The sequence below is a fragment of the Lissotriton vulgaris genome, chromosome 3_1 (assembly GCF_964263255.1).
Source record: "Lissotriton vulgaris chromosome 3_1, aLisVul1.2, whole genome shotgun sequence".
NCBI lineage: Eukaryota > Metazoa > Chordata > Amphibia > Caudata > Salamandridae > Lissotriton > Lissotriton vulgaris.
Window position 1 is genome coordinate 47,882,941 of NC_141689.1, and position 144,179 is coordinate 48,027,119.

Below are 144,179 nucleotides of genomic sequence, written 5' to 3' on the forward strand. Positions count from 1 at the left end.
ATCATTTAAAAATATCTGTCAAATTCCAAGTTGTAATTTATGTTTTCTAATATTGCTCATCATGAGGATTAACTGTAATAAGGAAAGTATTATTTCTATTCCGTAACACTATTAATAATGTGTAATGCTTCCTTTCAAAATCACACAATTCCTTAGTGGTGTAAATAACAGGCAATGGAGTTTCACAATTTAAAGATACTTCATTTGTCACCCTTTGAAATCCTTTTAGGATGCAGTGTTGGCTTGATCCTGCCCAGATTCAAATCTGTCATAAGGGGATACATACAGATCTTATCGGACAGTACCTAACACATGAACCTGTAAATTACACCTTACTGAGAGTCAAGGAACAAAATGTCTTATGTTGATATTCTTTTATTTGATCATGCAGTAGTGTAGAAGAAATGGTAATAACATACAGAAATTGTTAAGTTTACAATACAGAAAGGTAATGAGCATATAAAGACCATATGTTATTAAACTCTCAGACAGATCAATTTTGTTCTCCCAGGAAACACAATCAGCACTTAGAGATACTAAATAGGACATAACACACAGCTGATAAGAATGTTAGCATTTAGTAGGTGTTTTTAAATTTGTTGCAGCCATTATGTTGGCAACATTATCTAGTGATATATGTGTTTACTAAAATTGGACAACAGAAGAATCCCCCCACTCGCAGGCCAATATATCTTCTGCTATACATTGAGCAATAGAAAACATCTCTGGATGTATTGATCACTCATATACACCTTATATTAGATCTCTAAGTCTGTACATTAAGTATATGCAAAATATACCCAACCTCCTAATTGGTAATACATGGTCAAAAAAGATAGTTTGGATATGTTGCTTGTTAGAAAGCTTTATAAATCCAACAAACATGACATGGGCATACAAATAGTCAGAATCAATTTGAGTACAAACTCTAGTAGTTTAAACAATCACAATCACCCATAGTTAGAAATTACTGTTTTGTTGTACAGTGCTGTGTTTCTGTTTGTGCATGAGATCCTTGTACAAAGTGGAATAGTTTAATGGGCATCATGTTTGCTTCAACTTATGCCAACGTTTTACTGATGGATATGCAAAGAACCATGCCTGATCCCCTAAAGTTTAGAAATTATTATAACATAATTTGAAACATAATATGCACAGGTTATGATTTACAGGCAGTGTCATCTTTATTTGGAATTTTGGTCATTTAGTTAATGGTGATAAACCATCATCATGTTATTACCACCTGTACCACTCGGAATGTTACTTTTTTAAGTGAACTTCAGTGTTACCTGGTCGTACTAATTGAGTGAACTGTAGAAATCAACATTTAAAGGACACTATTAGTTGATTTTATAGAAAACATGTTACAGTCAGTGGCTCTACTCTGGAAGGGGGACTAAAACCAAAGACATATCATTGGAAAATAAAAGATAAAAGAAGCTGAGTATATATGGGTTAACAGGGTAATTGGCAGCCACTGCGTGGTGTGGCTACAGGAATTCCTGCATGTCGCTGCTCCTGGCGGTTGCTGCTTTCTTCACTTTCTCGTTGGCTTTCGCTAACTTGTCTACAATAGTAGGTAGTCTCACTGTGATCAACAGTTGGAAATTTGCATCACCTCCAATTAGGGGCCGTGCAGCCTTCACAATGTCATCCATGACTGGCAGGAGAGCGTCAAGCATCCCACTAAACTCGACAAACATGTTGGCCACACGGCTCTTGCCAGCCAAGGTGCTAAGGAAAGTGCTACATTGCCTCACTGGAATGAGGAAATTTGTAACTTGCTGTTGAATAGTATTTTCTCGGTTAATGTCACCCATGATGGCTTGGACATTTCCCTTGTTCGCAGAGATGGATTGTTCCATGGCGCTGATTGCTTGGCTGCGGGACCTGCATTGTTCCTGATACATGTTCACAGCGCTCAACTGTGCCTGGAGGCCACGTTGTGCTTCGTTAGCTCGGTTATTTGCATTTCTTATAGCAGTGTCCGCTGCCTTAATTGCATTAATAGCTAACAAAAGAAAAGAAAAAAAATTAGAGATAATACCATGTGAAGCATACATTCATTTTAAGAAATTAGTTAAAACATTTGGGTCAGATTTACTAAACTGTCATTCAATGCAGTAAATTCTGTACTGCGTTGCGTGGCAGGGAGGGAGAAGAGGAGAGCCATATCTACAAAGATATGGCACTCTCCCCTCCCCTCTCCCTAGCACCAGTGCAGAGCTTTGCTCCAGACGCCCACACACCTTTAAGCCACAGTGCAAGGGTGCATGCAATAGTGAAGCATATGTTTTGTACTGGAAGGGTTTCCTTGTACTGCAAACTAATATGCCTAGACAATTTCTAAAATTTTTCCTACTTTGCATGTGTGGTGTACAGTGCAGCTCACATGCAAAGTTGGAAAAGAAATAAGAATTTAATTTTTTTCCTCCTAACGCCTGGTTGCAAAAGGCAATAGTTTTGATGCAAAACCACGTCTCACAGTTTTGGCAGAAAGGGTTTTGCGTCATAAAGGGTGGGTGACTGCATGGGAAAACCCACGTAACGCCTCCTTGGAGCTAAGTAACACAAACCAGAACTTTGTGCTACTTTGCATCACTTTAAGTCAATTTCCAGCGCAAAAAAGTAAATAATTGAAAAACGTTTTTTGTGGGTTTTCGTCACTTTAATGACGAAAACCCAGTGCTAAATGTACTAAATCCCCCCTTTGTTTTCTATACCATTTGAAAGTTATCATAGAAAGTTTAAGGAGGGAAGGCAGCCTATCCTATAAACACTCTCCTACTGGAGTGCTTTGATTTAAAGATAGGAGATATGTGACAAAAATGGAGCCAGACTTCAATGACATAAGAAAACATAAAGCAAACACAAGGAGACAATGAACGGAGCAATGAAACTTTTCAGACACACAACCCCAGTCACAGATCTAGGTTGAATCCATCATCATTCTTTAGCTCACCTCGCCACCTCAGTTCTGACCCAGCAATATGCATATCAGTTTTGACCCTATTCCTCATGGGAACAGTCCAGACCGAACTGCCAAGCTAGGTCTTACCTGAACTGGAAACAAGCCTCCTGGGACCGGTTTCAGGGGAACACCTGTAGGAGAGTAGGGTCTGCTTCCTATGGTCACCCCCACTTTTTGCTTTACTAGTTTTCGACTTAGATGTGGCTGTGGGCCTGCTAATCAGACCCACAGCCCAGATGCACTCTCTCAAAATTCAACCATGTACTCTAGGTACATCCACAATTGGGAACTGGTTCACCTTATCAGCCCCTGTAGAAGTGTACCCTAGGTACTCAGGGCATAGGTGTAACCAAGGCCTACCAGGGGCTGCAGCATGTATTATGCCACCCTTGGCTGGCCACTCAAATAGACACAACTGGCTGATCACTCAGCTGGGGCAAGGTCGTGTAATCACCCCTTGCTTAGGTGTAGTATTCCTATACCTACTTACATATAGACACATAGTAACCTATACGTCACTCCTATGGCAGGCCTTAACAACCCGGGAGGCAGAGTGCTTGGTTACATGTGAGATGGCGCTCTAGCATGAGCTGAGACTGTCTGCAGCTTTCGGAACCATGTCCTTATAGCTGTTCTATGATATTGCCATACCATATATTCTTAAGTGCATTATAATCCTCGCGGTTGAATGCTAACTTTGGTTTGGCTTTATCTAAACATGTTGTGTAAGGTGTCATACGCTTTGGAATACTACCCCCTCGCCAATTCTGGCGACGGGGGTAGCATCCCACCCTTCTAGAGGGAGAAGACATGTTAAGTCTAACGATCCCGGTTAAAGTTAACCAGAGCCCCAGCATCGCAAAATGGAGGCTGCTGCCACAGAGACAAGTCTGACCTCCTGCTGCTGGGAGTCCTTCCAGTCACGGATGTTTGGACAGTAGGTTTCCTGCTTGGGGAGGTGCGAGCACCACCCCAGACAGGAGGATGTGTATTGGGACAGGGAGGCCTGAATAGATTGAGACACTGCCTGAGGCACACTAGGTGCTTCATGCATACCTCAGTTCAAACCAGTTGCAGGGGCACTCCGGCCTCAGCTCTGGTGTGAAACTGAACAAAGGAGAGGGGGTGTAACCACCCCCTTCCTGGTCCCACCCACAGGAGGGACCTAGAAACTAAACCAGCCCCCTTTAGTTGTATAAAGGTAGGACCTGACCCAGGAGACTTTAGATTAATCCTGGAATCGAACTGAAGACAAAACTCTGGACCCTTTGACATTCAACTGAAGCTGAAGACTGAAGAATCTCCCTTGTGGCCAAGGAGTGACCACCCTGGGCAACCAGGCACCATCCAGCAACTCGACGGCTTACTTTGTCCCCGTTTCAGCCGGAACCCGATCACAGAGCCTGACAAGACCTCGACTCCCGGACCTCTCTCACAGGGGTGCATGACTCCAGCACAGCTGAGCCCCGAGGAAGGCGTCGGAACCCATGGAAGCAGGCAACTTGGAAAGTCTTCGACTTGCTAACAGCGCAGCTCCTGAGGCCTCCTCGAAGCTGTGCGTTGGGGACTGAGACACCCCGACATCGAGCTCCACCTGCACCGAAGACCAGCCCTCCACACTCCACGAGATCTGCGTGGGGCCCTTCTGCTTGTGTTCTGCTCGACGCGTTGTCTGGTTGCTGCCCCGTTGGCTAGTAGCCTCTGTGATGACACTCCTTTCGAATCACCTCACTGGTCTGGTTGCTCCAGACTGGCCCTGGCCCCCCTGCAAGGGTGAGGCACCTCAGACCCTCCTCGTCTGCACCAGAATCCTTTTGTGTATCCTGCGTGGGTTGCCTTTGCTTAGGCTTGTTGGCTCCGATCTTGAAGCCGACCCCTCCATCTGCGAGAACCTTTGTGGGTCAGCTCCTCTCCAACACCTGGTCATCCTCAACACCTCCTGGTCCGCATGGCTGCAACGACAAGCTTCATGACAGCACCTGATTGCTCCTCGACGATGTCTGGTTCCTTCCTGGTTCCACCCGGTCACTGGCTAGTGGCCTAGACTCTGTCCCCTCTGCTTTCAGGTCTCCTTCATCCTCGATCCACCCTTGGATCCACCCGGACATCTTCCTCCTGATCACCTGCAGCATCTTCTTCCAAGGCTCCATAGGAAACCACGAGAAAACCCGACACACTTTGACACCTAGGCACCCGCAGCCCATGGGTGTTGACACCTAGGCACCCGCAGCCCGTGGGTGAGGTAACGCGAGTATTTCGGTGCTCCTGTAGGGATTGACTATCCTAGTGTCTAGTTTTGGTAGTTGTGTAATCCTAGTTAGACCTTAAGTGTCCTAAATCTTCATTACTTACCTTTTTACGTTCCTATTGACTTTCTATTGACTCTCACGTGAGAGTACTGACTCAGCACTGGCCGCCTGTGGGCCTCCTACTCCTAACCTAATGGTCAGATAGCGCAGCCCCAGCAATTCCCTAGGCCCTAGGCCTTCTCCTTTCCCAAGTCGTGGTTCTTATACCACTTACTTAGTATATGGTTTTACGCGCCCCTATGGCCTAACCGTAAATTGTGCTATTTAAAGTATTTCTGAGTATAACTTGTTATGTGCGTTTGCCTCTGATCTCATAAAGAGTTCAGAGGAGTGTGTTAGTAAATAAATATATATATATTTTATATATATCCTGTGTGGTGTCCTTTCATTTGATATTCAAGGGGTTACATATGGTAAAACAGCTGGCTTTACACGCCCTCAAGAGTCTTTTAGCCTAAGACTGTTCTGTCCACGCTACCCTAGGATAGCTGGTCTATGAGGTTGACTTTACAACCATCACCATAAAGGTTGATTGGACTGGTGCAAGGTGCTCACTAGAATAGTGAGCATCATATACCAGGCCGTACTACTTGACGGCCTTGGGGGATAATAAATCAAGTTGATGAACTCTGTTGAATCTATCACTAACGCACGGCGGATACTTGTTGGAAACAGGAAGCACACAAGGATGCAAAGAGATGGCATCCAAAAGGAAGAGACAACAGAGTAGGACGGAAGTGGGACTCTCGGGTCTCCGTCCACTCAGGGGGGGAGGGAAAGGGGGTGAAGGGGGGTGTCGCATGGGGGGAAAAAAGAGAGTTCAAATGCAATATGTTTTTCCACACTTTTATGACTACGGTATGAAGGTTATTCATCGATCTCTAGCACATGTCACTTCTGCTCATTTTTGGATAACGATAAATTGATAAGACCCTTTAAGTATAGTTGCCCATTTTTGCACTGGTAGGTGTCTCAAACTTATTGCTATTTATTTTTTATTTTTTTATTGCTTGGCTGCCTATTTGCATATTTTGCACAGACAAGGGTACTCTATTGTATATCTATCTCCATGTCCAGTACAATGAATGGCATGTCTCCTCATATATCACTCTACACTTTCGTCGCTAGCTTGCATATTTGCACATGGAAACTCAGATTTTTATGAAAATCCCTATGATCTTTTGCTGCTATTGTTTTTTATTGTTAAATATTTTTATTAGTTATCATTTATCTATTCTGCTGCTGCTGTTTATACGCTTGCACATTCCGCACACTTGCACTTTAGCTAGGGGCTACGTCCAATGTCTTGAATATCTAAATTTTCAAAACCGAGCTGCTATTTCTTCTATCTTCATGTCTTGCGCAATGAATGATGGGTCTCCTCAGATAGCACTTTACATTTTTGATGCTCGTTTGCATATTTGCACATTGAACTTTAGATTTTTCATGAATTGTTTTATGAATATCTGCTACTTTTGTTCTTCATTGTTATATTTTTGTATTATTTATCAGTTTTTCATGTTGTTGCTGCTGTTTGCATATTTGCTCCTTCTGCACTCACGCACTTTAATTGAGGGCTACGTTCAATATCTTGAACATCAATGACATGGTGAAATTTATTTCATTAAATGTTAATGGGCTGAATAACGTTCGTAAAAGGAACGCTATTGAATGTTGGTTAAAAAATCTAATACCTGATGTCATCTATTTGCAGGAAACCCATCATAAAGATCAGGCAGAATCAGTTAAACTCTTTAAAAACTGGACGGGCTATAACATATCTGCTCCTGCAGGGATGGCTCAGAGAGGGGTTTCCATTCTAATAGGAAGACATGTAGGTTTTAACCTTGAAGGGATGTGCATAGATCCTAGAGGCAGATGGACAGTCGCACACGGTAAATTAAACAATGTCAACGTTATCCTTGCCACAATTTACGCACCTATTTTGGACGACCCACAAGCTATTTTACAGGTTAAGCAGGCATTAACCGGCCTTTCTGGGCCAATAATTTGGGGGGGTGATTTTAACCTATTACAAAACTCTCGTTTGGACTCTTTCAAGAAAGACCGTCGACAGAATAAACCTCAAGTCTCCTTAGCTGTTCAAAGCTGCAAGATAGATCTTGACGTTATTGACCATTGGCGTAATTTTAATCCCACCAAGCGTGAGTACACATGCCATTCAGCAAAATATAATTCTGCGTCAAGGCTGGATTTTTTCTTGTCCTCCCATGACCTAGAATTATATAATTACGCTTACCTACCCAATGCCTTTTCAGACCATGCAGCTCTTTGCATGGAGGTCAAACTGGGGAATTATGAAGCAAGATCTATAAATAGATGGTTTTTTAACAATTCAACCTCCTTGACCAACAATGGTGCACTGATATCAATGAAAAGATCGAGCTATTTTTTTCACAGAATAGAGGTACAGCTCCATTAAATATAATCTGGGATGCATTTAAAGCTACTTTACGTGGAATAATCACATCTGAAGAGATCCCCAAGCTTAAGGCAAAACGCAAGGAGAAAATCAAACTTCAAACTGAACTGTCACAGGCTACCCAAGAGCATTATAGGGTTGGATCCCAGATTTCCAGCCACAAACTCCATGAGGCAAAGCATAAGATGAAGGAATTTTATTATGAACTAGGTGAGACAAATAGTAATTTTCAGGCACAAAAAATCTATGAGGAGAGTGAGTACACAGGGAAGCTTCTGGCCTGGCAATCTAAAGAAAAGCAGGCTCGTAACAGAATAGATCAGTTAACTGACCCCATCACTAAAAATCAAGTTAAGACCACCACTGCCATTGGCGAGCTGTTTTTAAAACACTATGAGGGGATATATCAAGCATCTGCGGGAGCCACACCTGAATCTATCACGGATTTTCTTCAGCCATTGGAAGTACCTAAAATGGATGCTGAGGGCAAGAACTACCTCACACAGGATTTTACATTATCAGAACTAGATGAAGTGATAGAGTCTCTCCCCAATGGCAAAGCCAATGGTGAGGATGGCCTTCCCATTGAATTCTTTAAAAAATTTGGGGGAATATTGCGTAAAGAATTCTTGGAATTAATTAATAATTTACTTCAAGGTGGTCCCCCACCGGACTCTTTTCACACAGCGGTGGTGGTCAGTATTTTAAAATAGGGAAAGGACAAGGAAAATATAAATTCTTACCGACCGATAATCCTTTTGAACACAGATTACAACATTTTTACTAAACTTTTAGCAAACCGATTAAATAAACTAGTAGGGTCACTAATAGCTTATGATCAGTGCGGTTTTATTGCAGGCAGGCATCTCCATTCCAATTCTACATTTTTACTGGAGGCGCTAGACTATTTCAAAACTAACAAGGTGAAGGCTCAAATTTGGTTTTTAGATGCGGAGAAAGCCTTCGATCTAGTCTCCTGGGATTGTCTGTTTGCAGTTTTACATAGTTTTAATTTCCCGAATGCTTTTATCTCTCTTTTACGACACTTGTTCACGAATTCTAGGGCACAAATTATCATCAATAATACCAACATTGGGTCCTGTGAGGTCACTAGAGGCACACGACAAGGTTGCCCGTTGTCCCCAATTTTATTCGCACTTTTTATCGAACCTCTAGCGATCGCCATTAGGAATATCAAATCTGACACCGCCCCAATTTCAGGAATGACAAATATAAAACTATATGCGGATGATATTTCCCTTTTTTTAGACTCTAAACCCTCAAGTCAATCGAAGATTCTAAAAATCTTCTCTGACTTTCAAAAGCTAGGGGGTTATAAAATTAATGTAAACAAAACAGAAATTATTCTACTCAACTGCACTTCAGACACTTTAGCTCCTGAATTCAGGCAGATATACAACACGGATCCAAAGAGATATCTTGGTATATTTATATCGGATAGCCTAGACGACCTTTATTTACTAAATTTTCTACCTTTATTAAAAAAGGTGGGTTCACTTTTAGATCGTTGGAATCAACTACCCCTGTCTGTCATAGGGCGGGCATTGCTAATTCGAATGTCGGTATTACCCCTTTTTAATTTCCTTTTTAGTGCGATTCCCTGCGCAATCCAGGCCTCTTATTTTAAAAAAATAGAAGCTCTGATTTCCTCTTTCTTATGGGCAAAAAAATCCCCTAGACTTGCACTGAGCACATTATATTTATCTTACACACAAGGAGGGCTGTCCCACCTAAATATCAAAGAATATTATTTTGCGTCTTTTGCACATTACAGCCATATTTTTTTTTTTTTAGATAGTCATGAGACAGACAATATTTTTATGAAAAGGATGTTGTTGGAATTGAAAATCTATGATCCAGTTAGAACCACGAAAGACCCCAAAAAAGTACGATATAAAACTTTGCAGTGGATTTTTAAGGTGAAAACTCAGTTTTGTAAATTTTATGAGTTACCCAATGTAAGTAAGAAGACAAATTTAATTAATTTTAGCCTGGGAGAAGCAGGTTGCATGGACAAAAATATAATAACTCTCTGGAAGCAAAATGGTTTTGAGAAAATTGAAGACTTCCTACTGGGAAATAGGTGGAAATCCTGGGATGAAATTTACAGCCATTTAATTCACTCTCACACAACTCTGAACTGGTCCTTTATTAGGATAAGTCCAAAAGTCAGGGAACTCAATATAGGAAATTTATCCCAAAAAGAAAATATTTCCACTACCCTTAATAACAAAACACAAAAGAAAATGAGTATCTGGATTAAAATATTAATAGAAAGTAAGGACCAGGACTTCTACAGCAAGATAATTGAACGATGGAAAAAAAGGGAAGATATTATAATTAATCAACAGGTATGGGACAAAATAAATAAATTCAATAAAACCATTTTTCGAGGAGCAAACTTTAAACGAATGCAATTCTACAATAAATGGTTAATATATAGAACCCCGTCCTTTTTACACAATATCTTCCCCCTTGTAGCCGACCAATGCTGTTGATGTGAAGAAAAAGGCACTTGGAAACACATTATCTGGGAGTGTCCAAAAATCCAGGTTTTATGGAAGGAAATAGAAAAATTTCTTTCAATCGTCCTTAAAACAAATATTATATTCAATGACCTAATTCCCCTCCTAGGCTGCTCTCCTTCCCACACCCAATATGATGAGCCCCTTTTTATAGCTTCTCTAATAGCTAAATCCCTTATATTACAGTCCTGGAGAACAGATTCTGTCCCATCCTTCCAGGTATGGAAGGCAAAACTACAGCGAATCCAGGGTAGGGAGAAAAAATATGCCCTTAGATCAGGGGCTCTCAAAAAATATGATAAATATTGGAGTGTGTTTGATGTTTAGATATGTCTTGTTATTACTTAACCTGATTTATGCTTTATTGAAAATATTTATTAGTCTATTATGATGGTTCTATCTCCGCACGCTGCACTTTAGAACTCAGCTTTGGAATATTAAATGCGAAGACGTTTATTATATTTGTATGCTATGTACTCTTTCAATTCTAACAAAATCCTTTTGGTTATCCGAACTAGTTTACTAATTGTCTGCTCTTACACAACCTTGCACTGTATAACTTAAATGTTAAAATGACAATTTGTATGAATGTTTTTCAGTATTTTTCTTCCTCGTACTGTATTAATTGGATTTCAATTGTATTGTATTGCTATATTTGAACTCTCAATAAAAATAATATAAAAAAAAATCATATACCAGGCCAACTTCTCACAACACCCCTCAGCAGCCAGGCTAGCTTGAATCCAGTGGCAATGTGAGCAAGAGACCCACGTCTGGGCATACCCTGCCAACTTAGGGCAAACAAAGCAAACACAAGGAAATGATGAACGGAGCCCTGAAACTTTTCTGACACTCACCCCCAGTCACAGATCTGGGTTGAATCCATCATCATTCCTTAGCTCACCTCCCCACCTCAGTTCAGACCCAGCAATATGCAAATCATTCTTGACCCTGTGCGTTATGGGAACAGTCCAGCCCGAACTGCCAAGCAAGGTCTTCCCTGAACCAGAAACAAGCATCCTGGGACCAGCTTCAGGGTAACACCCCTTATCAGCTAGGCTAGCTTGAATCCAGTGGCAAAGTGAGCATGAAATCCCTGTCTGGGCCTACCCTGCAAACTTAGGGTGAACAAACCAAACACAAGGAGATGATGAAAGTAGCGCTGAAACTTTACAGACACTAACTCCCAATCACAGATCTGGGTTGAATCCATCATCATTATTTAGCTCACTTCGCCACCTCAGTTAAGACCCAGCAAAATTCAAATAAGTCTTGACCCTGTGCCTCATGGGAACAGTGCAGCCCAAACTGCCAAGCCAGGTCTTCCCTGATCGGAAAACAAGCATCCTGGGACCGGTTTCGTGGTAACACCCCTCATCAGCCAGGCTTTCTTGAATCCATTGGCAAAGTGAGCAAGGAACCCACGTCTGGGCATACCCTGCAAACTTAGGGCGAACAAAGCAAACACAAGGAGATGATGGAAGTAGCGCTGAAACTTTTCAGACATTCACTCCCAGTCACAGATCTGGATTGAATCCATCATCATTCTTTAGCTCACTTCGCCACCTCTGTTCAGATCCAGTAATATGCAAATCAGTCCTGACCCTGTGCCTGATGGGAATAGTATAGCCCGAACTGCCAAGCCAGGTCTTCCCTGAACTAAAAACAAGCATCCTGGGACCAGTTTCCTGGTAACACCTGCATCAGCCAGGCTAGCTTGAATCCAGTGGGATCCCAATTCATAAGGTAGACACACAATTGTTAAAGCAAAAAAACTGCTTAATTAACCTGTCACCTGCTTGAAATGGTCTCTGTTTCAAACAGGCCTGGGTGGGCCAGGCCCACTCAAGCATGACCTTTAGCCTTATCACTCATTGCAGAAGAGGCCATGGAGAAAGCACCTGTTAAGTGCTACCCCCCAGTTGATGGCCAAACGTTGTAATGTTTTTTTCAGTTTGTTCTCTATTTTCTATCAGTAAGAGGTCCACAGGGAACCTCCGGAACACATTTGAAAATGCATTTTGTTTTAAGTTTGCACTCATAAGGGGGGAAAATACTGGCTTCAGGTGATTTTCCATATTTTTGTTCTGACCCAGACATTAAAATACTGATAATGCCCGTAGTAAAAAAAGCCGGGAGGTAACCCCAGCACATGTCTGAGGCAAGCTGCGGTTGGGTGGTGTGTTGGGGGGACTGAGGGCAGGGGTTTTCCTGCCAATGATGCAGCAGGTGCAGTGGCACCAGGCCCCATGGCTGTGAGCAGCATTCTGCAACTCAGTTAAGGCTGTTTCTGTGTGGGGGTCCGAGGCTGTTTATGTATTTTAGTGTCTGTATGATGCACACAGTAATTAATAAACTTTAGGATGGGGGATGCGTTATATTTTGCAGATAGAGGCCGTGCATACCTCTTTGGATGAGCAGCCACAAGGGAATCATAAATGCCTGCCCATTACCAAAGAATTAAAGCCTGCATTAGAGTTCGGCAGCTGGGTAGCTCCATTACAAACGTAACCGATACGCTGCCATCCATACTTCAAGTACCATTGGATGTAATGCACTTTTAATACAGCGGATGGGATACCTGTCACGTTTGTGAAGGAGTAACCGGTCCCCCGAACTCTTAATCAGTTGCTTAATGTGGATTTACAGTGCCTATTAGTCTATGTGTGTCTATCTGTTCTCTGCCAGATGCATTTGTAAAATAAAAAACTGTGTTATCTCATGTAAGATATTGTGCTGGGTTGAATTTATTCTCACCAGTAGAACAGGATGACACACATTAGCATTTCATACTCTGATATCTTGTTCCAGTACATTCCCAGGTAATAGTCAGGGCCACTGAAATTATGCAATTTTGTTGCTGTGGTTTTTTTTTCACATAATTATGGATTTGCCGCATTCTCCATATAATCTATCATCTGCGGCATAATCTGCAACTTTAAAAAACAATGTTTTTAGCTCAAATGAATCAAAAATTACAAAAAATGTTGCAACAAGTGTTGCCACATAGTTGTGGGCCAATCGCAAAGGCTGACTGCTAACCTCTCAGTTCCTCTTTGCTCTATTTGTGTGGTAAACTATTACTACTGAGGTTCTAAATAAACTCAAAACACACCACATACAGGCACCTACCCTGTGCGTAAACACCAAGTTCATGCCCAAGCACATTTATGCCCAAGCACAGGCTCAAAGAAATGTTGCACACAGAAACACTCATACCAGAATAGCCATGCTGCACACACACAGGCACAAAAGCAACACATGAACGCACAAATATACAACACTCACACACTCAAACTGCACATGTGCATATGTAAATCCTAGACACAAGAGATGCACAATCAGAAACTTTCACACTGTACAATCAGGGTCTCAAAAACTGCAAGCCCCACAAGCTATCAGTGTTTCTCCCCCCTTAGCTGAATCTGACTAGAATCTTTTATCACAATGACCATTGAATGATGGAAGGAGTCCAACTGCCTGAAATTGAACACTGACAAGTGAGGTTGTGATATTTGGGGAGAGCTCCTCTTCGTGTGACTCTACCTGGTGGGCGACAGAGATAGGACCTACTCTCACCCCCATCAACAAAGCCAAGAACCTCAGGATCATCATTGACTGAAAACTTGGCAACATAGCCCAAGTCAACGCCGTCTCTCCCTCCTGCTTCCATACCCTGGTGATGCTAAGGACGATTCTCGAATGGCTCCTAGTCAACACCCAGAAAAACACCCCCCCATACTCTTGTCACCAGCAGACTCGACTACAAGCACACCCTCTATGTCGGGATCAACAAGCATCTCATCCGTACCAAATTGCAAGGAATAAATAGCCAGTCTTCCAATTGAGAAGATGTAAAGGCTTGGGGGTGGTCACAGGGATTGCCTTATGCTTGCACTACTATTACAATCAGGTGCTTGCGTTGATGTCTGACCTGCTGGAAATTATGAAGGTTGAGGCGGACGAATATATATATCAGCTCTTTCTCTCAAACAACTCTCTATATGCTCTTTCTTTCTTTTAGAAAGAAGGTATGATGTAAATCTAGGACTTGGAGGCTGCCTCCAGAATTGACGACAAGCATTTGAAAAGCAATAGATCTCGCATTTACGCAAGTTTACGCACTGGCATTGTAAATGACAAAGCGTTTTATTTATGTTTTAAAAAAACAAAATATAAATAAAAGGTATTTACAATGTTGATAGCTCAAACTCTCTTAACTGTGAGACCCTTTGCATTGCAAATGGTAGGCATCACGGACAAGAGGAGAGAGGTAGGGCGGACGAGGGGATGGAAGGAGGAAGAGAAGGCACGGACAACAGGAGCGAGGGTGGGTTAAGAAGGCACAACAACGGGAGCGTGGGGTAAAGAAGGCATGGGTTATGGGAGGGAGGGCGGGTTGTAAAGAAGGTACCAAGGCACGTCGTGCCTGCATTAAGAAAAACTGGATAAAGAAAATAGTGCGTAAAGACTAAATAACAGGTACTGTGTAACAACCAATGTAAAAGGGTCAGTCGCCATGGGAGGTGACAAATGAAAAGGAGGCGGTACTAAGAAGGGACTAACAAGCCTACTTACGAATCAGAAGCCATCATTTAGTACAGACAATGACACAAGCCAATGGCAAATATGCGCGGAGCGTGGGCGGGGCTTTTATTCCCTACTCCACTGCAACAAGTCTCGCAGAGCAGCGCATGCTCGCTGTCTCTAGGCTCGACCTAAAAATTGGGCCCGCACTGGCTCACCCGACGGCACCCTTGGCCCATCCAGGTAATAACCGATGCAACTGCGGCTGGTTTCAATGTTGGTTCCCTGGGGAACATAAAATTGCCCTGATTTTTTTGCCCTGTCTTCCCCTTTGCTGTTGAGACATGCCGCCATGCATGGTAGCGGGTCTAAGTGTGTCATGCATCGTAGCGGGTCTAAGTGTGTAAGTTTAAGACATGCGTACCAAGAAACGGTCCCGCAAACGGGATTAAGAAGAACCAGAAAGACCTCTTCCGCGCCTTCTCGGCTTCCCTCCTCTGGTGCGCTGCTAGCCTCATCCCCTCCTGGGCCGCGCTGACGGCTCTCTGTGCTGCTGCGACCTGCTGGCTGCTGAGGGCCGCCTGCACCCGCAGCCCGGCCAGCTGCTCCTGCAGGCCCTGCTGGCGCGCCTGCAGCGCCGTCTGCTCGTTCTTCAGGCGCTTTAGGGTGTTGAGGCGCTCCTCGGCGTTGGCGCTCAGTAACTTCACCTGCTCCAGGGACACCTCCTCCGCCTGCGAGAGGCTCTTGTGGGCGCTTCGGAGGTCGCATCGGATGAGCGGAAGGTCCTCGTTCAGGTCGGTGCTGTTCTCCAGGGTCTCAGCCACGGATTTCAAGCAGTTCAAGCCGTCCAGGAAGGGCTGCAGGACGGCCTGCTTGTAGCTCCCCTCTGTGACCGGGACCAGAGCCAGAGCCTGACCCGGAAGCAGAAGAACTGGGCCTGAGAGGGGGCGAAAGTAAAAAGAAGGTTAGAGGCTTTGCCTTCCTTCCAGTCACAGGCATAATCCATTCACTTCCGAGAGAAAAACAGACATGAAGGAACATGTACAATTGTTACAAACACACATTTAAAGTTGATGTTTCATATTTTATATGTGCAAGCATCGGGGTCAGCATGTTTTGTAGAATTACAAGTCTGGGAAGGCCCCGTACAGGGTCTCCCACACGCTGGGCTGTTACATGTATGAAGGCACGCTACAAACTGCATTGTTTCTAGGCGCTTCCAGCATCTGGTAATATAGCTCAACATTTCCATCCATCAGTTTCGTGCTGTCAAAGGGAGGGAGCCTTCCTGACTGACATCACAGGAAATGAGATCATCGGAAGTGGCTGATCAGGAAGTAATACATGGTTCTGGAACTAGATCACACCACCTGGGAGATCAACTGGATTGAAGCACGTATGTGGCCCAAGTCCTCATGGGAAGCTCTTGGCGCCATCTACCACAAGCTACAGTAAGGAACTCCCATCCGAGGCACCAGAGCGATGGTTGAATACTATCGATAACTAATGCCGCCAATATCTGCAAGATCCCGTACTGCTATTACATGCAACTGGAGGGTGATGTCATGGTAGCGGTGGTGGCTGTGCTGGTGTCTTAGTGGGTACAGTGATAAATGCACTATTGGTGAAATGGTGGGGCACAGCCAGGGAGAGCTATATGTGGTGATTGTTGCAAAGATATGTACAGTGGTGCTGCACTAGTGCTGATGTAACACTATGCATGGAGAAGGTGCAGCGCCAGCCTTCAATGGTGACTGGGTTGAGTGATGGTGGAGCGGTGGAGGTTATGTTAGATCCTGTTCTGGTTTGCTTGGTACTGGTGTTCAGAGTGTTATGCTGTGGTGTGTGCAGCGTTTAGAGCATTGTTAGCTCTGTGTTTGCAGCAGAGTTCATGATGACTTGACTGGTGCAGTGTGAGACGAGGGTTCAGGGGCAGAGCTACATTCAGTGATGGGTGCAGTATTGTTAAGGTGCTCTAAGAACGGTGCATTGCTGTGCTGTTGCAGAGTGTAACTAGAAAGTGCTCAATTCAGTTCCAAGTGTATTAACAGCTCGCCGGCATAAAAAAAACACTCATCTTTCCCACATGTCCTGCAGACGTCTTTTCACTAATAATAGGCTATTTATTTTCCTTTTTTTAAGCAGCTGCTTACCTATCCTTTGTTCGAGATGCTGAAAAAAAGTGCAGCCTCAACACTATACGAGATCCTCTGAATGTAAAACCCAACCTTGGTTTTAAAAAATATTAAACATATCCTCTAGTGTAATCGCCACAGCCGGCTCCGGTTTAGTGGAGATTGTTTCTAAAATATGTCAGAAAAGCTGTGTATTGTCGCTAGACATACGGTTACGCATGAAGCCGACTCGGGCGTTACTGATTAATTTGGGCAGGACCGTGTTTAGTCTGACAGCCAGGATTTTGGCATAGATTTTACAGTCCACATTGATGAGGGATATGGGTCTGTAGTTTTTTGGTAGTGAGTGATCTTTGCCTTCCTACGGGATGACTATTATAGTAGCCTCTCTCATGGACTGGGGTACTTCCCCTGTTTTTTTCAGCCTGGTTGAATACTCTTTTCATGGTTGGTATTATTGAATTAGAAAAGTCATATAGAAGTCAGCAGTGTATCCGTCTGGTCCGGGGGCCTTATTTTTTTAAAGAGACTTGACTGCCCTTTTAATTTCCGAGTGGCTGATTTCCTGGCTTAGCTTTGTTGTGTCTGCGGAGTCTAGCTTTGGAAGCCCTAATCTGTGTAGGTATCTTGTGCATTTCTCTTGGTTAAGTGTTTGCTCTGACTTGATAGCTCTGAGCAGAATTCTTGAAATGTGTTGAGGATTTCCTTGTGTCATGTGTGTGTTTTGTTGTTTGAGTCTGTTATTGATGAGATCACTACCTGGTTGCATTTGTGTTTCAAATACGATGCCAGTAGTTTCCCGGCTCTGTTTGCTTCGCAAGGTTTAAGTGCTTTGCACTTGTTGAACCACAGCCCTGCCCTTTCGCTCAAGATTTTATTGTACTCGTACTTGTGCTGTGTTAGTGTGACTAGGAGTGCATTGTCCTTTGTGGCTTTTATGTGGCCTAGTTCTAGCTTTTTTATCTCCTCCTCTAGTTGATTTATTCTCAGTTCGTCTTTTTGTTTATTCTTGCCTTGATTCCGATTAGTGTGCCGACGCTGGTCTCTGGGGAATCATTGTGGTATAAGTAGTCCGATATGGCTTCCTCAATCTCTTTTTTGTTTTCTGGGTCTGAAGTAATTTCCCTATTAAGGCGCCATCTTCTAGGGACTGCTTCGTTGTGACAGCCGCTTAGTTTTAGGCTGATGGCTGGGTGGTCTCAGATTAGTCTTGGTGTTATATCTGATTGTTTTATCAGGTGTGTGTGTGTACCCCCAATATTAAAATGTAATCTATTCCGGTGTAGGAATTGTGTGGTTTGGAGTAGAAGGTGTAGTCTCATGTATCAGGGTATTGTAGTCTCCATGCATCTTTGAGGTTGAATTTGATGCAGATTTTCTGTAGTGCGGTGTGCGATTTTGTAGGGTGGTACGGGACAGAGGATTGTCTGTCTAATACATGGTCAAGTGAGATGTTGAAATCCCCTGCTACGATCGTAAGTTCATCCTGAGGGAGTTTGTCTAGCGTGTCTGCCACTTCCGGCCAGAATATGGGATAGTCCGTATTAGGGCCATATATGTTCGCAACGTGGAATCGCTCTTCACCTCTTGACAGGTTTGGTATTAGTAGTCTGCCCTCCTTATCGTGGGAGTGGGAGTCTATCGAGATCTTTGGTCTCTTGGATTTTAGGGTCAGAACCCCACGTTTCTTTTTGTCTACTGGTTCAGCCCATATTACACTTACTGGCTTACTCTCGGACCCTTTCAAACTGAAGCAAGGAACCAGACAGGGATGCCCACTCTCACCAGCACTCTTTCTTCTGGCCCTAGAATCCCTCATTCAATCAGGACGTAAACCTAAACGACAACATAAAAGGGGTCGACATCAAGGGCACCATAGTAAAACTAGCTGCTTACTCGGATAATATTCTGATATTAACAGAACAACCAAAGCCCTTGATTAAGACCCTGATGACCACAATTGCAGAATACTCCAAACTATCAGGGTACAAACTAAAAAACGAAAAATCAGAATGCAAACCGTTAAACATCTACTGAATGAGAGATACGCTAGGGGACTTGGGATTGACATGGCAGACGGGACACATCAAGTACTTAGGAATACACTTTGGTACCGAATTGATCAACACCCTACGCCACAGTGAAAAATCCCTACTAGAAAAGGTAAAGAACCTGTTAGAGGCCTGTTCCCCGTAATTCATTACATGGTGGGGACGAATAGAAATGATAAAAATGATGATCACCCTGATGATTATTTACCTGACAAGCATGCTTCCACTCCTACTCACAGATGATTTCCATCCGAAAATCGATAGCATGCTAACAAAATTCCTCTGGCAGGGCAAGAAGGCAAGGATTAGTATTAAGAAACTGAGGCTAACGAAATCCCAGGGTGGGGTGAACCTAGCAGATTTCAACGTTTACCAACTAGCTTTCCTAGCAAAACAGTGTACACAATGAGTGACTCAGACGCACGACTACACACCAGCATGGTTACAGGTAGAACAAGCTCTTCTAAACAACCTCCGCCCTCTAGCCCTACTTACGGCAAACACCTACCCACACACATCTAAACTGATATTTAAAAACACTAAAATAGCACTCCTAAAAGTCGACAGGAAAATGGAGGCTAGCATCAAAGGATCCAAGTCAGAGTCACTGTGGGCAAACAGCAGGATCAAATATAAGGGGAAAAGTCTTACCTGCGAGACATGGATAGAGAATGGTATATTCTACCCCAACCAACTAGAGAGGGGGGTATCCCCTATTACTTTCTCTGACCTGAAAGCAATCGATCCACTAGAAGATTCCTAAAGATAAAGGCAGCCTTGTCAAAGGCAAACCTAGTCAGCACCCAACCCTCGATCTTCCGCTTTTTGGCAAACATCAACAAACTAGGGCACCAAGTCTCACAAATTTACAAGCTACTACACCCAAAAACCACCAAACTTAATGCCAAAACAATCGAATACTGGGACAAACAGCTCCAGCCCCCGCTAAATGACCCGGAGTGATAGACTCTGTGGGCTTCGGCCACACGTAACAAGAACACCCCAGTCCTAGAACAAACAAAATTCTGGCTATCACACAAAACCTTCTGGACCCCAGACCACCTACAAACACTAGGCCTCAGGGAAGACTCCCTCTGCTGGAACTGCAACATACAGAAGGGGGAACCTATCACCCCTTATCTTCCGTTGCCCAACACTCAATGTATTCTGGGTAATAGTTTTTGACTTAATAGAAAATGTAATTAAATGCAAATCAACATGGGACTTCGCCTCCCTCGCCACAGTGTTTATGCGATCAGATCTCTCCTCTGAGAGAGACAAGGAACTAATGGACTTACTACTAACTGCTGCGGTTAAACTGGTTCTACACAACTGGAAAGACACTAGTAAAACTAGCTACCAAGGATGGTTAAACTGGGTCAGTCACCTCAGAGGAGCAGAAAGTATGGTGCTGCAGTAATCCCCCTGGAAAGCATCATCCAGGGGGCTGTGGGAAGCTCTGGACAGGTCCCTAGACCCACACAAGCCAGAATAGACAATTGAACCTAAGTTTTTGAACCTGGGGAGCCTCGGAAATGACCTCAATAACTGCTAATGCTTATGCCATGAATGTATACCTGTCTAATGGGCTATCCTATCAGTTTCTCAAATTCATTTCTACTTTGCTGACCTTTTCTCCTTTCATCTCCTTCTCTATCAAACCTAACCAGCAAGGTTAAGCACAGTTATAGCAATGTACTAACGATTAATGCCAATGCGGTGCACCCTGCAACAGTTATTGATGATTGTATACAGTATAGAAAATTGTTAATAAAAATATATATAAATATATATATATATATATATATATATATATATATATATATATATATATATATATATATATATTACCTACTGGCGGTCGCCAGTAGGTATATATACTTAGGATTTTTTCTCTATGGGATTTTTGAAAATTCTATGTCTAATAACTTTGGCGTTTGTGGACGGAATTGGCTGAAATTTTCAGGAAAATGTAACATTTTGTTTCTGAGCAGCCCCTGACAATTTGGGGGGGTTTCATCAAGGGGGGGCCGAGAAAAAAGGGGGGTCCCAAAACACATTTTTCCCATGTTAATTTCCATAGGGCGGTTGGCCTCACTTTTAGCTCGAACGGCTGAATGGATTTGCACAAAACTTGGCAAAATTGTAGGGACTGTTAGCCCGATGTGCCTTTGCTAGGTCTCAATATATGTGCTCCAGTGGATTTTGAGTAATTTAGGTTCAAAAAAAGATATATATCTGGGCGGAGCCTAACCACACATCTAATCTGATTGGCTGTCAGCACTTCATCCAAGAAGTGTTGGCAGCCATCTTGGGACCAATATACATGATAGCACCTCATTAAAAAGCATTGTAGTTAATAGAGGGTTTTAGGACTTTAGTTACATTCTAAATCATTTGTTGATGGTACCATACTCGTTTTAGGAATTGTGGTGGGTTCTAAGGTGATTTTACCATGTGAAAAAACCTTCTGCTGTGATATCATGAATATTGTTTGAAAGAAAACTTATATCTCATGATTTTCCCACAGTGGTTTGGAAGGGGATCTATAAGCTAAACTGAAAGCATATTTTCTGTAAATTCACGTTATCTTTCTCAGTCATGTGAAAATGAAGTCTGACATTCTCAGTAAAACATGTACATCCAACAAGGACAGAGACTGTCAGTTGATTCCTTTGTGTTCTACTGCAGCCTCCTAGAGTGTTCTAAAGAACAACTAGAGCGCTAACAGTCCTACTTATTACAAAGGTATGGCACACCTGAAGCCATCTTGATTGGAATAAAGTGGTAACTCTTAAAACATTTAATTTAAAAAGAAACAACATGAGGGGGTATATTTTGCCATGGAAAGTATGATTAGTGCTGCAGAATGAAAAATTAGGGCACATTTTGAGTGACTTCTCAAATCCTTTTCTATTTCATTAAAACATTCTGACATGCAGTCTCCCAAAATGGCCACCAGAGACAAAAGAGCCCAAATGTAGCCCAAATATCACCCAGATGTAGCCCAAGTATAGCCCAATGACAGAATGTCCCAGAGTGTTCTAAAGAACAACTAGAGCGCTAACAGTCCTACTTATTACAAAGGTATAGCACACCTGGAGCCATCGTGATGGGAATAAAGTGGTAACTCTTAAAACATTTAATTTAAAAAGGAACAAAATGAGGGGGTATATTATGCAATAGAAGGTATTATTAGTGCTGCAGAAAGAAAAATTAGGGCACATTTTGAGTGACTTTTCAAATCCTCTTCTATTTCATTAAAAAATTCTGACATGCAGTCTCCCAAAATGGCCACCAGAGACAAAAGAGCCCAAATGTAGCCCAAATATCACCCAGATGTAGCCCAAGTATAGCCCAATGACAGAATGTCCCAGAGTGTTCTAAAGAACAACTAGAGTGCTAACAGTCCTACTTATTACAAAGGTATGGCACACCTGAAGCCATCTTGATTGGAATAAAGTGGTAACTCTTAAAACATTTAATTTAAAAAGGAACAAAATGAGGGGGTATATTTTGCCATACGAATTATGATTAGTGCTGCAGAAAGAAAAATTAGGGCACATTTTGAGTGACTTCTCAAACCCTCTTCAATTTCATTAAAAAATTCTGACATACAGTCTCCCAAGATGGCCACCAAAGACAAAAGAGCCTAAATGTAGCCCAAATATCACCCAGATGTACCCCAAGTATAGCCCAATGACAGAATGTCCCAGAGTGTTCTAAAGAACAACTAGAGCGCTAACAGTCTTACTTATGACAAAAGTAGGGCACACCAGAAGCCATCTTGATTGGAATGAAGTGGTAAGTCTGAAAACACTCAATTTAAAAAGGAACAACATGAGTGGGTTAATTTTGCCATAGAAAGTATGATTAGTGCTTCAGAAAGAAAAATTAGGGATCATTTTGAGTGACTTCTCAAATCCTCTTCTATTTCATTAAAAAAATTCTGACATGCAGACTGAAACATGCACTTTGAATACCAGCAGCAGACGTCCCTGGTGAGCAGTAGATTTACTACAGTGATCTAATGTGCAACTAGAGTGCTAACATTCAGAATTTATGGCAAATGTGTGACACATCTGAATGCCTTCTTGATGGAACCAAAGTAAACAAGCATTGAAAATGCAATAGATCTCGCCCTCGTTTAAGTTAAAGCCATTCTGTTTGTAATGAGGTGGCTTTTTAGCTTTGCTTTTATTAGTGTTTTTTCAACTTTCATGTAAATAACATGCATCTGTATGCATATAAGTATATGTATGCATGCATTTATGTTTGTATTTATATAGATATACAGATGATATATGTTTATATATGTATGTATATATATATATTCACTGAAAAAACCATAGGCTATAGACCATATATAGTTAGGAATTAGCATTTACAAAACCTTGAAAATTCACTGAAAAAACCATAGGTTATAGACCATATATAGTTAGGAATTAGCATTTACAAAACCTTGAAAATTCACTGAAAAAACCATAGGTTATAGACCATATATAGTTAGGAATTCGCATTTACAAAACCTTATTTTACTCACACAAAACCATTGAAATTCCATATATAGTTAGTTGCACTAACTATATATCGCGCACCCGCAATCCACTGCTGATGATGTCACATATTACATCATTCATGACATGGTCAGTGACATCACTGATGACATCACTGATGACATCTCAAATGACATCACTGATGACAACATCCAGTGACTGTATGTTTCTGTAAAGTTAAAATATGTCTTACATATTGAAGAATGAGTGGATGTATAAGTGTCTGGATGAAGGATTTAGTAGGTGCATGACTGACTGTATGAGTGAGTGATTAAATGTGTCTCACTGAGTGCATGGGTTAGTGACTAAACTGTCTTAATTTGTGCATCATTATGTCTGTTGTTCTGTAAACTGTTGCATGTGTTGATAAGTAGCTATATGAGTAACTATATGGGTTATTGATTGGTTGCCCAAGTATTTGTATGGGATACTGAGTGTGTGTGTGGGTGGCTGGGAGGTGTATGACTCTGTGCATAGATGTGTGAGCAGTTGATTCACTAGATGTATGGTTTCAAAAGTGCATGTGAAAACAGCTGTATGGGCGGTTGACTGTGTGCATGAGTGTATTGGTGAGTGAATGGATATCTCAGTGCTACATGTCAAAGTAAGTACATATGTAAAACACAGTACATGTGAGAGTTGACATATATAAATAACTGTGCATAAGAGCCAGTGAATGTGTGAGTGGCTGTATGGATCATTGTGAACTTGTATCAGGGATTGTATAAGAGAGTAAATATGTGTTAGTATATGTTTGAATAAGTAAAGTTTGTATAACTGTATAGTTGAGGAAATGGAGGTGTGATTGATTCTTTGCATGACTGAGTCGGTGTGTGAGTAACTCCATGGATCAGTGACAGTCTGTGAGTGTCTGTTTACACTGATTGTATCTAAGGTTATATTAGAGTCTGAAGAGGTTCATCGTATTATCACATGAATGATATCATCAGTGATGTGATCAGTAATGTCAAATGAGATGTCATCAGTGATGTCATCAGTGATGTCATTTGAGATGTCATCAGTGATGTCATTTGAGATGTCATCAGTGATGTCATCAGTGATGTCACTGACCATGTCATGAATGATGTAATATGTGACATCATCAGCAGTGGATTGCGGGTGCGCGATATATAGTTAGTGCAACTAACTATATATGGAATTTCAATGGTTTTGTGTGAGTAAAATAAGGTTTTGTAAATGCGAATTCCTAACTATATATGGTCTATAACCTATGGTTTTTTCAGTGAATATATATATATATATGTATTCACTGAAAAAACCATAGGTTTGACACCAGTTATAGTTAGCTGGAAATTTTACTGACATAAAACCAATGAAATTCCACGTTATAGTTAGTTGGACTCACTATAACTTGCGCGTGTAATGCACTGCTGATGACATTACATATTACATCACTCATGACATGGTCAGTGACATCACTTATGACATCACTGATGACAGACCTGCTTTAAGTGTAATGTAACCCTTAAAACACATATTGGAAAATAAAAATTAACATTTTCAAAAAAATAGAGATACCCATACCAGTTACAACAACCAATTCAGTAATTCCACCATTTATATACACACTCTCTCATTCACCAACAGTTCTATATAGTCACTCATACATATACTCACTCATCATATGTAGTGATACACCTATACATCCTGTTACACACCGACAATCATCCAAAAGTTACTCAGACACATACTCACACATGCAAATAAAGTATTGAACATCCATTTATTTGCATATAAAACTATACACACACTACCACGTTACTTCTAAAGAAACTTACACATACTTACTCTCTTAAACAATCACTTATAGAAACACATACTTGTTTAAACAGGAACTCTTTGTATCTCTTAGTCTCACATATACTGACTTATATATATCAATACTCACATATACTAAATTAAAACATATCTCGTTACTGATAAAGATACTAGTGAGGCAGGCATTCAGTCACTAACACACACATATACACACTCAACCACCCATACAGTCCTGCACATATGGTGTCTTCTAAACACATACAAAGAGAGAGTTAGTCATTCATGCATCTATGTGATTAGTAATACCCCCACAAAACCATAGAAACACTCATACTGATACTAAAAAAACATCTAAGAACCCAAATACCTACACATGTAGGTACTCATCAACCCATGCAGCCAGTTATTCACAAAGTGAAACACTGATACATATATTTAAATATTTAAACATTACTCGCTAATATATGTATTCACTAAGGTACACTTAATAAGCCAGTTATCCAACCATTTCTTTTTGAAAAAAACATTCATTAAGACAATAATTTAAACATTTATTCTTCCCTCGACCTTTACATATACATATATAAAACATATTTATTTTTTAGAAAGACACACATTCACTGGATGGTGTCATAAGTGATGTCACTGACCATGTCATGAGTGATGTAATATGTAATGTCATCAGCAGTGCATTACACGCGCAAGTTATAGTTAGTCCAACTAACTATAACGTGGAATTTCATTGGTTTTATGTCAGTAAAATTTCCAGCTAACTATAACTGGTGTCAAACCTATGGTTTTTTCAGTGAATTTCATAGGTTTTTCAAATGCTACTTCCTAACTATAACGTGTGTAAAACCTATGTTTTTTTCAGTGAATTTCATAGTTTTTTTGAATGCTAGTTCCTAAGTATGTAATCACGTTCGTAACTAGATAGTGTCACCGCCTACACGTCCTGAGAAGCGCATGTAAAGTCATGTGACTTGAAAAGAAGACTTCCAATTGGTTCTTAGTAGTTTCTGTTCTGGAATTTACACGAAGCACTCCACCCACTTTCCTCACAATCTTTTCTACTCTCAAGAGACAACAACGTCGAGCATCTTCCGGAAGACTTTGCTGAAATGGCTGCCCTTTCACATTCATCTTCCGAATCTGAAGGAAATGAGCGACCACCGTTAAGAAGAAAAAAGGAATCTTTCATTTGGCAATTTTTTACTTATCCTGAAGATCAAAAGAAAGTGAATGCACCAAAAGTAACCTGCACGATATGCAATTCAGAGCTCTCAAGGGGAAATCCAAATAGAAAATATTCCTTTTCTATACACACCATGCAGCGGCATGTTAAACAAAGGCATCCTGAGAATTATGCAAAAGCATCCACAAGAGCCCTGGCCACGCTATTACCATCAGAGGTGGCCAGCACATCTTCTGGTGTACGACCTGTATCTCCATCGAGTGCTGAGATGGACTTGAGACCATATCTTGCGAAGGTGCATATGAAATGCAACGAGTGTGGAGAAATTCTTTTGTATGGAGAGCAGAGCCTCGTTCTTATTAAACTCAAAATTGAAAGTCACAAATGCCCCAAGAAAAGATAAATTTCTTCACTTCATTTTCAAACTATTACATACTGAAAAAAGTAGTAGCAACTTTAAGAAATCGAAAGCATCATAACACTTCTTTCCCAAAAAAAAAAAAAAAAAAAAAAGTTCTTTTCAGAACTAACTCTTTCTACCAAAACGTGCTCCAAGAGCATATTATGAGATATTTTTTCGCCGCTTTATTTTAGTGCGAGACCGGGTGCGCGCACCCTCCTATCGCGTAGAGGACCTCACACTTGCATGTGAAGTCATGTGACTTCTAAACAACACTTCTAATTGGTTCTTGGTAGTTTCTATTCTGGAATTTACACGCAGCACTCCACCCAATTCCATCACTTTCTTTTCTACTCTCAAGAGAGAACAACGTCGAACATCTTCCCGAAGACTTTGGTACAATGGCTACCGTTCCGCATTCATCTTCCGAATCTGAAGGAAATGAGCGACCACCTTTGACAAGAAAAACGGAGGCCACGCTATTACCATCAGAACTAATCAGCACATCTTCCGGTGGACGACCTATATCTCCATCGAGTGCTGAGATGGACTTGAGACCATATCTGGCGAACGTACACATGAAATGCACGAACTGTGGAGAACTTCTTGTATACGGAGAGCAAAGCTTTACTCTAATCAAACAAATAATTGAGAGTCATAAATGCTCCAAGAAAAGTTACATTTCTTCACTTTATTTGGATAGTATGACATACTGAAAAATGTCGTAGCAACTTTAAGAAATCAAAAGCATCAAAACACTTGTTTCCCAAAAAAAAAAAAAAAAAGTTCTTTTCAGAACTAACTCTTTGTACCAAAACAAGCTTCAAGAGCATATTAGCTGATATTTTCTCGCTGCTTTCTTATAGTGCGCGACCGGGTGCGCGCACCCACCTATCGCGTCGAGACACGCATGTGCAGTCATGTGACTTTAAAACAACACTTCCAATTGGTTCTTACTAGTTTCTATTCTGGAATTTACACGGAACACTCCACCCACTTCCCTAGAAAACCAGTTTATCGAAAAACTTTTAAAGCCTCCTCTTATGAAATATTCGACATCAATCACATAGCAGAGTACTAAATAGCACTATATACACTCCGTCCCTTAATTATAATAGACTTATTGCTATGTAAAAGCAACTTTTTTTTTCACGCGATAATGTGAAATGCTGAGCCTATTACATAATTTTATTTCACATATATGTTACTATTCTCCTTCGAGTACTAACACCGTAGAAAATACCACCAATAGCGGTGATATTTTTTACACCGAGAACGGGCGCTTTCTATCCCTTACAGCCCTTACAATTATAAAGTTTTATTTCCTAAGTCTCTAATCTCCAACTGTGCAACGTAGCTCCCCTGTGTGTCGTAATAAGGTCCATAAACAAAAACTACAGGGCCAGCATTATAAACATACACAGAACCACAAAACGACAAGAGCCACCATACTGATATATATCCTTAATATAATAAACCTCTGAGAATAAATACATATTTCCGTGGCACCCCATAACACAAATGTGGCGTCCTCTGACTCTGCTCCATTACCGCACTCCACCCCACCCGGACCCCCTATTACAAACCCCCAACCTACCCTCCCTGCCCAAACCCACCATGAACCTGAAACCGCCCCTACAAAAACCTATAAGACACAGGATTACTAAAACTCAAAGAATACGCAACAGGCAGATAATGTAAATAGTACATAAAGGCACATATTTTTTCCAAAATACTATTTAAAAACATGTTCTATTTTTTATAAATCTATCATGCATCTGACTCTCTAGAACTGCTTTCAAAACGTGAACTATAAACCTCTACTTTTCATTTTCAAACCATACACTTTCATCTGACCCTCTAGAACTGCTTTCAAAACATGAACTATAAACCTCTACTTTTCATTTTCAAACCATACACTTTCAATTACATTATTTTTTTTTCCACAATTCATGTAATGTTACACACCTTTTCTAAAATACACCAGTCCCTATCATTTATAAGGATTTATTTTCAGTCTTCATCAGTAACACTTTCTTCACATATAATAGAAATCACTATAACTTTTTAAATGACAATGCTAACGCGGTAAAAATAACCCTTCATTTGCTTTCCTTTAAGAATGCACACTATGTACCCCACGCATGCGTGTCTTAATCTTTGTATTTGGCAGCGAATACCGACCTTGAATCGGAAGACATGAACAAGACCGCCATTGTCACATTTAAAACTGAACGTTGCATCTGCTCACACACATATCTTTCACTAAGCTAACATTCACAGAAAACAGCATTGATCTAAAAAAAAATTGACCTTGCTTTACAACTCCCTCAAATTACTCCCTTATTTTTTAACGCATCCTCCAGTTCAAAAAAAGCTACTTTTTTAATAACCACTAAGCAATATATAAGTGACTAGACTCCTACAAAATGTATCAAGTCATTCTGCTTCTCTCCACTGCATAGCCGGCGACCTAATTCTGTGGAGTTGCTATACAACCAGCAGTGCTGCGCCGTTTCCTTTACCATCTTGGGAAATTCAAAATGGATGTCCCTCCTGCCTTCGCAAACGAGCCGGGCCACTTAGAACTATTTCGACAGAGAATGCTTCTGTACTACGGCACCTTACCACTCTCAACTTTGAATACTTCATATCGATTATCATTTCGATATTCATATTTCACCTGTGTGCAGCCTGTATTTTATTGCCTGAGCTGTGATTTCACGTGGGCCCTGGATTTATGTCTCTGCAATTTGGTACCTCCTGAACCGAATTACAATCACCTCATGAATCCGTTACTTGATCATGAACAGCTTTGTTACAACGGAGGGTTTATGGCCTTTGCAGCGATACAAGGAGTTCTGGGTCATTGGAATATATTCGCAGCGGCGCAAGATTTCCTAACAGAGAGCTACATCGAAAACCCACTGAGCTGCCCAATGATGGTAAAAGACGCTCCAATAATGACAGATCATGAATGCTCCTTTGATCTTCTCAATTGGATGGCTGACATGTTTTCAGATGATAACAATGATTTCATGTTAGAGGCACTTGCTGCATACTTTGCCTACACAATGGACGGTTAACTCTTTCCTAACAGCGAGCTACATCGAAAACCCACCGACCTGCACTCTGATGGTAAAAGAGGCTCCGATTATAACAGATTATCAGTACTGCTTTACTCTTTTCCATTGGATAGCTGACATACTTTCAAATGATAAAACTGATTTCCTGTTACAAGCAGAAGCTACCTATTTTGCCTAAACAATGCTTCAATAACTCTCATACAAGCCATTGACGTCCTCATTTCCTTTTGGTTTTCTATATTCTTCACGTTCTTTTCCATATTTTCTTTTGAAGAACAGACCTATTTCCTTTACTAACAATGGACATTATGATTTCGTGTTGTTTGACAGCTGATTCATAAAGTAATGATGTATAACCACTTGCATTTTCATATATCGTTCCTAAACTGAAAGGCCAGAGACCTTCTTCCATTTATTAAAATATAATATACTTCCTTATAAGAGTGTACAATGTTTTTTTCCAACTATATTCATTTTTCTTCAACTATAGCGTTTGTATTCCATGTACTACTGACAATACCAATTACTGTGTTTTTTGCAATTTCTGTACTCATATTACATAATGATTTGCCTTTAAAACAGTACATTTCTAAATAAACATTTCAAATATTCACGGTTTCTCTTTTAATCCATAATCTCTACTGAAATGATTTCATTTTGAAAAACTATTCATGGGTTCCACATAACCTTAACTGTAGACACTGAAGACCTTATTTATGAAGACCTTCCGCCGCCGGGGCCTCATTTTTTAAAATGGGAAACAGTAACGCACCGGTGGCGCAAGGCCTTCATAAATAAAGTCCTGAATATTTTCTTTTCTTGAACTCACTTACTGATACTAGAACCTCCAAACCAATTACGGCCCGTGAACTCTTTCTTAGTAGGTCACGCACCGTAAAGACAGTTATACCACTGTTAACTTTTTTTTTTCACTGTTACTAAGCACCGACACGGTTCCGCTTCACACAGAGTTAATCACTGCTCCCACGCTTCTACAGGCCAGACGCTATGTCGTATTTCTCTCCTTATCACCCTTTCATCTCCACAATAACAAACAGTTCTCCGCCTGCCACCAGAGAACAGACTCAGATGCAGAGGCACCAAAGAGTGAACCCATCACCAACTGCCATCTCCGGCTGTTTCCATGGTTACACCTCATTCTGCACCTTGCTGAAGGCACAGGTCAAAAGTTCATGTCTTAACGTTCTACAACAAACTAAGAAGACTATTTTCCCTTCAGAAACTCCAGCCAATACACAGCTCTGTTACATATCTTGTTTTTTCACACCCAATAGTACTTTTCGTTTAACATAAACATTAACATGGAACGTACTGTTCAATCTCCACTTGTTACAATCAACCAATCATTTTTATTTTTTAAACCACACCCAGCCTCTTCCTTTTTCTTTATTTAGAATTTCAACTTCTAACTCCCATTCCACTTCCAGAACCGATCGGAGGACGACTACAAATCCCTTGAAAATGAAGGTCTGGCTAATAGGACACAGTTATATTCACTGGAGTGAAAAATATGCAGTAAGCAGACGAATTTGCAACCTCAGCTTACCAAATGTACACATAACATGGATTTCCAAAAGAGGATTGAAATGTCACCAATTGATTCCATTGGTGAAAACTTTTATGCATCTCCCAGAACCAGACCTTATAATTGTGCACTGTGGTGGGAACGATCTAGGCACAATCACTGGGGTAGGTCTGGAAATGCTTCTAAAAGACACCTTTCGACAATTGATGACACTTTTTCCTCGATCTGCCTTGGTATATTCCAATATATGCCAAAGACAGAAATGGAATTGGTCCAATCAACATTGTGCACAATTTGAGAAAGCAAGGAGACATGTAAATAAATCTGTTTCTGCGTTCCTCAGAGATTATAGCATGGGTTCTATTTAGCACAACAACTTGCGATACCACATGCAAGACGTCTATAGGAGAGACGGTGTTCATTTCACGAATGAGGGAAACAGAATCTTCCTCTGCAACATCAGGCTCTGCATCGGTACTTACTTATAAATGCAGAAAACACTCAATTAACACAAGGGCTCTTTTCAGAGCCACCTTATATCTAAGCACTCAAACTTCTGATTTATTTCCATTTTCACACTCTTGTAAATAGGTGTGCGCGACCGGGTGCGCGCACCCCGTATTTTCTTTCGGGAAAAAATTATATCTTTTCGCGTTTAAGGGCATTACTGCACACCCCGAGAAAAGCTACGCAGCAAAACAATCTCTAACTTCTCCCCTTTCCATGTTTCAACGCTTTGAAATGAACAATATATTTACTCGCAGTGACAAAATGGCGGACAAAACTTCCTGATTTCCTTCGAATCGAACGTTAACAGACGTCACGCAGCCAAAAAAAATTCCGCTCACGCACAGCCGTTTGGGTGCGCGCACGTGTGCGCGCCTATAGATATATAATTGACTTTAACTTTAATTTTCTCAACAACTACTGAACGGATTTACACCATTCCAAAAAAAGCGTAATCTGCGAACAAGACTCTACAGTTTTGGCAAATTTCCTTTAAATCCATTCAGCCGTTCGACCTGTAGCCGAGTCTAAAGGTCCTATGGAAAATAACATGGAGAAAACACGTTTTGGGACCCCCCTTATATCTCAGCCCCCACTTGACCAATCCCCCCCAAACTTTCAGGGAAGGAGCGCAGCGGACCGAGCCATCTTCTTTGAGAAATTCGCTAAGATTCTTCAACCAGAGCCAAAGTTATTCCAAATAGAATGTTGAGGATTTCCTATGGAAACTAGGTCCTAACTATAACTACCTACTGGCGACCGCCAGTAGGTAATATATATATATATATATATATATATATATATATATATATATATATATATATATATATATATATATATATATATATATATCATCTGTAATTTTCATCATTAGTCAAAAACTTTCCCATCATCCCTCTAGACAGGAAATTACATTACAGGTTTTCCCGCCAAAACCATCAGTAAAAGAAGAAGACAAGCATGAGCACTTAATTTTGCGTTACCAGTCAGCTGCAGCAAAAAAAAGAGTGTGGAATTTCATGATTAGGAAATTTCTGAAACTTTGCTTGATTTTCTTAATGCAAAATTGTGAAAATGATTTCAAAATCTCTTAGGCATAAATATTAGCTTACTTTTGCACTCTAGATATTGTTTGCAAATACATTCTTTCAACACCTATATCCCCATCCTGGCCATCATCAAAACCCATGGACTTTAGATCATATCCTATGCCTACGCCACTCATTTTATCCTGTCACTATCTGAAGATCCCTCCACCATGATGTGCAACTTCTGCAGGTGCATGACGAGCATTGCCGAACGGATGAAAGACAGTTGCCTATACTCATCACTGATAAAACACAAGCACTGATCTTTGGCAATAACACCTACCCTTGGCACAATGCCTGGTGGCCATCCGAACTAGGGCCTCACCCACTCAGAAAGATCATGCCTGCAACCTTGGCATCATTCTGGACTCACCATGAGAAACCAGGTCAACGCACTCTCCTCCGCCTGCTTCCTCACTTGCCGCATGCACTGCAATATCTTCAAATGGCTCTCTGTCAACCCCAGATGTACCATCATGCAAGCACTTGTCACAAGCCAGCTGGCCTAAGGTAAGGCACTATACATAGGAATCACCTCACACCTCCTGAAGAGACTTCTAAACTCATCCTCAACATCGCAAAGTGGGCACACATCACCGTCAACCTCAACAATCTCCACTGTATTCCCGTTCAAAAGAGATGTCAATTCAAGATGCTGATCCACATCTACAAAGCCCTTCACAACCAAGGACCAGCACACATCAACCACCGGCTGAACTTCCACCAATGCTCAAGACACCTGCGCTCTACCTCCCGCTCCCTTGCTCACATCCCCGCATCCTCCGAAGCAACCATGGAGGACGCTACTTCTCCTACTTCACTGCGAAGTCCTGGAACAACCTCCCCCTTCCCCTCCAGACCTCATCCTCTCTGCTGGAATGCTGGAAAGGACTCAAGACCAGTCTGTTCAACTGAACCTTACTGTGGTATCTCCCACTACTTCTTTCCCCCCCCGGCAGCTCAGCTTGCATTAGAACGACTCGCGGTGACGTCATGCCGAATGTCACCGCGACCAGCGTTCTAAGTTGAGCGCCCGATATCTGAAGTGTCACCTGCAGGGTGTTTGCTGTGGCTGAGGTCGCTTACGTTGGAAGTTGATTCTTGAACAAATAAAGGTTCTTCCTTACTTCAACTCTTGGCGTCTGTCATCTGTAAGGCGGACGCTACACTGGCGACGAGGGCCATCTCTTAACAGCGACCTCAACACGCAAGTATAAAAAGAAGTTGTCGGAGAAGAAAGACAAGGCGGTGAAGGCAGACTGAAGCGCTGCGGACGATGAGTTAAGGAGCGACAGCTGACTGACGCCAGCGGAGAGAGCCGTCCCACGGAGTATCCGGACTTCCGCGCTGTGAGTAGAGACGGCTGAATGTGGGCGAACTGGGCTACCAGCTGTGCGTGAGGACGGACTGTGTGAGCTGGACATCTCGTGTGGGGGAATCCCCGTGTGGATAGCGGAGGTCGCTTCAACGGGAGGAGCGCCGGAGGAAGAAAGGACTAAGGGTCGAGTTGAGGGGGCGGACTGTAATGCCTGAAATGCCGGTGAAGTCTGGAAGAGCCGGGCTGATGTAAAGACTGGAGGTAGTAACATCGTGAGGCAGAGGGAAAAAATAATACACGCCCTGTCGAGATTTTGGCAATTTACAAGCCGAGATTTCATATGACATTGCCCCTGCAGCGTGTACCGGAGCCGGCCCTCTCAGCGCTCGAACCTCTACCAGTCAGGGTGCATGCAAGGGGTCGAGTAGTGCCAGCGCGCGCTGATAAATGGCGTAAAGTTATAATAAATACATCGGAGGAGAACGCCTGAGCTCACCTGTGGCCCCCTCTCGATCCCTCGTTTTCGGCCCTGTGGTATAACTTTTGTTGAAATCTCCGGAGAGTGAGGAGGGTATCGGCTGGTATTCTCCTCAGTAAAGCAACATCCTGTGTTCTGCACGACAACAGGACAATTATAGGTAGCTGAGTGCATTAAACTCAACCCCCTACCGACTGTCCCTCCCCCTCCCATAACGGGTGATGTAGCAGTAGACTCCACAAATTTTCATCAGTGGATTGACAGAATGGTCTCTGCCAATTCTGCACCTTCCACTCAAAAACTAGCTCGTGGTAAGAAGAAGCCTAGCGCCCCCTGGTATACTCCAGCCCTCACTGACTGCCATCTTAAGTGTAGGCGTATGGAGAGAAAATGGAGAAAGACCTATGACCCTACTGCCAGAACCCTATACATTCTGCAGAGAAAACAATACCTTACCGATATAAAAAGGGCAAAAACTGCCTTTTTTACTCATGAAATAGATTCAGCCACCCAGAAACAGCAAACGATCTTCAACATCGTAAAATCCTTCACTCATCCTAAGGCTTTGGCACGTGAAATTCCCCCCTCACAAATTCTCTGCGACCAAATCGCAGATTTCTTCGAGGAGAAAATTCAGAATATCCATAAGGACTTCCCCCCCCCACCCACTCCAACCTTAGAACCCGACTCAATCATGCCCCTACTCAGCCAATTCACACCAGTCTTCCTACAGCAAACGCATAAAGCCATTTTGGCGTGTAAATCGGGTGCCCCCACGGATTCTTGCCCTCCAGTCATCCTTCACCATCTCGTCGAAGTTGTCAATCCTCTAATTAATGCTATTGTGAATCAATCTCTCCACTCCGGTACTGTACCCTCTGACTGAAAAACATGTAAAGTACACTACAAAAAGACGTTGGCATAGCATACTTAGGAACGGACTATTTAACCCATTCAGGGTGGATCTGAAAGAGGACAAGTTAACGTTGGACGCAAATGTATTTGCGTCTTCATAGCTGGCACAGGAGGGAAGTTACATGCACTTTAAGCTGGTACATGGAGTCGGTGGGGTACGCGCTAGGGAACACAACTTGACCATAAAATTTATATTTCCTCATTCCCTCCTTGTTCCCTACGGACCCTTCATGATATATCGATCCTCATGAATCGATCAGTTTGTTCTTGTAACATCATTTGTTCTTCTTTCTTTCTTTTACGTTTTGAGAAAAAACTGGAATGTTCAATACAAGAGGTGGCACATAGTCCACAAATTGCTGGCCCACACTGCAGGCACAGGCAGCAACTGAATACTAGGACTAGGCCAATGCCTAGGAAGGATAGGATCTTCCATCCCCAAGCGGTTAACGTTGTCCAGAACCAACCGGACCAAGTCCAGGTGCCTGGATCCTGATGTATCTGATTTGCAATTTTATGGAGACGTGTAATAGCTTGATATACAGATGGTGCGTTTTGTGGTATGAAAACACAGCAACTTGACCCGATGACCTTACAGGCTCCGCCTCTATCTGCCAAGATGACGTCAATAACAAGACGGTTCTGAAGGACAACAACCCGCATGGCGGACTGTTCTTCTGTTAGGTTACCTAAGGCGGAGGTAGTTTCATTCACTACTGCTTCAAGCGTTCTAGTTAATCTACGTATTAATTTACTATTCTGAACAGGTCCTAAAAAGAAAAAGAATCCTTTATTAAAATCGGTGTACTGTTCCCATGCCGTTTCTGTGTAGTCGACAAGTGGGATATCTCTTCTGGGTCTATTCTTTACTAGATTAGTATTTCTATGGTAATCAGGGGGAGCTAGGAAAACAGGTGGCAGAAGGAATGCAATGTAACAGGTACCATCCCAATCTGGAGGTAGACGTATGTATGCGGTATGACCACAAACAAAGTAAGAATGACTAATAGCTTTAAAGGACGATTTTCCATGATCGCTGAATTCGACCACAGTAGTACATTTACTATGACCTAAGTGTACTGAACCTTTCTTCCTGATACATAATTCACCAGTAACTGGCAATACTGACATAGTGGGCATAACAGGTGCGTCTTCGGATTCAACAGTAAGAATCATGAGGCTAATTGTATAGTTACCTAGTCCATACACTTCATTTTCTAGATCAGTTCCTATTCTAGTGGGGAGTCCCTTCTTATCAGGGTAACAAACGTCGAGCAAGACTAAGTTCAGGTTTCCCCAAACCCAGCCCCCGTCGAAAACGGCAATATCAGGATCTAAGGAATTAATTATTTTGAACCATGCACCGCAGGAGCCATTGTGAGTGAACGGGTACGGAAAGAGGGGCAGAGCTCCCTTGTAATTCTGGAAGGGAGGGAGTCGGCCACATATCCAGCAGTCTGTAGCATTGTTAGTTTGATGGGAATGATGTAGCATACTAATGAATGTATTGTTGCGCAGCGCAAGCCTGTAGGAGAGTTCATGTGGAGGTAACTTGCTAAAAGTGTGTTCAGCAGAGACATTGTAGGCAGATTGTTCACGCTTGAAAATAGGGTAGTAGATAGGTAAAAGGATGCTTGCAACAATAATTAAAATACTCAGAATAAACATGATTAACAGTGTCACTATACAGTGACTACGCAGCGATTTACAATATGTACGTTTCTTATATTCTCTCTCTCTATCTCTATCTCGATCTAGGGGATACATGTCAGAAACTATTTAACCGATTCACCTAGGGGAGGACTTAAACAATTAAACTGTCTGACTTGCTAGATCGGAGTTTCATGCGATACTCTTCTTGGGGAGTCTTTTCTCGTTCGGATTCTGTAAAGTCTTTAGGCTCAACACAGTCTTTGGTGGGGGTGGACGAGTCTCGATCAGGTTTCAGTCCCAAAAATTTTTTCACATGACTCGTGTGAACCCACCCCTTTCTCCCTTCGATCTTCACGGCGGTCCTCGTGGTGAGAAGGACGGTCTTCGGTGATTTCCAGCGGGGCTCCAACGGACTCTTTCTATCAAAATTGCGCACTAGGACGAGGTCCCCAGGACGGACGTCATGCGGCTTTACATCAGTGTTGTCAGGGAAGGCTGCGGCAACCTGTGAACGACATGATTGGAGTGCAGACATCAAGGAGGCAAGGTAATCTGTCAACATATTACAATCAACATCAGTAATCTTTTTCGGAATGGGCGTCCCCCACATATTCGGTGGTCTGCCAAAGACCACCTCGTACGGGGATAGCCCTGATCTCGAATGGGCAACCATTCTCATGTAGAATAGTGCCACTGGCAGGGCGACTATCCAGTCGACCCCTTTCTCCTGACATATTTTGGCAAGGCGGATCTTTAGTGTCTGGTTATGCCTCTCTACAAGGCCTGCGGCTTCGGGATGTCGGACACAATGGAATTTCCACTGATATCCCAGTAATAAAGAAACTTCTTTCATTAACGCAGATGAGAATGGCTGACCGTTATCTGAATACACGACACGAGGCAAGCCGTATCGTGGGAAGAATTCACGAACCAGCTGCTTGGCAGTGGTCGGAGCAGTATAATCTGGGACTGGGTATGCTTCGGTCCAGCGGGACAGAGCACAGACAATTACGAGAACATATTTAAATCCTCGACAACGGTCCATCTGGATATAATCCATCTGGAGGACTTCAAAAGGGTGATCGGGAGGATGAAATCCACCTTGCTCTACAGGGACGCTTTTACCTGGATTGAACTGACAACAGATCATACAAGTACGCACTTTCTGTTTCGCTGCTGCTCGTAAGTGTTTATTGTTCCAAAGATTTTGTAAACTGTCTAACATCGCTTTCTCTCCTAGGTGTGCTGGGCTATGTGCTGTATTAATCATTTTTTTTATTTTTTTTTTTAACATCATTTTTATTGCATCACCAATATAAATGTACAGACAATACAATTATCAGTTATCATACAGCATGTACAGACTCAGTACGACCCAATCGATCTCCAACCGGGGGGTCACCTCAGCCGTGTTGCGGGTGACCTCATCCCTGCTCATTTCTCGCAGCTCCTTACAATGCCTGATCGCTTTCTTAGGCAAATAACCCTGGGTTGCTTTTGTGGTTTTCACCCCTCCCCCTCCCCAAATTTCGGTACCCCAACATCCCTCCAAAACAGCTTCCTACCCACCCTCCCCCATGGTCGCTCTGCGCTGGACTAACAGTGTAAAAGTGTCCGGTGTGATGCAGGAGGAAGTAATCTTTCACTAAGGTGTGTTCTCCTGTGTAGTGACGGGGTCCGCCCCGCCTAGTTCGCTCTCGCCATCCTGCCCTTCATCGTCCACATCCCGGAGCGCCTGCACCATCACTTCCCATGCAGTCGCCCTTTCCAGAGCTTTCTCGTCATTCAACCTCCAGGCCATCTGGTACCGTAAGGTACTTTCGCACGCGGCCCATCTCAGGCATTCCCCATACCATCTTTTATACGTGGGCCCCACTTTGGACTTCCAGTTCCTTGTGATCTCCCGCTTGGCCAGAATGAGCCCCAAGTCTATAAATGTACTAGTCATCTTGTTCCTAGGCGTGTGCGGGAACCAATGAAGAACACCAACCGCTTTGGTAAACTGGATATCCCTATCCGTCGCGACGTTAAGGGCCCGCCCAACTTCCTGCCAATAGTCTCCCAGAGAGGGGCAATCCCACAGCATATGGCACAAATCCGCCCCAATTGCATTACATCTGGGGCAAGCGGCGTCGGTCGCCCCAAAATACTGTTGTATTTTCCCGGGGGTGAGGTATGCCCTGTGGACGATATAGAAATGAATCAATTGGAACCTGGCGTTTCTCGAGCTCTTCCGTGCCCGCCTTAGCAACTGGCCCCAGGTCGTGTCTGGAATCTCCACCTTAAGGTCCTTCTCCCACTTGGCCTTCAGGGCCGCCAGAGGCTGCAAGGCCTCCCGCTGCATCCTAGCGTATAGGCACGTGACCGCCTTAAAGGTTCCCGCCGCCATCATGGTGTACTGGCAGGCCATCGAGGTGCCCGGTTCCTGCAGCCCTTCCCCCCAGTGAGCTTGCATGGCGCCTGTGACTGCTGCGTGCAGCAAGTAGTCGCCTCTCGGAAGGTCAAATCGCTCCTGCAGGCCCTGGAACGGCAGCAACACCCCATCTTCATAAAGGTCACCCAGCATTTGTATTCCCGCCTCCTCCCATCCTATTAAGCGCGACCAGTCGCCTCCATGTGGAAGGGCGGTGACCATCCCCAGCGGAATTTCGGGGGCATACATAAAGCGGACCCCCGCCCGCTTACGGGCCCGGTCCCAGCAAAGACGGAACGTCTGCTCCTCGACCGTCAGGTCTCCCACCCGGAGCCTCTGGTGCAGGGTAATATACGCCAGAACATGTCGCGGGGTACCTTCCACTCTCGCGTCTTCGGGGCCTCTATATACCCTCGCCACCTCCTGAGTAAAGGTTTGCAGTTGCGCGGCTAAGTAGTATCCTTCAAAATCCGGCACCGCCATCCCTCCATCATCTTTGGGGCGCAACAGGGTGTCGAGCGCTATGCGCCTCCTTCCCGTGCCCCACAGAAAGGCTATGACCAATGATCTCAGGCGTCTGAAAACAGAGCTCGGGACCCATACCGGGAGCGTCCTAAAATAGTACAAAAGCCTGGGCAGGGCTATCATCTTAAGCAGGGAGATTCTACCCGCCAGGGACAACGGCAGAGTTGCCCAGAAGTCCATAGACCCCCGCAGAGCGTTGATGCAGGGAGTAATATTGCCTTCCAGTAGGTCGGACGGGGTGTGATATACATAGACCCCCAAATAATGCAGGCAGCTCGGTTCCCACCGGAGTTCCTGAGCAGTGAGTGGGCACGGTTCACCCGGCCTCAGGGGGAACAGACAGGACTTAGGCCAGTTGACCTTCAGGCCCGACAACCGGCCGAACTGCCCCAGTAGCTGCCGCGCTCCCTGAAGTTCGGGGCCCGCATCGGCCAAAAACATCAGCAGGTCATCCGCGTACAGTGATATGAATTGCGGTCTCCCCCTAAAAGATAAGCCTGCGTAGTGGCGGCCCAGTCTGGCTTCCGCCGCGAAGGGTTCCATCGCCAACGCGAATAGGAGCGGGGATAGGGAACAACCCTGTCTAGTGCCACGTTTAATCGGGTATTGTCCCGAGATCAGTGTGCCCACCCGAACCCTCGCTACCGCCTCGGTGTACAGGACCTTGGTCCATTTTATATATCCGTCCCCAAGGCCGAAGCGACGCATCACCTCAAACAAGTATCCCCATTCAAGGCTGTCAAATGCCTTCTCAATATCAATGGAGAGGACAAACGGGGAGACGGCGTCAGGCCAGTCCGTTCCCATCAGTCTCGTGAGCCTACGAATGTTATGAGTGGTGTTGCGTGTCGGTATGAAACCACACTGGTCACCGTGAACCAGGCTTGTCATGTGTACCAGCAGTCTGTTGGCCAGAATTTTACTGAGGATCTTGTAGTCCGTCGTCAACATAGACAACGGACGATACGAGGACAGAGCCGCACTCTCTCTGCCCGGTTTCAGGAGCGGGATCATGAGGGCCTCGCACATGGAGCCCGGGAGTCGGCCCTTCGCCTGTGCCTCGTTGTACACCTCGCGCAGCCGTGGGGCACGGTGCTCTAGGTATTTACCATAAAATTCAATAGGCAGTCCGTCGAGTCCCGGGGTCTTATTTCTAGCCATCTGCTTTACAGCACAACCTATTTCCCCAAGAGAGATGGGCCGACCTAGCTCTTCCGCCTCCGAGTCCTCCACTCGCGGCAACTGTAACCCGTCCAGGAACTCTTCAAGCTCGTCCGCCCCTCCCGTTCCACCACTCTCATAGAGCCCCTCATAATAAGCACAAAACTTATTCAGGATCCCGGGTTGAGTGTGGCAGGGCTCCTCCCCTGGCTCCTGGATCCCCATGATCGGCACACCCCTCCGGATGGGGTTAGCAAGCCAAGCCAGCATCGACCCCGCCTTATCACCTTCCGCATGCGCCCTCGCCATGTACTCCTTATGATCAAAGCTGCGCAGCCGCTCTAGTTCTACCGCCAGCCCCTCCCGTGCCCCGCTAAGCCCCTCCTGCAGCTCAGGGTGATTCGGGCGCTTCTTCTCCAAGTCCCTCAGCCTCGTCTCAGCCTTATCTAAGTCATCCAGCAGTGTTTTCCGAGCCCCCGCCGTGTGGCCAATGCAGTGTCCCCGCACTACCACCTTAAACGCATCCCATTCGACCGCCCTAGTGGAGGCCGAGCCACTGTTCTCCTCAAAATATCTCTCAATGCGCTCCCCCAGGGCCTCCCTGAACAACAAGTCATCCAGGGTGTCAGGTTGCAGGCGCCATGTTGGCACGCAGTTAACAGTCACCATCCATTCCAGAGACATCAACAAAGGGTTGTGGTCCGATAGCGTCCTGGCCAAGTATTCCGCCCCTCCCACCGCGGGGAGCACACACGCCGAACAAAGAAACGCATCCAACCTCACATGCAGGTCATGTAGGTGCGAGTGAAAGGAATAGTCCCTAGTGGTGGGGTGCAACGCCCTCCATGCATCCGTGAGGGCCCAGCTTTCCTGCCATTCCAACCTACGCTTAGCGACCCTATGCACTGGGGACGCGCGCAGCGGGGGATGGGACCTATCTAGTAACACATCCTCAACCGAGTTGAAGTCCCCCCCCAAGAGGACCGGCCCTGCCAAATAACCCGCCAATTTGCCCGAGATAGTAGACAAGAAGGCGGGGAGGTCTACATTAGGAGCATACACATTACAGAGAGATATCACCCTGCCTCTCAGCCTCCCCTCCACCGCCACATATCTGCCCTCCGGGTCCACCACTGACTTCGAGACCTGGAAGGGGACCCCCGCCCGTATCCAAATCAGTGCCCCCCTTGCAAAAGCTGAAAATGTCGTGTAGAATAACTGCCCCCTCCAGCGCCTCTGCAGAGCAGCCCCCTCCTGCTTGTTAAGATGCGTCTCCTGCAGGAAGGCTATATGAACCCCCCTACGCTTGAGGTACGCCTGGACCTTATGTCTGCGCGTACCCCGCACATTCCAGGTCACACATTTCATTTCAGCGCCCCGGTACTACCCATCCCCCCCTACACAACCGGACCAAAGAGCAAAGAACATTGTCCGCAAAAGTCCCGCGACCACGGGTCCGCCCACCCACCCACTCCAAACAGGAAGCCGAACCCCTCCAACAACAACTACCCCCCGAGCAACCCCAACTGCTCGCTTCTCCCACCCCCCCAGGACAGGACCCCCCGCAACTGGAAGTACCCCCATCCAAACCAACACTCCCGACCACCCCTCAAGGAAAGGCGGTAACAATCGCAGTCCCCACTGCGGTGACCTTAGGGGCCAGTAAGGCGTGGCTCAATGCAATGTAAATCCCAAAACAAGTCAGCCCCGTGCACTCCATCCCACAATCCCCACCTTACAGCCCCCCAAAACCTTAACCAATAACGGTCCATTGCTGCGGGCCCAGTGCCCCGGTGTCCAAACAACGAGTTCACTCCACCAGTTCAGTTCAACACGCCTCCAGTATCTCCCCTGAAGTCTGCGGCGTCACGATAGGGCCCCGGGCTCCACCAAATTCCGACTGTCCCGTCTCTGAGCCCGTGCCCGGGTCCTCCGATTCCGTGCCCTTCCCGGACCGACTCCTGGCGGTCCTAGATAAGTCCACTACCGCCTGCAGTGCCGCCTGCCTCTCCGCCTCCGTCTGCGACATCGATGGTTTTCCAGTCCTCTTGCGGTTCCTCCTGATCCGTTGGGATTGCCTGACCGGTTGCGCCACCTTAGCCTCCTCCTCCCTGGCCTTAGCACCATCCGTGCCCGCTTTATAAGTGTCCCACCAGTCCCAAGCGTCTGCGGAGGTCGTGAAGAATAATGTTTTCTCATCCACCACCACTCTTAGCTTGGCAGGGAACAACAGGGAGTACTTGATGCCTTCCTGGCGGAGCTCCCGTTTGAGGGACAGAAAGTTTGCCCGGAGTCGCTGCGTCTCAAATGTATAGTCCGGGAACATGGTGACTCTATTGTTATCCACTTGAAATGGCCCCGCTTCTCTCGCCCTCTGTAGGAGCCAGTCTCTGTCCCGGTAGTGGAGCAACTTAAACACCACTGGGCGAGGAGGAAGGCCCAAGGCTGGTGGGCGCGCTGGAACTCTATGTGCCCGCTCCAGGGAGAAGAAGGGGGACAATCCTTCCGGCGCCACCTCCGTCCGCAACCAATTATCAAGGTAGCCCACCATGTCGTCGCCTTCGATTTTTTCCGGCAGGCCCACTAGGCGAACGTTGTTGCGCCTGTTTCGGTTTTCCGCATCTTCGGCCCTCCTTTCTAACACCTTCAGACGGTCCATCACGTCCGCCATCTGGGCCTTCATTGTGGCTTGGCCCGGGGCTAATTCTTTAACCGTGGTCTCCACGGACTTCACCCTGTCCTTAAGCTTGTCATGGTCGGCCTTCAGGAGGCCCAAACCCGTCGCCACCTGAGCTATATCCTGCTGCAGGGCGTCCTTTGTGGTGGCGATGGCCTCCAGGATACGATCCTGCATCCGCTGCAATGCCGCTTGGTCTCGCTCCGCTCCCTCCGCGGCCTCAGTATCGGTCGCGCCATCTCCCTTCCCTTTCGTCTTCCCCATCTGGGCCGTCTCGTTCGGTGGCCTCCGGGTACTTTCCTGGCCGTCCTCCGTGTGCCGTTGGGTATCGCCCTCCGGCAGGGCTCCCGGGCCCGAAGTTATCTCAAAAAAGCAGGAAACACTGAATGACCGCAGCCCGGCCGGCGCCAGTCGTGCCAGGGGCCCAGGGTTCTTGTTGCTGGGTCACTATCGCACTGTCGTCGCCCCTACCAGGGGGGTCCCCAGTCTCCGCCCGAGGGCGCGCCCAAGGTCCACTCGGCACCTGGGGGGAGAGGCGCGATGCAGCCGTCAACACCCCTGAGGCGCCAGGGAGCAGTCCTTTGCAGGTCTCCAGGCAGATGTCTCCGTCGCTTCAGAGTCTCATGCCCTCGCCGCCATTTTGGGGTCCGCGACTTCTCGCCTGGGTCCAACTTCCAAAGCCGAAATATCGCTGCGGAATGGCTCGGTGTCGTCTTCCGTGGGCCCCGGGCCCTCCGCAGTGCCTTCCAGTACCGGATGATACTGGTTACACCGGGGTCCGATCAGATATTCAGGATATTTCCCGGGATCGGGCACGGAGCTCCGGGCTCACGCTGCCTACCTCCTCGGCATCCAAGCCACGCCCCCATGTGCTGTATTAATCATGATTTGAACCATAGAGTCAGGGAGAAACCATGTAGATTTTCCCTTCGTCATCCAACCTTGATCTGTCTGGATCCCTCCTAGTCCAATCCATTTCTTTATTTCTTCTGGGGTAGCGTGTGTCTGAATATCAATAACATCTAGTGCGGGATCCCTGACTGTCATGCCATTTGTCAATCCTATTGTCTTTGTTGTGTCAGTTGTCTGAGTGTGAGTCAATGCTGTGTGTTTCGCTGTCTGATCTGCCAGGTCGTTACCCTGGGAAACAGAATCTGTGACTTTAGTATGTGCTTTACACTTCATAACGGATATGCCTGAAGGCAGATGTATTGCTTCTAACAGTGCTTGAATGAGGGGACCATGTTGGATCTTGGCACCATGAGAGGTCAGAAAACCTCGTTCTTGCCATAACATGCCGAAGTCGTGTACAACTCCGAACGCATAACGGGAATCAGTGTATATGTTGACATTTCTGTTCTTGGCTAGTATACAGGCTCGGGTCAGAGCGATGAGCTCTGCCGCTTGAGCAGACAGTGTATCAATACGATGTGTTTCTTTAACTTCAGTTTCAGTGGTCACTGCATACGCGGCCACTAACTCTCCTGTACTTGTTCTCATACATGAACCATCCACATAAAGTGTCAGGTCTGGATTTGTCAATGGAACATCTGTTAAGTCTCGTCGGGGCTTTGTTACTGCATTAATGATCTCTATGCAATCATGCGGAGCTGGATCTGTCATAATGGTAGGTAACAGTGTTGCTGGGTTCAGGATACTGCAGCGTCTGATTTCTATGTGTGGCTGGAATAGTGTCAATTCGTAACCTGTCAGTCGCGCTATAGTCAGGTGTTGAGTCTGAGTTCTGTTTAAAAGAACCTCTACAGAGTGTGGAACTTGTACTGTTAACTGATGGCCTAAAACAATTGAATCGCTCTGTCTGATTGCTAACGCTGTTGCTGCTACTGACTTTAAGCACGCAGGGAGTGCCTGGGCTACTGAGTCCAATGTACTTGAAAAATAAGCGCAAGGCTTATGTGAACCTGCTTGATCTTGAGTGAGGACAGACAATGCTGTACCATCACGTTCTGTAACAAAAAGAGTAAACGGTTTGCTGTAACATGGTGTCGCTAAAACTGGTGCTTGGCATAATGCTTTCTTTAATTCCTCAAAGGCTTGTGTATGTTCCTGAGTCCAAGGGAGGACAGTCGAAGTTGCTGCCTCCTGCGTCGTTAACTGGATGAGTGGTTTAGCTAGAAATGCATATTGAGGAATCCATTGTCTACAGTACGAGGTGAGGCCTATGAAGGCCCGCACTTCCTTTTGTGTCTGGGGTCGTGGCATATGTACAATTAACTGAATGCGATCGGGAGTGAGCTGTCTCCCCACTTTGGACAGCAAGTGACCCAAGTACACAACTTGCTGAACACAGAATTGCAGCTTCGAAGGAGACACCTTGTGTCCCTTGTCTGCCAGAAAATGTAAAACTGTCAGTGATGCTTGTTCACATTCGGGCTCACTTCGTGCGGTGATCAGTAGATCATCGACGTATTGCAGTAAAGCGGTGTTAACTGGCATTTGAATACAATCTAGTTGTCTTTTCAGTGCTTGGCTATAGATGCTGGGGCTTTCTGTGAATCCTTGAGGTGCGCGGGAAAATTTGAAACTTCGTCCACTTAAACTGAATCCGAAGAGATATTGGCTCTCCGGATCAATAGGTACACTGAAGAAAGCGTTCTTGAGATCAATTACAGTAAAGAACGTTGCTTCTGAATCAATAGCAGTCAATAGGGAAGAGATATCGGGGACCACAGGGTACTGTGGTAAAATGCATTTATTCAGTTCTCGAAGATCAATCACCAGCCGATATACTGGCGGTGCATTGGGGTCAGTACGTTTAAGAATTGGAATGATGGGTGAATTACAGATATTGGAGTCGGTCTCTACGACCACTCCCTGGGCAATAAGCTCTTCAATGATTTTCAGTAAAGTCACTACAGCATCGGGTGGTAACTTGTATTGTCTGATTCTGGGTAGAACAACTCCTGTCTTGAGTGTAACACGGTATGGAGTGATATGCATACAACCTACGTCAGCTGGGCCTTTTGCCCATAGGTGATCTGGTACATTTTTCAATCTGACATCAAAATCTCGTAAAACATAATGACCCTTGAAATCCCGTAGAAAGAGTCTAACTCCCTCCGGGGAACAGCATATTATAGCTCCTAGAGCCTTCAGAGTTTTAATTCCTAACAAGTTTTCTGGGCATGAGTTCGTAAGTAATAAATCTGTAACTCGTGATAATGGACCCACAGCCAAGGATACTGGTTCCGATACTTCATTTACAATAGGCTGTCCTGAAAAACCAAGGGAAACGTTCTGTGAGCCTGAGAGGGGTGCCCCTGGGACTTCATTATGACTGATTGTGGTGCGGCTTGCCCCTGTGTCAATTAAAAACTTTCTGTCTTTTCCCAATACGTGACTGTGTACATAAGGACCTTCTTGATCTACAGGAATTTCAATAAGAGGCAAACCACCTTCCCTCTCTAGGCTGTTTCATGTATATCGGGGGTAATCTGGATATGCAGACTGGGCATACTGATACATCTGTTGCGAAACTTGCTGAGTCGCGGCAATGGGCTGTGGTCCTGCTACTGTCTGTGCTGTATGAGATGGAGCATGCATAGGCTGTGTATTCTGCATTGGCTGTACATTTTGTGAGGTCTGTTGCTGAACCTGATCTTGTCTAGGCGGATGCGGTCTTTCTTTAGTTTTACCTGTTGCTATGTTATGTTTCAGGACTGGGCATTCATGTACGTAGTGACCTGGCTGTTTACAGTAATTACATGTCCCTTTAACGGAAACTGTAGTGTGACTTGTCTGGGTCCCACCTTTTCTCTGACCGTCGGCTGGAACCGTCTGAGCTACTAACATTTTCATCTTGGTGTCTTTCATACGTTTCTGTTCTTGATCTTGTTCTTCTCTAATTCTGTTCTGATGGTATTGTAACATTTGTAACATCTGGGATGGCGTATTTGCCTGCCAAGTACTTTCAACCTTGTACACTCTGTTTTTAACTAATGGTAGGGAGTTCTCGACTAGTTTTGATACAAAAAGGTGTGGATATGATTCGCTACTTGGTTGTAGGCCACTATTTATAATGAAACATTTCTCGAATCTTGAATAGAAGTCACTAGTATCTTCATCATGTTTCTGTTTACAGGACGAGATGGCGTCCCAATCTTCCTTTCTAGTTGTCAATAATCTTGGCAGGACCTGTACTATTAATCCGGGTAATGCTTTAGTCTTGTCCCCAAGGCCTACCCCTGGGACCCGTTTGCTTTCTTCGTCTTCTATTTCTGCCCATGCAATCTTTGTGTCCCCCACCTCCCATTCTTTTTCCTTTAATTTCTCGTAAATGCCCGTGGGCAACAGTACTTTTAACATTTTCATGATATCATCATACGTGTAATCCCCCATTAACAACATGTCTTTAAACTCTCTGTGAAAACCTGCAGGGTCTTTATCATGACACGGAACTAGTTTCTTCATTTCTAACAGCTCTAACTTAGTCAGTGGCGTGTGCACATATACACGTTTCAAGGCATGGTCCGCACCCATAACTGGGTGTACTTCTCGTAAGGGGTTCTGGCTTTCAATGCCACTTCCGCATTGCATGTGGTACATTTTCCTTTCTGGAGGCGGGGCCGGAACATATTCAGAACTTATGAAAGTGTTATATTTATGTCGTTGTTCTAGAATTATTTGTATTAACTTGGTACTGAAACCTCTCCATCTATCCATGAGTAGTGCTTCTAATGTTTCATGTAAGGGACCTGGATCAGAATGTTTATTTCTGTATTTCGTGAGGAGGTGCTGAATCATGTATACACCTGCTAATTTCTGTTCGTCTGGGGAAAGGTTCAGAAATGTCTGAGCTAAAGTCTCATCATTATATATGTCCGGATTTTCAGCCCATAATATGGCTGACCGGGCTAGTTCTTGTTCATCCATTGAATTGAGTACATGGTACCCCATTCTTTCTCGTAGTCTTTTATCAGTCTCCTGGAATTGGTGTTCAGAAGAATTCGGGTTTGTTAAAGCAGAGAGAAAAACTCTCTTGCTTTCTGGACGGATGCCTTTCCTAAGGTAAGTTCCCTTACCTACATACGCTATAGTATCTGGAGTCCTTTCTGGTTCTTCAGGTTCTTCTTCCTCCTCGGAGGAAGCTTTTTCTTTCTGGTGTGCTGTTATCACTGCTTTTCTAATTTTCTTGTACATACTGGCTATGCAAGCCCCCTTGTCATGTTTTCCTTCGGCTATGTTTTGACCCCACTTGTTTAGTGCATCTAATTCACTTTGATCTGTTCCAGGCCTGTCTCGTTCTCTTATTAGGCAATTTATAAAAAATCGTAGTATTTGTGCTTGAATGTCAACTTTCTGTTTCTCCATGGCATCCTTGATACTGTCAGGGTCTTTCCCTGTCTGGACAAACTCGTATATTCTATCTAGACGGTCCTTCATTCCTACATAGCATAGCAAGATATCAGTAGCAGATCTCAACCGTAGTGATGCCAACATCATTAGATCGTTTTTACCGGGTACTGGATCATATCTGCAAACGGAAAGGTTTTCTTTAAATGCGTCAAGTCGGGGTGACCTGAACGTGAGAGGACTCTGCATATCCCTGAGATTGAATCTGTGTGTTAATGGCGGGGTCCGTAGACCCGCGGTCGCACCTCCTGAAGCGGATGCTTGGGCATTATCTCCCTGTGGAGTCTGTACCTGAACTTGAATTTGTCGTTTGGTAGGATCAGGTAGATGTGGTTTCGGTAGGTCAGTTTTCGGTATGGGAAGTGGCGGAGCTGGCGGAGCGGGGGAGGTCTGTCGCGGTACTGTCGGGACATGATCCGGGGGCGGGGTGCCACCCCCGTCCCTGTCATTGGGCAAGGCACGAACAGGCAGATTGGTGTAAGCCGGTGCTACATCCTCTAGATAAGAATTTAGGAATATGTCTTTAGTAGTCTTATGCATTACTTTAGTTGGAACTAATGGTGGCGGTAAGTTTTTCGGTATTTCTGATAGGGCCTCAGGTGTACCCTCGGCCGCGAGATACATACCATTCACAAGATTGTTTCGGGCACGGTCTATTTGTTCTGTTTTTACTCGGATCCCTTCAGTAACTAACTCGTTTTCTTGGGCCTTGTCTGATTCTTTAAGTCTGTCTTCTCTACGGAGTGCTTTCTCAGCACGCTTATGTGATTCCTTACGCCAGAATTCTATGGCGTCTTTCTGTGATTGTCTAGCTTTCTTTTTCCATAATGCTTCTTCTACCTTCATGATGCACTCGGCATCCCATGTTCCGGTAACAGGCCATCTGTGTCTTTCGTCTAGGTGTTTGGTATAATCGGCCCATAAGTCTAGATACAATATGGCATCTATACCATGTTTATGATACATAAAGTTACCTGGAGTGTCCCTAGGGGGGATAGGAATTTCTTCCTCCAGTATTCCTTTCCTAGTTCCTAACTGTTTTAACTTGTTGAAAAACGGCATCTTGTTTACTTATTACTGAATACTCAATCCTTACTCCTAAATACTAGTTACAGCTACTTTATACGAGAAACACAATAATGCACATTAAACGGTCACATTCATACCACGACATTAATCACATGAAAAGACATTTGAGACATAGATGACTACCCCCTATACTGGATGTACTGCTCAACAGTACAGATACACTGGTGTAACAGTGCAGAAATTCAGAATACTAGATATACTGCTAAACAGTACAGATACACTGCCTAAAAACAGTGCAGACCGGACTTGTGTACCCAAACCCGTCTAGATACGTCCCAGCAATGGTACTCACCGGGAAGCACGGAAACTCGAAGGCCTCGGAAAACTCGACTGGACTCGACTCGACTTCGGGAAACTTCGGAAAACTTCGGAAAACTGGTGGGCCTCTTGACACCTCGGACCTTGCTTCTTTCGGCTAGGCTCTGGTCGGGATCCTCCGCACTCCTCACCGCCTCGTCTGGGCACTGATCGCAGTCTTCGTCACCTCCGTGGGTCAGAGGGAGATGCAGGAAATCCTGCCGGTATGCGTTGGTTCCATCTAACTGATGGCAGGGGACAGAGCTTGCAATGCGCCAACCGGCGCGTGAGGTGGGGGAGGGGTCCCTGTTCGGGCGCCAAAATGACGTAAATAATTAATTTACTCTCTTAATTTCTATGCAGGTAAGTACTTAATCAATAATAACTCAGATCGGAAAGAAAGAACCAGAGTCCGTGGTGTTAGAGTTTCTAAGGGTTTTATTCCTCAAAAAGGAATGGTCATGACCAGGATATCGGATTCTGACCACCACAGGGGTGTCAGAAGGGATAGAGCGCCCCATTTTATTGACAATACATAGCTTATATACTTAATCCATTTCATAAGAATACAGTGTAGGAGGCGTAACAGTTGAGAGAAGACAAGATAACAGTATACACGTGGTACTAGTACGTAATCAAGAGGCGTGAACTAGGCGTGAACTAGAAAACGTCACTGATAGGTGACGCAAGTGGGTGGCATCAAGCAGAAATGTGGCAATGTCAGCAGAAATCGGAAGCTTGGATGCGCGCGCAGCTGCATGACGTGTGATTGGAGGGGTGCAGGGGACTTGACATTTACACTGACGGAAAGAGACAGAAGTCTGGCATGTCAGATCAACTTGTACTTCTATCATATCTGATATCTGATGTTTAGGAACCATATTATCTGGGCGGAAAGGTCTCTAGGGCAGAAGCTATTCTATGCTAACTGTGGATGCGTGTATAAGCGCCTAAGTGTCTGCATGAGAAGCGTGGGGCACGGGGCCTTCCATGGAGGCATGGTAACAGAAGCTATGAATTACTTGCACTGAGACAGGTCGGCCCTTTTGGCTCTGCAGCTGGGGAGGATGTTTACTGAAGCTGGTAGGCAGGAATGCATTTTCGAGGAGCGGAACAGATAACTCGAAGGTTATAGTCAGTCTTGGCAGAAAGCAGGCTGAGCTGAGCGCAAGGGGCCGCGCTGGAAGTAAGTCAGAGTTCACGGGTACAGAAGCAGCCTGGGCTGAGGCTGTCATAGTCAGAAGCCAGAAAAAGAGGCTCGATGGCAGAAATTCAGGGCCTACTTTGCCAGAGCAGGAAAAACATGTAAAGTACACTACAAAAAGACGTTGGCATAGCATACTTAGGAACGGACTATTTAACCCATTCAGGGTGGATCTGAAAGAGGACAAGTTAACGTTGGACGCAAATGTATTTGCGTCTTCATAGCTGGCACAGGAGGGAAGTTACATGCACTTTAAGCTGGTACATGGAGTCGGTGGGGTACGCGCTAGGGAACACAACTTGACCATAACATTTATATTTCCTCAGGTGTCTCGGGTTCCGCGCTTGCTTGGATAATTTCATTTCTGTCCAATCGCTCTCAAACGGTTTTCTTAGGCCCTTACTTCTCTGGTGAACGCCCCATCATCTCAGGTGTCCCTCAGGGCTCCATCTTGAGCCCTCTCTTTTTTAATGTATACATGGCCCCCCTCCTTACGTTGATTGAGTCACATGGGATTCTAGTGACGTCCTATGCTGACGACACTCAACTCGTCGTCACTATCGACAAAAGAATCCCTGACGCTACCATCAGACTCCAAAATTGCCTTTCAGAAGTCGTTTCCTGGCTCAACCTGAATCATCTGAAATGTAACAGCGCCAAAACCGAAATAATACCTCTCGGTAAAGGCACACTCTTTTCCCCTAAAGAGTGGTGGCCCCAAAATTCTGAAGCACCACCAAGTGCGGTTGTGTCAGCCCGCAACCTGGGAGTTCAATTCGATGCTTCCCTCAGCTTCGATGAACATGTGCGCATCACCGCAGGACGCTGTTTCAGCTTAATCAGGCAACTAAAGAAATTCTTTAATTTCTTGCCTATCTCAGCCAGGAAATCAGTCGCGGTTGCACTTATCCTTTCCCGGCTGGATTATTGTAACGGTCTCCTTGCAGGCATTAAGAAGTCCTCACTAAAAAAACTACAGACCGTTCAACATGCAGCCGCCAGACTCGTCCTGAAACTCCCCCGTAGGTCCTCGGCCACTGCAGCCCTCAACGCACTCCATTGGCTGCCCCTCCACAAGAGAATCTTGTTTAAGCTTTTAATTACTGTTTTTAAAGCTAACAAGTGCACGGGCCCAGCTTACCTGACCAAGCGCTTTCAGCATTATACTCCAACTCGCTGCTTGAGGTCATCAGGCGCTAATTTCATCTCTGAACCCCGTATCAAATTAAAAACAAAAGGTGGAAAGACCTTTTCATTCCTTGCTGTTAGGGCATGGAATCGCCTTCCCCCTCATCTTAGGCATGCCCCCTCAGAAAGCCTTTTCAGGAAAGCCCTGAAGACGTGGATTTACTCTCAATCTGACTCCTCAGTTCTCGCAGCCATCTGATCCATGCTATCCAAGTAGATCTGCTGTGGGTGCAGCGCCAAGATGCTCCTCCCGGAGCGATAGTAGCGCTTTACAAAAAACCATAAATATCAAATATCAAATATCAAGCTCGAATTCTCCTCAGAGCTGACTGTCTTACGCACCACAGTGCCACCCAGTGGTTATTATGGGAATAGGTTGAGTTTATCTGTAAAAGTGCAGGAATTGTGTAATATTCATAGGACTTGTAAGCAGTGTGTATGTACTGGTTGGCTTGTGATAGACTTCCTCCCTATTCCTGTGCGTAGTACACCCACTAAGTAGGCTCCCATTACCTTGGGGAGGTTCCAATTTACCTTAGGCATGCAAAGTGTAACGCCCCCACCATTTTTTTTTACCAACCCAGGGGAACCTGCTATTCAGTGGAAAAAGTGGAAAAAAGTGTTCTTAAATTATGCTACTGTGTGTGGCCCTAATCTAGGGTTGGAGAGGAAAGTGGCACTGTTAGCTTATTACCTGGGAGCAGAGGGGGAAGAGGTTCTTGATCACCTCCCAGACCTAGGGGCACAAGAAGCGAGGGGTCTCAATGAATTTGAAATAAGCTTAAAGAAACTAGATTTGCATTATCTCCCGAAGACTAGCACCATAATGGAGCGTTATCATTTTGGGAAAAGAGTACAGAAGGAAGGGGAGTCAATAGAGGACTTCGTCTCAGACCTCAGGAAGCTAGCTGCTACATGTAAATTCGGTGGTGCGAGTGAGGAAAGGATCAGGGACCAGTTCGTGTTGGCATGCAGGATGGAACGGGTACGGGAGGAATTGTGGCTTAAGGATGACCCACCCCTAAGCGAAGTCCTAATAATAGCCAAACAGGTAGAACACATGCTCCAGTGCGTCAGCGAAATAAAACAGGACAGTGGGGAGAGGAGAAGTGAAGAGAAACCCAAAGTAAGTGAAGTTACAACTGAGTTGGAGGCAGTGTCTGTGATCAAGGGCCAGAAGGTGGCGAACAAGGAAAATAAAGATGACAAACCAGGATGGTCATTCAAGGGTGCCTGTTACAGGTGCGGGAAGCAAGGACACATGGCAAATGACAAGGAGTGCCCCGCCCTCAAGTTCACATGCAACAAGTGTGGCAAGAAGGGTCATTTCAGGCAGTATTGCAAAAGTGGTCAGGGACCCAGTAGACAGTATAGGGACAGGACTAACACGGTCTGTGATGAAATAGTTGTGCAAGTGGAAGAAGGCCTGGTCTGCAGCCCAAAAGACACTGTGAAAGTAAAAGGCACCGAGCTAGAAGCTCTGTTCGATTCCTGTTCAAGTATAACCATCATCAGTGCGAAAGAGTTTTCACGCGTGTCCAAAGGGAAGGTAATCTTGAAGAGAATGGATCTGAGACCTGGGGGATATGCGGGTCGCCCTATCTCTATGAAAGGATACTTCTGGGACGTTATAGAATACAAAGGCAGAACAACGACGTCCAAGGTGTATGTGTCCACTGTCGGTGATAACATCTTGGGTTGGCAAGCACAGAAGGAGTTGGGGGTATACCTGGATCCTAACAGCAATCCCCAAATTCTGATACAAGAGATACGGGAGCCGGAAGAGGATCTAGTGACGGAGTTCAAGGAAGTATTCAAGGAAGAGCTAGGATGCTTGAAGAACTACTGCCACAGGATCAGATTGAAAGAAAATGCTAGGCCTGTAGTAGCCAAGGTCAGGAAGCTACCCATTGCCATCCAAGAAGCAGTAAAGACTGAACTTGAGAAATTGTGCAAGGCAGGTGTTATTGAACCGGTAGAAGCGACGGAATGGTTGGCACACATCGTCGCTGCGCAGAAAAAGGATGGATCGGTTCGGCTGTGCATAGACCTCAGGGCCCTGAACAAGGAGGTTTTGGTCGACCGCTTCCCGCTGCCCAACATCACCCAGATGATGAGCATGTTAGAGGGCGCAAGGGTATTCTCCACCCTTGACCTTACTTCAGCATACTTCCAGATCAAACTTCATGAAGAGTCGCAAGAACTCACAGCGTTCGTGACACCCATGGGCGCATACAAGTTCAAAAGGATGCCATTTGGGTTGGTTTCTGTGGCAGCCGTCTTTCAGAGGCTCATGGGAAACATCCTGAAAGAGATTCCTGGGGTCGTGTGCTACCAGGACGACGTCCTAGTTTTCGCCAGAGACCATGAAGAGCACGACAGAAGACTGAGACAAGTACTAGCCAGGTTTAGGTCACAAGGTCTGACAGTGAGGAGAGAGAAGTGTGTATTTAGGTGTGCTGAACTGGACTTCCTGGGACACAAAGTGACTGCGGAAGGAATCCGTCCCAAGGCAGAGCTCCAGAACACCATCGTAAACCTGGCGCCCCCGAAGAGCAAGGAAGAGATCAAGTCCTTCATGGGAATGCTAGAATTTTACGGAAAGTTCATACGGAACCTCGCGGGGAGAACGCATGCTATCAGGCTGTTGTTGAAAAAGGACACGGTGTTCAATTGGAATCAGGAGTGTCAGTGTGAGTTCGAGGACGTGAGGAATGCGCTTGCAGAAGCACCCAGTCTGAAGTCTTACATACCAAATCGGACGACCATTGTGACCACGGACGCAAGTGCCAAGGGGCTAGGGGCGGTGCTCACTCAAGCAAGCAAAGACGGAGAAGAAACGATAGCTTTCGCCTCAAGGTCCCTCCAGAAATCAGAAAACAACTACTCCGTGATCGAAAAAGAAGCCTTAGCAGTGTTCTGGGCATTGAGCAAATTTAGGGACTTCCTGTGGGGCACAACGTTCATCCTTCGCACCGACCACAAGCCATTGGTGGAGGTCTTCAGTAAGAACGGGCTGGATGCGATCTCCAGTAGGATCAGGCGTTGGGTCGTTGGCCTCCAGGAGTACACCTTCAATGTAGAGTATGTCCCTGGAGCTCGCAATCTGGCGGCAGACTGTTTATCGAGGTTGGTGAAAGGAGGCGATGGGAGTGAATCGCAGGACAAACCGGAAGATGATTTGGATAATCACCAGATGGAAAATGTTTGTGCCATCCAGAGAGCAATAGGTGAGGATATATGGAAATGTGCATTAAAGGACGACGAAGTTTTGGATGAGGTATGCAAGAGAGTAACGGGCAGATGGAAACAAGAAGATAAACGCGTGGAGGCCCTTCGGCCATTCTGGATTGTAAAGGATGAGTTGTCCGTGGTCGACGAATGTCTGTTCAGGGGAACGAGGTTAGTTCCTCCCGCAATGGTGAGAGAGAATCTCATTGACATGGCTCACGATGGCCATCTGGGCATCACCAAGACCAAACAAAGGTTGAGGGAAGACTACTGGTGGCCGAGCATGGACCTGGCAATTGAAAGGAAGGTGAGGGACTGCATCCCGTGTAGCATCAGTGACAAAGTGCTGAGGCAATCGACACCCCCAATGGTGAGCAGACCGCCGCCATCAGGACCCTGGGAAGAGTTGGCGTTGGATATCGTCGGTCCATTGACAGGAGAGGTGCGCACGCCATATATCCTGGTGCTCATGGACCTGTACTCCAGATGGCCAGAAGTGAAATTGGTGAGCGAAATCACAACCAAGATTGTCATCGAGTTCCTTCAAGGGCTGTTTGAAAAAGAAGGATTACCCAGCAGTCTACTCACGGACAATGGAGTGCAACTGTGTTCTAAAGAGATGGAGGATTTCCTTGGAGAGAGAGGAATCACGCACAAGCGGTGTGCCCTGTACCACCCAGAGACAAATGGCATGGTGGAGCGTTTTAATAAGACCCTCAAGGAGAGTATCCAGTTAGCGAAGGCCAGCAGCATGAATTGGAAGGAAGAAGTGTGGAGGCGCATTGAAGCGTATAGGTTCACCCCGCACCAGACGACGGGTGTTACCCCATTCGAGATGCTCCGAGGAAGGATACCCAACACCAAACTGTCTCCAGGGTGGATGGGGTGGCGCAAGGGTTGGTCAGACCACTCCAAAGAAGCGGAAGGGTTAGTGAGGCAGGAAAGAGCAACGAGGGAGAGGAAAGAAAGATTCGACAGGCTTAACTCTACACGGGAGGCCGGGTTCCAAGTAGGTGATGACATCAAGATCAGAACACCCACTGGCAGGGCAAGTGAGTCAGGATACAGTAGGCCCACCAAAATCACTAAGTTATTCAGGAACGCCATCAAGACCCAGGAAGGGAAGATTTGGAACTTGGGGAGAGTAGTGAAGTTTTACCCGCCCGGCCAAGGTTCAGATAGTGGCAGTGTTAGGGAGGACGACTCCGAGGGGAACAGTGGCCCCTCTCCCAAGAAACGGGAGTCGGACCCCAAACCTGGTAGAAGAAGTAGCCTGAGAATGACCAGACCACCCAGACATTTTGAACAATATGTAATGATGTAATCCGCCTGTAATATCTGGTTCAATGTTTTATGTTTAATGCTTTTTTCCGCAGGGGAGGGGGGTGTGTGGTATCTCCCTCTACTTCTTTCCCCCCCCGGCAGCTCAGCTTGCATTAGAACGACTCGCGGTGACGTCATGCCGAATGTCACCGCGACCAGCGTTCTAAGTTGAGCGCCCGATATCTGAAGTGTCACCTGCAGGGTGTTTGCTGTGGCTGAGGTCGCTTACGTTGGAAGTTGATTCTTGAACAAATAAAGGTTCTTCCTTACTTCAACTCTTGGCGTCTGTCATCTGTAAGGCGGACGCTACCCTTACCCTGCAGCAGGATTGTCCCAGTGCTCGGATACCCTCACAGGTGATTAGCCACATTTTACAAATACAGATTGATTGATTGATTGACTGAAATACACAAAGGATTATGAGAGGGATGCTTACTGATGGTCTAAAGCACTGTCAAACCCTCAGGTTTGCATTCCATCCAGACATTGTTTGCCCTCCTTGCCCCTGTCTGTGCCACCCTCTGTGCCACTCTAGACAGAGGCCCTACGTATACAGATCAGTACAGACCCTGAACTACAAGTAGCCCCAGCCTGGTTTTGGCCTTCCTAGGCCTCATCAATAAAGTATAACGTGGATCCCATAGCACAATGAGCAACTAACTCTTACCTGGGAATGTCCTTGGACAATTAGTGCATTAAATCAAACACACAAAATGTGGCGGCAGGATGCTTGCAAATAGTCTAAACCACTGGCAAGCAAGCAAGGGAGCATTCACATACAAAGAGAACAGTGTGGGGGCCAGCACGCACCCTTGTCTTACACCCCTATTTATATATATACCATCTGTCAATTCACCATTTGGACCCCTTCTGACCCTGGCAAAGTTAGCCTCATGCAGCCTAATAATCTGTGCTAAAATTTTCCCCGGGACACCCTGGTCCCTTAGTCTTGTCCACAGGGCGTTTCTGGGAATCAGGTCAAAAGCTGTCCTGAGGTCAACAAATGCAATGTAAAGATGCACTTTTTTACTTCCAGATAATACAAAGGAATCTAAACACATGATCGATTGTGCTATTTTTTTCCCTAAAACCTGCCTGGTACTTGGTTAGAATACTGTTTTCCCCAATCCAGGAACTCAATTTGTTTAAAATTTGTCTTGCAAAAAACGTTCGTAGGACATCGATTAGACTAATCGGTCTGTAATGCACCGTGTTCATACGGTCCCCGTTCTTAAAAATATCTACAATCTCTGCGCCCGCCATGTATCAGGGATAGGAGCACCCTTTACAATAGCATTGCACAAAAGGTTGATATACGGGCCCATATCTCTTACTCGTGTTTCCACAAATCCACAGGGATCTTGTCCGGCCCAGGTGCCATCCCTTGTTTTATTGTATTTATTGCTTCCATGGTTTCTAGCATGCTAAAAGACAGAGGTATCTCGCTTGGATTGAGAATTAGATAATCGCTACAAAGGATAACCTCATTGTTAGGGGCTGAGTACAAGTGAGAGAAATGGGATACCCAAGTATGGGCATCAAGGAATACATCCCTACGGCAAGTCCCATTTCTATTACACTTGGAGACCAAGCGCCAGAACATAGCTGGGTCATTTGCTTTACACGCATCTAGCAACTCGGACCAGATGTTCTCATCACAACATTTCTTTGCCTTAAGCACTACATCCTTGTAGCACCTCCTTTGCTCCCTGAAGACGAAGATATCATTGCTTTTAACTGCCTCCATAAGTTATTTTTGGCACTACAGCACTCTTTGTTACACCAAGGATCGCCCTTAGACATTGAGTCTAATGACCCCTTTTTAGAAGGCTTTGGAATTTTAGTTAATATTTGTTCAAGTCCCTTTACCATATTATCATGCATCCGCATGATCGGGATCTCCTTTACTGGGAGATTAATATGTGGGGAGACTATTTCCACGTATATCTCATAGATCTTTTTAACAGTGTCTTCATTCCCTAATACTACAAGCCATTTAGGAGCTCTGCGATTGTTTGACACCAAAGGCTCACTTTGGGTATATATAGAGCTATTTTTCTCTGGGGCGGTTAGCTGAAAAAAAAGAAGCGCAGAGCGTCAGACACAAGGGGTAGTGATCACTCTCTATGCGGTCTTCAACTACAAGATCACTTATCATAATCAAAAGTGGAATTGAGACCATTACATAGTCTATATGGCTATTGCAACTACCCCGCTTAAAGGTTGGCTGGCTAGGACTGTCAGAGGGTAGGCGCCCATTACAGGCACGTAGACCATGGGGTGCAATCAACCACAATAACTGCACTACAGAATGTGTGCATTGTACTACAGGGCTACTCTCTATTACAGGGATGGTATTTGCACTATCCTCCGCATCAAAAATATTTTCTAGCCCTGCTACCAGTTCAAATTTGCGGTTAAAATCCCCCCCAATAATTATCAAGGCTCTCTGATTGAGCGTAGATATGATGTAGTGTAATTGCTCAATGACTTCCACTTCTTTATTGGCGACACTTGGCCTACTATATAAATTCAGGATATATACTTCCCTTTTGTTAAGTCCTACAAAATTAACTCCTATTATATCTTGGCTGTAGGTATCAATTTGCTTAAAATCAACTCCTAGCATAATTTTCGTCCAAATAGCAATACCTCTAGAGGGTCTTCCTTTGGTTAGAGTGGTGGCAGGTATGCTAAAAGTTTTGTAACCCACTTTGAAAGGACTTTCAACAGCCCAAGTTTCCTGAAATAGCACAATTTCACTGCAATCAATGTACTCCTGCCACATAGGGTCGCTTACGTTTTTTCTAATACCAGATATATTCCAAGACATTAACTTCATATTAAGTGTACAGCCTTCATCAGGTATGTTACCATTTATCCTTGTATTGTCGATTCCCCCTAACTGTATGGGCTCTATAATATTACACAGGTCATTATTTATGTTACGGTGTCCTATAGCTTTATCACCCTGATTTTCAATCACAGTATGTTTTTCGTACACCTTCACTTGGGCTATTGGATATGCATGACCTCAGGCCACAAGTACTCAAATTGGTCACAACCTCAGTGTAAGTGAAATTAAAGGACGAGGTCTCTATATGGATTTTGGGAGGCGCCTCTAGGATCCTGTTGTTAGTACTCAGAGATCCTAGCACAGTAAGATCTTTCAAGGTTCCAACATTATTTACGGCTACTGCTTTGCCGTCCTCAATTTCAGGGCCTGAAGATATACTGTTTATCGCAGTTCTCAGTCAGTCTACTCCTTCAAGCCCATATAACATGTCTAAGCGATTAAACGTAGGGATGGTAAATTGATTTTTGTGCCCAGCAAAGAGACCTCGTTTTACCCCAAAAGGATACACATTTGGTGGTGCAGTAAAAGTGGGACGATAAAAGTAGCTTAGATCAAATGTTTGTATACCACTTTCTGCTCTTTGGTGGTTCCGATCACAAATATGGCGAACCACCCGTCTATCCCAAAAATTAACAATGATACAATCGCCAACTAGGTCCTTTGATCTGTGACCCACCCAACTTACTCTTGGAGCATACAGGATTTCACCATGTATATGATTCGGGAGGGGTCTATTCTTATTTAGCCAAAAGGTTACCTTGTTTTTTAATTCCGGATAAGTTTCTAATTTTTCATTATCCAACTCAGGGACCCCAGTCTTTTCTGGGTTGCGGAGCGTAGCCAGGATCCCTGAAAAAGATGCGTCTTGAGATCGAAATAGTTCATCAGTTCTGAGATGCGCCGAGGTTGCGATGAGAGTTTCTGAGCTGTTGTCGAGGATCTCATCAACAATGGCTTACGATGAAAAGTCTGGCATCGAGGAATGAGGCACGCATTCATGGCTGCTGTCAGCAGAAGAAGTGAGGGCCCGTGCCGAAGTAGCGATCCACAGTCGGAATGATGCATAAGCTCCAAGGACTGTGGTGATGATGTGAGTCTATGGTACGGGTTCAAACTATGCAGCAATGTGGTATTCTGTTTGGAATGACAAACACATCAGAAAAGATGTATAGATTCCGCTGGATCCACAGAGGCTGGTAAGCACCTTAGACCCACTTTCAAGTGTCCAGCACTGGTTTGGAACCACTTGGAAGGGTATACTCACAGATAGCAGAGTCCAGGTGCAGGTTGGTAGAAGCCTGTTATTTCCCTGAGGCTTCAGATCAGGAGGTCAGCCAACTAGCCCTTGGAGTCACTTTATGTTCTGGGTTCAAGAGATGCAGGTCCAATCCTTCTCGTCCAGGCAAGAGGGCAGCAGGCAACAGGTCAACACAGCAGGGCAGGAGTTCCTTCAGAGCAGCTGTCCAGCAGAGTGGCAGTCCTTTAGCAGCACAGCAGTCCTTCTTGTAAGAGTATCCACAAGTCCAGAAGTGAACTGAAGAGTTGGTGCCTGGGGACCTTCTTTTATACCCCGGTGGCCTGGTTCTGGAAAGGTGAGAGAAGCTTCTAGACAGTGGCTTTGAGGTGCATGAGATTTCCTACCTCCCCTGTCCTGGCTCTAAGGTGGTAGAAATGACAAATATTATTATTATTGTTATTATTTTAGACTTGTAGAGCACGTAGCTGCCTTAGGGCTTCCAAGCGCTAAGAGACAGGTTTGCAGACCGAGTCTAGCAGAGGATTAGAAATGCTGCACGAACAGCCTATGCAGGGCCATTAGGCCCCTCGAACAGAGACAGGACACAGCCTATTCAGGTGAAAGTGATACTGGGCCAAGCTCTTCCCTCCTATCCTTCCAGTGATGGTCCCCTTCAGTCAGAGCTAAGTTCCCATTTTGTGTAGCTGTCTAGAAGGAATACACAAAGCCCAATGACAACTACACCCCAGAAACAGGCTGCAGGCACAAAATGGCAAGAACATAATATTTTCATATGTTTAATTTAAAATCTGACATCATCATAAGTTAGGACTTTAACTTAGGATTTCAGAGACACCAAACTTGAAATGGTTATATCTTCCCATTTGGAAATTACACTCATAAAATGTAATAAATCAGTTCCTATGTTATCCTATAGGAGAGAAGGCCTTGCAGTAGTGAAAAACAAATTTTTGAGTTTTTCACTGCCAGGACATGTAAAAGTTAAAAGTACATGTCCAACCTTTAAATACATTGCATCCTACCCTCTGGGTTGTCCAGGGCCTACCCTAGGTGTGACTTGTATGTGTTAAAAAGGAAGATTTGGGCCAGGCAGAAGGTTTATTTTGCCAGATCAAAATGGCAGTTTAACCCCTTGAGTTCTCGTGATGGAACCACTCCGTCACGAGCCACATACGAGCTATTCTGGTGACGGAGTGGTTCCGTCACGGCGCGGCCGCCCCTCCCACGCTGCAGGAATTCCGCGCCTGCGCAGGCGTTTTACTGAGCGGGCGGGCCGTGACAGAACCACTCCGTCACTAGCACAGCGCGCCCGTGGCTCGTGACGGAGTGGTTCCGTCACGAGCATGGCAGCGCCAAGTGAACCACCCTCCCCCCAGCGCCACAGTGGAATGACCGCTGTGGCCAAGGGGTTAAACTGCACTCACAGGCTCTTTAATAGCAGGCCTGAGGCATGTTTAAAGGGTTACTCAAGTGGGTACACACATAGTGCTGCAGCCCCTCAGGAAAGACATGGTTTGGTAGTTTGGGCTGGAGTGTTCCCATAAGGCACAGGGTCAAGGCTGATTTGCATATAGCCAGTGTCTGACCTACGATGGATTTAGGCCCAGATCTTTATACTGGGATGAATGTAAGACATTGTTCTGCATTCTGTCCATCAACTGTGTTTTTTGCAATTTTCACCCTGAGTGGGCTGGGTATGCTCAGACGTGATTCCCAGGCTCTCCACATCACTGGAGTCAAGCTATCCAGGCAGAAGAAGGCTGATAGCCAGAAACTGGTCCTTGGATGCTTGATTCCGGTCTAGGAAAGACATGGCTTGGTAGTTTGGGCTGGACTGTTTCCATGAGGCACAGGGTCAAGGCTGATTTGCATATAGCCAGTGTCTGACCTAGGGTGGTGTGGAGTGCACAAAAACGATGGAGTTAGGCCCAGATCTTTGTACTGGGGTGAATGTAAGACATTGTTCTGCATTCTGTCCATCAACTGTGTTTTTTGCAATTTTCACCCTTAGTGGGCTTGGTATGCTCAGACGTGATTCCCAGGCTCTCCACATCACTGGAGTCAAGCTATCCACGCTGAAGAAGGCTGATAGCCAGAAACTGGTCCTTGGATGCTTGATTCCGGTCTAGGAAAGACATGCCTTGGTAGTTTGGGCTGGACTGTTCCCATGAGGCACAGGGTCAAGGCTGATTTGCATATAGCCAGTGTCTGACCTAGGGTGGTGTGGAGTGCACAAACACGATGGATTTAGGCCCAGATCTTTGTACTGGGGTGAATGTAAGACATTGTTCTGCATTCTGTCCATCAACTGTGTTTTTTGCAGCCCCACTGACAGCATTTAATTTACAGGCAGTACTAATTTACTAAAGGTAAATTAAATATTCCAATTTGGTATAAGCCAAATGACCAATATAAAGAGGCGAGAGCTCAAGTACTTTAGCACTGGCCAGCTGTGGTAAAGTGCTCAGAGTCCTAACACTGCCAACTTAAAAACATATATTTTCATTCTGTGGGGAAAAAAATCCACACAAAAGGTGGGCAATATGAGAGCTCATGTCCCAGGTGTGCACTGAGGATTACCTAGAGATGTGGAAAATGGGGAAAAAATATGGTAAAAATGAGTTTGTATCGGAAAATCACAATTTCCATCACAATTATGATCACACAGCTGCCATTCTTTTTTTTCAAAATCACAATTATGTACAAAATATCAACATGTTCATTAAACTACTATCTTTCCAAAAAGACTGCTGTTGATAAAATCCCTTGGCTGCTGGAGGGGAGAAGATGCAGGTGCTGTAGGTGTGGCTGGATAAAAGCCAGGTCATGCTGTTAATCCCTTGGCCAACTGGGTTGGGAGGTGGGTCTGGCCAGGCCAAAGATCAGGCACTACCACCATCACCTGCTTCGCACAGCCTGAATGGGCAGTTGAATGAAGTGAACCCCAAAAACATAGACAATCACTGAAGAAATAACTTAGTTAAAGGTTAGCTATATTTCAACAAATTAAAAACTGGAAAGTCTCCAGTTTTGATATGCACTGCACATGATAACTCAAGCCACCTTCCTTGCTTGACACACAACTTTACCAAAGGCACAGGGAATAAAAGCTGACAACCGAGAGCAAAACAAAATCAGTAATATGATTTATGGTGTGCTTGTGTGTGTGTGTGTGTGTGTGTGTGTGTGCGTGCATCTGCCTGTGTGTGTGTGTGAGTGGGAAAAGAGAGAAAGTAAGAGAGCAACTGACTGGAAATTTGATTTGTGTACCTTTAGTAACTTTGCCCCCACAGTTGACTAATCTGTACAATTCTCGGGGGAAATTATAGGCATTAGAACATCTAAGAGCTCTCCAAATTAGTGTAGATGGGTCATATGGCTCCAAAGCTATAAGGGAGGTAAGGTCCTAACTCACTTTTACTTGCCAATATTATGTGATTCCCCAAAAGTTAAGTTTTTTTGTGTGCTTAACTCCTAATGTGATTTTTATTTTTAAAACATTTATTCGATGGTAAGTGTTGGAAATGGCTTTTTCCACAGGGTTACCCTTCACTTTTTGCCTTCCACCTCCTCTGTCTTTGACTTTGCTTTTGATGACTTTAGGATTCTGAACCCTTTACCACTGCGGACCAGTGCTAAAGTGCATGTACTCTTATCTAATTGTGGTTTATCCATGATTTGTATATTTGGTTCACTTATAAGTCCCTTGCAAAGTGATATATATATATACCTTTGAAAAAGAGAATACTTGAACATATCCGGTCAATTCAGAACAATGATAACACCTATGCGATGGCAAAGCATATTAGAACTCATGTGGGAAAAACCTGGAAAGACATAAAATATTTAGAACTGGCAACTGTCCCAAAACAAGAACGAGATGGGGACAGACTTCTAAAATTGAGGTGACTCGAGTCAAAACTCATAATAAAATTCAAAACAAAGCATCCTTTGGGTTTGAATGCAGATGAGGAGATGCATGTTCATCTCTAAAGAAGAAAGGACAATGATAAAATGACTTTGCATGAAATGTTTGATTGCAGCAATAACCACTGTAAAGACTATATGCACTAATGTAAACATCAACAGGGCCTTAATGAAGATAGCTCTTAGGAAAGTAGGGGTATAAATGTGGGGCAAAGGGCACTCAGCCATAGAAACATCAGAAACCATCTTAAATACTCACAAAAGCCGTCACGATAACTATGATATCAACGTCAAAACTTCACGATATTTTCGTGATTTTTTCTAAAAAGCGTCATTAATTCCTACTAAAGGGTTAACGCTTTGGTGGGTACTTTCCAGATGAAATGTCCCCACATGAATACACTATTAAGTAGCAAAAATTGTGAAAAAAACGATAAAGTTATATCTAATAAACCACAAGGCCCACAATGCATCACTCTGCTAATACAAGTATAAAATGTGGAAAGTAAGAAGGGACAAATTGTAGAACACTGCCGTGACCAAGAACGTTTGTTCGAAACACGTAGGAGTTTTGCGTTTGACCTGTGAATAAATCAACATCATTGCTGCCAAGAAGTGTGCCGCGTCTTCTTTGTTTGTGAAATTAAAAGAGACACGTTCCCGGTCTCCAACGCTGGCACCGACAGAGAGAGTTCCCTCTGCGACGGGGGCCTTTGAGAAGGAATATATATATATATATATATATATATTCACTGAAAAAACCATAGGTTTTAGGCCTTATATAGTTAGGAATTAACATATAAAAAACCATTGAAATTCCTCTTATATAGTTAGCTGGACATTTATTGATATAAAACCAATGAAATTCGACATAAAGTTAGTTGCCAAGTCAAGTCAAAAGTGCTTTATTCGAGTAATTACTCATAAAAGCAGACAAACAAACACATAATAAAATACAATTAAATTACAAAGTCAGCATGACTTTAAGCACAGACACATTAAAAAGGAAGTATTTCCTTGTTTAAAAAACAGATTTCATCAAGTTATAAACATCAAGGTGCAAAGTTCATATTATAAAAACATACATGATTAAAAATTAATTTAAATAAGTTTTCGTCAGAAAGACTCCAGGCATGGGAACAGAGAATAGATAAACTAGCAGTCCCTGAACAACTAGGCAGAGAGTAGTCACTCTACTAGCAGTCTCTGCCTAATTACCCATGCCCACCCCAAATACTTTGCAGTTGCTATGACAATCCAATTTAAAGGCGTAGTTTTAATGATTCGTAAGGCTACCATAGAGCTTTTAGTACCCAAATTCCTGCACATGGGAGCCAACCAGACACGTCTCGGAACAGAGTATGCTTGACAGACAAACAAGAAATGCCCCAGAGTCTCATTCCCTTCCCCACATGCTAAACAAGTTGCTGGGCCTCTATTTCTCCATTTAGATGTTAAGTTACCAAGAGGTAGTGAGTCAGCCCTCAGTTGGAAAAACAGTTTCCTATCCAGGGATTTAGATATAATATCCCAGTACATCTCAAACATTGGAAACAGTTTAGCTTCGAGGAAGGCAATCGTCATAGACCCGTTACTATTACTAAGAAGGCTTTTATTTGCAACATGTTCCCAGTAGAGGTTTTTTATAAACAACTTTGGTGGAAAGGAGGACCCGGTAGGATCCGACCACAGTTCGCTCAGCCCTAGTTCAGTTAATGCAGTTCTCAGAGATCTAAACCATTTAATTTCATGAAATCGATCTGCCTTGATTACATCAGCAAATCCTTCTGCATATTGTGACAATTCAGGGGTGGTCCAGATTCTACGCCAATATAATATTGGTCGAAGTTTACACATTGCAGAAATTTCCTTTCTACCAAGTTCATATCTGAGTGGCAAGAGGGGAGTACTCTGTGGGGTACCAGTTAGTTTACGGAGGAAGCTATTCTCTGACCTCTGTAACTCCTGGAGGTTTTCTTGCCCCCACAGTTCTGCCCCGTATAGTGCAGACCCTATTGCTTTAGCCTCATAAATGATCAGTGGCGGTTTGATTGGCTTAGTTAAGGATTTCGCGTGCTCCTTAATGATGGTACCAGCAAGCTGTTTATGCCTTAATATAGCTAAATCTAAGTGGTGATTCCATCTATTATTATTTGAGATATGTATCCCCAAATAAGTAAAGGAGTTCACGACTTCAAGGCAGCGCCCACTCAAGGTAATTTTGGGTTTGAATTTCCTACTGGGATTAAAAACCATGAGCTTTGTCTTCGCTGCATTTACCTCCAAGCCATGATCACAACAAAATTTATCAAAGATTATCAATGCCTTTTGCAGACCACTTGGGGATTTTGATAAAATTAGGGTGTCGTCTGCGAACATTAAAATTGGAACTTTTGCACCAGCAAGAGAGGGAGCATCTACAGGCTCAGCTTGCATAAGGGGAACGATTCCATTTATAAAAAGAGTAAACAGTGTTGGAGCCATTGAACAACCCTGCCGAACCCCCCGCTCGACAGGGAAGTCAATAGTGTCATTGCCATAGCCTCCCCATTGAATCTTTGCATAAGTGCCCTCATGGAGTCTCATAATCAAAGTTAGGATAATCATCGGGACCCCTAGGGCAGCCAGCACCTCCCACAATTTTGCCCTCGGCACCAGGTCGAATGCAGCCCGCAAGTCAACAAAAGCTGCATACAGGCTGCATCCACCCAGTACCACTGTCCGCCATTGTATTAGTTGAAAGCGAAAGACCTGGTCTACAGTGCTTGTTGCTTTGCGAAAGCCAGCCTGAAAAGGGGATAAAATGTTCTGCTCCTCAGCCCAGTCAAGCAGATTGTTGATGATAACACGTCCTACCACCTTTTGGACCGTGTCTATTAGGCTGATTGGGCGATAGTTACAGGGTTGCGCACGATCCCCCTTTTTGTATACTGGTATAATGACGGCACCCCTCCAAGAAACCGGAATTTCAGCGCCTCTGGCTAAGAGGTTTAATAAAAGGCAGATGTACTTACTCCACCGGTCGGTGTCATCTAAGAAGACATCTGCCGGAACACCATCATTACCCGGGGCTCTGCCCCTATGGACGGATTTCAAAGCAGACAGGATTTCGCCTAACATAAAAACATCTTCCTCTGCGAACACATAAGTGGGGTTATTATTGCTAGCAGGCTGACCCCTAGAAGAATACTGCTCTTTGAAAAACGTAACCCAGGCGTCGTGAGGGACATTATTATTAGGAGGCTCTGGAGGTCTATCATGTCCCCATTTGACGATGTGCCAGAATTGTCTAGAATTTTTACTTTCACTAGCACATCTCAATTTCTGCCAATGATCTTCGTCCCAATCTTTTTTTGCCCTGGCGATACAATTTTTATAGTGCTTTCTAGCAGACCGAGTCTCAGACAGATTGTTATTTTTAATTGCAGCTCCTAGTTTCAATCTTGCTTTCCTGCAATCTTGGTTATACCACTTTGCTGTTTTAAATGGACAAGCCTTGATATTTCGTGCGGGCTTTAAAAAGATTTTTTTAACTTCGTCAAAAAGAGATGTATGAACATTTTTAGCCTCATCCTGTCCATTTTCTAAATCAGTGATATTTTCCAGTGCCCGAATGGCCTTGTCTGCAGCTGCACCTATCTTTTCCAGGGCCTGCTGGTCCGTCTTAACACCAGACCATCTTAGCCTACGCATATTATTGGATTGCGTGATCGTTGGCGGCACAAGTAAATGACAATTAGTTGAGAGGTTTACATTAGATGTCCACCAGTTATGTGAGACGCATAGCGGGTCATGGTCACTTTCTATTCTGGCAGTGACTACCATATCAATAAGGGATGGCCATAGCGATGTACTACAAATAACGTAGTCAATACGACTTTTGCTTCGACCATTATTAAATGTCATGGCGGGTACACGGTCTGATTGGGTTCGGCCGTTCAGGGCACGTAACCCATGCTCCAAGCACATGGCATTTAGACCTAAGATGTCAGCTGTCCATCTGGTTATCGGGGGGGACTCAAGTGTGGGAATGTCCCAAAGTTTGTCTTCCTCAGATCCTAGGGGAGAATCACCAGTGATTAAAGGTTCAAATGTCCTATTCAAATCACCTGCAATTAAGATGTTTTTTCCTGCAGATTCAATCTCAAGAATATTAGAAAGGCTCATAAGAACCTCGGATCTACCTTTACTACCACCTCTGGCATAGATATTATATACATCCATGGAGAGGGGTAGGTCACTGGACAGTCGTATAAGCTGAATATCTTTTTGGTCAAGTTCCACACTTTGTACAGCAATCTTTAAGGACTGCCTAATCCATATGGTAAGGCCCCCCATAGGTCGCCCTTTGGGACCCTTGGTGGCCGGAACATGAAAGTTTAGATACCCCAAAGCAAAAGTAGGCTCACACGCCCAAGTCTCTTGGAAAATACAGAGGTCGTACCTATTTATGAATTCAAACCATTCTGCGCTTTCCATTTTAGAAGATATACCTGCTACATTCCATGACAGGATATTCCCTGAAGTTGGAGTCGTAGGTATACCATTGGTTGTAGAATGCATGTTTGACACAGTACCCCCTGTGCCCTGGTCTACAATCGTAAAATTCGGTGCCCCAGTTTGATCAGCAATCAAAGGCCCCAACGGGCTAGTTACTATAGGGTAATGAGCTAAACATGATAAACTTATGGCATCAGCAGGTGCAGACACAGCGTTACAAATAAGTGGTTGTCAGTCACAGTCACTTAAATTGGATAATGAAGAAAATCGATTTTCTAGCCCCAGACCCCAGTCAACTGAGGCAACATCCTTCCTCCCCCTCTTAGTCACAATGTTCCATTTAGTTCTTAGAATACTTGAATTTGGTCCGCTTCCCTTTCTTGGGTAAAAGAAGTCCAAAGTCAAAGGAACAATTGAAGTTGTTCGCCTTTGTGGTGGCAAGATATTTGGTAGGATGTTGGGCAAGACCCCAGGGTCAGAGAAGTGAAGAACAACACACTCCCCTTTAAACTTTTTTACCCTATCCCCTATCCACTGAACCCTTCGTGCTTTGACAAGCTCTTCAGAAAGTTGCTGCTTTCCCCAAGGAGTAATTACCATGTTGGTGGTTAACCATGATAAAGATTTGTTTCGTAGAGAGGATGCTGTTTCCCTCTCACCTTGAGCCAGAGCTGGAACATTGGCAAGGACAAGTACCAATGGGGAAGCTTCAACCACAAGTTCAAAAGTCCCGTTTTCAGTAAACGTGTCTTCAACAGCAGGAGCAGGGATTGGGGCAGTATGTGAATCACCTGGGAGAGTGTTATTGCTTGCCATTAGGGTGTTCGTTACCGGGGCAGTGACAGTGTTAAGACCACCAACGGCTGCAATTACAGATTTGTTAACAGATTCCTCTATCTTTGCAAGAACACTTTCTGGTGCTTTCCCAGTCTCGTCTATTGTTTTTTGTAGTAGACCTTCCAAACGGTTGACCTCAGAAGTTAGCTTGTCTATTTTGCTAACTAAGGGCTTCATCGCGCCTTTGATTTTTGAGTCCATTAAGGTTATCAGTTTATTAAATTGAGCGTTCGAAAGTGTAATATACGCTTCACTAGTCAAATCATGCTCCTCTTCCTCAGAGTATTTCCTCGGGGGGTTTGCTACTCGATTCTTGGCTGACCTAAGGCATTCCCGTTTACCCAGAACCGGTGCTGGAGGAGAGATAGATTGATCCTGGCTAATAGTAATATCAGCCAGTACCTCGTTGGCACTCAAATCTTCAGCCCCAGCAACAGTACCACTTGGCTGTATAGTAATAGTATCTGGGAACAAATCAGGAGTGGCACTATTAGTGCTGTTATTTATTAAAAGGCCAAAAGGGTCATCAGCCTCGATATCGATAAATGGAGATTGAGCAGATGAGTCTATTCCCAAAGAGGCTCTTCTATCAAGGTTGATTTTTTCTACTACTTGCACCAGATAATTTTCCATAGTGTTAGTAGACGTGGTTAGCTTTTTAGGGGGCATAATGAACTGTATGAGCAACCGGAGTCAATGTAACTTACGTATCAGGCTGGTCGGCAGTATTCACAGCTCAGCAACGGCAGTTCCAGGGCAGCGAGCCAAGAGTCCAGGCCCAACCCAACCTTGGACAACCTCGGACGGCCTCAGACGGCCCGCCCTTTGCCCGGGCTTCGCCCCGGGCGTCACGCCCGCGTCCCGCGACGCGGGGGTGCTCCTCCTTTATGCGGGTTTGTTTCGCGCTCTCAGGGCGCTTCTGCGTCACTCCGACGCGCCGCCGCGGTGCCTGCCGGGATTTGCAGTCTCCCGGAGCGGCGGCGCGGAGTCCTGGTGTAGACTGACTCTTGGCGGCGGTGGCGGCGATATGGGCAGCGTCCTCTAGCCCTCAGGTAAGTTTTCCTGACTCTCGGCGGTGGCGGCGTTAGATCAGGTCTCCCCCGCTCTGCCGGGGTGCTCCTCCTTTATGCGGGTTTGTTTCGCGCTCTCAGGGCGCTTCTGCGTCACTCCGACGCGCCGCCGCGGTGCCTGCCGGGATTTGCAGTCTCCCGGATGAAATTCCATATATAGTTAGTTGCACTAACTATATATCGCGCACCCGCAATCCACTGCTGATGATGTCACATATTACATCATTCATGACATGGTCAGTGACATCACTGATGACATCACTGATGACATCTCAAATGACATCACTGATGACATCTCAAATGACATCACTGATGACATCACTGATGACATCTCATTTGACATTACTGATCACATCACTGATGATATCATTCATGTGATAATACGATGAACCTCTTCAGACTCTAATATAACCTTAGATACAATCAGTGTAAACAGACACTCACAGACTGTCACTCATCCATGGAGTTACTCACACACCTAGTCAGTCATGCAAAGAATCAATCACACCTCCATTTCCTCAACTATACAGTTATACAAACTTTACTTATTCAAACATATACTAACACATATTTACTCTCTTATACAATCCCTGATACAAGTTCACAATGATCCATACAGCCACTCACACATTCACTGGCTCTTATGCACAGTTATTTATATATGTCAACTCTCACATGTACTGTGTTTTACATATGTACTTACTTTGACATGTAGCACTGAGATATCCATTCACTCACCAATACACTCATGCACACAGTCAACCGCCCATACAGCTGTTTCCACATGCACTTTTGAAACCATAAGTCTAGTGAATCAACTGCTCACACATCTATGCACAGAGTCATACACCTCCCAGCCACCCACACACACACTCAGTCTCCCATACAAATACTTGGGCAACCAATCAATAACCCATATAGTTACTCATATAGCTACTTATCAACACATGCAAAAGTTTACAGAACAACAGACATAATGATGCACAAATTAAGACAGTTTAGTCACTAACCCATGCACTCAGTGAGACACATTTAATCACTCACTCATACAGTCAGTCATGCACCTACTAAATCCTTCATCCAGACACTTATACATCCACTCATTTTTCAATATGTAAGACATATTTTAACTTTACAGAAACATACAGTCACTGGATGTTGTCATCAGTGATGTCATTTGAGATGTCATCAGTGATGTCATCAGTGATGTCACTGACCATGTCATGAATGATGTAATATGTGACATCATCAGCAGTGGATTGCGGGTGCGCGATATATAGTTAGTGCAACTAACTATATATGGAATTTCAATGGTTTTGTGTGAGTAAAATAAGGTTTTGTAAATGCGAATTCCTAACTATATATGGTCTATAACCTATGGTTTTTTCAGTGAATTTTCAAGGTTTTGTAAATGCTAATTCCTAACTATATATGGTCTATAACCTATGGTTTTTTCAGTGAATTTTCAAGGTTTTGTAAATGCTAATTCCTAACTATATATGGTCTATAACCTATGGTTTTTTCAGTGAATATATATATATACATACATATATAAAAATATATCATCTGTATATCTATATAAATACAAACATAAATGCATGCATACATATACTTATATGCATACAGATGCATGTTATTTACATGAAAGTTGAAAAAACACTAATAAAAGCAAAGCTAAAAAGCCACCTCATTACAAACAGAATGGCTTTAACTTAAACGAGGGCGAGATCTATTGCATTTTCAATGCTTGTTTACTTTGGTTCCATCAAGAAGGCATTCAGATGTGTGACACATTTGCCATAAATTCTGAATGTTAGCACTCTAGTTGCACATTAGATCACTGTAGTAAAGCTACTGCTCACCAGGGACGTCTGCTGCTGGTATTCAAAGTGCATGTTTCAGTCTGCATGTCAGAATTTTTTTAATGAAATAGAAGAGGATTTGAGAAGTCACTCAAAATGATCCCTAATTTTTCTTTCTGAAGCACTAATCATACTTTCTATGGCAAAATTAACCCCCTCATGTTGTTCCTTTTTAAATTGAGTGTTTTCAGACTTACCACTTCATTCCAATCAAGATGGCTTCTGGTGTGCCATACTTTTGTCATAAGTAAGACTGTTAGCGCTCTAGTTGTTCTTTAGAACACTCTGGGACATTCTGTCATTGGGCTATACTTGGGGTACATCTGGGTGATATTTGGGCTACATTTAGGCTCTTTTGTCTCTGGTGGCCATCTTGGGAGACTGTATGTCAGAATTTTTTAATGAAATTGAAGAGGGTTTGAGAAGTCACTCAAAATGTGCCCTAATTTTTCTTTCTGCAGCACTAATCATAATTCATATGGCAAAATATACCCCCTCATTTTGTTCCTTTTTAAATTAAATGTTTTAAGAGTTACCACTTTATTCCAATCAAGATGGCTTCAGGTGTGCCATACCTTTGTAATAAGTAGGACTGTTAGCGCTCTAGTTGTTCTTTAGAACACTCTGGGACATTCTGTCATTGGGCTATACTTGGGCTACATCTGGGTGATATTTGGGCTACATTTGGGCTCTTTTGTCTCTGGTGGCCATTTTGGGAGACTGCATGTCAGAATTTTTTAATGAAATAGAAGAGGATTTGAAAAGTCACTCAAAATGTGCCCTAATTTTTCTTTCTGCAGCACTAATAATACCTTCTATTGCATAATATACCCCCTCATTTTGTTCCTTTTTAAATTAAATGTTTTAAGAGTTACCACTTTATTCCCATCACGATGGCTCCAGGTGTGCTATACCTTTGTAATAAGTAGGACTGTTAGCGCTCTAGTTGTTCTTTAGAACACTCTGGGACATTCTGTCATTGGGCTATACTTGGGCTACATATGGGTGATATTTGGGCTACATTTGGGTTCTTTTGTCTCTGGTGGCCATTTTGGGAAACTGCATGTCAGAATGTTTTAATGAAATAGAAAAGGATTTGAGAAGTCACTCAAAATGTGCCCTAATTTTTCATTCTGCAGCACTAATCATACTTTCTATGGCAAAATATACCCCCTCATGTTGTTTCTTTTTAAATTAAATGTTTTAAGAGTTACCACTTTATTCCAATCAAGATGGCTTCAGGTGTGCCATACCTTTGTAATAAGTAGGACTGTTAGCGCTCTAGTTGTTCTTTAGAACACTCTGGGACATTCTGTCATTGGGCTATACTTGGGCTACATCTGGGTGATATTTGGGCTACATTTGGGCTCTTTTGTCTCTGGTGGCCATTTTGGGAGACTGCATGTCAGAATGTTTTAATGAAATAGAAAAGGATTTGAGAAGTCACTCAAAATGTGCCCTAATTTTTCATTCTGCAGCACTAATCATACTTTCTATGGCAAAATATACCCCCTCATGTTGTTTCTTTTTAAATTAAATGTTTTAAGAGTTACCACTTTATTCCAATCAAGATGGCTTCAGGTGTGCCATACCTTTGTAATAAGTAGGACTGTTAGCGCTCTAGTTGTTCTTTAGAACACTCTAGGAGGCTGCAGTAGAACACAAAGGAATCAACTGACAGTCTCTGTCCTTGTTGGATGTACATGTTTTACTGAGAATGTCAGACTTCATTTTCACATGACTGAGAAAGATAATGTGAATTTACAGAAAATATGCTTTCAGTTTAGCTTATAGATCCCCTTCCAAACAACTGTGGGAAAATCATGAGATATTAGTTTTCTTTCAAACAATATTCATGATATCACAGCAGAAGGTTTTTTCACATGGTAAAATCACCTTAGAACCCACCACAATTCCTAAAACGAGTATGGTACCATTAACAAATGATTTATAATGTAACTAAAGTCCTAAAACCCTCTATTAACTACAATGCTTTTTAATGAGGTGCTATCATGTATATTGGTCCCAAGATGGCTGCCAACACTTCTTGGATGAAGTGCTGACAGCCAATCAGATCAGATGTGTGGTTAGGCTCCGCCCAGATATATATCTTTTTTTGAACCTAAATTACTCAAAATCCACTGGAGCACATATATTGAGACCTAGCAAAGGCACATCGGGCTAACAGTCCCTACAATTTTGCCAAGTTTCGTGCAAATCCATTCAGCCGTTCGAGCTAAAAGTGAGGCCAACCGCCCTATGGAAATTAACATGGGAAAAACGCGTTTTGGGACCCCCCTTTTTTCTCAGTCCCCCCTTGATGAAACCCCCCCAAATTGTCAGGGGCTGCTCAGAGACAAAATGTTCCATTTTCCTGAAAATTTCAGCCAATTCCGTCCACAAACGCCAAAGTTATTAGACATAGAATTTTCAAAAATCCCATAGAGAAAAAATCCTAACTATATATACCTACTGGCGACCGCCAGTAGGTAATATATATATATATATATATATATATATATATATATATCCACAGCCTTGCCTCGATTCTGCGGTGCAATGGCGCTCTTTTCACCGGTGCTTTGACTTCCAAGCAGAGCCCTGCTTCAATATATTTCACAACTCCCTTCTTCCACGAAGGGAATAAGTCAGCACTCACAAAAGTTCCTTTCCCAATCCTTTTTATTACGTTATCATTACTCCAGCAATGCAAAGTAAGAACCAACGCGTTTCGCAACCAACTGTCGTTTGTTCACGGTCAGTACAGTAAAATTCATACTCCTCCTATATTTCGAAGGACCCGCCAGAACTCCTCTGTTACTGATCTCACTTCCTGTTTACTTACAGGAAGTTAGATGGGAAATGTAGTTTCTTTGCAAAAATTCAACAAATTATACGTTTTTGACACAAAATTATCGTTATGGCAGGCGGCAATTACATTGAAGCGATATTACATCATGTGCCATCCCTTCATTATGGTGTTTTTATTATATCCTCTCCTCTTGAATCGTTGGGCCATAGCTTTGCTCGTTTTTACCCATTCACTCTCCTCTGAACATATTCTCCTTAATCTGAGGAATTCACCATATGGTATATTTTCCTTTACAGATGGCTTATGGAAACTTTCGAAGTGTAGGGTGGAGTTAGTAGCAGTTTCTTTCCTATGTAATGTTGTTTCTACTTTATTGTTCCGAATATAGATCTCTGTGTCAAGGAAAATAGCTTTATCCTTATTGATTTTATATGTGAATCTGTGTAAAGAGCAAAAAGAAAAATCGGAAGGATGCTTTAACAACTAAACAAGAAATAAAAAATACCACAGAAGAAATAAAACCGGAGGAAAGAAAAATAAGATTGATCCTAGATTACACCAGGGAATCCAAACAGATTGTAAATGTTCTAAGGAAAAATTGGAAATTGCTACATCTACATCAAACAACTGGAAAAATAATGGGAAACCATCCCCTGGTCGCATTCAGGATAGCAAGGAACTTAAGAGATAGACTAATACAGAGCCACCACCAAGACCATACGAAAAAGAAAAAAGGCATACAATGGCTAAACACCAAAGGATTTATAAAATGCCAACATTGCAAGGTTTGCCAAATTGCAGTAAATAAAAAAGAAGTAATGCTACCCAATAAAAAGATGTGGCAGATAAAACAATTGATTGACTGCATGAGTACATATGTGGTATACGTAATCGAGTGCCCGTGCTCACTAAAATATATTGGTAGCATGAAAAATGAATTCAAAAAGCGCATCTTAGAACATATCAGAGCGACGACTAACAAAGATAGGAGTAATGCAGTCGCCAAACATATGGAGGTGGCACATAACAGCGATTGGAAACTTTTGAAAGTATACGCACTCGAATGTATATTGCCACATGAGAGAGGTGGAGATCAGGAACGGAAACTGAGGTGCAGAGAATCAAGACAAATCCTGAATTTCCGAACAATGACCCCATGGGGATTAAACCAGAGTGAAGAACTTTATGTACACTTGTACATCTTTTGTGGAGGGTTTGATTGACATTATATGGTTCCTTGGATTATAAAAAAAGAGAGACAGTAGTAGAAATATAAAATAACAAAAAAATGTAAAAATGTAGATATAACAGAGAAAAACTGTTTTATGATGATATGGACAATGTATACGTGTGGGACAGGCGGTTTGACTTTACACACAAGGCAATTCATGTAGAAAGTAGCCCCAAGTGTTTGCAATGTGGTTAAGCTTAATCAAAGTGGTCAAGGTGTGCTATAAAAGGCCCCAAAATGCGAAGCAGCCGCTATAAGATAACAGAGGGTGTAGAGAGCAAGGTTGGTCTTGCAACAACTCGCTGGAAATTTATAGTATCCTTCTATGCCCACCTTAGGGCATTATTGTGTGAATTGGGCGGCTGATGATCAAATTGCCCACTAGAGGGCTAGATCGTCTTACGCCAAACAGCAATGTGAAGTAAATGATGGGAAAAACTACATGAGGACATCGGACTACTGAATTAATAATGAGGGCTAAGGACACATGATGTAATATCGCTGAAATTTAATTGCCGCCTGCCATAACGATAATTTTGTGTCAAAAACGTAGAATTTGTTGAATTTTTGCAAATAAACTACATTTCCCATCTAACTTCCTGTAAGTAAACAGGAAGTGAGATCAGTAACAGAGGAGTTCTGGCGGGTCCTTCGAAATATAGGAGGAGTATGAATTTTACTGCACTGACCGTGAACAAGCGACAGTTGGTTGCGAAACGCGTTGGTTCTTACTTTGCATTGCTGGAGTGATGATAACGTAATAAAAAGGATTGGGAAAGGAACTTTTGTGAGTGCTGACTTATTCCCTTCGTGGAAGAAGGGAGTTGTAAAATATATATATTATATATATATATATATATATATATATATATATATATATATATATATATATATAAAGTTTTATAGAGCGCAAACTAGACTCCTGACATTGGGTAGCAGAGTGATTTACATGAACACCAGTTTCGTTACAGATGGACACATTAATTTTTGTTAGGCACTAGGAGGTTAAGGGCCCGATGTAGGTAATCTCGATTTACCTACTCTTAAATACCGAATCATACCGATTCGGTATTTAAGAGTAGGTAAATGGGATGTAGATAATTTCTATTTTTAAATTACCGAATCGGTAAGATTCGGTAATTACCGAATCTGTATTTACCGATTCGGTAATTGTCATTCATTCCTATGGGCCTGTAGGCCCATAGGAATGAATGTCAATTACCGAATCGGTAAATACCGATTCGGTAATTGGGGGAAACATTGCAGGGTGGCAGGGTGTCACTTTGACACCCTGTTGCACCCCTCAATCGTGTATGAGTTCACATGTTGCAGACCTAGGTCTGCAACATGGCAGCGTTTGAAAAGAAAAAAAATGCCTTTTTCAAGGCTTTTCATTATTTACCACCAACTTCTAGTTGGTGGTAAATAACGAATTCTGAAAGCCCTGTAGCACTGATTACAGTGCTACCTACATCGCAAAATACAGATTCGGTAATTTTACCGATTCGGTAAAATTACCGAATCTGTATTTTAGGTGGCCCTACATCTCATTTTCCAAATACCGGTCAGTAACGGCCGAAATTACCGAATTTCGGCCGTTACCGACCGGTATTTGCCTACCTACATCGGGCCCTTAGTGATTTGTCCAGAATCAATGGATGTTGAGCATTGTTGCCGAGACTCGAACCCGGTTCAAGCTTCAAGCTTCAAGGTCGACCGCTCTCGCCGTAAGGCTACATCCTCTCACCTACATATCAGACACCCCTAAGGTAGGCTCTGGGTAGCCCTAAGGGCAGGGTGCTGTGTAAGTAAAAGATAGGACATGTGCCTTTTTTTTTTACATGTCCTAGTACTTACAATCACTCAAGTTAATTTTCACTACAGTGAGGCCTGCTCCTCTCATAGGTTGACCTTAAGAATTCCTTAAATTTCCTTATTCAGTGTAATTTATGATTACAGAGGACTAGTTGCTTTATGTTTTACATCATTTGATTGATAATGAGAATTCCTCCTTAGTGGTAAAGTGGATATATTTACAAGCCCCTATCACCACAACAGCGTCACTTTCAGCGATGTTGTGATATCGATAGGGGCCACACCATATTTCCAAGGCTGCGTTAATCCATGTTGCAGCGTCAAGCTTCTTAATGGGGCTTAACGCTGCCATATATTAAGGCACCCTTTCACACTGTGTTTAGCTTGAAAGGGTTGGGCAATGGTTGTTGCTGTTGGCATTCCACCGCAGCACCCATTGATTTTCCCGCTGCCCCTTATTTACAAGGGCACCGTAAATAGGAGGCCGCACCAAAATTAAAACCAGAGAAAACCTAGTCTTAAACAGGCAAAACGAGGAGAAATGCTTTATTTCACCTCATTTTCACTGTTTGTAGGTGTGCTGCCTTGTGCAGCACACATAGAATCAGCAGATTGCCATTGATTGTTCATGTGGAGGAAGGTCCCCCTTCCTGCACATAAACAATCATTAAAAAAAATGCTGTTTTGTGACTTTTATATGTGCTGCATTAAGCAGCACACAGGAAGTTACACAATGACATTTGAAGGGGACCTTCCTGCACATGAGCAATTTTCCTCTCAACACAGGCCCCCTTGCACTATGGTGCAAGGGTGCCTGCATTGGCGCTTGGCAGTTTAATTTAGCGCCAGCGCAGGGGAAAATGCTGGGATGCACCATATTCTAGTAAATGTGGTGTAGCTGTGCATTTCTAAAGTGTTAGCCTTCTTGGTTTAACGACACGCTTTGCCACTTTATTGTAAATATGCCTGCCATTTTTAGAAAGTGGACCTTTCTCTACTTTTTGCTGAATTATATGCCTTGCAGCTTGTCTCCAATACATGTCTGGGATGGGGTGACAGCTACACTTTGCTCATTCCCTCTAGACAGCTGCAGGAACAGGACACTCAGCTGCATTTGCATTCATCTGCATGCTGATGGGTCTTCCTGGACAAGAGGGGGGGAGTAGTCAACACATAAACCTGAATAGGTAGTGGCCTGGCATCACTCAAAATACTGATTTACCCCCTCACAGATAGGCTGGCAGACAGAGCTAAGCTGAAACAAGACGTGTGTATCACAAAGGTTTTGGGTTGCAGTCACCTCCACAATTGGTTATAATTCATGGGTCTATGACCCCCTCCTAATAGTTCACCTCGGGGTCCTAGGAAGACCCTGCCAAAAAGAAGATCTGTGCTACAGGAGAGACTGCAACTTTGTTAACTGCTTTGCTGTGTTGGCCATCAAAGATTTCATTCGCACAAACGACCACTGCTAAGTTCTGCTAATCCAGAGTATTACTCTGCCTGGCTTCTCCTCAACCAGTCATGGGCCTTTGCATAGTGTATGCAGCCACTTTTAGGCATTCACATGCATCAGCAAGGTGCAGAGATCAAGAACCACCATGTCTGCCTGCTCAGGCGCAGACTATCGTGTCTGCTGACCGTGCTGAAGTTGTAGCACCTGACCGCAGTCCAGCGTGACTCTCTGCATGTATCAAGGAAAGACAGGTGCCTCCCCGCCATGTCTGCAATCACTGCATCATATCCAGCAAGGGAAGACTCCAGCAAGGTGGATCCAGATGCCAAGGCTGACAGCACCGCTGCAATACCCCGAGAAAGGTACTGTACACTCCAGGACTTATGAGGTCCCTGCCACACACTAGCGCACTTGCAGGAAGCCCCGAATGGATTGAGTAGATCAGGGTGGATACCTCTGCCAACTAGAGACCTGCATCCTAACAGCAAGGCAGCCTTTCTGTAATTCAGTCCCTCCTATTAGTAAGTTTGTTGAACGGTTTAGGAAACGCAACGCAAGGTGGGAGTGTGCATTTCAAAACATTTATATTTTCAAATGTTTTGCAATATCATAGACAAGGGACTATAGGAACACAGCACACATAGAAACCAGTTTGCACTAATACAGATTCTTTCTCTGACTGATACTCTAGGTGAGTGAAACACACTTCTGCTGCGGGCTTTGAAGCAACCACCTTATTAACTGTTCGCTCTGTCTACGGACTAGGGCTGGGCCATCTTAACCCGATCTAATTAACTGACGAACATAGAGGCTTAGCCCGTTCTCGGGATCTCTTGCAGGCTTTAACCTATAGTATTCAGACTATCTCATGTTAGAGGTCCCGAAATGGCTATATTTTTGTCTGTTTATTTCCGTCTGTTTAAAACAAGAATCTCCTTAGCATGATCGTGACTGAATCTTTCTACCTGCTTCTTTCGTTTTTTGCAGAAACTGGAGCCCAGATGGCCGCCTACGCTTTAGCTCCTTGAACTCTCCCGATCGTGGGCCTGAGATTATGATCTTTTGCTGCATGACCTTTGGTATGTGCAATTAGTGAATGTATTTTAGCATGCACACCGGGAAGTTTCTGTTAGCAGGAGCCAGTATCTGAGTCACTTGTTAGCCTTTAGTTAACGCACTATGGGGCATATTATCAAGGGGGTTTATCTCCGCTTTTTTGGCTTTAAATGCCAAGAAAGTGGAGATAAAATCATCTCCCTATTACCTAGCTGTCGCTAACACCAGTTAGCGACAGCTAGTAGGAGATAGCGACCATCTTGGGCCCCACTTTGCATGTCAGTGATATTTATCACTAATGAGATGCAAAGTGGGCGTGCCAAGATGTTAGAGACTGAAAACAGTCGCTAACATCGCTATCTCCTATTACCAACTTTTGGAGATATTCGCGCTAAGCGCGAATATCTCCAAAAGCTAACACCTGCCCTGAGCAGTTCTTAGCCATGTTATCCAATGGGAGGTGGATAACATGGCTAAGAGCATTTGCTCGATAATGCATGAATATCGCTGACTTTTCAGCGATATTCATGCATTTCGGCCGTTTTTTATCGCATTTGCGATAAACCTTGTTAATAGCAAGGTTTATCTGCGATAAAAATCGCCGATGTGCGGCGATAATTTTTGTCTCTAAACAAGTTAGAGACAAAAATGATCGCTAGTTGTTGATAATATGCCCCTATAATTCCTAGAATTAGGTGACCTTTAGGGAACTTTAATAGCCACCGTGTGAGGAATAGCTGTTCCCTTAAACTCATGAGAACTAATCTTACGATCTCTTCGGTATTTTCCCTATCCAGATACATGCTCTTGAAAACCCTTGGAGTTTCTATCTTTTTCTCTGTGGACATAAATCGCTTCGCAAACAGCTCGAATTACTGTGGGTGGATGAATTAACCTCTGTAGCCGGTAAGCATATGTCCCTAACGCCAACAGGGGGACAGCCCTATATGAGATTACCCTCACTGTAACTATCCGTACCTATCTCCCCTAAAAAAATGTGTGATTCTTGTTTCAATAGGTTATAAATGGACTGAAGTTAGCCCTTTACGATTATTTTCTCGAACCTCCCTTGGACTGGCAGCGTTCTTTTATGGACCTTTACCACCAGTGGCCCAGGTAAAACCTAAAAACTGGATTCCTTTAAAATCCTAACAAGCATAGGTGGTGGAGTAGTTCATTACAAGGTCACTCTAGAAAATGGTTATGTTCTCTCTGGGAAAAAAAAATAATGGGATTGAAAAATTGCTATGCTCAGTCTCTCAGAGGATTGCCGCTGGACCACAAGGGAATAAATCTAGAGTGTGTGAATGTGTTGAAGGAATATATTGATTGTGAGTTCTGATTATTTATGTGGTTGGGGATTCCATTGTGTGATTTTGAATTTGTCTTTCTTTCATCCATTTATAAAATTGTTATTTACACTGTTTGGAGCTTACCTGAGATGGGGTGGGGTTCTGGGGCAACTTGTGAAGTATTGAACCTTATGTCTATTTGAATGGAATGTATACTTATGACATACGAAATTGAAGAAACTATGCTGAAGCCACAGACCCCTATGTAAATTGTCTATATTCTGAATACAGGACTTGCAAGTTTATAAAACACCAATTAGATTGTGTAATCTTAATGAATTCTCTTTTCACTTCAGATTTGTCACGGGTGTATCATTTTTGAGCTGTGTCTTCCCCCCTTCCTCGACTTGCAAGCCCTGATAAAGGTGCGCCCGTAGATCTGGGCCTGGCACCGAAACGCGCGTTGGCGTTACCTGGTTGTTGGATCCTTTTTAATCGACGTGGCCTCTCTAGCAGTGTGCTATCTAGGCTCCGCTGGATCCCTCCCCTGTGTCATTGTGGGAACCTCGTTGAGGAATATTCTGTGCATATGGAACTTGTATGAATGCATGTGTGTGTCTGAAGTATTAGTGAATGAATGGTTGTGGAAAGGTTGATGTGGGGAAACTATGCTATATTATGTATATTTATTTCAGAAATTATTTTCTATTTATATGTTGAGTTATTATGATGTTTTATGCTTTGAATAATGAATATATGAATTAAATATGAAAAAAGAAAAATAAAGATTTTTGTCCACTTATATTTTGAATTCCGTTATCCCCGTGATTCTTCTGTTAAACCCCCATTGTGAGCTCCTGCACAATATATGTAAACTTGTGGTTTGCTTGTGAGCCATTGTTCGATTTAAGTGAGTGGAATTTTCTCTTAACAGTTGTGCACTAATACACTGCACACTCACTCTTCCCAATGTCCTTGAAAGATGAAAGAAAACAAAACAAAACAAAACATTCCACTTATTAATACCTCTCCCTAGACTTTGTGACTGGCATGCGAGGCAGACAAGCCAAAAGGGATTTTGGTCCATATCCTCTGGTCTGGTCAGACCCAGGGGGCTCTAGACAACCTTTTCTTCCCCAGCTTTTTCAGTGGTAGAGCAGTACAAAACTCTAATTTCCAAACTTGCTTAAGGGACTGGGAGGGCTGAAAGCAGCTAGTACCCTACATAGTCCGGGGGCGGGGGTAAAGTTAGTTGTGGTGGCAGCGATTTCTTCCCCTAGGTGTGTGTACAACTTCTGACTTGCCCGCTATGGCAAATTTGTGGGTCAGGGATGGCTGGACCATCTGCCATTATCTCTATCTTCACAGTAACTTCTTGGGACCAGATGTCCTATCCTCGGTTCACAAATCCATTTAAGACTTTAAATCCATCCCATTTAGGCCGTCTCAATCACGGTGGCAAAATAATCTTTCTTTGAGGGTTGACCAAGGGAAGAATCTTTACACCATTGCTTAAGGAGATGGCAAGGGAACTCGATTTAGAATAACGTTTTGCTCTAAATAGGAGCAACCAGTAACCAGGTGTTAGACTTGGCATCTTTTGGCATGTTTCCCCTGAATTTTTGCTTTCTGACCTCCTGGTTTAGACTCTGTTTTTGATGGTGTTATGATTCTGCGCTCTTTCCTAACTGCGGTCCAGTGGTAAAGTGCAAGTGCTCCTGTATAAAATGTGTTATGGATTGGTGTTTCCATGATTGGTATATTTGATTTATGTGTCAGTCCCCAGTAAAGTGCACTGCATGTGCCGGGGCCTATAAATCGAATGCTGTTGGTGGGCTGCAGCACTGGATTGTGCCACCCACGTAAACAGCCTATAAAGTGTAACTCTGGCCTGCCATCGCAGAGCCTGTGGACAGGCTGGGTCTGCTGTGCCGACTTGGCGAGTGCACACACTCGCAAGCCTCTTAACCTTCCCTTTGCTACATGTGCGTCGCCCCTAAGGTAGGCCCAGGGTACCCCCTTGGGCAGTGTGCATTGTATGTAAAAGGTAGGACATGCCCTGGTGTGTGTGGCATGTCCTGATAGTGAATCACAGCCTACTTCGTTTTTCACTATTGCAAGGCTACCGGTTCTCAGTAGGCCAGAATGAGCAGTTCGGTCATTACATCCTATGATTCTTACTGACTCAGAGAACTTGGGAAATTCCAGTTTAGTATCCCTGAACTCAGAATGATAAAATGCATCTTTTAGTGAAGTTGGTTTTAACATTCTGTGTTTGAAAATGAGAAAGTCGGCATTTTCTGACCTAACCATCCAACCTGCCTCTGCTAGCGTGTGTATTGTCTGTCTAGTTTGTGAGTTACAGCACCTGGGGGAGACAGAGTGATTCAGCAGGGCTAAATAGGCACATCTACACCTAGATGGGTAGGAGGAGTAGCGCCTAGGTCTGAATAGGGCTGAGCTCACCTTCCACAATGCTGGCGTCTGAGGACCCTGGCCTACACTGACAAAGAGAGAAGGTGCACCATGGCAGAATGCTCGCGAACTGGTTTGACCTAGGTCCAGGCCTCTCTGCCTTCAGAGGACAAAGAGATTGCTGGTGTAAATATTGGGGCCCATACCCCAAGACTTTAGAACTCGCTTGAATCAAGGAACCCGTCAAGAAGAAGAGCTGGAAGAACTGCCAGGAGGAGTACTGCATCGTTGCTGTGTTGTTGCTTTGTTGGGTTGGCCTGCAGTTGCTGCTTCCGCCTTGGGCAGTGAAAGGACTGGACAGAACTTTCTCTACTTGTGCTGAGTATCTCCAATGGCTTGAGGTAGAGCTTGCCCCCTGTTAACGAAGTCTCAGGAACACCAAAGACTTCAAGCCCGACGCCGTCTACAATGCCGCTGCTGACACTTGTCCTGAAGGCACCGCGGAGAGCACTGCCTCAATGCCGCACCACGACCCTGGTCTCACTGACGACGCCTGCTAACGCTGCTCCCGAGCTGCTGCTCGCACCTTGACCTGTGGGCACCACACTCCGCACTGCCTCGCTTCACGGTGACGCCTTGGTTTCCCCGGCGATGAAGCTCGACGCTGGATGTAGCGCCGCTGCTTGCGCCGTGGTTTGGGTGCACTACTCGTAACGCTATACGATGCACCGCCCTCATTCCGCACCACAGCCTTGGCCTACCAACGCCGGTATCATCGACTCCAGTTGTCAGCAATGACAGAGCTTCAGCGACAGCGATGCCACTGCTGCGCCGTGAGCTGCCACCACTGTGACGAGCACCACCTGCAACTCACACCGCGACCCTAGTCTCATCGACGACACCATCTGATGCCGCCACGAGCTTCTGCTCGCACCGCGACCCGTGGGCACCACACACCGCACTGCTGCACTTTGCACCGCAGCACACGATGCCTGCCAATGCCAGCTCCAGATTCCATCAGAGAGGAGCTCGACCTGCTATGGGTGTGGCAACGAGAGGTCATCGACGATCTGCATCTCTGCTCTCTGAAAGGTAATGTTGGCGGGTCTTCCCGACACCGCAGCTGACCCGCGATGCCGCAGCCAGCCAGAACTGTTTGGACTTGCTTGTTCAGAGTGAACTTAGTTGGAACCCCAGCTTTTGGCCTTCTAGCATGGGAGCCCCTCTATCTAAGTCATCCTCGGTTAAGAGCCTGGGAATCTTTATCAGCGAGGACCTCTCCCTTAAAAAACAGGTAGGAGCAGTTGTGTCATCTAGCTTTTTCCAGCTGAAGAAAATTAAGAAAATTGCCTGCTTCTTCTCTCCGGCTGCCCTTACACAGATCGTCATCTCCTTGGTCCTGTCCAGATTAGATTTTTCCAACAGCCTCTATTTTGGGCTTCAAACTGGAGAGCTAAAGCGCCTCCAGCTGGTTCAGAATCAGGCAGCAAGACTTCTTTTGAATCTCTCTAAGAGGCAGTCTGTTAGACTTGGCTTGAAACAGCTACACTGGCTGCCTGTCGAGCAGCGTGTAGCTTTTAAAGCCGGGTGCATCCTATTCAAGTCTCTGCACAACTCTGGCCCTCTATTCATTAGAGATTTATTCAAGAGATACAACCCTTCCCGCAATCTCCGGTCCATCCACAAATCCCTTCTGATTGTCCCTCCCTTCAAGAGGAAGCGCCTCGGAGGCAGCTGTTTTGACCATCTTGCAGATGCCTTCTGGAACTCTCTCCCCCTTCAACTAAAACTGAGCGACAATATCCTCAGTTTTAGACACTCCCTGAAAACCTGGCTCTTCTCTCAGGCGCATTGCTGAGCTGCCTCATTTCTACTGTGACCGACGCGCTACGTTCCTTCCTACAGCGCCATGAAGCCCCCGGGCGTACGAGCGCTTAACAAATCCATATTAACATTAACATTAACAACACTGTGATAGCCCGGACTGAGCTATTGACATCAAAGAACTGTGTTTTCAGGACATCTTGCAACGCAACTATTTTAAAAGTACTGTACTGCGGATTCTTATCGTAATTGGTCTTGTTTGAGTATATAAAAATATAGGATATTTTTCTAAACTCGTGTGGTGTCCGTTTGTAGTGCTTACACTGTGTTACTGTTGGTTATTTGCAAATGCTTTACACACTGCCTCTAAGATAAGCTTGACTGCTCGCGCCAAGCTACCAAGGGGGTGAGCAGGGTTTAATTTAGGAGTGTAACTCCCTTATCCTGATTAGAGTGGTGGTTCCGACCTGAATTCGGTGCAAACCTTAGCCAACCTGAAATCCCATTTCTAACATTGGTTGTCAGCGGTGAGGATAGGATTTGTGTTTGCAGTGATTGGTGTGCACTACTATCATATCGCAGACCATTACCTACCACGTACAGGTTCTTTTTTTGGGGCATATTTTTGATCTTGCTAGTTTGAACTTGCTACTTCAACATGCCAGAATCCAACGCATCATTGGTTGCATCAGTAGAAATTGCCTTTGAGGAGGATCGATTGGAAGTCTACAATGTGAAAGAGTTGAAATCAATTTGCAAAAACTTGAAAGTCCAGGTCAGAGGCCTCACCAGGAAGGATGAGCTACGAAAACCGCTGAGGACATGCCAGTGGCCAATCTGGTAATCTCAGTGGAGAGGTGGATGAGCTTGGCCAAATGGGAGATGTGATTTTGGGTATAGGGGAAACCTCCAGTCCGGGCAGCCAGACATGCCAGTGGCCAATATGGTTATCTCAGTGGAGAGGTGGATGAGCTTGGCCAAAGGGGAGATGTGCTTTTGGGAATAGGGGAAACCTCCAGTCCGGGCAGGAGTAGCTTGTCCCAAGAGGAGCTGGAGGACAGGCTTGAAGCAAGGAAGATCGAATTGGAGAAACTCAGAATAGAGAGTGGGAGGGAGGAGAAAAGAATAGCCATGGAGGAAAGGAAGATGATACTGGATCCTGAGAGAATGATCAAGGAGCTGGAGCTAAGGAGTAGAAACAGCTCAGATGGTGGCAGTAACTCTTCAGCACACACAGACAGGATTGTACACATCCCCAAGAACGTAGGTAAAGAGAACAAGAATGGTGATGTCATTCAACAGTGGTTTCAAGGGTACGAGTCATCTATTCATATGAATGGGGTCCCTGAGAGGAACTGAAGAGCGGGGTTGTGGCCTCTCTTTCCAGGGGAAGCTAGGGATACCCTGAAAACTTTGGGTAAGGGGCAGGACCTCACCTATGCTGACATGAAAGACGCTCTCCTCACCAGGTATGGGTTCACTCCTGAAAAGTACAGGGATCAGTTTAGGTCCAGTAAAAAGTCTGAGACCAACACTTGGTTGGAATGTGTAGATATGTTCTGTAGGAAGCTGGATGGCTTGGTGAAGGGCAGTAATGTAACTGATTTTCAGGGGCTCTACAATTTGATTGCATGGGAGCACTTGTCTAGTCCTTGTTTTGCAGATCTGCGCCAGCACCTAGTGGACGGTATGGTAACTGACCCCAGGAAGCTTGCTATGGAAGCGGACCGCTGGGTGAGTACCAGGGTCCACAAGAAAGCGTTTGGAGGAGACTCAGTCAAAGGTGGTCAGGGTCCCGAGCAGAAGAGTGGGGGGGACAAGGGTAAAAGTCAGGAGTTCTTGAAAAGGCCCCAAAATAGTACCCAGGGTAAAGGTTCCAGCCCCCAGTTGATAATAAGAATGGGGTCTCTAAAGGGAAGCCTGAGTAGACCGGCCCACGCAAATGTTATGCATGTGATCAGGTGGGTCACATGAAGGGGGACCCCAGGTGCCCAAAGGGGACACAGCCACCCACTGGTAGACAGACCAAGGTGTTTGCTAGTGTAGCGCTTGGGGAAGAGGGGTGCCCACTGGAGGGTCGGGATCCTGCAGAAATGACCCTCATCTCACTAGGGGACAGTGAGATGGTCCCAGGAGAACAGGTGCCCCGTAACACAAAGAAAAACAGCACCTGGGTGACCATAGTTGGGAAAAGGGTAGAGGCTCTCAGAGATACTGTAGCCAGTGTGACCTCAGTCCGGTGTCACCTGGTCTCTGAGAAGCAGGTAGTCCCAGGGGCATTCCACCAAGTAGTTGCTGTAGACAATTTGGAGAACCAGTGTAAGGTAGCTCAGGTTCCCTTCGAATGGGAGGGCGTGTCAGGTCCCTTGAGGGTGGTTGTGAGCCCTTCCATGCCTGTCAATTGTCTGCTAGGTAATGACCTGGAACACTCCTTATGGAAGGATGTTGAATTCAGGTCTCACTTGAAGATACTTGGGTTGCCAGAGTGGGCATGCATGTATACTCAGTCAATGCTGGTCAGAAAGGGTGATCAACAGGACTCAGAGCCTGAAACAGTGGCCCAAGTCCAATGCAAGAGAAAGGGCAGGGGGCACGGGAAACTGTCCCCCGAAGTTCCCACGGACCAGGAGGAGGTGGACCTCGAGGGGGACGTCCGGTTGCCTACAGGGGAACAGGCAGCTGAACTTGGAGACATCTCTGAGCTGACCCATTGGCGGCAAGAATGGGGTCCCACCAGTGTGGAGGTCTGCCGCGAGCAGAGTGAGTGCCCTACTCTGGAGGGTCTGCAGCTGCAGGCTGCAGACCAGGCAGCTGGTAATCAGTACGAATCACATCTGATCTATTGGGAGCATGGTCTCCTATACAGTGAGCCTAAGGTTTCTGAGCCTGGGTCAGCCTGTGTGCTGGTGGTACCCCAGCGCTTCAGGAACTTCCTACTGGGTCTGCCTCATGACGTGCCTTTGGCAGGACATTTGGGGCAGGACAAGACCTTTGACTGGCTTGTTACCCCTTCTTTTGGCCCCAAATGCAGACAGTCAGATGCACACTGTAGGTCTTGCCAAACTTGCCAGGCAAGTTGTAATAGTGGGAGGAGGGTCAAAGATCCCCTCTAACCTTTTCCTGTTGTAGGAACACCCTGTGAAAGAGTAGGGACAGATTTTGTTGGGCCACTGGATTCCAAGACAGCCGTGGGCAACAGGTACATCCTGGTCTTGGTGGACCATGCCACCCGGTGCCAGGAAGCAATCCCTCTCAGGACAAAGACGGTGCCAGTGGTTGGTCGTGTGTTAATTGGGATCTTTTCCTGTGTGGAATTACCCAGAGAGGTGGTTTCTGACAGGGGGACTGTTAGACCTGACATCATTGGCCTGAGTCTTTCCTCCATTTTTTACGATATTTTTGCTGGTATTTGGCTTTGGGCACTGTGCCACTGCTGATCAGTGCCACAGTGCAAGTGCTCCCTATGTAAAATTACTGTATTGATTGAATTCCATGTTTGGCTTATTTGGTTTACTCTTAGACCCTAGTCTAGTGCACGAGGAGTGCCAGGGCTTGTAAATACAAATGCTGCTAGTGGGCTTGCAGAACGTGTTGTGCCACCCACACGAGCGGCCTAGTAAAAGTATGTCTAACGGTCTGCCATTGCTAGACCTACGTGCAGTCTGGTACTGTCACGCGGACTGCGCAAGTACGCCTACTTGCCAGTCCCCCAAACCTTCCCTTAACTTCATGGTAGTCACCCCTATGGTAGGCCCGAGGGCAGGGTGCATTGTAAGCATAAGGTAGGACAAGCCTGACGAAGTTGGCATGTCCTAATATTGAATCCCCGCCATATTCGTACTTAACTATTGTAAGGTCGCCTGCTCTCCATCAGTTATAATGGGCTACCGGGATTATTAATGGTATAATCCTAGCTGGCTCGGGGAGCATGGTGCAATGTCGAGTTTGGTATCCCTGAACTCGGGGTTTAATAACGCATCCGTTTGGGTGGATGGTTTTTGGACTCTGGGTTTGAAAATAGCACTTTTAGAAAGTGGCTATTTTTTTGTCTAACTATTACTGGTTTCTGCTGGTTTGGTGTGTGTGTGACAGTGGCTGGGTGGCTCCAGAGGTCTGAGTGAGTCAGTGTGGGATGAGTGAGGCATTTGCATTAAGAGTAGGGGAAGAGTAGCTCCTGATAGCCGGCCCTGCCCGATACAATGCAGGCTCCAACTCCTGCCGGGCGACGGATGGCTCTGCTCCTGCCAGTGACAATACTGGCTCCACCTCCTGCTGGGCGTCTGAGGACCCTGCCCTGCACAGTGAATAGGCCAGGTGCCTCTGCCTGGCTACACCCACAACAAACTCGGAATGAGGGGAGTTTCCCTGCATGGACAAAGGGATCAAAGCCAAAAAGGGGTATAAGAGAAGGACGCCTGAACCAAGACTTTAGATCAATTCTGACAAGGAACCCTAAACCAAGGACTAGAAGCCTGCTGATCCAAGGACTTGCCTACCCCTTCTGCCAGAGTGCTGTTTGCTCGGGGGAATCCTGCAGCTGCTTCTTTATTTTTGCCAAGGAACCGGGAGAGAGGAACTGAGTGTGTACTCTCAAACTTTGCTAAGGAAATCTCCAAGGGCTGGAACAGTTCCAGCCTCCTATTGAAGTCACTGGGCTAAAGGACTTCACCGTTTGCTGAAAGTGCTTGTTGCTGGAACCTGAAAGTCCAGCACCTCTGAAGAAATCTAGCAATTCCGACGCCGACGGACGCCGCCGAATCCAGCTCGACTTCGTCAGTGTAGCTCCTGTGTCCCGCATCTTCGACGCAGGCCGCTGGGCCCGATCGACGGTAGTAGCGAAGCCTCTGCCAACGCCTCGACCCCGAGCCCTCTCGACGCCGGGAGCGCTGCTCACTCTTGCAACATCATCATCAACATCGACGACGACGCCATATCCTGCTTCACCTCGTGAGCGCAGCTCCTGCCTGACATCTGTCGACGCCGTTGCAGATAGCCCCGACTCCGAGGCCTGATCGACGCCGAAGACGCGACGCCGGACATCTCGACGCCGCTGATCATCGTGTGCTTCACTTTTCCAAGGTACTGTTTTGTAGGGGGTCCATGTGACTCCGGGCTCGACGTAGCGCTCCTCGCGGTCGACGCCGAACCTTGGGATTAACTTTGCCTCAACATCGTGTAACTCCCGTGTGGGTTACATTGTTCCCAAGAACTGTGATCTAAAGAAGAAGAGTTGCTTTTGATACTAAAGACTTTGTGCTAAGAAGAAACTATGCTTGAACTATTATTTTTCCTTCCAAGAGAATTTATTAAGATTGTGGTATATTTTTGTCGTTATTTGGTCTTGTGCTAAACCTTATATAAAAATCCTTATTTTTATAATACTACTGTGTCGTGTCCATTTGTAGTGTATTCACTTTATTACTGTATGTGGTCATAAATGCTTAACGCACTGCCTCTGAGATAAGCATGTATGCTTTGCCAAGCTACCTACTTGGTGGACTTGAAATCTCCCAGGAACCCCGTGAGGGTCCTGCATGTCAACCGGTTAAAGCCCCACTTAGAAAGATCCAAAGTGGGCATGCTCCTAGCTACAGATGCTGGAGTGGAGGAGGAGAGCGAACCTCTTCCCGACCTCCTGTATGCAAAAGAGCAAGACAGGTCAGTGGATGGTGTTGTCCTCTCTGACACACTGATCCTTGAGCAGCAGCAAGATTGTCACCAACTGTTGGGACAATTCCCTGATCTGTTCTCCTTGATTCCTGGTGTCACTCATTGGTGTGTCCATGATGTGGACAACGGGGACAGCACTCCTGTGAAGCACAAGGCCTACAGGGTGACTGACAAGGTCAGAGCATACATTAAGGAGGAGGTCTCTAAAATGTTTGCCTTAGGGGTGGTTGAGTCCTCTAGCAGTCCTTTGGCCAGCCCAGTGGTCTTGGTCCCGAAGGCTGCGGCGCCTGGTGCTTCACCGGAGCTTCGGTTCTGTGTGGATTACCGAGGGCTCAATTCAGTCACCAAGATTGACACGCACCCCATCCCCAGAGCTGATGAGCTCATAGATCGGTTAGGGGCAGCACAGTACCTTAGTACGTTTGATCTAACGTCGGGGTAATGGCAGATCGCCTTAACTGATGGGGCAAAGGAGAGGTCAGAATTCTCCACACCAGATGGGCTCTACCAGTTCCGGGTTATGCCCTTTGGGATGAAGAATGCCCCTACCACCTTCCAGAGGTTAGTCAACCAGGTATTGGGTGGACTGGAGGATTTCAGTGCCGCCTACCTGGACGACATCGCAGTGTTCAGCGCCAGCTGGGAGGAACACTTGCGCCACCTCCAGGAAGTGTTGTTGGCCATGCGCAGAGCAGGCCTCACAATCAAAGCCAGTAAGTGCCAGATTGGGCAGGGTTCAGTGGTGTACTTGGGGCACCAAGTAGGGAGCGGCAAGGAGGCCCCCCTACAACCCAAGATAGATACCATCCTGGCTTGGGCACCGCCCAAAACCCAAACTCAGGTGAGAGCCTTCTTAGATCTCACGGGTTACTACAGGAGGTTCGCCAAGGATTATGGTAACATTGTGCACCCCTTGACTTTGATGACTTCCAGGAAGCAGCTGCGAAATGTGATCTGGACTGACGCCTGTCAGACGGCCTTCGACACCCTGAAAACTGCAATGTGTACGGCACCCATACTCCAGGCACCCGACTTTTCTAAAGAATTTGTTGTCCAGACGGACGCTTCAGAGCATGGCGTGGGGGCTGTTCTAGCTCAGATGAATGAAGAGGGCCGAGACTTACCTGTAGCCTTCATTAGTAGGAGATTACTTCCCAGGGAAAAGAGGTGGAGTGTGATAGAGCGAGAAGCATTTGCTGTGGTCTGGGCGCTGAAGAAGCTAAGACCCTACCTGTTTGGGACTCACTTCCGGGTTCAGACAGACCACAGGCCCCTCAGATGGTTGATGCAGATGAGGGCTGAGAATCCAAAGCTGTTGAGGTGGTCCATTTCCCAACAGGGGATGGACTTCACGGTGGAACACCGCCCTGGTACAGATCACGCCAATGCTGATGGTCCATCCAGATTCTTCCGCCTTAGTGATGAAGACTCCCTCGGTCAAGGGTAGTTCTCCCCACATTTCAGCTGGAGGGGACACGTGTTAGACCTGACATCATTGGCCTGAGTCTCTCCTCCATTTTTTTCTGTTTGCCTCCTCTGTTTAGGATGTTTTTGCTGGTATTTGGCTTTGGGCACTGTGCCACTGCTGATCAGTGCCACAGTGCAAGTGCTCCCTACGTAAAATTACTGTATTGATTGAATTCCATGTTTGGCTTATTTGGTTTACTGTTAGTCCCTAGTGTAGTGCACGAGGAGTGCCAGGGCTTGTAAATACAAATGCTGCTAGTGGGCTTGCAGCACGTGTTGTGTCACCCACACGAGCGGCCTAGTAAAAGTATGTCTAACGGTCTGCCATTGCTAGACCTACGTGCAGTCTGGTACTGTCACGCGGACTGCGCAAGTACACCTATTTGCCAGTCCCCCAAACCTTCCCTTAACTTCATGTTAGTCACCCCTATGGTAGGCCCGAGGGCAGGGTGCATTGTAAGCATAAGGTAGGACAAGCCTGACGAAGTTGGCATGTCCTAATAGTGAATCCTGGCCATATTTGTACTTCACTATTGTAAGGTCGCCTGCTCTCCATCAGTTAGAAAGGGCGGCCGGGATTATTAATGGTATAATCCTAGCTGGCTCGGGGAGCATGGTGCAATGTCGAGTTTGGTATCCCTGAACTCGGGTTTTAATAACGCATCCGTTTGGGTGGATGGTTTTTGGTTTCTGGGTTTGAAAATAGCACTTTTAGAAAGTGGCTATTTTCTTGTCTTACTATTACTGGTTTCTGCTGGTTTGGTGTGTGTGTGACAGGGGCTGGGTGGCTCCAGAGGTCTGAATGAGTCAATGTGGGATGAGTGAGGCATTTGCATTAAGAGTAGAGGAAGAGTAGCTCCTGATAGCCGGCCCTGCTCGATACAATGCAGGCTCCACCTCATGCCGGGCGACGGATGGCTCTGCTCCTGCCAGTGACAATACTGGCTCCACCTCCTGCTGGGCGTCTGAGGACCCTGCCCTGCACAGTGAATAGGCCAGGTGCCTCTGCCTGACTACACCCACAACAAAACCGGAATGAGGGGAGTTCCCCTGCATGGACAAAGGGATCAAAGCCAAAAAGGGGTATAAGAGAAGGACCCCTGAACCAAGACTTTAGATCAATTCTGACAAGGAACCCTGAACCAAGGACAAGAAGCCTGCTGATCCAAGGACTTGCCTACCCCTTCTGCCAGAGTGCTGTTTGCTGGGGGGAATCCTGCAGTCGCTTCTTTAATTTTGCCAAGGAACAAAGAGAGAGGAACTGAGTGTGTACTCTCAAACTTTGCCGAGGAAATCTCCGAGGGCTGAAAGAGTGCCAGCCTCCTGTTGATGTCACAGGGCTAAAGGACTTCACCGTTTGCTGAAAGTGCTTGTTGCTGGAACCTGAAAGTCCAGCACCTCCGAAGAAATCCAGCAATCCCGACGCCGACAGACGCCGCCGAATCTAGCTCGACATCGTGAGTACAGCTCCCGTGTCCCGCATCTTCGACGGCGGCCGCTGGGCCCTATCGACGCTAGTAGCGAAGCCGCTGCCGACGGCTCGACCCCGAGCCCTCTCGACGCCGTGAGCACTGCTCACTCTTGCAACATCATCATCGACATCGACGACGACGCCGTATCCTGCTTCACCTCGTGAGCGCTGCTCCTGTCTGACATCTGTTGACGCCGCTGCAGATCGCCCCGACTCCGATGCCTGATCGACGCCGAAGACGCAACGCCGGACATCTCGACGCCGCTGATCATCGTGTGCTTCGCTTTTCCAAGGTACTGTGTTGTGGGGGGTCTGTGTGACTCCGGGCTCAACGTAGCGCTCCTCGCGGTCGACGCCGAACCTTGGGATTAACTTTGCCTCGACGTCGTGTGACTCCCGTGTGGGTTACATCGTTGCCAAGAACTGTGATCTAAAGAAGAAGAGTTGCTTTTGATACTAAAGACTTTGTGCTAAGAAGAAACTACGCATGAACTATTATTTTTCCTTCCAAGAGTATTTATTAAGATTGTGGTATATTTTTGTCGTTATTTGGTCTTGTGCTAAACCTTATATAAAAATCCTTATTTTTATAATACTACTGTGTCGTGTCCATTTGTAGTGTATTCACTTTATTACTGTATGTACTGTATGTACTTTATTACTGTACTGTCACTTTATTACATGTGTATAAATGCTTAACGCACTGCCTCTGAGATAAGCCTGTCTGCTTTGCCAAGCTACCGCGGGGGTGAGCAGGGGTTATCTAAGTGTGTGATCCCCTTGCCCTGACTAGAGGAGGTGAGTCCCTATTTGTCAGAAGTGTATACCTCTGCCAACTAGAGACGGCCAAGTCTAACAGGGACCAATTTCTTATCCAAGTATCGTGTCCATTTGTAGTGTATTCACTTTATTACTGTATGTGGTCATAAATGCTTAACGCACTGCCTCTGAGATAAGCCTGTCTGCTTTGCCAAGCTACCGCAGGGGTGAGCAGGGGTTATCTAAGTGTGTGATCCCCTTGCCCTGACTAGAGGAGGTGAGTCCCTATTTGTCAGAAGTGTATACCTCTGCAAAATAGAGACGGCCAAGTCTAACAGGGACCAATTTCATATCCAAGTATATGACATCTCTGAGGAAGGAGTGTGGTGTAACCTACAAGTTCACCACTACTTACCACCCCCAGGAAATGGTCTGGTGGAGAGATTCAAACAGACCCTGAAGGGCATAATTAAGGGTCTAACGGAACCCATGAGGCATAAGTGGGATGTTCTCTTACCATGCCTAATCTTTGCACACAGGGAGGTGCCTCAGAAGTCTCTTGGGTACTGCCCCTTTGAGCTCCTGTACGGCCACCCTGTTCGCAGACCTCTAAGTTGGTAAAGGAGGGCTGGGAGGTGACTCCCAGGAAAACTCCCCAGAATGTGTTTAGTTACATGCTGGCCTTCCGAAACCAGACTGCCCGCTTCAGGAAACTCGCTCCGGCAAACCCAGAAGCTAGCAAGGAAGAAATGAAGAGGTGGTATGACCAGAATTCCACTCTGGTCGAATTTCAACCTGGGCAAAAAGTGTGGGTCATGGCCCCAGTGGAACCTTTTGCCTTGCAGGACAAGTGCACTGGGCCATACAAGGTATTGGAGCGCAAAAGTCACCTACCTGGTGAATTTGCAGTCTCCAAAGAACCCGCTGCGTGCCCTCCACGTGAACTGCCTCAAGCCCTACTTGGAGAGGTCTGAAGTGAGTATGCTCTTGACGACAGATGATGGGATGGAAGAGTAGAGTGAGCCTCTCCCTGACCTCATGTCTACCAAGGAGCATGATGGGTCAGTGGAGGGTGTAATCCTCTTCCCTGCATTGACTCAAGAGCAGCAGGGGGACTGTCGTCAGTTGTTGGGAGCGTTCGCACCACTGTTTTCTCTGACCCCCGGTGTTACTCACTGATCTACCCATGATGAGGACACTGGTGACAGCCTCCCTGTGAAGCACAAAATTTACAGGTTGACTGATCGGGTCAGGGCCAGCATCAAGGAGGAGGTCTATAAGATGTTGGCAATAGGGTTGATCGAGCCCTTGCACAGTCCTTGGGCCAGCCCAGTAGTCTTGGTCCCGAAGGCTGCTGCACCCGGTGCCACTCCAGAACTGCTGTTTTGTGTGGACTACTCTGGGCTCAATGCCGTCACCAGGACTGACGCGCACCCCATCCCCAGAGTTGATGAGCTCATTCATTGATCGGTTGGGAGCTTCCCGGTATCCTCAGCACGATTGATTTGATGTCTGGGTACTGGCAGATTGCCTTAACCAATGGGGCCAAGAAGAGATCAGCGTTCTCAACCCCAGAAGGTAATTTCCAGTTCCGGGTGATGCCCTTTGGGTTGAAGAATGCCCCTGCCACCTTTCAGAGGTTGGTCAATCAGGTGTTGGCTGGACTGGACGATTTCAGTGCCGCCTAACTGGATGACATTGCTGTGTTCAGTTCCAGCTTGGAAGAAAACTTACAGCACCTTGAGAACGTGTTGAGGGCTCTGCAAGGTGCAGCCCTCACGATCAAGGCTAGTAAGTGCCAGATCGGCAGAGTTTGGTGGTGTACTTGGGACACCAGATAGGGAGCGGCCATATATTGACATTATTCTGGTTTGGGAACCCCCCAAGACCCAGACCGAGGTGAGGGCTTTTTTAGGTCTCACTGGTTACTAAAGGAAATTTGTTTAGGGCTACGGCACCATCGTTGCCCCCTTAACAGAGCTGGCTTCCAAGAAGCAGCCAAGGACGGTGATCTGGACTGAGCCGTGCCAGAAAGCGTTCGATGCCCTGAAGGCAGTCATGTGCACAGCACCTGACTTCTCCAAGGAATTCCTCTTGCAGACTGATGCTTCAGAGCATGGTGTGGGAGCAGTGCTGTCACAACTGAATGAAGAGGGTCTAGATCAGCCTGTAGTCTTCCTTAGCAGGAGACTACTCCCCAGGGAACAGCGGTGGAGTACCATAGAAAGAGAAGCTTTGCTGTGATATGGGCGCTGAAGAAGCTGAGACCATACTTGGTTGGGACTCATTCCAGGGTTCAGACTGACCACAGGCCCCTTAGATGGTTAATGCAAATGAGGGGTGAGAATTCAAAACTGCTGAGGTGGTCCATTTCCCTACAGGGGATGGACTTTATGGTGGAACACCGCCCTGGTACACAACACGCTAATGCAGATTGTCTGTCCAGGTTCTTCCGCCTTAGTGAAGAGAACTCCCAGGAGGGTGGGTAGTTCTCCCTACTTTCAGCTGGAGGGGACATGTGTTAGACTTGGCATCTTAAGGCGTATTTCCCCTGACTTTTTGCTTTCTGACCTCCCGGTTTTAACTCTGTTTTTGCTGGTGTTATGATTCTGCGCACTTTCCTCACTGCGGTCCAGTGGTATAGTGCAAGTGCTCCTGTATAAAATGTGTTATGGATTGGTGTTTCCATGATTGGTATATTTGATTTATGTGTCAGTCCCCAGTAAAGTGCACTACGTGTGTCGGGATCTATACATCGAATGCTGTTAGTGGGCTGCAGCTCTGGATTGTGCCACCCACGTAAACAGCCCTTAGAGTGAAACTCTGGCTTGCCATCGCAGAGCCTGTGCACAGCCTGGGGCTGCTGTGCCGACTTGTCGAGTGCACACACTTGCAAGTCCCTTCACCTTCCCTTTGCTACATGTGAGTCGCCCCTAAGGTAGGCCCAAGGTACCCCCATGGGCAGGGTGCATTGTATGTAAAAGGTAGGACATGCCCTAATGTGTGGCATGTCCCGATAGTGAATCACAGCCTACTTAGTTTTTCGCTATTGCAAGGCCAGAATGGGCAGTTCGGTCATTACATCCAATGATCCTAACTGACTCCGAGAACATGGGAAATTCGAGTTTAGTATGACTGAACTCAGAATGATAAAATGCATCTTTTAGTGAAGTTGGTTTTAACATTCTGTGTTTGAGAATGCCACTTTTAGAAAGTCTGCATTTTCTGACCTAACCATCCCGCCTGCCACTGCTAGCGTGTGTATTGTCTGTCTGGTTTGTGAGTGACAGGAGTTGGGGAGGAGACAGGGTGATTCAGCACATAAATGGGTGGGAGGAGTAGCGCCTAGGTCTGAATAGGGCTGGGCGCACCTTCCACAATGCTGGCTCCACCTCATGTGGTGCGTCTGAGGACCCTGGCCCACACTGACAAAGAGAGAAGGTGCACCCTGGCAGAATGCACCCCGAACTGGTTTGACCTATGTCCAGGACCCTCTGCCTTCAGAGGACAAAGAGATTGCTGGTATAAATATTGGGGCCCAGACCCCAAGACTTTAGAACTTGCTTGAATCAAGGAACCTGCCAAGAAGAAGAGCTGGAAGAAACTGCCAGGAGGAGTACTGCCCCTTTGCTGTGTTGTTGCTTTGTTGAATTGGCCTGCAGTTGCTGCTTCTGCCTTGGGCAGTGAAAGGACTGGACTGAACTTTCTCTACTTGTGCTGCGAATCTCCAAGGGCTTGAGGTAGAGCTTGCCCCCGGTTCACGAAGTCTCAGGAACACTAAAGACTTCAAGCCCGACGCCGTCTACAATGTCGCTGCTGACACTGTGTCTTGAAGGCACTGCGGGGAGGACCGCGGCCACACCGCACCGCGACCCTGGTCTAACCAACGATGCCTGCTGACGCCGTCACTGAGCCACTGCTCGCACCGCGACCTGGAGGCATCGCACTCCACACTTCCTCACTTCACGACGACACCTTGGTATCCCTGATGAGACCGCTCCACGCCGGATTCGATGCCGCTGCTTGCACCGCGGTTCAGGGGCACCGCTTATAACGCTATGCGATGCACCGCCCTCATTCCGCACCGCAGCCTTGGCCTAACAACGCCGGTATCATCGATTCCAATTGTCAGCCGACGACAGTGCTTCAGCAACAGCGACGCTGCTGCTGCACCGTGAACAGCCAGCACCGTGATGAGCACCGCCTGCATCTCACACCGCGACCCTGGTCTCACCGACGATGCCATTTGACACCACCACCGAGCCGCTGCTCGCATCGTGACCTGTGGGCACCGCATGTCTCACCGCTGCACTCTGCACCGCAGCACCCGACGACTGCCAACGCCAGCGCTCCTTATTCCATCAGAGAGGAGCTCGACCGGCAACAGGCATGACAACAAGTGGTCATCGACGACCTGCATCTCTGAAAGGTACTGTTGGCGGGTCTTCCCGACACTGCAGCTGACCCACGATGCCGCGGCCAGCCAGAACTGTTTGGACTTGCTTGTTCACGACACCTTTATAGCCCGGACTGAGCTATCGACATCAAAGAACTGTGTTTTCAAGACATCATGCAATGTAACTAGTTTAAAAGTACTGTACTGTGGATTCTTATCGTAATTGGTCTTGTTTGAGTATATAAAAATTTGGGATATTTTTCTAAACTTGTGTGATGTCCGTTTGTAGTGCTTACACTGTGTTACTTTTGGTTGTTTATTTTATTTTACGGAGTTTTATATTGCGCGAACTTGACCCGAATCGGGTTTCAGGGCGCTTTACATAGCACCAGTTGCGATACATGAGGACACATTCATTTATTTTTTTTGTTAGGCACAGGGAGAATAAATGATTTGCCCAGAATCACAGGATGTTCAGGGTCGTTGCCGAGACTCGAACTCAGCTCCCCAGATTTGAGGATGACCGCCCTACACACTGCCTCTAAGATAAGCCTGGGTATGAGGGGATGAGCAGGGGTTATTTTAGGAGTGTAACTCCCTTATCCTGACTAGAGTAGTGGTTTTGGCCTGACTTCGGTGCAAACCATAGCCAACCCGAAATCCCATTTCTAACACCAGGTCTTGCTGGTGTTGTGCAGAACTGTGGTGTTTCTCTTTGATAGAGAGCGGTAACCTCGTTTGTTGCATAGAAATAAAGAGTGAACTGTTGTTGGGTATCCCAAGAGGACAATATAGGAAGAGAGCAGGAAATGGAATGAAACCAAAAATCACCCCATTTGTCAATTTGTCAATTTAATTGAATATTGAATAAAGCACAGAAATTCAAAAAAATGTAGTCAAAGTTAAAGGTGACAATGATCTTTCAGTTGGTCAAAAGGTAAAAACTATAGCAGTAAAATGATTTACTCTGGGATCACTAGAAGTAAAAGAAATGGACAAATAAAGAATAAAAAAAATACAGATCAGGGTGCTTCTTCCAGAAAACACATTAAAAAGAGGACAAATGCAATACTTTCAAATAGGCTGACCTATGATGGCTCTTCAGAGTTAATGGGACGCTTCATTAACTCAGCAAGAAATCTAGAAACTTGCCATCTGGCTAGCATACATAATTTATGAGTAGTTGGATATTTATAAATCATGGATCCAATTTTGAGAACCTCATACAGATAGCAGTGTATTACTGCACTGCATGGGAGCGGTGGGCAATGGGGTGATTTTTAAACACATTGTGTGAGTGGGTTGGACCTGGTCTAATCATAGGAATTAAGGGAATGATCAATCAATCCATCAAACCGTGTTTGCGTAGACCTACTAATCACCTGTGAGGGTATTCAGACGCAAGGTTTCATGGCTTAATCGAAGAGCCAGGTCTTGAGTCTCTTGTTGAATTCTGCCAGCGCGGGTAGTGTCCAGAGAGGGCGGGAAACTGGTCCAGGGCTTGGTGGTGAGGTAGGAGGAGGAATGGCCTCAACTGTGGCTTGAGCGGATGCGCGGTGTCTGTGTGAGGTAGGCGGAGCAGACCGAGTAAAGTTCCTCCTCCTATATTTTAAAATGGGGTACAGACTTTGTTCATCGTGGTTTTCCTGATCTACTAGGAGAGGATAAGGTCCCAGCAGATATTGTCCCACATTTGTAATTTGAATAGGGTTAGGAATCGGCAGGGCCAGTATGCGGATATCTCTTATGGCGACAAATTCGGAAATTGTACTTGGTATAAAGCAGTAAGGGATTTGATTTACTGAACGATGAATTCTTGTGTGGAACTGGATCATGCAGCTGCAGTGCAGTGCATAATGCTGTTGGCATGTCCCTTATTTCCTCCTTGCCTTGGGAATGTCAGCCAGTTGATATGAGCACTGTAGGTGTCATGTCATGTATTGGCAGACTGCCTGCAGAGAGGTGAGGTATACAATGGACTTCAATGTGCTCTGTGATGCTGTTTCCTGGTGTGTCTGTTGAATCCCTCTGTGCTAAATAAACATTTAAAACTCCCCCTCACCAGTTTCCTTTCTCCCCCACACTCCCTCCTCATTCACCGCACCATCCCAACCCTTCCTCCATTGCTTCTTTTTCTTTCTGTCTCTTATCTTTCTGTCTTTTCATCTCTACTTCTTCTCTACTTTTGCATATCATGATCCTACTCTGGGGTAATACTCTCTCAATACTCTTGTAGTCCTTCATTCATCTCTAGCACCCATGACACTATGATACTATGATCCATTGATAAATTGGTTTGTTTCCACTCTATGGTACCCTGACACTATAACTCTATCACAAATCCTGCTGTACCCTCCCCTGTTCACCATGCCCCTTTATGCGATTGTTCGTCTTCTTTCTGTGCTGCTTCTGTACTATTAGGCTTATAAAATGTCAAGAAAAATTATTTTGAAATACAAAACGGACTATGTTCGCGTAAGACGAAACATAAGGACTCTGAACTGATCTGGTTTTATACCAGAGTGATCAGCACCCACCATCGCTCGCATCAAATGTACATCAATTACAAGTCCATTCATTTGACCTAGTGCACAGACTTCATTCATGTTTTTCCTAAAAAGGTTCCTTTTTTCTTATCTTCTTGTTCATTTTATTAAAACCTTTTCTCCAAAATAGCGGAATGTCGAAATTGTGATTGTGGCTTGAGAGTGAGCTACTGTGTGAATGAATGATTGTATCAAAGCGCGTGCTCTTCTAGAGAGGTGTTGAGGTTGTGTACTCACAGGTAACCAGCGATATCTCTTGCCTGACATTGAGGCTTACTGTTTTGACTGGGCGGTGGGAGGCACAGTGAGGTGGCGGACCAGGAGGGACAGGGTCCTCATGGGTTTGTACCAAGTTTGGAGATGGAAACTTTGGTTGTTTTGAGTGGGGTCCCAATAAGACCAATCGATAGGAGCCTTTATACTTGTCTGCCCTCTAAGTGCTTCTCTTCGGATGAGAGGCAATGATATATTGAGTAACAAAGAGCAGATTTTCAGGAGTCTTTAACTCATTGTGCACAGGGACCCTCAGTATTGACCTAGGCACACTGTGCAGCTCAACAAAGTGAACATTGCGGTGCCGGGCGCAAGGACATATCTTTAGCTGGAATGAAATGATCTGATTTCTATCTCAACGGATTATGCAATCTGCCATATGCAGGTGCTGTACTATACTATACTTCAGGTGGTCCCCATGATGTACTCAGGCGTGCCTGGTATTGTAGATCTACACATTACTTGAATTGGTGCCTTCCATGTACCTGCTCAGGGTTTGCCTGTTACCTATGACATCCATCCATTCAATGCTTGTTGCTTGTATTATATTATGTGGACAACATAACAACATAGCAGTGTCTCAAATCCTTACCAGGGGCTTGGGAGACGTCCATTTTCCTGCTCCGAATGATAGGTTGGTATACCTGTACTGTCTCGAGCCGAAGGAAACCTACTAGGAGTGAACAACATACGCTTCGCTCTACACGGATAGTGATGGCTCTCACCTGTAAGCATGGCTACAAAGAAGGAACACAGCAGTCGGGTCTCCATGGGGATGGTTTACTTCACTCAACTGGAAGAATCCTTTATCCTGAAACACATTCAAAATAATTTATTTAGATGAGAATTCAGTCAAACATGTGGTGCCTGAAAAGGTTGTGTGAGGTTTTGGTCCAATTGTCCATTCACTACTGCTAGGCCATCCGCTCATAGATGCAAACCTCCTTATGTGCAGTGCCTCATTCGCCCATAACAGTATATCGACAGATAATTCAAGCAGGTAAGGCGTAATGAGGAGAAATTTTCCTCTTTCCAATTGTTCTGAAATTTGCAGCACATATAGGAAGACGAAAGCACATAATATGCTTGTTTTGTGCAGGAAGGTACCCTTTCCTGCACAAAAATGATCCTGCCTCTAACGGAGGCATCCTTGAGCCATGGTCCAAGGGTTCTAAAGTTGGCCATAGGCTGCCAAAACAGTGCCCGTGCAGGGAGAAAGGACAGGAATGTGCTGTATTGCTTAAATACAGTGCATTCCTGACCTTTCACTTTGGCATAGGTCAGCGCAGCAACATACCTTTCTGCGCTGACCTACGATGGATTCCCATAAATGAGGCCTCTAGAACAGAACAGAAGCGTGGAGGACGTACTGAAGTTACAGTGCACTCGCTGTTTCACCTGTGAAGTAGGGGTTAACTGTATGTGAGGTGTGTATCATTTTGTGAAAAGGAAGGACTTTCCTCACACAAACCAACAATACACCCCTCGCTACTCCCTCACAGGCCCAGGCCCACTCTCCCACTCTGCTGCAACACTCTCCTTCCTTCCTGTTTTTCTGAGTGCTTCCTCCTGCTTCTGCCTCATTTTTAAGCTTTCTCCTTCCTCTCCCTTGTTTTTCTGAGTTTTTCTCTTGCTTTTCCCTCGTTTTTCACTGCTTTCTCGCGAAGGAGTTTGCAACTGCAGCGCCATGAGATGATCACGGGTGATTTGCTGCACTTTATAAATCCTGATTGATAGATTGACACAGCTCACTCACTCGATCACTCTCTCGCTAACTGTCTAAGCTCACTCATTCACTAATGCATCCTTATAGAAAAACTGTAGAGACAATATCAAGGTTTGCAGGATGGGTTCTTGTCATCAGTTTCAGCTGTACACTGCAGAGGGAGAATGCAGGCAGGTCCTAAACCCGCTTTATCAGAAAAAACATAATTGTGGTTTTTAGGTCACAAAGTCCTCTTAAAACAGTGAGCTATCCAATCAGAGTCAGGCGCTACACGGTTGTTAGTTTTTGAAAGTGATGGGAGCAGGGTGTGGGAGTTGCAGTGGGGACTTCCAGAGGGTGGGAGGTGCAGTGGGGGCCTCCAGTAGGTGGGAGGTGCAGTGGGGCCTCCAGAGCGTGGGAGGTGAGTGGGGGCATCCAGGGGGGAGGTGCTGTGGGAGCCTTCAGGGGGTGTGAGGTGCAGTGGGGGCCTCCATGGGGTGGGAGGTGCAGTGGGGGCCTCCAGGGGATGGGAGGTGCAGTGGGGGCCTCCAGAGGATGGGAGATGCAGTGAGGACCTCCGGAGGGGAGGTGCAAAGGGGGTCTCTGAGGGGGAGGTGCAGTTGGGGGCTCCAGGGGGTGGGAGGTGCAGGGGGGACCTCCGGGGGGGAGGTGCAGTGGGGACCTCCAGGGGATGGGAGGTGCAGGGGGGCCTGCAGGGGGTGGGAGGTGCAGTGGGTGCTCCAGGGGGTATTTGTGGAATTTGTGGGGGTATTTATAAAGCGCAGCGTTCGCTCCGGAAGGAGCATCATGGCGCTGAATTTCCAGGTAGAGGATAGAAGCACATCGTAGTGGCTGTGGGAGTTAGATGGCTGCCTTGGTGTAGTCATCCGGAAGGTTAAAAATCCAAGTTTTTAGCAGTTTTCTGAAAGGTTTTTCTTGAGTTTGATGCCTCAGATTTTTGGGCATGAGGTTCCAGGCTTTTGTGGCCAGGAAGCTTAGGGTTTTTCCACCTTTAGTCTTCATATTGAACCTGACTGGAAGGATGAGGTTGTCATGGGAGGAACGGAGGGATCTACTCGGGTTGTAGTGGGGGAAGCGTCTGGTAAGGTATTTAGGGCCGGATTTGTTAAAAGCCCGAAAGGCGACAATCAGCATCTTAAAAAATATTCTTTTGTGGAGTGGGAGCCAGTGCAGGGATCTAAGCGCTGCGGATATTGATGATTTTCTGGGCAGCTTTAGGACCAGTCGGGCTGCAGTGTGAAGTACACTTTGGAGCTTGGTCAGTGTAGCCTTTTTTGCTCCAGCGAGGAGACCGTTACAGTAGTCCAAGCGCGAGATTATTAGGGCCACTGTTACGGTTTTCCTGGAATCTAGCGGTAAAAAATTGAAGAATTTTTTTAGAGATTTTATAATTCCGAAGCATCGGCCCGCTACAATCCTGACGTGTTGGTCGAAGGATAAGTCTGAGTCGAATAGGACGCCAAGATTCCTTGCAGTTGTTACAGTCTGGGGGGGGGCAGCTGAGTTTTCCGGCCACCAGAGGGCTGGGCAGAAGATGGTATTTTTTCCCATGGGGAGGATCTCTGTTTTACTGGAGTTACATTTGAGATGGTTAGTATCCATCCATTGGAAGACCGCCGTCAGACAGTTTTTGAGGTTTAGCTCTGCCTTGGTTGAGTTTGCCTCTAAGGGTACGATGAGTTGTGTGTCATCGGCATACGATGTTACAGGTATGCCGAATGACTCAATCAGGGATAAAAGTGGGATAAGGTAAATGTTAAAAAGGAGGGGGCTCAGGATGGAGCCCTGGGGTGCACCGGAGGAAACCCTCTTCTCTTTGGAGTGGTAAGGGCCAAGAGCGACAGTTTGGGACCTGTCGGTTAAAAATGATTTTATCCAAGATAGGGCCACTTCAGAAATCCCTATATCAGTTAGTCTACTAATCAGGATGGAGTGGGAGATAGTATCGAACGCCACGGTGAGGTCGAGAAGAATGAGGAGGGCATTCTTCTTCTGGTCTTGCAGCATCTTTATTGAGTCTGAAAGTTCGATCAGTGCTGTTTCGGTCGAACGATTCGGGCGAAAACCAGATTGTTGCGGATGGAGTATATTGTGAGCTTCAAGATATTGTTTGAGCTCTCTGTAAACCATTTGTTTGGTGATTTTTCCCAAAGCTGGGAGGAGCGAAATCGGACGAAGATTGGTGAGGTCTGACGGGGATTTGTTGGCTTTTTTCATGAGGGGTTTGACTATTCCCTGTTTCCACAGGCGAGGGACAGATCCAGTGCGAAGCGATGAGTTAACAATATCGTTGACGATTGGATTTACCACGTCGATGAGTTGGTGGAGAATTTTGGGAGGACAGGGGTCGGATGGAGAACCAGATTTGCACGCCAGGATGACTTCTCTGGTTTGATCTAAGGTGACAGGAGAGAAATTATTAAGGTTACCAGCTGGAGGTTCTATCTGGAGCGAATTGCATGCGACTTGAGTTGTTTGTGGAAGGGGGAAATTTTTCTGAATGGCGTCGATTTTTTCCTCAAAGTAGTCAGCTATTTTGTTGCAAAGATCTTGGGATGGGGGGATTTCGGGTTGTAGCGCTTTGGGCTGGGTGAACGATTTCACTATTGAGAATAAAGTTTTTTGTTTCTGATTCGACTCCTTAATAGCGTTGACATAGAAGGTTTTTTTGGCAGATTTAATGTTGGAAAGGTAATTTTTCCTTAGTTGGATATATGAGAGATGGTCGGCAATGTCATATGTTCTACGCCATTTATGTTCGGCTTTTCTACACGATAGATGGGATGTGGCTAGGTCGGGGGTGAACCAGGGGGCATTGGTTTTGGGATTTTTATCTGTTTTGCGGGGGCGATTGGTAGGACTCCGCTTTCTGATTTCTTGAGAGATCCAGTTATGGAAAAGATTTGCGTCGTGTTCGACGTCACCGGTGAAAGTGGGGGCCTGAGATTGGAGAATAGGATTAAGTGCGAGAATTTCTTGAACCTTTTTCCAGTTGACGGAATTGTCACAATGTAGATTAGTTTTGCTGGAGGTTTGTGGGCGTGGTTTTTTGATGTGGAACAAGATCAGGCTACGATCTGTCCAAATTTGAGGGACAGGGGGTAGTGGCGGGTGGGAGGTGCAGTGGGGGCCTCCAGGGGGTGGGAGGTGCAGTGGCGGTCGAGGGAGTGGGAGGTGCAGTGGGGGCCTCCAGGGGGTGGGGGGTACAGTGGGGACCTCCAGAGGGGAGATGCAATGGGGACCTCCGGGCGGAGGTGCAGTGGGGGTCTCTGGGGGGTGGGAGGTGCAGTGGGGGTCTCTGGGGGGGGGGTGCAGCGGGGGCCTCCAGGGGTGGGAGGTGCAGGTGGGCCTCCAGGGGGTGGGAGGTGCAGTAGGGGCCTCCAGGGGGTGGGAGGTGCAGGGGGGCCTCCAGGGGGTGGGAGGTGCAGTGGGGGTCTCTGGGGGGGGGTGCAGCGGGGGCCTCCAGGGGTGGGAGGTGCAGGTGGGCCTCCAGGGGGTGGGAGGTGCAGTAGGGGCCTCCAGGGGGTGGAAGGTGCAGTGGGGGCCTCCAGGGGGTGGGAGGTGCAGTGGGGGTCCCTGGGGGGGAGGTGTAGTGGGGAGCTCTAGATGGTGGGAGGTGCAGTGGGGGCCCTCAGGGGGTGGGAGGTGCAGTGGGGGCCTCCAGGGGGTTGGAGGTGCAGAGGGGGCCTCCAGGGGGTGGGAGGTGCAGTGGGGGTCCCTGGGGGGGAAGTGCAGGGGGGCCTCCAGGGGGTGGGAGGTGCAGTTCGGGTCTCTGGGGGGGAGGTGCAGTGGGGGCCCTCAGGGGGTGGGAGGTGCAGTGGGGGCCTCCAGGGGGTTGGAGGTGCAGAGGGGGCCTCCTGGGGTTGGGGGGTGCAGTGGTGCCTCCAGGGTTTGGGAGGTGCAGTGGGGATCTCTGGGTGTGGGGGATGCAGTGGTGACTCTAAGGGGTGGGGGGTGCAGTGGGGGCCTCCCGGAAGGTTTGGAAGAGCTAAAAAGTTTGAACTTTGTTGATATCCATACACAAAATCTCCCTGCACTTACCGCACCTGATTGTGCGCACAAAGGAGCACAAATACCCCTCGCACTGATGGACGAGGAATGGGGATTCGCATCCACAAAGCTTAATGTCTGTGGTTATGGAAGAGGAATCAGGTCGATGGAAGGATGCTCTGCGTGTGCACATTACCATAACCTGGAAGCAGCGCAGCGCTCGCCTGGGCCGGCAGCAGCGGGTGGTGAAGGATGGCTGGGGTGGCTGGGGGTGGCTCTGGGTGTCAGGGGTGGCTGGGGGTGGCTGGGGGTGTCTGGGGTAAAGGATGGCTGCGGTGGCTGGGGGTGGCTGGGGGTGTCTGGGGTAAAGGATGGCTGCGGTGGCTGGGGGTGGCTGGGGGTGGCTGTGGGTGGCTAGGGTGGCTGGGTGTGCCTATGGGTGGTGGGGTGGCTGGTGTGGCTGGGGTGAAGGATGGCTGAGGTGGCTAGGATGGCTGAGGTGGGTAGGGTGGCTGAGGTGTCTGGGGTGGCTGGGGTGGCTGAGGTGTCTGCGGTGGCTAGGGTGGCTGGGTGTGCCTATGGGTGGTGGGGTGGCTGGTGTGGCTGGGGTGAAGGATGGCTGAGGTGGCTAGGATGGCTGAGGTGGGTAGGGTGGCTGAGGTGTCTGGGGTGGCTGGGGTGGCTGAGGTGTCTGCGGTGGCTGGGGTGGCTGGGGGTGTCTGGGGTGGCTGGGAGTGTCTGGGGTGAAGGATGGTTGTGGGTGGCTGGTGTGGCTGGGGGTGGCTGGGGGGGGGGCAATCTGGAACACTTTAATTTTCGTTTCTAGCATTTCCGCGGGACTTATCGGATTCTGCGGGGTTTCTCGGCTAATTATGAAGTTACAGCTCTTTCCATGTTTGCATCACATTATATACAATCTGCCGATTTTACCAAAAATGTCCGTTCCTCGAGTGGATCTGAAGTTGCTGAGCCGCTGCTGCGCCTGTTGTGGCGCCTCGGTGCCCCCTTCGCAGCGCAGTGACAGGCGCCTTCAGCTGCTGTGCGTCGGTCTAACGCTGGGACTGGGGAGGCCACATTTTTACCCTCACAACGTTAACCGGCGTAAACATTACAAATTAGTAAAAGCGCCGTATTAAACCACACATTTGCTTTTCACGTCGCATTTTTGATTTTTCCCGTCCCATAATGTATTTAATTTAGTCAACCCTACTATACTATTTGGTGCTCCCTGCAGCATAATTCCACCCTCCCTCCTTATGAGATGGTTCTGTCTGGAACCGGCGTCGGGCTGTGCCTGTCATACTAATGAATGTTCTTGAGACTCAGCCCTGAATCTCCCGAGTGCGGCGGAACAGGGCCTCCTAATCCGAAGTTAAATCTCTTCTAATGAATGATAGGGCGCGCGCCGCTCATGCACGTGCGTGCAACTTGCCTGATGCCTGGACTGGACAGTGCTTAATTTGTAAAAAAACATGAGTGCCGGGGCTCTCGACAGGAGGACACCAGAGCTTGCACCATCCGTTGCCCCTGGCAGAGCTGCCAATGACAGATCCAACACGCTATGAATCACCACACTCATACAAGTGTGACAAATCATACCATTACAGGCCTCAAAGCTCAAAGAATGGCTTTGCAGGCAAATACTAATAATTGGAAATTGAAATTGGAATAATAAACAGAAGTTGTTCTGCTCGTACCTAAATTGGCAGACACCAGTACCATGTGGCAGACAGTCATAAGCCCCGGTGTTGACAATTAAGTGCTGGTGCTGAGCACCAGAAAGCATTGGCACAAATTAAGCACTGCATGGACATGGCTGGGCTTTGCGCAGCGGCTCCTGCACATGTGTGCTCCTTACCTGATGCATGGAGACTAGATCCCTGGCACCCCTGCAAATGAGTGGCTCCTTACCTGATGCCTGGAGAGGGCTCTACGCAGCACCTGCGTCTTACTGCTCAGCCCAACCCCTGTGCACAGACCTGGAGATATGAGGAGCCTGGAATTCAAATGAGGAGGAAGCAGGGAGAGGGTGTGCCTTCATCATACACGGAGGATGAGGCAGAGCGGGGGAGGGGTGCAAGGAAGGCGTGGACCTGCCAGTCAAAATACAGCACTTGATTACTCGCTACACAAGCACAGGGAAAGATCAGGACCTCAGTGACCTCCTGTCACTAATTTACAGGACCTGGAATCATAACCTCGGTGAGCTGCTGTCACCTATTCACAACACGTGGACTCATAGCCTCGGCGATCCCACGTCATTTATTAACAGCACCTGGGATCATGGCCACAGTGAGCTCCTGTCACTTATTCACATCACCTGGGATCGTGGCCTCAGTGAGCTCCTGTCACTCATTCACAGCACCTGGAATCAGGGCCTCAGTGAGCTCTTGTCACTTACTCAAGGGACCTGGGATCATGGCCACAGTGAGCTCCTGTCACTTATTCACATCACCTGGGATCATGGCCACAGTGAGCTCCTGTCACTTATTCACATCACCTGGGATCGTGGCCTCAGTGAGCTCCTGTCACTCATTCACAGCACCTGGAATCAGGGCCTCAGTGAGCTCTTGTCACTTACTCAAGGGACCTGGGATCATGGCCACAGTGAGCTCCTGTCACTTATTCACATCACCTGGGATCGTGGCCTCAGTGAGCTCCTGTCACTCATTCACAGCACCTGGAATCAGGGCCTCAGTGAGCTCTTGTCACTTACTCAAGGGACTTGGGATCATGGCCACAGTGAGCTCCTGTCACTTATTCACATCACCTGGGATCATGGCCACAGTGAGCTCCTGTCACTTATTCACATCACCTGGGATCGTGGCCTCAGTGAGCTCCTGTCACTTATTCACATCACCTGGGATCGTGGCCTCAGTGAGCTCCTGTCACTCATTCACAGCACCTGGAATCAGGGCCTCAGTGAGCTCTTGTCACTTACTCAAGGGACCTGGGATCATGGCCACAGTGAGCTCCTGTCACTTATTCACATCACCTGGGATCATGGCCACAGTGAGCTCCTGTCACTTATTCACAGCACCTGGAATCATGGCCACAGTGAGCTCCTGTCACTTATTCACATCACCTGGGATCATGGCCACAGTGAGCTCCTGTCACTTATTCACATCACCTGGGATCGTGGCCTCAGGGAGCTCCTGTCACTTATTCACATCACCTGGGATCGTGGCCTCAGTGAGCTCCTGTCACTCATTCACAGCACCTGGAATCAGGGCCTCAGTGAGCTCTTGTCACTTACTCAAGGGACCTGGGATCATGGCCACAGTGAGCTCCTGTCACTTATTCACAGCACCTGGGATCGTGGCCTCAGCGAACTCCTCTCACTCATTCACAGCACCTGGAATCAGGGCCTCAGTGAGCTCTTGTCACTTACTCAAGGGACCTGGGATCATGGCCACAGTGAGCTCCTGTCACTCATTCACAGCACCTGGAATCAGGGCCTCAGTGAGCTCTTGTCACTTACTCAAGGGACCTGGGATCATGGCCACAGTGAGCTCCTGTCACTCATTCACAGCACCTGGAATCAGGGCCTCAGTGAGCTCTTGTCACTTACTCAAGGGACCTGGGATCATGGCCACAGTGAGCTCCTGTCACTCATTCACAGCACCTGGAATCAGGGCCTCAGTGAGGCCTCGGCGATCTCAAGTAATTTATTCACGTCACCTGGAATCAGGGGCTCGGTGAGCTCCTGTCACTTATTCACAACACCTGGGATCATGGCCACAGTGAGCTCCTGTCACTTATTCACATCACCTGGGATCATGGCCTCAGTGAGCTCCTGTCACTTATTCACAACACGTGGACTTAAGGCCTCGGTGATCTCAAGTCATTTATTCACATCACCTGGGATCATGGCCTCAGCGAGCTCCTGTCACTCATTCACAGCACCTGGAATCAGGGCCTCAGCCAGCTCCTGTCACTTATTCACAGCACCTGGGATCATGGCCTCAGTGAGCTCCTGTCACTTATTCACATCACCTGGGATCAGGGCCTCAGTGAGGTCCTGTCACTTACTCAAGGGACCTGGGATCATGGCCTCAGCGAGCTCCTGTCACTTATTCACATCACCTGGGATCATAGCCAGAGTGAGCTCCTGTCACTTATTCACATCACCTGGGATCATGGCCTCAGCGAGCTCCTGTCACTCATTCACAGCACCTGGGATCGTGGCCTCAGCGAGCTCCTGTCACTTATTCACAGCACCTGGAATCATAGCCAGAGTGAGCTCCTGTCACTTATTCACATCGCCTGGGATCATAGCCTCCGTTCATCACCACCCCCTTTTGTACCGCTTTGTACAGGTGTGGCAGGGTATGCTCAGACGTGAGTCCCTTGCTCACTTTGCCACTGGATTCAAGCAAGCCGGGCTGAAGACGGCTGGAATGCCAGAAACCGGTCCTCGGAAGCTTGTTTCCGGTCCAGGGAAGACATGGCTTGGCAGTTCGGGCTGGACTGTTCCCATGAGGCACAAGGTCAGACTGATTTGCATATAGCCATGTCTGAACTGGGGTGGCAGAGTGGGCTAAAGAACGGTGATGGATTAAACCCAGATCTTTTGACTGGGTGTGAGTGTTTGATTGATTCAGATGCTCCGTCCATCACCACCCCCTTTTGTACCGCTTTTGGCCGCCATAAGTTCGGCAGGGTATGCTCAGATGTGAGTGCCTTGCTCACTTTGCCACTGGATTCAAGCAAGCCAAGCTGAAGACGGCTGGAATGCTAGAAACCGGTCCTCGGAAGCTTGTTTCCGGTCCAGGGAAGACATGGCTTGGCAGTTCGGGCTGGACTGTTCCATAGAGGCACAGGGTCAGACTGATTTGCATATAGCCATGTCTGAACTGGGGTGGCAGAGTGGGCTAAAGAATGGTGATGGATTAAACCCAGATCTTTTGACTGGGTGTGAGTGTTTGATTGATTCAGATGCTCCGTCCATCACCACCCCCTTTTGCACCGCTTTTGGCCGCCATAAGTGTGGCAGGGTTTGCTCAGACGTGAGTCCCTTGCTCACTTTGCCACTGGATTCAAGCAAGCCGGGCTGAAGACGGCTGGAATGCCAGAAACCGGTCCTCGGAAGCTTGTTTCCGGTCCAGGGAAATCATGGCTTGGCAGTTCGTGCTGGACTGTTCCCATGAGGGACAGGGTCAGACTGATTTGCATATAGCCATGTCTGAACTGGGGTGGCAGAGTGGGCTAAAGAACGGTGATGGATTAAACCTAGATCTTTTGACTGGGTGTGAGTGTTTGATTGATTCAGATGCTCCGTCCATCACCATCCCCTTTTGTACCACTTATTAAAAAAAACCTGGGATCATGGCCTCAGTGAGTTCCCGTAACGGATTCACAGCACCTGGGATCATGGCCACAGTGAGCTCCTGTCACTTATTCACAGCACCTTGGATCATGGCCACAGTGAGCTCCTGTCACTTTTTCACCTCACCTCTGATCATGGCCTCAGCGAGATTCTGTCACTTATTCACATCACCTGGGATCATAGCCTCTGCGAGATTCTGTCACTTATTCACATCAACTGGCATCATGGCTACAGTTAGCTCCTGTCACTTATTCACGAAGCCTGGGATCATAGCCTCTGCGAGATTCTGTCACTTATTCACATCAACTGGCATCACGGCTACAGTGAGCTCCTGTCACTTATTCACGACGCCTGGGATCAAGGCATCAGCAAGATTCTGTCAAATATTCACATCACCTGGCATCATGGCCTCAACGAGCTCCTGTCTCTTTTTCACATCACCTGGGATAATGGCCTCAGCGAGCTCCTGTCACTTATTCACATCACCTGGAATCAGGGCCTCGTAAGCTCCCGTCACTTATTCACAACACGTGGACTCAAGGCCTCGGTGATCTCAAGTCATTTATTCACGTCACCTGGGATCATGGCCTCAGCGAGCTCCTGTCACTCATTTACAGCACCTGGAATCAGGGCCTCAGTGAGGCCTCGGCGATCTCAAGTCATTTATTCACATCACCTGGGATCATAGCCAGAGTGAGTTCCTGTCACTTATTCACATCACCTGGGATCATGGCCTCAGCGAGCTCCTGTCACTCATTCACAGCACCTGGGATCGTGGCCTCAGCGAGCTCCTGTCACTTATTCACAGCACCTGGAATCATAGCCAAAGTGAGCTCCTGTCACTTATTCACATCGCCTGGGATCATAGCCTCCGTTCATCACCACCCCCTTTTGTACCGCTTTGTACAGGTGTGGCAGGGTATGCTCAGACGTGAGTCCCTTGCTCACTTTGCCACTGGATTCAAGCAAGCCGGGCTGAAGACGGCTGGAATGCCAGAAACCGGTCCTCGGAAGCTTGTTTCCGGTCCAGGGAAGACATGGCTTGGCAGTTCGGGCTGGACTGTTCCCATGAGGCACAGGGTCACACTGATTTGCATATAGCCATGTCTGAACTGGGGTGGCAGAGTGGGCTAAAGAACGGTGATGGATTAAACCCAGATCTTTTGACTGGGTGTGAGTGTTTGCTTGATTCAGATGCTCCGTCCATCACCACCCCCTTTTGTACCGCTTTTGGCCGCCATAAGTTCGGCAGGGTATGCTCAGATGTGAGTCCCTTGCTCACTTTGCCACTGGATTCAAGCAAGCCACGCTGAAGACGGCTGGAATGCTAGAAACCGGTCCTCGGAAGCTTGTTTCCGGTCCAGGGAAGACATGGCTTGGCAGTTCGGGCTGGACTGTTCCATTGAGGCACAGGGTCAGACTGATTTGCATATAGCCATGTCTGAACTGGGGTGGCAGAGTGGGCTAAAGAATGGTGATGGATTAAACCCAGATCTTTTGACTGGGTGTGAGTGTTTGATTGATTCAGATGCTCCGTCCATCACCACCCCCTTTTGCACCGCTTTTGGCCGCCATAAGTGTGGCAGGGTTTGCTCAGACGTGAGTCCCTTGCTCACTTTGCCACTGGATTCAAGCAAGCCGGGCTGAAGACGGCTGGAATGCCAGAAACCGGTCCTCGGAAGCTTGTTTCCGGTCCAGGGAAAACATGGCTTGGCAGTTCGTGCTGGACTGTTCCCATGAGGCACAGGGTCAGACTGATTTGCATATAGCCATGTCTGAACTGGGGTGGCAGAGTGGGCTAAAGAACGGTGATGGATTAAACCCAGATCTTTTGACTGGGTGTGAGTGTTTGATTGATTCAGATGCTCCGTCCATCACCATCCCCTTTTGTACCACTTATTTAAAAAAACCTGGGATCATGGCCTCAGTGAGTTCCCGTAACGGATTCACAGCACCTGGGATCATGGCCACAGTGAGCTCCTGTCACTTATTCACAGCACCTTGGATCATGGCCACAGTGAGCTCCTGTCACTTTTTCACCTCACCTCGGATCATGGCCTCAGCGAGATTCTGTCACTTATTCACATCACCTGGGATCATAGCCTCTGCGAGATTCTGTCACTTATTCACATCAACTGGCATCATGGCTACAGTGAGCTCCTGTCACTTATTCACGACGCCTGAGATCATAGCCTCTGCGAGATTCTGTCACTTATTCACATCAACTGGTATCATGGCTACAGTGAGCTCCTGTCACTTATTCACGACGCCTGGGATCATAGCCTCTGCGAGATTCTGTCACTTATTCACATCAACTGGCATCACGGCTACAGTGAGCTCCTGTCACTTATTCACGACGCCTGGGATCAAGGCATCAGCAAGATTCTGTCAAATATTCACATCACCTGGGATCATGGCCTCGACGAGCTCCTGTCTCTTTTTCTCATCACCTGGGATCATGGCCTCAGCGAGCTCCTGTCACTTATTCACATCACCTGGAATCAGGACCTCGGTGAGCTCCCGTCACTTATTCACAACACGTGGACTCAAGGCCTCGGTGATCTCAAGTCATTTATTCACGTCACCTGGGATCATGGCCTCAGCGAGCTCCTGTCACTCATTTACAGCACCTGGAATCAGGGCCTCAGTGAGGCCTCGGCGATCTCAAGTCATTTATTCACATCACCTGGGATCATGGCCTCAGCGAGCTCCTGTCACTTATTCACAGCACCTGGGATCGTGGCCTCAGCGAGCTCCTGTCACTTATTCACATCACCTGGGATCATAGCCAGAGTGAGCTCCTGTCACTTATTCACATCGCCTGGGATCATAGCCTCCGTTCATCACCACCTCCTTTTGTACCGCTTTGTACAGGTGTGGCAGGGTATGCTCAGACGTGAGTCCCTTGCTCACTTTGCCACTGGATTCAAGCAAGCCTCCCTGAAGACGGCTGGAATGCCAGAAACCGGTCCTCGGAAGCTTGTTTCCGGTCCAGGGAAGACATGGCTTGGCAGTTCGGGCTGGACTGTTCTATTGAGGCACAGGGTCAGACTGATTTGCATATAGCCATGTCTGAACTGGGGTGGCAGAGTGGGCTAAAGAATGGTGATGGATTAAACCCAGATCTTTTGACTGGGTGTGAGTGTTTGATTGATTCAGATGCTCTGTCCATCACCAACCCCTTTTGCACCGTTTTTGGCCGCCATAAGTGTGGCAGGGTTTGCTCAGACGTGAGTCCCTTGCTCACTTTGCCACTGGATTTAAGCAAGCCTGACTGAAGACGGCTGGAATGCCAGAAACCGGTCCTCGGAAGCTTGTTTCCGGTCCAGGGAAGACATGGCTTGGCAGTTCGGGCTGGACTGTTCCCCTGAGGCACAGGGTCAGATTGATTTGCATATAGCCATGTCTGAACTGGGGTGGCAGAGTGGGCTAAAGAACGGTGATGGATTAAACCCAGATGTTTTGACTGGGTGTGAGTGTTTGATTGATTCAGATGCTCCGTCCATCACCATCCCCTTCTGTACCACTTATTAAAAAAAACCTGGGATCATGGCCTCAGTGAGTTCCCGTAACGGATTCACAGCACCTGGGATCATGGCCACAGTGAGCTCCTGTCACTTATTCACAGCACCTGGGATCATGGCCTCAGCGAGCTCCTGTCACTTATTCACAGCACCTGGGATCATGGCCTCAGCGAGCTCCTGTCACTCATTCACAGCACCTGGGATCATGGCCTCAGCGAGCTCCTGTCACTCATTCACAGCACCTGGGATCATGGCCACAGTGAGCTCCTGTCACTTTTTCACCTCACCCCGGATCATGGCCTCAGCGAGATTCTGTCACTTATTCACATCACCTGGGATCATGGCCACAGTGAGCTCCTGCCACTTATTCACGTTGCCTGGGATCATAGCCTCTGCGAGATTCTGTCACTTATTCACATCAACTGGCATCATGGCTACAGTGAGCTCCTGTCACTTATTCATGACGCCTGGGATCATGGCATCAGCAAGATTCTGTCACATATTCACATCACCTGGTATCATGTCCTCGGCGAGCTCCTGTCACTTTTTCACGTCACCTGGGATCATGGCCTCAGCGAGATTCTGTCACTTATTCACATCGCCTGGTATCATGGCCTCAACGAGATTCTGTCACTTATTCACATCAAGTGGCATAATGGCCTCGGCGAGATTCTGTCACTTATTCACATCAACTGGCATCAGGGCCGCAATGAGATCCTGTCACTTATTCACATCAACTGGCATCAGGGCCGCAATGAGATCCTGTCACTTATTCACATCACCTGGGATCATGGCAACAGTGAGCTCCTGTCACTTATTCACGTTGCCTGGAATCATGACCTCAACGAGATTCTGTTACTTATTCACAGCACCTAAGATCATGGCCTCAGCGAGATTCTGTCACTTATTCACATCACCTGGTATCATGGCCTCGACGAGATTCTGTCACTTATTCACATCTCCTGGGATCATTGTATTTGTAATTGTAATTGTAATTGGGTATTTGTAAAGCACACAACTACTCAGTGGAGTGTCCCGGCGCTAATAACCACTGAAAACAGGTAGAGAGAAACAAACGACTACAGGCTAGTGCTACTGACTGATGAAATAACAACATCTTTAATTTCCTCCTGAACATGCCTAAGTCAGTTATGTATTTATATAATCAAGGGTGAGGGAGGTAGAAGTATTAATCCATTCTACTTCTACTATATATATCAAAAAATCAATGGAGAATGGATCACTTGTGAACTACAGCACCAGGGTTTTTAGGACGCCCTTCTTAAAAAACCCTCATACACCCACGTTCTTCGGTAAGGTGGTATATCTTGATTCTCCATCAAGTAAAGTAGCATGGGTGCATCATCATAGGTTCTTTTTTGTGTATATGCAACCTCCACCTGGAGGTACCCACTGGTATTGTAGCAGTGCTCCAGAAATAGTGCTCCCAAAAAGTGCTAGAGTTTAAAAATCCTTAAATCTAAAAAATAAATCTATTGAAGATATAGATCAAGGATACTAAAATGTTTTGCTATAATGAAAGAACGAGTTACTGGACCCTCTGTCCATAGAAAATGGTCAACATGTTTCAGCCCCACTATGCCCAGCCGGGTCTATGGGGCCTTCGTCAGGACCGAAGATGGTATAGTTAAAAGATTAATAATACTTGCACGATTTGTGTACTATCACTGTGGAGTAGTTCCCCACGTATTCGCTCTACAAGGTCAGTGATACCTGTAATTAAAATAATAACTGTATAGTTATCTTGTTTTGCATATTGCCCTATGATATTGTCTAAACAATCTTATTGTACATTATTTTATAGGAAGAATAATAATATGGGAGTGTGTCGGTGAACTCATTACCAAGGTGTTACACGTTATAATCTGGTTTCACTAATAAAGATTGAGTTTGTCAAACCAATTGCTCGTGTGTCTTTATTTCTTATCAAAAATAACTTGTTGTTATTAACTGTTAGATGCCAAGGTTATCAAGTATAATAACCCTAATATCCAAACTAGAGGTTCTTTCTAGTGATGTCCTTACTTTAATGCTCGGTGAGTCAAAGGAGGACATTGCGCTTCATGTCTGAATGTATGGTAATTGAACATGAACATAATAGCTTGCACGATTCATCACTTCTCGCTATATCGTAATCAAAGTACTCGTTGTTACTTGGCGTTTTATACTTATGCTTAGCGGGGAGTCAAATATTGCTCTTATATTGTAGAAATACTCGTCCTTGCTTTTCGTAGCATGGCATTTAAGATTATGTTAAATGAGAAGAAAAACATTGCGCTTTTTACCAAGTGCGCGTCATATGTTTTAAGTGCCCATACCTTGATTTTCATGAAGGGGATTTTGCATCGGGGACAAGAGAGAAGGATTATCCGTCACCTGTAGTGTGAGGCAGCAAGTTTAGAACATAGAACATTCTTACTTGTAAGGCTGTAAATGACTGTCGGCATGATGGATCTCACCGGCTGTGTGGGATTTCCTCACTGGTGCTGTCTGTGCCCCCGGAAATGGCGGTCGGTATCCATGTGGTCCTCTTTTAGTGTTGCTAGTTAATAAACACTGTGAGAAGACTACCGCGTGTAGTTTGCACGATACAGATCATGTAAATGTAAAAAGCGCCAAAACTTAAATGCGCAATTTATTCTTTTCACATATTTATTTAACATATTTCATCATGGGTAGAGACGAAAATTACTATAAAGGTCGGAATAGAGGAAAGACTACTATTTCTATGTAATCAGTTATCTGACTTATAGCGTGGACGTTAATTTTAGCTGTAATTCATATACCTATAGCTGTTAGTAGATATTTATTATTTACTGTTTTATTTAATTCCTCAATATTTATAGAGGGTTAAATTTTCAGAAAAAGTGGTGCCATTGTATATCATCATTCATCCCTTTGCTGTTTGTTTTTAATCGGTCCACCCATCCCATATAGTGTCCTTTCACATTGTTGTTTTTTATGGTCAATATTTCTAGGATTGTCCATTTCATGTCATCAGCTTTGTGATTAAAATCAAGAAAGTGCTTGCTCATTTTTGTTGTGACCTTCTTTGTGTTGATGTTACTTTTATGTTCGCCAATTCTTGTGTTGTCTTTACTGCATGTCATCCCGATGTATTTTAGACCATACGGGCATGTTATCATATAAATAACATGTGAGGAATTACAGTTTGTATGTTGACGTTGTGTCCATAGTAGTTCATCCGATAGTCGCAGTTCTTTGGTTGGTGAAGTTAACTTACAAACTGTACAGGAACCACATGGGTAATGTCCAAAAATAGGAGTCATGTTCCAAGCCCTAGTAATGCCCTCATTTCTAGGAGTTATTTGTGGTCGAGTATGGACCAATACATCTCTCAAATTTTTCGTCCTGCGGTTCGCAAACCTTGGTTTTTGTCAATTTAGATTTCCTGACGTAAGGATTTTCCAATTTTTAATGATCAGTTTCTTTACTGCATTACTAGCTGTAGTATATGTAGTAACGCATGTAATTACACCTTCTTCATTTTCTTTTTGAGGAGTTGCTAACAAACATTCACGCGGTTGGTATCTCGCCCTCTTCTGACACTTTTGTATGATTCTCCTTGGATAATCCCTTTTCGTTAATTTCTCTGTTAGATCTTGTGCCTGAGTCTTGTAATCTTCTCATTTGCTACAATAGCGCTTCAGTCTCAAGAATTGTCTGTATGGCAAGTTCTCTCGCATTGGCTTCGGGTGAAAACTCTTATACGACAACAAACTATTCTTAGAAGTCAGTTTAAAATATGTTTTGGTTTGAATTATATTGTTTTCAACATATAGATTTATGTCCAAAAAATCCAGTTCTTTCTTATCAGCTGTAAAGGTAAATGTTAAACATTCATCTCACTCATTCAGCCATTTCATGAATTCATCAAGGTTGTACATGTCGTTTTTCCAGACGACAATGATGTCGTCAATAAATCTCTTCCAAAATAAAATTTTGAGAGCAAAAGGGTTCGTGTCATTAAGGACTTATTTCTGTTCAAATTCACTGACGTACAATCCCGCTACCGAAGGCGCGAAGGCGCTTCCCATGGATGTACCATGTTGTTGTGCAAAGAGTTTTCCATTATATTTGAAATCATTTTCAGTCAAAGCCAATTTGCAGCACTCTAGTACAAAATGCTTTGTTGTCTTGTATTCCCAATTATCTGAGAATAGGATGTTTTCAAGAGTCTCCATGGTTTTCTGTTGAGGAAGACTAGTGTATAGACTTTCTATGTCTAAACCGACTAGGAGCATCTCATTCTCATTGTAAGGTACATCCACTAGTTTGTTCAGCAGGTCTCTAGTATCTTTTAGATATGTTGGGGTCCTCTGTACTAGGGGTTTGAGAAATTGGTCGGCAAATTTGGACAAGGGTTCAAGCACAGAGCCTATGCCAGAAACGATTGGTCGTCCCGGTGGAGGTAATTTGTTTTTATGAGTTTTGGGTAAAGAATAAAAATAAGGAGTTTTTGGTTTAGATTCAATCAGATAATCGGCCTCATTCTTCGATATTCATGCATTTAATTCGGCTTCATGGACCGTCATTTTGATGGTGTTCTGCAATCTTGCAGTGGGGTCAACGGAAATTTGTTTATAGAATTTTGTATCTGATAGGAGTTTGAGATATTGTTGATCGTATCCTTTTTTATTGAGGAGGACTATGCCTCCCCCTTATCAGCGGGTTTTATAATCAAGTTTTCATTCTTTTTGAACTCATCAATGGCCTTACGTTCAGATTTCGTGATATTAATAAATGGCCTTTTGATTGACCCTTCTATTTCCTTAGCTTGACTCATGATCGCTTGTTCGAATGTTTGGATTTCTATCGGGACCATATTATGGGGTGGAGTGAAAGTTGATTTTTTCCTCAAGTTGGTATATCCTTCTGGTCTATTGTCCTCCTTACCTTCAAAAAATGCTTTTAATTTCATTTTTCTGCAAAATTCTGCAAGTTCGCATTTTAATTTGAAAGTGTCATAGGCAGGTGTAGGGACAAATCCTAAGCCCTTATTTAGGACTCTCACTTGATCATTTTTAAGCACTTATTTAGGACTCTCACTTGATCATTTGTAAGCACTATATCTGTCGGACCACTTTTTCATTTCCTTTTCACTGAAACTTTCTCTACCCACCCGTCCCCCTCCCATTGTTAATTTTATGGTAAGCAATTGGAAGCTAGCTGATATTTCTCAGTTCCATTCTATTCTGCTTAATACAATCCCCAGTGATCCTACTGCAATAAGCACCCAAACAGCCGTTCTTGATAAATGGCTGACACAGGCAAGCGATGTGGTCGCCCCGATGAGAGTCATTAAAACCAAGCGCCCGCACGACACGCAGCGTTGGTATACCGACCAACTCAAACAGAATAAATTAGCTCTCAGACAAGCTGAGCATCGGTGGAGGCGCAACTACGATCCCCTACTAAAAATCACCTACATTGACCTACTAAAACTGTATAAAAAATCAATCCTTTCGGCTAAAACCTCTTATTTTTCCCAGAAAATTCTCAGTTCTGCTTCCAAAACCAAGGACATCTTTTCAATCGTAGGAGAACTCTCTCTGCCTGACCGTATCACTGCGCAACCTCAACCTACACAAGTTCTTTGCGATTCACGTAATTCGTTCTTTATTGAGAAAATCTCTAATATCAAAAACAATATTCCTTCCCCTTCTCCTTCCAGTGTCTGCTCCTTACCTCCCATGAATTCTTGCTGTCTGTCTGAATTCCCCCTTATCTCCCAGACTGAATTCACTTCCCTATTACACGCGGTCAGCTCTGGCTCCCCAAATGACTGCTGCCCCCCTCAAATTCGAAAAGCTGCCTTTTTGGCCTGTCCAGGTCCCCCGCTGGCTCTCCTTAATGACTCACTTGCTACAGGCTCTGTCCCCGATGCTTTCAAACAAGCTGTCGTTGTGCCTATACTTAAAAAGCCTGGTGCTGATCCATCTGTTCTGAGCAATTATCGGCCTATCTCCCTCCTCCCCTATCTGGGGAAAGTTTTGGAGACTTGTGTCACCCGATACCTCAGCGCATTCATTGAAAAATCCTCCTTTCTCGATGACCAGCAGGCCGGGTTTAGACCGGCCCACTCAACCGAAGCTGTCATCGTGGCTGTGATGGATGCGCTGAGACAAGGTGCCAATAGGAACCTCACCCCGGCCCTTGTCTTATTAGATTTGTCGGCAGCTTTTGACACGGTCGATCACGTTATCTTGATCGACCGTGTCAGAAATGCAGGCATTCAGGGCTTGGCCTTAACTTGGATCAGTTCCTTCTTACACCAGCGTTCTCAATCGGTTCATCTATCCACTTTCTCTGCTCCCTACTCTTCACTTTCCTGTGGTGTCCCTCAGGGTTCTGCTCTTTCGCCCCTTCTATTCCATCTCTATATGCAACCTCTTCTAGCTTCCCTCCGTCACACCCCAGTAACCATCTTCAACTATGCGGATGACTTGCAGTTAATTTTTCCCATTGACTCCTCTTCTGCCTCTCGTACCAACTTTCAGTCCACTATGCTTGCCATCTCTGAGTGGAGGCACTTCAGCCAGCTGAAGCTCAATCCCAGCAAGATGGAGTTGGTATTGACAGGAGGATCCTCCAACCCTTGGGATTCCAGTTTCTGGCACCAATCTCTCTGCCCCCCACCCTGTCCCGTCGATACCGTGAGGAGCCTCGGCGTGATTATTTCTAGTGACTTGTCTATGAGACCTCAAATTAACGCCGTCACTTCTGCATGCTTCTACCATCTACGCAGAATTGGTAAAATTCGAAGGTTCCTCCCCACAGAGGCTCTTATACTTGTCATCATGGCCCTTGTCACCTCCCGTATCGACTATGCCAACTCCCTATATGTCGAGATCCCTGCCTACCATCTTCATCGGCTCCAGCTGGTGCAAAATCAGGCTGCCAGATTGGTCTTTCAACAGCCTAAGCACCAACATGTCTCGCCCCTGCTGAGGAGACTGCATTGGCTCCCGGTAGCCTCACAATGCATTTTCAAACTGGGATGTACTGTTTTTAAGTAACTCCTTGGTCTTGCTCCAGCTTTCACTTCCCTTAGCCTTAAGCGCCACATTCCCACTAGGAATCTTCGATCCTCTGCTCACAACCTTTTAACCACTCCCAGGTTTAAACAGAAAAAACATGGCGGCTCCTGTTTTTCTTTCCTTGCCCCCTCTACCTGGAACTCCCTTCCCTCCACTATTCGACTGTGTCCAGACTATACATGCTTTCGTAAACTACTTAAAACCCATCTTTTCCAGCTAGCCCACGAATAAACCCCTCTGCCTTTCTTTCCTGCTTTGTCTCTGAGCATCATGAAACCAATTGGTGACCGTGCGCGGTAAAAAACCTTTTAATATAACATAACATAACATAACATAACATAGGTTTACTATAAGTGAGTCGCCGTGCTTGGGCCCGCTTTCTCTTTGGTTTTGCTGCGTGTCATCATTTGGGGCGGTTGTTCGTTCCATGTAACGCTTCTCTTCCTCCCTCTCAGTAGGTTCTGGCTTCTTCCTAAATAAGGTTGCTGCTGTATATTGTCTTGTCCCATCATTTGTGGACCCATCATTTGGGGCTGTTATGGGGCTCCATGGTTAAAGGGATTCATCCATCCTCCATAGTTTGGTACAAAGGGTGGAAAGTATGGCATTTGTTGGTTGTAATAATTCGGTCTATGCCACCTATTGGTCCGTCTCTGTGATTGATTTTTGAATTGACTTCTCCCTCTCCTCGGGGTATAATCATCTAAAATCAGAACCATCAGACGAGTTTTCTCCTGTAGATTCGTTATCTGTCGTCTGTTCCGGGGGAGTGAAGTCTTCTTTGACATATGGGTGCATCTTTTCTTGAGTGAACCGTTTCAAATCTTTTCCCAATTTTTGTATTTTACTTTGGGTAATGAAATCTTTAGTTTCTTCAATTTCTTTATTTATTTCTTCTAATCTTTTTTTATATACAGAGATGTGGACTACTGTTTTCAATTTTGCTTCACTTATTTGGATTTTGATCTTCAATGCATCTGATAATCTGGCAGCAGTTTTAATTATTAAAACTAAGTAGTCACGTGCACATCTCCAAGAGATGGAAAACCAATATTTTCTGAAGGTCAGATCATATAGGAAGATACGTGGTGCATTTTGCACCCACAATACTCTTGGGGCGGCGTTTGCTCTTAAATATTCACACATTATCAGATTGGGAATAGCAGTCCTTATTTCTTCTCTCTTTGCTTCTGTTAGGTCATCCCACTCAGTGGTCTGTGCCAATCTTTGTGTAAGATCCACATTTTGCAGGAATGGTGAGGCTGACAAGATCTCACTTATTTCATCCTCGGTATAGCTCAAACCAAAGTTTTCCGCCATCTTCTTCTTCTGAAACTTAATAGGAAATGTATTTGTTGTGTGCTGCTGTATAGTTATATAATCAAGGGTGAGGGAGGTAGAAGTATTAATCCATTCAACTTCCACTCTATATATCAAAAAATCAATGGAGAATGGATCACTTGTGAACTACAGCACCAGGGTTTTTAGGACGCCCTTCTTAAAAAAACCCTCATACACGCACGTTCTTCGGTAAGGTGGTATATCTTGATTCTCCACCAAGTAACGTAGTGTGGGTGCATCATCATAGGGTTCTTTTTTGTGTATATTCAACCTCCACCTGCGTGACGTGCACTTGGTAAAAAGCGCAATGTTTTTCTTCTCATTTAACATAACCTTAAATGCCATGCTACGACAAGCAATGTCGAGTATTTCTACGATATAAGCGCAATATTTGACTCCCCGCTAAGCATAAGTATAAATCGCCAAGTAACAACGAGTACTTTGATTACAATATAGAGAGAAGCAATGAATCTTGCAAGCTATTATGTTTATGTTCAATTACCATATATTCAGACATGAAGCGTGATGCCCTCCTTTGACTCACCGAGCATAAAAGTAAGGACATCACTAGAAAGAACCTCTAGTTTGGATATTAGGGTTATAATACTTGATAACCTTGGCATCTAACAGTTAATAACAACACGTTCTTTTTGATAAGGAATAAAGACACACAAGCAATTGGTTTGACAAACTCAATCTTTATTAGTGAAACCAGATTATAACTTGTAACACCTCGGTAATGAGTTCACCGACACACTCCCATATTATTATTATTCCTATAAAATAATGTACAATAAGAGATTTTTTAAAAAATATTATAGGGCAATATGCAAAACAAGATAACTATACAGTTATTATTTTAATTACAGGTACCACTGACCTTGTAGAGCGAATATGTGGGGAACTACTCCACAGTGATACTAAACAAATCGTGCAAGTATTATTAATCTTTTAACTATACCATCTTCTGTCCTGACGAAGGCCCCATAGACCCGGCTGGGCATAGTGGGGCTGAAACATGTTGACCATTTTCTATGTACAGAGGGTCCAGTAACTCGACCTTTCATTATAGCAAAAAATGTTAGTATCCTTGATCTATATTTTAAAGAAATTTATTTTTTAGATTTAAGGATTTTTAAACTCTATCCCTTTTTGGGAGCACTATTTCTGGAGCACTGCTACAATACCAGTGGGTACCTCCATGTGGAGGTTGCATATATACAAAAAAGAACCCTATGATGATGCACCCAAGCTACGTTACTTGGTGGAGAATAAAGATATACCACCTTACCGAAGAACATGCGTGTATGAGGGTTTTTTAAGAAGGGTGTCCTAAAAACCCTGGTGCTGTAGTTCACAAGTGATCCATTCTCCATTGATTTTTTAAGTCAGTTATCTGTCTAAGAGAAATGGGAAGACTGTTCCACAAGGGGGGTGCCAGCACTTGAAAAGAGCGGCCGCCCATGCGAGAATGGGAGAACCTAGGGATAGTCATCAAGTATTGCATTGAGGACTTCAATGTCCATTGTAGGGCCCTGCTCTGTATCCTTTTCCTGATGTAATTGGCCCCTGAGTTGTGCAAGGCCTTAAAGGCCAAAGTAAGAGCCTTAAACTGTACCCTCTTCTGCACCAGGAACCAATGGAGAGACTTTAAGTGGGGGGTCATATGATCCCTGGGTCCAATCATCAGAATAGCTCTGGCCACTGCATTCTGCATCACCTTTAGGTGGATCAGAAGATATTCCGGTAGCCCTAAATGAAGAACATTGGTTGATGCAATAAGGATCTAAACAACTGTCTTTCTAAGGGATACAGTAAGCAGGGGGAGGAAGTTCCTCAACATTTTTAAAAGCCCAAAGGAGGTGCTGGCCACAGTTTGAATATGGGTCTTCATGGACATGTCTGATTCCAGCTTCACCCCAAGGTTTTTTACAGTGGTAACAGAACACTTAGGGGGAGACATGTCCTGTGGCCACCAATGGTGCCACTCTACGCTCAAGTCGGATCCGAAAAAAATAATCTCAGACTTTTCGGGGTTGCACTTTAATTGGCTCCCATGGAGCCAGGAGAAGACCTCTGTTAGACAGATGTTTATCTCACTACCTCTAAACACGCCGCCCTTCTCGCTGGTGAACAGCAGTTGCGTGTCGCAGGCATAAGACTCAATTTTAGCGCTGTACTGCTCCGCTAAAAGTGCAAGGGGTGCCCTATACATATTGAACAGAGCCGGACATAGCACTGAGCCTTGGGGAACTCTCAATTTCATCGGGGTGATACAGGTTGAGAAAGAGGGAGACCATACAGTTTGCTGGCGTCCACTTAAGAAGGAAGTATACAATTTGAGAACCATGCCTCCAATGCCGCAGTCCTGGAGTCTTTCCAGGAGTTGGTCATTGGGCACGGTATCAAAGGCCGGCAACAGATCTAAAAGTACAAGTACCGCGTTGCCCCCACTGTCCAAGGTGGTTTTGATAGTTTTAGAAACTTCGAGTAGGGCTGTCTCAGTACTAAAGTTAGATCTGAACCCAGACTGACTCGGATGTAATATGTTGTTAACCTCCACAAACTCAGAGGTAACTGTGTTAACATATTTTTCCAAAACTTTGGAAAAAGAAGGCAGCAATGAAATAGGCCTATAGTTTCACGCTATCAGCGGGTCAGCTGTAGGTTTTTTCAATAATGGGAGAATCCGAGCTTGTTTCCAGCTCACCAGCATTATACCCTCCGACAAAGAGGAGTTCAGCACTCGATTCACCGCTGAGTTAATCACTTCCACAATTGATGCCAGTACTCGCGCTGGACAGGGGTCCATAGGGGAACCAGACTTTAGGGCCTTTATTATCTCTTGAGATTCATCAAGTGGGATAGGTGGGAATTGTAAGACACTCCTGGCATAGAGTTTACTCTGAGGGGGGCACTGTGTTTAGTCCCCCTGCCCGGGGCAGGTCCTTGAAGGAATCTTGGATGTCTTTTGTCTTGTCAAATAAATAAGGTGCTAAACTGTTGGTCCAGTCGCTGGTCGGGATAAAAAGGCTGCTCATAGCATTCGGAGATGTAAAATCTTTAAAGATTTTAAACAGTTCCTTGCTCTTGTTCCCCACCTGTTCCACTTTAGTGGTAAGAAAGTGTTTCTTTTCTTCATAGACCTTGGAGTAGTGGGCTTTCAAAGCCTGTTTATAGATGGCTTTGCCAGAGGAATTAGAAAATTTCCGCCAAATTCTCTCCAGGCATTTACATGCACTTTTACTTTTTCTAAGGGCCTCTGTAAACCATGGAGCTGAGGCTCTGCTGGCATTAGCTGCCCGAGTTGTCAAGGGGACCAGCTCTGCTGAGCGAAGGTGAAGCCAGTTCTCCAAACTGAGAACATCACTCTCCAAACTTCCATTAAAAGGAATGGGATACAACCTTAGTGCATTGCCCAGTGCCTCAATTGGGAAATTTTTAAAAGGAAGGCCTAAATGTATTCGGGCGGGGTCTACAGTGTGATAGAGGACTACTGGATTTTTTAGGGACTCTGAACATAAGTAGGAAATGATCTGACCCTATCATGGGGAGAGGCACTTCCATTTCCGATATCCCGGGGTAATTGCATTGGTAATAGTGGGGTTGGAGACCTCGTTAAGCCAGGTTTCCATTATAAACATATTCTCAGGCCTCAAGTCAGTTAAGAAGTCAAAGAGCTGAAGATCATATTTCCTTAATGACCTGATGTTTAATAGGATAGCCTTCAGAGAGCTCCCTTCCTCTAAGGTTCTATCCCAGTGGGTGCCATTTTTGAATATCTGTTGAGCCTCCGTACCCTTTGCACTAGGAGAGGCTGTCCATCCACAGAACTTACAGAAAAGATTGTTCACATCAGCTAACGGAAATATATGGGGGTGGCAGTTCATACACTTACCAATGGCTAACAGTTCAGATCATTGGTACAAGATGCCATGCTCGAAAACCAGTGAGTCTCGAGCAGCTTTTCCGGCGCCGGTCGCCTCCGGGACGCTGACGGGTGCAGACGGGCTTGCCTTCGGTGCACCAGCGGCCCACGCGCTGCACTTGTCAGCTGCGTGCTCGTGCAGCGTCCCGTTTTATTTCCCCCAGTTTAACCACTAGAACACAAAATGTAAAAAATGGTGGTCCAGAGTGTCCGGTTTGCAATCAGGTACCGTGTCCCACTCAGGGTTTGATTCCCACCACCATCCTCAATTCAATTCCCATCATCAAACACTTTTGAAATCTAACATAGTTTAAAACACATTGAGGGATGTTAAGAACAATTTAAAATAGATTGGATGCTTTTAAATCTGTGCAGAAAATGCAATATAGCAGCAAGGAACGAGCGTGTGAGCAGGCGACTGCTCTGTATCATGGCCTCGACAAGATTCTGTTACTTATTCACAACACCTGAGATCATGGCCTCGGTGAGGTCCTGTCACTTATTCACATCCATCTGATAACAATGTAGTTACCCTACTTCCTTCTCTTTGATCCCTCTCTAGGCGAGCTACCCTCTTTTGCCTCTTCTCCTTAAACTCTTTTTTCTGCATCTCCTCTCTTCTTTCCCACTTCCTCACTTCCCTCAGATTACCCATGTATTTCCTTGCTATTCTGTCATGTGCCCTCCCTCATCACACTTTGCCTCTGTGCTCACTCCTTCGCGGGTCCCTGCTCTGTTCACCTCTCCCTTCGCTAGCACAGTCTCACCCTGACCTACCTCGGGGCTCCTCCTCACTCTACTTTGCTCCAATTCATACAACCTCCCTCTCATCTTCCCACTATCAATGACATCACTCACATCCCTCAGTCCTCCATTTCTTTCATTCCTTCTTTCAGCTGCCTGCACTCTTTTATAGAGACTCCACCTCTTTTCCCCCAACAAAACCTAGATCAAGAGCAAGACAGAGAAAAATACAAAAGGCAGAAGGGATAAAAATGGAAACAGTGACAAAGGGAGAAAGCAGGGATGAAGAAGAACCAGTAAGAGTGAGATAAAGATAGAGGAGGAGCCTGAGGGTAAATGAAAGAGACGTGAGGTGGAATCAAGACTACACAGGCTTGTACTCGGCACCCAGACCTTTGGTAGCATCAAACAGCCAATTTGTTTTCTGGATCATGGAAACGCTTCACAGCTCCTCTGAACCAAACAGTCTCGACTGCATCTTTACTACGCATGCCTTTACAATGCAATTTCGTGGTAAAGTCATGATTGCTAAGGGGACATGTGTAACATGTGTGATAAAGATCACACCTCTGCCCACTGCCCTGAAACTGTCCCTTTTCTCTCCACCGTCCTGAACCCTAAAAAGTGCCCCCTTGCCCTAAAAACTACTCCAACCACAGCCCCCCTGCCCTGAGCCCTAAAAACTGACCCCTACCACTGTAAACTACCCTGACCCAGCCCCACACCGCCCATAGGCCTGAAACTGGCCCCAGCCATCCCTTCCGCCGCCCCAACCTCAGCTCTAAAAAGGGGCCTGATGCACTTAAAAGTACTTTGACTCCAGCCCCCCAGCCCTAAAAACGAACCCCTTAACCTGAAAACTACCCCCACCCCCCTATCATGAGCCCTAAAACCCAGCCTTCTTCCCTATAAACAACCCGACTCCCCTGAGCCTCTTAAAACTACTCCACCCCAAAAAACAATGCCCACCAAAACCTGGCCACAGCCCCACTTACCTGACCCTGCTCTCTCCTGATCTTTCCCCTACCTGCCTGCTTATTCCAGCATTTAGAAAGCACACTGCCTTAACCACGCATATGCATGGTAAACTCATATGCACGGTTAATGCAAGCGTGGTTCTGCTTGTGGGGAAACAGCAAGCCTGGCTCAGCCGTCATGCATTGATAAGGCTGTTTTCCTTTCTAACCCAAGTACATTGATCTATTAACTCAAGGTATTTTGATGCACATCAATATTGCTTGCCACAGATTCCTGTTCTTGATTTCTGTAACTGTAGCTTCCAAAGCGTTACTAGAGCTGCTGTCCACAGTAGGAACAACCCTCCTATTTGCAGACCTGTTCAGACCCCAATCATGCCGAATCATAGAAAGTCCACTTTGGCAGACCTTGCCTTTGAAGGTCTTAAGCAATGATGTGTCTTGTCGATATATCATGTATAGCACCCAGAAGGCTCTCAATAATCTGCAGAGAAATGTATTGCTTAATTGTACACCACAGGAAACAAAATATATCTTTATTGTCGAAGGGGTCCTTCATCTTTCTAAAAATAAAACGGAACTAGTGGCATCAGATCATGAGGAAGGAGTTTGTCTATTCAATTCTATTTAACCTGCTATTTCTCTTAAATTGTACTTGATTTGCAGGCAGTTTACTATGGGAAGTTTGAACAAGGTCTGCCACTTTCTGAGCTGTGCTAGATCAATTCACTTTATGCACTGCAGGCGCATAAATCAGGCACTCAACACTGTGCTGCGCAAGCAAAGCCCACCATGATACCACCCTTGGGCTAAATTTAGATGAGATGTGCCCCAGAACTCCTAGCTTCCAAGCAAGCCTGCCGGAAACTAGAGAAGAAATGGCACAGTGAACAAAAACTCCGGACAGCCACGCAGCACAAAAGGACTCCATCCGCAACCACCAACACCTCATCAGGGCGGCCTAGAGGACCTACTTCAACAACAACGCACTCAATAGCAAGAAGCTCTTCAACATCGTGAAGGAACTCTCCAACCCCAGCTCCAACACCAATGACATCTCGCCGTCACATGCCCTGTGCGACTCCCTCGCCACCTTCTACCACCGCAAGATAGCAGACATCCACAACAGTTTCAACCCCCAGACAGCCCCAACAGACAGCAACACAGCAGACCCTCCGCACACCTTCAACCACGACCCCCTGCTAGCCTGGGCTAGCGAGAGCATCGATGACACCATAAAGACCATGCGCACAATCTACTCCGGATCTCCGCCAGACCCATTCCCGGACTACGTCTTCAACAGAGCAAGTAGCTCAATCGAACCCCACCTGCGCAACATCATCAATCTCTCCCTCAAGACGGCGACTTTCCCAGAGATCTGGAAACACGCCGAGATCAACGCCCTACTCAAAAAACCTAAGGCAGACTCAAGAGACCTCAAGAACTTCCGGCCCATCTCTCTGCTCCCCTTCCCGGCCAAAGTCATCAAGAAAACTGTCAACAGACAGCTAACCCGATACCCCAAAGAAAACAGAATCCAGGACCCTTCCCAGTCAGGGTTCCGCAGCAACCACAGCACTAAGACTGCCCTCATCACCGCCACTAATGGCATCAGAATCCTGCTGGACACCGGCGCGACCGCAACACTCATCCTCCTAGACCTCTCTGCCGCCTTCGACACCGTCTGCCACTTTCACTACGCGCACGCCTCCTTGCCGAAGGGGTCTGAGACATGGCTCTGGATTGGACCACCTCCTTCCTCTCCGGCAGAACCCAGAGCATCCACCTCCCCCATTCCATTCCAAGGCTTCCAAGATCATCTGCGGCGTACCCCAGGGATACTCCCTCAGCCAGACGCTGTTCAACATTTACATAGCCCCGCTCGCACACGTAGCCCAACAGGACGAGCTCAACATATTGTCCTACGCTGACGACACTCAGCTGATCCTCTCCCTCATCAAGGACCCCATCACCATCAAAACCAACCTCCACGAAGGAATGAAGGTCGTCGCCGACTGGATGAAGACCAGCCGTCTGAAGCTGAACTCGGACAAGACGGAGGTACTCATCCTCGGCTCCAACCCTTCAGCCTGGGACGACTCCTGGTGGCTGACAGCACTGGGGGAAGCACCGACACCCACCGACCATGCATGCAACCTGGGAATCATCCTCAACTCAAAAATCTCGATGACCAAGCAAGTCAACGCCGTCTCCTACTCCTGCTTCAACACCCTCTGCATGCTCCGCAAGATCTACAGATAGATCCCGACAGAAACAAGAAAGATAGTCACCCAGGCCCTCGTCAGCAGCAGACTCAACTAGGGAAACGCCCTGTACGCCGGAGCCCTGATCAAGCTCATGAAACAACTAAAATGCATCCAAAATGCCTCGGCACGACGGATCCTCGACGTACCTCGCCACGGCCACATCATCCCCCACCTGAGAAACCTACACTGGGTCCCCGTCAACAAAAGGATATCCTTCAAGCTCCTCACCCACGCACACAAGGCACTCCACAAGACCGGCCCAGCCTACCTCAACAGACGGATCTCCTTCTACATACCCAACCACCAGCTACGGTCCGCCGACCTCTCACTCGCCACCGTCCCGCGCATCCGTAGAACAACCACCGTTGGGACATCCTACTCACACCTCGACGCCAAGAAATGAAACACCCTCCCACTGAGCCTACGACAGACCCAAGAACTACTGACCTTCTGGAGGATACTCAAGACATGGCTGTTTGATCAGTAGCGCCCCCGCGCCTTGAGACCCTCGCTGGTATGTAGTACGCTTTACAATTGATTGATTGATTGATTGATTGATTGATCAAAATACAAATTAAGTTGAATAAAATCTGCAGTTTTTACCCTCAGATAGTTAGCATATTCTAGTTGATTAGTAAATAGTTAAGAAAATACTACTTATACTACCTCTTGAACTTTGTGGTTGCATCCAGTGTGTAATGGATAGAGCAGCTCTGTTGTACATCTATCACAGGGCTGGAATAGAATGTATAAGCACCTTTATGCAGATTCCTATATATCCATATACAAAGATAATGGGCCCGATTCACAGAATGAACTTAAGACTAAATCCTAAACTTACTACTATTTGGTATTCACAGAATGCACTTACTACTTTCGGGATTCACAGAATGCACTTACTACTTTCGGGATTCACAGAATGAACTTACTACTTTTGGTATTCACAGAATAGATTTAAGACTACCTAAATTTACGTCCGCACTCAGTCCGTAAATTCCGGCCCGGAGGCGGAGTTTCTGGCCCGGAGGCGGAGCTTCCGGCTTGGGGCGGAGCTTGCGACCCGGAGGCGATTTAGTCTTAAATTCATTCTGTGAATCGGGCCCTAAGTGTCTCAATCATACTCTTAATGAACAGTCTTGATCGTTTCATGCAACGGAAATGATTAGGATTAAATATATCCACTTTTACCTTACATATAATGGAAGTCACTATTGATAATAATGGAGCAGGAACAGTTATGGGATTGTGAGATTGGAGCAGAATTAAAGTTGTCAAAGATGAGAATTTATAGGGACAGACACTTGAATTCATTATCTCCTTTCACAGTAGTGATTAGGGCTAGTTCCCATCTCCCGTCTTAGTCCATTCCGAATGATTTGAAAACATAACTACCACTTCTAGTCAAAATGATGTATCCTCTTATATTTATGAAGGAAGGGCTTAAAATATTACAAATTTTGAAACTTTTTAATCCTCAAGAAAACAAAAACCTTTTTTCATCAGAGATGAAGTGAGATGCATTTCTTGCAGATGGAGTACATGTAGATTAAATGTGACAGCTTTGGACAACATCCAGACCTTTTTAACCTCTTTAGTTGCTCATTGATATTCCATATGCAAATCTTAACATTCAATGAGGCAGCACAGTTTGCTCAAGCTTGGGTAAAAACATTCTATTGCACTATTTACCCATGGCCACATCCTCTACTGCTTCCCTCTTTTCTTCCCTTTCTATCCCACAGCACCTTTGGCTATCCTCTTCAACACATCTTTCCTGGTGTATCAGATGGATGTGTAGGAATCCTTCCATCAATAAGAAAAAGAGTCCCTCAATTGCTGTCCCTCATGCAATAAATTATAGTTCTGTCATCATAAGTTCATAATAATAACGTTTCTTAGAGACGTTCAATTTCGCTCGCTCAGGTCTAGTAAGGATTTGAAATGATCCTCCTGATTAATTTTTAATGTCATGTGGCAGTTTTACAGGCTAATTATGGGAACATCATAAAAGTGAAGTTTTCCTGCAGTGATTAGCCAGCATTTGTTTGGCACCAACCACAAGTCCTTCATATTACAACCTTGAGAACAAAATTATGTTGATGTGAGGCTGATGAAGCGCTACTCCAGAAATAAATTCTAAAAAACATATCACCTTTCCCTGAATCACCAGAACATGCATTTACTCATCAGTGGGGTCCATATCACTGTGAGCTTCTCACAAACACTTTTACCTTACTTCATGGATTGGTGAATTTCAAAGCAGAGCTGCTGTATCAAGACGGAATGTCTAAATTAAAACGAAAACATTTATACTATTTACATCTGCAGTTTAAGGAGTTTTACCATGGTTTTATCGACAACATATTCATCTAGACACACCGCCATAATGGTCGATGAAACTGCTAGTAAAAAATTAGGCGTAGGAAAACTCAAGACCAGCTTAATTCTCCATTTATCTAATTTTTTTTAAAGCAAATTTAGCATGTCTAACGGTTTACTCACTTTATTTATTTCTTTAGTCAAAGAGCAGCTTTTAAAAAGAAAGTTTTATCTCAAACCTATTTTCAGTTATTTCCGAAATTCAGAAAATAGACATTATTATTTAGATTCAGAACGCAAGTATTAGCAAAAGACAGATAGTTCCCAAAATTCAGTTTTTCCTAACTTCTCATACTAATAAAACTCATCTAAAGTGCATTTCTCATTCAAAGGAAAATAGAAAATTATTCAAAGTCTTACATCTCAGGAAAATCAGCATACCAGCAGCATCTCGGGAGGAAATCGAAAAGGAGTTTTTCCCTTAGTAAAACCAGTACTTTTTACACCTTTTTCCCTAGCTCTATCTATCTAAAAGAGTAACTTTCAGCATAAAATTGAGTTCTGATTAGACAATTTATTGTCCGGCCTAGTCAAGTTCTCAATTAGCACCTTTACAAAATCTTCTCACGTTCAGAACCATTGCGCTCATAATTTTTGGCAGTCATCTGGACTTCCAGGCCACACTGTCCTTGAACTGCCTTCACTTCAGGCACAAGCAGCTCGCATTCGGACTCGGACTTGGGCTGCGCATGCTCAGTTCATCTTCTATTCGCAGTTTAATAAAACAGCCATGTTTTCACTAGGCCTCACAGGCCAGAATGGGAACTATCATAGAAACAAACACAAATGAAAGTTAATTTTAGAAATCTAACCCTTCTGTTTACCTTCCCCTTACTAAGGTTTTCCCTATTAGTAGTGACCTAGCAAAATAAGCAACATTTATGCGTAATATGCTCACCTGTCTTCATGTTTTGGCACAAAATACGTAAACAAAAAGCACATTTAAGCTGCATTTCATTATCTCAAAGCTGCTTATTAGTTCTGGACACGACAGAATCACATAAGTAGTTAATTATTATTGCAACATAAGCACAATTAGTTCCCACTTATGTCTGTGTTGGTGCAACTTTTATTCTAGGTTGGTTAATTTCACACATCACTCAATTAGTTCAAGTTATCGTTATGGAAATGTGATTCAGCTGTAGGTTTTTTCAATAATGGGAGAATCCAAGCTTGTTTCCAGCTCACCGGCATTATACCCTCCGACAAAGAGGAGTTCAGCACTCGATTCACCGCTGAGTTAATCACTTCCACAATTGATGCCAGTACTCGCGCTGGACAGGGGTCCATAGGGGAACCAGACTTTAGGGCCTTTATTATCTCTTGAGATTTATCAAGTGGGATAGGTGGGAATTGTAAGACACTCCTGGCATAGAGTTTACTCTGAGGGGGGCACTGTGTTTAGTCCCGCTGCCCGGGGCAGGTCCTTGAAGGAATCTTGGATGTCTTTTGTCTTGTCAAATAAATAAGGTGCTAAACTGTTGGTCCAGTCGCTGGTCGGGATAAAAAGGCTGCTCATAGCATTCGGAGATGTAAAATCGTTAAAGATTTTAAACAGTTCCTTGCTCTTTTTCCCCACCTGTTCCACTTTAGTGGTAAGAAAGTGTTTCTTTTCTTCATGGACCTTGGAGTAGTGGGCTTTCAAAGCCTGTTTATAGATGGCTTTGCCAGAGGAATTAGAAAATTTCCGCCAAATTCTCTCCAGGCATTTACATGCACTTTTACTTTTTCTAAGGGCCTCTGTAAACCATGGAGCTGAGGCTCTGCTGGCATTAGCTGCCCGAGTTGTCAAGGGGACCAGCTCTGCTGAGCGAAGGTGAAGCCAGTTCTCCAAACTGAGAACATCACTCTCCAAACTTCCATTAAAAGGAATGGGATACAACCTTAGTGCATTGCCCAGTGCCTCAATTGTGAAATTTTTAAAAGGAAGGCCTAAATGTATTCGGGCGGGGTCTACAGTATGATAGAGGACTACTGGATTTTTTAGGGACTCTGAACATAAGTAGGAAATGATCTGACCCTATCATGGGGAGAGGCACTTCCATTTCCGATATCCCGGGGTAATTGCATTGGTAATAGTGGGGTTGGAGAGCTCGTTAAGCCAGGTTTCCATTATAAACATATTCTCAGGCCTCAAGTCAGTTAAGAAGTCAAAGAGCTGAAGATCATATTTCCTTAATGACCTGATGTTTAATAGGATAGCCTTCAGAGAGCTCCCTTCCTCTAAGGTTCTATCCCAGTGGGTGCCATTTTTGAATATCTGTTGAGCCTCCGTACCCTTTGCACTAGGAGAGGCTGTCCATCCACAGAACTTACAGAAAAGATTGTTCACATCAGCTAACGGAAATATATGGGGGTGGCAGTTCATACACTTACCAATGGCTAACAGTTCAGATCATTGGTACAAGATGCCATGCTCGAAAACCAGTGAGTCTCGAGCAGCTTTTCCGGCGCCGGTCGCCTCCGGGACGCTGACGGGTGCAGACGGGCTTGCCTTCGGTGCACCAGCGGCCCACGCGCTGCACTTGTCAGCTGCGTGCTCGTGCAGCGTCCCGTTTTATTTCCCCCAGTTTAACCACTAGAACACAAAATGTAAAAAATGGTGGTCCAGAGTGTCCGGTTTGCAATCAGGTACCGTGTCCCACTCAGGGTTTGATTCCCACCACCATCCTCAATTCAATTCCCATCATCAAACACTTTTGAAATCTAACATAGTTTAAAACACATTGAGGGATGTTAAGAACAATTTAAAATAGATTGGATGCTTTTAAATCTGTGCAGAAAATGCAATATAGCAGCAAGGAACGAGCGTGTGAGCAGGCGACTGCTCTGTATCATGGCCTCGACAAGATTCTGTTACTTATTCACAACACCTGAGATCATGGCCTCGGTGAGGTCCTGTCACTTATTCACATCCATCTGATAACAATGTAGTTACCCTACTTCCTTCTCTTTGATCCCTCTCTAGGCGAGCTACCCTCTTTTGCCTCTTCTCCTTACACTCTTTTTTCTGCATCTCCTCTCTTCTTTCCCACTTCCTCACTTCCCTCAGATTACCCATGTATTTCCTTGCTATTCTGTCATGTGCCCTCCCTCATCACACTTTGCCTCTGTGCTCACTCCTTCGCGGGTCCCTGCTCTGTTCACCTCTCCCTTCGCTAGCACAGTCTCACCCTGACCTACCTCGGGGCTCCTCCTCACTCTACTTTGCTCCAATTCATACAACCTCCCTCTCATCTTCCCACTATCAATGACATCACTCACATCCCTCAGTCCTCCATTTCTTTCATTCCTTCTTTCAGCTGCCTGCACTCTTTTATAGAGACTCCACCTCTTTTCCCCCAACAAAACCTAGATCAAGAGCAAGACAGAGAAAAATACAAAAGGCAGAAGGGATAAAAAGGGAAACAGTGACAAAGGGAGAAAGCAGGGATGAAGAAGAACCAGTAAGAGTGAGATAAAGATAGAGGAGGAGCCTGAGGGTAAATGAAAGAGACGTGAGGTGGAATCAAGACTACACAGGCTTGTACTCGGCACCCAGACCTTTGGTAGCATCAAACAGCCAATTTGTTTTCTGGATCATGGAAACGCTTCACAGCTCCTCTGAACCAAACAGTCTCGACTGCATCTTTACTACGCATGCCTTTACAATGCAATTTCGTGGTAAAGTCATGATTGCTAAGGGGACATGTGTAACATGTGTGATAAAGATCACACCTCTGCCCACTGCCCTGAAACTGTCCCTTTTCTCTCCACCGTCCTGAACCCTAAAAAGTGCCCCCTTGCCCTAAAAACTACTCCAACCACAGCCCCCCTGCCCTGAGCCCTAAAAACTGACCCCTACCACTGTAAACTACCCTGACCCAGCCCCACACCGCCCATAGGCCTGAAACTGGCCCCAGCCATCCCTTCCGCCGCCCCAACCTCAGCTCTAAAAAGGGGCCTGATGCACTTAAAAGTACTTTGACTCCAGCCCCCCAGCCCTAAAAACGAACCCCTTAACCTGAAAACTACCCCCACCCCCCTATCATGAGCCCTAAAACCCAGCCTTCTTCCCTATAAACAACCCGACTCCCCTGAGCCTCTTAAAACTACTCCACCCCAAAAAACAATGCCCACCAAAACCTGGCCACAGCCCCACTTACCTGACCCTGCTCTCTCCTGATCTTTCCCCTACCTGCCTGCCCATTCCAGCATTTAGAAAGCACACTGCCTTAACCACGCATATGCATGGTAAACTCATATGCACGGTTAATGCAAGCGTGGTTCTGCTTGTGGGGAAACAGCAAGCCTGGCTCAGCCGTCATGCATTGATAAGGCTGTTTTCCTTTCTAACCCAAGTACATTGATCTATTAACTCAAGGTATTTTGATGCCCATCAATATTGCTTGCCACAGATTCCTGTTCTTGATTTCTGTAACTGTAGCTTCCAAAGCTTTACTGGAGCTGCTGTCCACAGTAGGAACAACCCTCCTATTTGCAGACCCGTTCAGACCCCAATCATGCAGAATCATAGAAAGTCCACTTTGGCAGACCTTGCCTTTGAAGGTCTTAAGCAATGATGTGTCTTGTCGATATATCATGTATAGCACCCAGAAGGCTCTCAATAATCTGCAGAGAAATGTATTGCTTAATTGTACACCACAGGAAACAAAATATATCTTTATTGTCGAAGGGGTCCTTCATCTTTCTAAAAATAAAACGGAACTAGTGGCATCAGATCATGAGGAAGGAGTTTGTCTATTCAATTCTATTTAACCTGCTATTTCTCTTAAATTGTACTTGATTTGCAGGCAGTTTACTATGGGAAGTTTGAACAAGGTCTGCCACTTTCTGAGCTGTGCTAGATCAATTCACTTTATGCACTGCAGGCGCATAAATCAGGCACTCAACACTGTGCTGCGCAAGCAAAGCCCACCATGATACCACCCTTGGGCTAAATTTAGATGAGATGTGCCCCAGAACTCCTAGCTTCCAAGCAAGCCTGCCGGAAACTAGAGAAGAAATGGCACAGTGAACAAAAACTCTGGACAGCCACGCAGCACAAAAGGACTCCATCCGCAACCACCAACACCTCATCAGGGCGGCCTAGAGGACCTCCTTCAACAACAACGCACACAATAGCAAGAAGCTCTTCAACATCGTGAAGGAACTCTCCAACCCCAGCTCCAACACCAACGACATCTCGCCGTCACAAGCCCTGTGCGACTCCCTCGCCACCTTCTTCCACCGCAAGATAGCAGACATCCACAACAGTTTCAACACCCAGACAGCCCCAACAGACAGCAACACAGCAGACCCTCCGCACACCTTCAACCACGACCCCCTGCTAGCCTGGGCCAGCGAGAGCATCGATGACACCATAAAGACCATGCGCACAATCTACTCCAGATCTCCGCCAGACCCATTCCCGGACCACGTCTTCAACAGAGCAAGTCGCTCAATCGAACCCCACCTGCGCAACATCATCAATCTCTCCCTCAAGACGGCGACTCTCCCAGAGATCTGGAAACATGCCGAGATCAACTCCCTACTCAAAAAAGCTAAGGCAGACCCAAGAGACCTCAAGAACTTCCGGCCCATCTCTCTGCTCCCCTTCCCGGCCAAAGTCATCAAGAAAACCGTCAACAGACAGCTAACCCGATACCTCGAAGAAAACAGAATCCTGGACCCTTCCCAGCCAGGGTTCCGCAGCAACCACAGCACTGAGACTGCCCTCATCACCGCCACTAATGACATCAGGATCCTGCTGGACAACGGCGCGACCGCAGAACTCATCCTCCTAGACCTCTCTGCCGCCTTCGACACCGTCGGCCACTTTCACTACGCGCACGCCTCCTTGCCGAAGGGGTCTGAGACAAGGCTCTGGATTGGACCACCTCCTTCCTCTCCGGCAGAACGCAGAGCGTCCACCTCCCCCATTCCATTCCAAGGCCTCCAAGATCATCTGCGGCGTACCCTGTGAGAAGTAGGCCTGGTATATAATGCTCACTAATTCTTAGTGATCACTTTGTACCATGCCAAGCAACCCTTATTGATAATGGTTGTAATTCAACCTTGTAGACCAGTTATCCTAGTGGTAACGTGGACAAAGCAGTCTTAGGCTAAACTCTG

General features: G+C 45.7%; 1 protein-coding gene across 1 annotated transcript; it reads right to left on the reverse strand.

Moving 5' to 3' along the window:
* Nucleotides 1-1,253: 1,253 nt before the first annotated feature.
* On the reverse strand, nt 1,254-105,593 carry LOC147725917 (uncharacterized). The gene is made up of 3 exons (XM_086962833.1): nt 105,504-105,593; nt 15,221-15,733; nt 1,254-2,011 (listed from the first exon to the last, which is right to left on the reverse strand). Exons 1-3 carry the CDS (start codon nt 105,547-105,549, stop codon nt 1,491-1,493), a joined length of 1,080 nt encoding a protein of 359 aa, XP_086818959.1. The 5' UTR covers nt 105,550-105,593; the 3' UTR covers nt 1,254-1,490.
* Nucleotides 105,594-144,179: the final 38,586 nt, after the last annotated feature.

Excerpts from the sequence above, each read along its gene's own strand:
- LOC147725917 (XM_086962833.1), bottom strand. The coding sequence starts at position 105,549 with ATGGAGACCCGACTGCTGTGTTCCTTCTTTGTAGCCATGCTTACAG. Across the intron at positions 15,734-105,503 it reads CTTTGTAGCCATGCTTACAG|GCCCAGTTCTTCTGCTTCCG; the intron begins GTGAGAGCCATC and ends GCCCCCTCTCAG. Across the intron at positions 2,012-15,220 it reads GTTTGCGGGACCGTTTCTTG|CTATTAATGCAATTAAGGCA; the intron begins GTACGCATGTCT and ends TTCTTTTGTTAG.